This window comes from Bufo bufo, chromosome 9 (assembly GCF_905171765.1).
Source record: "Bufo bufo chromosome 9, aBufBuf1.1, whole genome shotgun sequence".
In the NCBI taxonomy this organism is placed as follows: Eukaryota; Metazoa; Chordata; class Amphibia; order Anura; family Bufonidae; genus Bufo; species Bufo bufo.
In genome coordinates, this window is record NC_053397.1 from 158900491 (window position 1) to 159044669 (window position 144179).

The 144179-nt window shown below is 43.6% G+C and overlaps 1 protein-coding gene across 3 annotated transcripts; it reads left to right on the plus strand.

The window, feature by feature from the left end:
- Positions 1 to 15542: 15542 nt before the first annotated feature.
- Positions 15543 to 104126, plus strand: MGAT3 (beta-1,4-mannosyl-glycoprotein 4-beta-N-acetylglucosaminyltransferase). 3 transcript variants are annotated; one of them, XM_040406940.1, is made up of 2 exons: positions 15543 to 15947; positions 100821 to 104126. In XM_040406940.1, exon 2 carries the CDS (start codon positions 100822 to 100824, stop codon positions 102337 to 102339), a length of 1518 nt encoding a protein of 505 aa, XP_040262874.1. In that variant the 5' UTR covers positions 15543 to 15947; position 100821; the 3' UTR covers positions 102340 to 104126. The 3 variants fall into 3 exon arrangements, with proteins under 3 accessions (XP_040262874.1, XP_040262875.1, XP_040262873.1); XM_040406941.1 differs by lacking the exon at positions 15543 to 15947 and adding an exon at positions 51533 to 51634; XM_040406939.1 differs by lacking the exon at positions 15543 to 15947 and adding an exon at positions 79366 to 79501.
- The last annotated feature ends 40053 nt before the right edge of the window (positions 104127 to 144179 follow it).

Here is a 144179-nt window from a genome sequence, read left to right on the forward strand (position 1 = left end):
TATTATTTTCATTGGTGGCACAGTGTGCGGCCTCCCCTTACTTAGCAATATTAGAAGCATCATACTTACCTGCTGCGCTGTCTTTGACCGGCTGGGAGCTCCTCCTACTGGTAAGTGACAGATCATTAAGCAATGCGCCGCACAGACCTGTCACTTACCAGTAGGAGGAGCTTCCGGCCGGTCACAGACAGCGCAGCAGGTAAGTATGATGCTTCTAATATTGCTATGTTACCATGGCAACCAGGACTGCAGTAGCGTCCTGGTTGCCATGGTTACCGATCGGAGCCCCAGCGATTAAACTGGGACTCCGATCGGAACTCTCCGCTGCCACCAATGATCGGGAGGGGGGGAGATGGAGGGGGAGCCGCACACTGTGCCACCAATTAAAATAATACAATAGAGGGAGGGGGGCCGGGGGGGCCGCACACTGGCCACCAATGAAATTAATACAATAGAGGGAGGGAGGGGGAGCCGAGGGGGGTCTGCCCCCTGCTGCCTGGCAGCCCCTGATCTCTTACAGGGGACTATGATACGCACAATTAACCCTCCTCAGGTGCGGCACCTGAGGGGTTAATTGTGCGGATCACAGCCCCCTGTAAGAGATCGGGTGCTGCCAGGCGTCAGGGGGCAGTCATGTACACAGTTCTTAGTATATTCTAACTTGAAGCGTCCCCATCACCATGGGAACGCCTCTGTGTTAGAATATACTGTCGGATCTGAGTTTCACGATCTAACTCATATCCGACAGTATATTCTAACACAGAGGCGTTCCCATGGTGATGGGGACGCTTCAAGTTAAAATATACCATCGGATTGGAGAAAACTCTGATCCTATGGTATATTAACTCCTGACTTTACATTGAAAGTCAATGGGGGACGGATCCGTTTTCAATTGCACCATATAGTGTCAACGTCAAACGGATCTGTCCCCATTGACTTGCATTGTAAGTCAGGACGGATCCCTTTGGATCCTCCAAAATTCAAGGAAGACCCACAGACGAAAAAACGGTCACGAATCACGGACCAACGGAAGCCCGTTTTGCGGACCGTGAAAAAATACTGTCGTGTGCATGAGGCCTTAGTATGGTGTTCCTAATAATTCTTTATTCTATGTATAGCTGGTGTGTGTGTATATCTATGTATAGCTGGTGTGTGTGTGTAGCTATGCTTTGTATGTATATCTATGTATAGCCGGTGTATGTATATCTATGTATGTGTAGCTATGCTGTGTATGTATATCTATGTATAGCCGGTGTGCGTGTAGCTATGCTGTGTATGTATATATCTATGTATAGCTGGTGTGTGTGTGTATCTATGTATAGCTGATGTGTGTAGCTATGCTGTGTATATATATCTATGTATAGCCGGTGTGTGTATCTATGCAGTGTATTTATATCTATGTACAGCTGATGTGTGTGTATCTATGCAGTGTATGTATATCTATGTATAGCTGATGTGTGTAGCTATGCTGTGTATGTATATCTATGTACAGCTGATGTCACAGCCAGACAGCTGAGAAGCGCTCACAGGAGCTTCTCAGATCCTCCTCCTTGAATTTCTTTGTTTTGGTTTAGTTTCTCATCTCGTTAGTCTATCTCAGCTGTCATGCAGTTGGACTGATTGCTACCCTTTAAGTTCCTCCCCATAATGCAGTAGTGTGCGGCTGATACAACTTCCTGGAGTGTGTGTGCATGCTTTTCCCAGTTCCCTGTCCTCAGTCGTCTGCAAGATAAGTGCTGTTTATGTATTTATGATTTTGTCTTTTCTGGATCCAGGTGACCCTGACTCCCTCCGTGTCAGTGTAGGGAGCCGGTGGTCGTGTCCCTTCACTATTGTAGGGTCTTCAGGTAATAGATAGCCGAGGTACGTGGATATGCGGCCATCCACCTTTGGGGTGTTCTCATAGGCTGAGCAGTGAGGGAGAGCGGCAGGTCTATTGCAGGGGTCTCCCTTTGTTCCTTGGTTGTGGATCCAGAGAGACATTGTTTATATGGTATTGTCTTGTTTCCTGTACACCATCCGTGACATTATCAGCCGCCAAAACCGTCTCAAGCATGGATCCGGTTTCACTTTTGGCTGAACGCTTTCAGGGTCTTTCTTTGGAGGTAGCTGATCTCCGTAAGACTTTTTCTCAGTTTCAAGTGACCGGTTCAGCTTGCGTTCATGGAGTTTGTGCTGAGCCTAAGATCTCGCTCCCGGATACGTTCTCCGGGGGTAGTGAGAATTTTGTGCGTTTTAGAGAGGCTTGCAAACTCCATTTTCGCCTTCTTCCCCATTCTTCTGGTGATGAAGAACGGAGGGTGGGGATCATTATATCGCTGCTCAGGGGTAACGCTCAGTCCTGGGCCTTTTTGCTGCCGGAGGGGGCACGGCCCCTTCGTTCAGTGGATGAATTCTTTTTAGCCCTGGGTCAGATATATGATGATCCGGATCGTATTGCTCTGGCTGAGTCTAGACTACGTCTGTTATGCCAGGGTAAACAATCCGCAGAGATATACTGTTCAGAATTTCGGAGATGGGCAGCAGATACGGGTTGGAATGATGCTGAACTCCGAAGTCAATTTTGCTATGGTCTTTCAGAGGGATTGAAAGATGCATTTGCCTTTCATGAAAGACCTACCTCCTTGGATTCTGCTATGTCTCAGGCTGTTCGTATTGACAGGCGTCTTAGAGAGAGAGGAGAGATCTCTTCTTCCTGTCATACTCAGTCCCGGGACAGTGCAGCGGTCTCATTCTGTGCACAGGGGTCTCAGTCGCTGTCAGCCCCTTCTGAGCAGGAGTCCATGCAGCTGGGGTTGATTGCCTCTGACAATAGAAGATTCAGCCCGCAGGGGAGGGTTTGTTTTTGTTGTGGAGGTATAAATCATCTGGCAAATGTTTGTCCCTCTAGGAGATTCAGGCAGTTTTCTGGGAGTAATAAAGAGACAAAAAGGAAAAAATCTTTTAAAAATGTTCCGTCTGTTACTATTGGCAGGGTTGAGGCGGAAATTGAAGGTTGTCCGTTTGCTTGTAGTTCCCGTTTTGTCCTGCCTGCTAGGGTGGCGCTAGAGAGCAAGAGCATTTTTTGTGAGATTTTTGTGGATAGTGGAGCAGCTGTCAACCTCATTGATAATTAATTTGCAATAACTCATGGTTTCCAGGTATGCACTTTGGGAAAGGATATTCCTGTTTTTGCTATTGATTCAGCTCCACTTTCTCAGAAATCATTAAAGGGCATAGTTCACAATATCCGTTTAATTGTGAGTGATGCTCATGTTGAGGATGTGTCATGTTTCGTCCTTAGCGGTTTGCCTACTCCTCTAGTGTTGGGACTACCCTGGCTCACTAAACATAACCCCACCATTGATTGGCAAGCGAGGCAAATAAATGGTTGGAGTAACTTTTGCAGAGAGAATTGCCTCATAACATCTGTTTCTGAGGTTTCTACTAAGACTGTACCACCTTTCCTCTCTGAATTTTTGGATGTCTTCTCTGAGAGTGGAGTTCAGGGTTTACCTCCGCACAGGGAGTATGATTGCCCTATTAATCTCATCCCAGGCGCCAAGCTGCCTAAATCTCGTTTATACAATCTCTCCCAACCTGAGAGGGTCGCTATGCGGGCTTATATCTCTGAGAGTCTGAGAAAAGGACACATACGACCCTCGAAGTCACCTGTTGCCGCTGGTTTTTTCTTTGTTAAGAAAAAAGATGGTTCTTTAAGACCTTGTCTGGATTTCAGGGAGCTGAACAGTATCACTATTCGTGATCCTTATCCGCTTCCTCTGATCCCGGACCTGTTTAACCACTTCAGCCCCCAGTGCTTAAACACCCTGAAAGACCAGGCCACTTTTTACACTTCTGACCTACACTACTTTCATCGTTTATTGCTCGGTCATGCAACTTACCACCCAAATGAATTTTACCTCCTTTTCTTCTCACTAATAGAGCTTTCATTTGGTGGTATTTCATTGCTGCTGACATTTTTACTTTTTTTGTTATTAATCGAAATTTAACGATTTTTTTGCAAAAAAATGACATTTTTCACTTTCAGTTGTAAAATTTTGCAAAAAAAAACGAGATCCATATAGAAATTTTGCTCTAAATTTATTGTTCTACATGTCTTTGATAAAAAAAAAATGTTTGGGTAAAAAAAAAAATGGTTTGGGTAAAAGTTATAGCGTTTACAAACTATGGTACAAAAATGTGAATTTCTGCTTTTTGAAGCAGCTCTGACTTTCTGAGCACCTGTCATGATTCCTGAGGTTCTACAATGGCCAGACAGTACAAACACCCCACAAATGACCCCATTTCGGAAAGTACACACCCTAAGGTATTCGCTGATGAGCATAGAGAGTTCATAGAACTTTTTATTTTTTGTCACAAGTTAGCGGAAAATGATGATTTTTTTTTTTTTTTCCTTACAAAGTCTCATATTCCACTAACTTGTGACAAAAAATAAAAACTTCTATGAACTCACTATGCCCATCACAAAATACCTTGGGGTCTCTTCTTTCCAAAATGGGGTCACTTGTGGGGTAGTTATACTGCCCTGGCATTCTAGGGGCCCAAATGTGTGGTAAGGAGTTTGAAATCAAATTCTGTAAAAAATGACCAGTGAAATCCGAAAGGTGCTCTTTGGAATATGGGCCCCTTTGCCCACCTAGGCTGCAAAAAAGTGTCACACATCTGGTATCTCTGTATTCAGGAGAAGTTGAGGAATGTGTTTTGGGGTGTCTTTTTACATATACCCATGCTGGGTGAGATAAATATCTTGGTCAAATGCCAACTTTGTATAAAAAAATGGGAAAAGTTGTCTTTTGCCAAGATATTTCTCTCACCCAGCATGGGTATATGTAAAATGACACCCCAAAACACATTCCCCACCTTCTCCTGAGTACGGCAATACCAGATGTGTGACACTTTTTTGCAGCCTAGGTGGGCAAAGGGGCCCATATTCCAAAGAGCACCTTTTGGATTTCACAGGTCATTTTTTACAGAATTTGATTTCAAACTCCTTACCACACATTTGGGCCCCTAGAATGCCAGGGCAGTATAACTACCCCACAAGTGACCCCATTTTGGAAAGAAGACACCCCAAGGTATTCCGTGAGGGGCATGGCAAGTTCCTAGAATTTTTTATTTTTTGTAACAAGTTAGTGGAAAATGATGATTTTTTTTTTTTTTTTTTTTTTCATACAAAGTCTCATATTCCACTAACTTGTGACAAAAAATAAAAACTTCCATGAACTCACTATGCCCATCAGCGAATACCTTGGGGTCTCTTCTTTCCAAAATGGGGTCACTTATGGGGTAGTTATATTGCCCTGGCATTCTAGGGGCCCGAATGTGTGGTAAGGAGTTTGAAATCAAATTCTGTAAAAAATGACCTGTGAAATCCGAAAGGTGCTCTTTGGAATATGGGCCCCTTTGCCCACCTAGGCTGCAAAAAAGTGTCACACATCTGGTATCTCTGTATTCAGGAGAAGTTGAGGAATGTGTTTTGGGGTGTCTTTTTACATATACCCATGCTGGGTGAGATAAATATCTTGGTCAAATGCCAACTTTGTATAAAAAAATGGGAAAAGTTGTCTTTTGCCAAGATATTTCTCTCACCCAGCAGGGGTATATGTAAAATGACACCCCAAAACACATTCCCCACCTTCTCCTGAGTACGGCAATACCAGATGTGTGACACTTTTTTGCAGCCTAGGTGGGCAAAGGGGCCCATATTCTAAAGAGCACCTTTTGGATTTCACAGGTCATTTTTTACAGAATTTGATTTCAAACTCCTTACCACACATTTGGGCCCCTAGAATGCCAGGGCAGTATAACTACCCCACAAGTGACCCCATTTTGGAAAGAAGACACCCCAAGGTATTCCGTGAGGGGCATGGCAAGTTCCTAGAATTTTTTATTTTTTGTCACAAGTTAGTGGAAAATGATGATTTTTTTTTTTTTTTTTTTCATACAAAGTCTCATATTCCACTAACTTGTGACAAAAAATAAAAACTTCCATGAACTCACTATGCCCATCAGCGAATACCTTGGGGTCTCTTCTTTCCAAAATGGGGTCATTTGTGGGGTAGTTATATTGCCCTGGCATTCTAGGGGCCCGAATGTGTGGTAAGGAGTTTGAAATCAAATTCTGTAAAAAATGACCTGTGAAATCCGAAAGGTGCTCTTTGGAATATGGGCCCCTTTGCCCACCTAGGCTGCAAAAAAGTGTCACACATCTGGTATCTCTGTATTCAGGAGAAGTTGAGGAATGTGTTTTGGGGTGTCTTTTTACATATACCCATGCTGGGTGAGATAAATATCTTGGTCAAATGCCAACTTTGTATAAAAAAATGGGAAAAGTTGTCTTTTGCCAAGATATTTCTCTCACCCAGCAGGGGTATATGTAAAATGACACCCCAAAACACATTCCCCACCTTCTCCTGAGTACGGGGATACCAGATGTGTGACACTTTTTTGCAGCCTAGGTGGGCAAAGGGGCCCATATTCCAAAGAGCTCCTTTCGGATTTCACAGGTCATTTTTTACAGAATTTGATTTCAAACTCCTTACCACACATTTGGGCCCCTAGAATGCCAGGGCAGTATAACTTCCCCACAAGTGACCCCATTTTGGAAAGAAGAGACCCCAAGGTATTCGCTGATGGGCATAGTGAGTTCATGGAAGTTTTTATTTTTTGTCACAAGTTAGTGGAATATGAGACTTTGTATGAAAAAAATAAATAAATAAATAAATCAGCATTTTCCACTAACTTGTGACAAAAAATAAAAAATTCTAGGAACTCGCCATGCCCCTCACGGAATACCTTGGGGTGTCTTCTTTCCAAAATGGGGTCACTTGTGGGGTAGTTATACTGCCCTGGCATTTTCCAGGGGCCCTAATGTGTGGTAAGTAGGTAAATGACCTGTGAAATCCGAAAGGTGCTCTTTGGAATATGGGCCCCTTTGCCCACCTAGGCTGCAAAAAAGTGTCACACATCTGGTATCTCTGTATTCAGGAGAAGTTGAGGAATGTGTTTTGGGGTGTCTTTTTACATATACCCATGCTGGGTGAGATAAATATCTTGGTCAAATGCCAACTTTGTATAAAAAAATGGGAAAAGTTGTCTTTTGCCAAGATATTTCTCTCACCCAGCAGGGGTATATGTAAAATGACACCCCAAAACACATTCCCCACCTTCTCCTGAGTACGGCAATACCAGATGTGTGACACTTTTTTGCAGCCTAGGTGGGCAAAGGGGCCCATATTCTAAAGAGCACCTTTTGGATTTCACAGGTCATTTTTTACAGAATTTGATTTCAAACTCCTTACCACACATTTGGGCCCCTAGAATGCCAGGGCAGTATAACTACCCCACAAGTGACCCCATTTTGGAAAGAAGACACCCCAAGGTATTCCGTGAGGGGCATGGCAAGTTCCTAGAATTTTTTATTTTTTGTCACAAGTTAGTGGAAAATGATGATTTTTTTTTTTTTTTTTTTCATACAAAGTCTCATATTCCACTAACTTGTGACAAAAAATAAAAACTTCCATGAACTCACTATGCCCATCAGCGAATACCTTGGGGTCTCTTCTTTCCAAAATGGGGTCATTTGTGGGGTAGTTATATTGCCCTGGCATTCTAGGGGCCCGAATGTGTGGTAAGGAGTTTGAAATCAAATTCTGTAAAAAATGACCTGTGAAATCCGAAAGGTGCTCTTTGGAATATGGGCCCCTTTGCCCACCTAGGCTGCAAAAAAGTGTCACACATCTGGTATCTCTGTATTCAGGAGAAGTTGAGGAATGTGTTTTGGGGTGTCTTTTTACATATACCCATGCTGGGTGAGATAAATATCTTGGTCAAATGCCAACTTTGTATAAAAAAATGGGAAAAGTTGTCTTTTGCCAAGATATTTCTCTCACCCAGCAGGGGTATATGTAAAATGACACCCCAAAACACATTCCCCACCTTCTCCTGAGTACGGGGATACCAGATGTGTGACACTTTGTTGCAGCCTAGGTGGGCAAAGGGGGCCATATTCCAAAGAGCTCCTTTCGGATTTCACAGGTCATTTTTTACAGAATTTGATTTCAAACTCCTTACCACACATTTGGGCCCCTAGAATGCCAGGGCAGTATAACTTCCCCACAAGTGACCCCATTTTGGAAAGAAGAGACCCCAAGGTATTCGCTGATGGGCATAGTGAGTTCATGGAAGTTTTTATTTTTTGTCACAAGTTAGTGGAATATGAGACTTTGTATGAAAAAAATAAATAAATAAATAAATCAGCATTTTCCACTAACTTGTGACAAAAAATAAAAAATTCTAGGAACTCGCCATGCCCCTCACGGAATACCTTGGGGTGTCTTCTTTCCAAAATGGGGTCACTTGTGGGGTAGTTATACTGCCCTGGCATTTTCCAGGGGCCCTAATGTGTGGTAAGTAGGTAAATGACCTGTGAAATCCGAAAGGTGCTCTTTGGAATATGGGCCCCTTTGCCCACCTAGGCTGCAAAAAAGTGTCACACATGTGGTATCGCCGTATTCAGGAGAAGTTGGGGAATGTGTTTTGGGGTGTCATTTTATATATACCCTTGCTGGGTGAGAGAAATATCTTGGCAAAAGACAACTTTTCCCATTTTTTTATACAAAGTTGGCATTTGACCAAGATATTTCTCTCACCCAGCATGGGTATATGTAAAATGACACCCCAAAACACATTCCCCAACTTCTCCTGAGTACGGCGATACCAGATGTGTGACACTTTTTTGCAGCCTAGATGCGCAAAGGTGCCCAAATTCCTTTTAGGAGGGCATTTTTAGACATTTGGATACCAGACTTCTTCTCACGCTTTGGGGCCCCTAGAATGCCAGGGCAGTATAAATACCCCACATGTGACCCCATTTTGGAAAGAAGACACCCCAAGGTATTCAATGAGGGGCATGGCGAGTTCATAGAAATTTTTTTTTTTTGGCACAAGTTAGCGGAAATTGATATTTTTAATTTTTTTCTCACAAAGTCTCCCGTTCCGCTAACTTGGGACAAAAATTTCAATCTTTCATGGACTCAATATGCCCCTCACGGAATACCTGGGGGTGTCTTCTTTCCGAAATGGGGTCACATGTGGGGTATTTATACTGCCCTGGCATTCTAGGGGCCCTAAAGCGTGAGAAGAAGTCTGGAATATAAATGTCTAAAAATTTTTACGCATTTGGTTTCCGTGAGGGGTATGGTGAGTTCATGTGAGATTTTATTTTTTGACACAAGTTAGTGGAATATGAGACTTTGTAAGAAAAAAAAAATAATAATTCCGCTAACTTGGGCCAAAAAAATGTCTGAATGGAGCCTTACAGAGGGGTGATCAATGACAGGGGGGTGATCAATGACAGGGGGGTGATCAATGACAGGGGGGTTGATCAATGACAGGGGGTTGATCAATGACAGGGGGGTGATCAATGACAGGGGGGTGATCAGGGAGTCTATATGGGGTGATAACCACAGTCATTGATCACGCCCGTGTAAGGCTTCATTCAGACGTCCGTATGCGTTTTGCGGATCCGATCCATCTATCAGAGCATCCGTAAAAATCATGCGGACATCTGAATGGAGCTTTACAGGGGGGTAATCAATGACAGGGGGGTGATCAGGGAGTCTATATGGGGTGATCACCACAGTCATTGATCACGCCCCTGTAAGGCTTCATTCAGACGTCCGGATGCGTTTTGCGGATCCGATCCATCTATCAGTGGATCCGTAAAAATCATGCGGACGTCTGAATGGAGCTTTACAGGGGGGTGATCAATGACAGGGGGGTAATCAATGACAGGGGGGTGATCAGGGAGTCTATATGGGGTGATCACCACAGTCATTGATCACGCCCCTGTAAGGCTTCATTCAGACGTCCGGATGCGTTTTGCGGATCCGATCCATCTATCAGTGGATCCGTAAAAATCATGCGGACGTCTGAATGGAGCTTTACAGGGGGGTAATCAATGACAGGGGGGTGATCAGGGAGTCTATATGGGGTGATAACCACAGTCATTGATCACGCCCCTGTAAGGCTTCATTCAGACGTCCGGATGCGTTTTGCGGATCCGATCCATCTATCAGTGGATCCGTAAAAATCATGCGGACGTCTGAATGGAGCTTTACAGGGGGGTGATCAATGACAGGGGGGTAATCAATGACAGGGGGGTGATCAGGGAGTCTATATGGGGTGATCACCACATTCATTGATCACGCCCCTGTAAGGCTTCATTCAGACGTCCGTATGCGTTTTGCGGATCTGATCCATCTATCAGTGCATCCGTAAAAATCATGCGGACATCTGAATGGAGCTTTACAGGGGGGTAATCAATGACAGGGGGGTGATCACCACAGTCATTGATCACGCCCCTGTAAGGCTTCATTCAGACGTCCGGATGCGTTTTGCGGATCCGATCCATCTATCAGTGCATCCGTAAAAATCATGCGGACATCTGAATGGAGCTTTACAGGGGGGTGATCAGGGAGTCTATATGGGGTGATCACCACAGTCATTGATCATGCCCCTGTAAGGCTTCATTCAGACGTCCGGATGCGTTTTGCGGATCCGATCCATCTATCAGTGCATCCGTAAAAATCATGCGGACATCTGAATGGAGCTTTACAGGGGGGTGATCAGGGAGTCTATATGGGGTGATCACCACAGTCATTGATCATGCCCCTGTAAGGCTTCATTCAGACGTCCGGATGCGTTTTGCGGATCCGATCCATCTATCAGTGCATCCGTAAAAATCATGCGGACATCTGAATGGAGCTTTATAGGGGGGTGATCAGGGAGTCTATATGGGGTGATCACCACAGTCATTGATCATGCCCCTGTAAGGCTTCATTCAGACGTCCGGATGAGTTTTGCGGATCCGATCCATCTACCAGTGGATCCGTAAAAATCATGCGGACGTCTGAATGGAGCTTTACAGGGGGGTAATCAATGACAGTGGGGTAATCAATGACAGGGGGGTGATCAGGGAGTCTATATGGGGTGATCACCACAGTCATTGATCACGCCCCTGTAAGGCTTCATTCAGACGTCCGGATGCGTTTTGCGGATCCGATCCATCTATCAGTGGATCCGTAAAAATCATGCGGACGTCTGAATGGAGCTTTACAGGGGGGTAATCAATGACAGGGGGGTAATCAATGACAGGGGGGTGATCAGGGAGTCTATATGGGGTGATCAGGGGCTAATAAGTGACGGGGGGGGGTGTAGTGTAGTGTAGTGGTGCTTGGTGCTACTTTACTGAGCTACCTGTGTCCTCTGGTGGTCGATCCAAACAAAGGGGACCACCAGAGGACCAGGTAGCAGGTATATTAGACGCTGTTATCAAAACAGCGTCTAATATACCTGTTAGGGGTTAAAAAAAACACATCTCCAGCCTGCCAGCGAACGATCGCCGCTGGCAGGCTGGAGATCAACTCTCTTACCTTCCGTTCCTGTGAGCGCGCGCGCCTGTGTGCGCGCGTTCACAGGAAATCTCGCGTCTCGCGAGATGACGCATATATGCGTGACTCTGCGCAGGGCTGCCACCTCCGGAACGCGATCCTGCGTTAGGCGGTCCGGAGGTGGTTAACCAGGTTGTTGGGGCTAAAGTCTTTTCCAAATTAGACCTAAGAGGGGCATACAACCTGGTTAGGGTCAGAGAAGGAGACGAATGGAAGACGGCTTTCAATACCCCTGAGGGCCATTTTGAGAATTTGGTTATGCCTTTTGGTTTGATGAATGCCCCAGCCGTTTTTCAGCATTTCGTCAACGGCATTTTTTATCATTTAATGGGAAAATTTTTATTAGTGTATTTGGATGACATTTTGATTTTTTCTCCTGATTTCAAGACTCAAAGGAACACTTACGTCAGGTCTTGCTCATCCTGCGGGAGAATAAATTATACGCGAAAATGGAAAAATGTGTGTTTGCGGTTCCAGAAATCCAATTTCTGGGGTTTCTTGTCTCCGCTTCTGGTTTTCGCATGGACCCCGAGAAGGTCCGTGCTGTGCTTGAGTGGGAGCTTCCTGAGAATCAGAAGGCGCTGATGCGTTTTTTGGGCTTTGCCAATTATTACAGGAAATGTATTTTGAATTATTCCTCTGTTGTTAAACCACTCACTGATATGACCAGAAAGGGGGTAGATTTTTCTTCCTGGTCGGTAGAGGCGCGTAAGGCCTTTTCTAATATCAAGGAGAGTTTTGCTTCCGCTCCCATCCTAGTACAACCTGATATTTCGTTACCCTTCATAGTTGAGGTTGATGCTTCTGAGGTAGGGGTGGGTGCGGTCTTGTCTCAGGGTTCCTCTCCTGCCAAATGGCAACCGTGTGCCTTTTTCTCAAAGAAACTCTCCTCCGCAGAGAGAAATTATGATGTGGGAGATAGGGAATTGTTGGCCATCAAGTTGGCTTTTGAGGAATGGCGCCATTGGCTAGAGGGAGCCAGACACCCTATTACCGTGGCCTACTTGGAGTCAGCCAAGCGTCTGAACCCGAGACAGGCCAGATGGTCTTTGTTCTTTTCAAGGTTTAATTTTGTTGTTACGTTCCGCCCTGGGGTTAAGAATGTGAAGGCAGATGCCCTGTCACGTTGTTTTCCGGGAGGTGGGAATTTTAAAGACCCGGGTCCCATTTTGGCTGAAGGTGTGGTGGTCTCTGCTCTTTTTCCTGAATTGGAGGCAGAGGTGCAGGCAGCCCAGTCAGAAGCTCCTGATCTTTGTCCTCCTGGGAGGTTGTTTGTGCCTCTCGCTTTGAGACACAAGATTTTTAAAGAACACCACGACACGGTCCTTGCTGGGCACCCGGGGGCAAGAGCCACACTGGATCTCATCGCTCGGAGATTCTGGTGGCCTGCGCTTCGTAAGTCGGTTGAGGGTTTTGTGGCAGCTTGCGAGACTTGCGCTTGTGTCAAGGTCCCTCATTCACGGCCATCAGGTCCTCTCCTTCCTTTGCCCATTCCTTCCCGTCCTTGGACACATCTGTCCATGGACTTCATAACGGACTTGCCTCCTTCCTCGGGGAAGTCTGTGATTCTGGTGGTGGTGGACCGTTTTAGCAAAATGGTGCATTTTATCCCTTTTCCTGGTTTGCCCAATGCTAAGACGCTGGCGCAGGCATTTATTGACCACATTGTCAAATTGCATGGGATTCCTTCAGACATAGTCTCTGATAGGGGCACGCAGTTTGTTTCCAGATTCTGGAAGGCTTTCTGTTCTCGCTTGGGGGTTCGGTTGTCATTCTCTTCTGCTTTCCATCCGCAGTCGAATGGCCAGACAGAGCGCGTCAATCAGAATCTGGAGACATATCTGCGCTGTTTTGTGGCGGAGAATCAGGAGGATTGGTGTTCTTTTTTGTCCCTTGCTGAGTTTGCTTTAAATAACCGTCGTCAGGAGTCCTCTGATAAGTCACCATTTTTTGGTGCATATGGGTTCCATCCGCAGTTTGGGACTTTCTCGGGAGAGGGCTCTTCTGGTTTGCCTGATGAGGACAGATTCTCCTCGTCTTTGTCATCTATTTGGCAAAAGATTCAGGATAATCTAAAGAGCATGAGTGAGAGATATAAGCGTGTGGCGGATAAGAGACGTGTGCCTGGTCCGGACCTGAATGTTGGTGATCTGGTGTGGTTGTCTACCAAGAATATCAAATTGAAGGTTCCCTCCTGGAAGTTGGGTCCTAGGTTTATTGGGCCTTACAAGATCCTGTCTGTCATCAATCCTGTTGCCTACCGTCTTGATCTTCCTCAGACTTGGAAGATCCATAATGTTTTTCATAAGTCCTTATTGAAACCTTATGTTCAACCTATTGTACCCTCGCCTTTGCCTCCTCCTCCGATTATGGTTGATGGAAATCTTGAATTTCAGGTCTCTAGGATTGTGGATTCTCGTCTTGTCCGCGGTTCCCTCCAGTACCTCGTTCATTGGGAGGGTTATGGTCCTGAGGAGAGGATGTGGGTCCCAGTGACGGACATTAAGGCCTCTCGTCTCATCAGGGCTTTCCATAGGTTCCATCCTGAGAAGGTGGGCTCTGAGTGTCCGGAGTCCACTCCTAGAGGGAGGGGTACTGTCACAGCCAGACAGCTGAGAAGCGCTCACAGGAGCTTCTCAGATCCTCCTCCTTGAATTTCTTTGTTTTAGTTTAGTTTCTCATCTCGTTAGTCTATCTCAGCTGTCATGCAGTTGGACTGATTGCTACCCTTTAAGTTCCTCCCCATAATGCAGTAGTGTGCGGCTGATACAACTTCCTGGAGTGTGTGTGCATGCTGTTCCCAGTTCCCTGTCCTCAGTCGTCTGCAAGATAAGTGCTGTTTATGTATTTATGATTTTGTCTTTTCTGGATCCAGGTGACCCTGACTCCCTCCGTGTCAGTGTAGGAAGCCGGTGGTCGTGTCCCTTCACTATTGTAGGGTCTTCAGGTAATAGATAGCCGAGGTACGTGGATATGCGGCCATCCACCTTTGGGGTGTTCGCATAGGCTGAGCAGTGAGGGAGAGCGGCAGGTCTATTGCAGGGGTCTCCCTTTGTTCCTTGGTTGTGCATCCAGAGAGACATTGTTTATATGGTATTGTCTTGTTTCCTGTACACCATCCGTGACAGCTGGTGTGTGTAGCTATGCTGTGTATGTATATCTATGTACAGCTGGTGTATGTGTAGCTATGCAGTGTATGTATATCTATGTATAGCTGATGTGTGTGTGTAGCTATGCTTTGTATGTATATCTATGTATAGCCGGTGTGTGTAGCTATGCTGTGTATATATATCTATGTACAGCTGATGTGTGTGTAGCTATGCTGTGTATATATATATATCTATGTATAGCTGATGTGTGTGTAGCTATGCAGTGTATGTACGTATATCTATGTATAGCTGCTGTGTGTAGCTATGCTGTGTATTTATATCTATGTATAGCCGGTGTGTGTATATCTATGTATAGCTGGTGTGTGTGTAGCTATGCCGTGTATATATATCTATGTATAGCTGATGTGTATCTATGCTGTGTATTTATATCTATGTATAGCTGATGTGTGTGTAGCTATGCAGTGTATATATATCTATGTATAGCTGATGTGTGTAGCTATGCTGTGTATGTATATCTATGTATAACTGGTGTATGTAGCTATGCTGTGTATATATATATATATATCTAGCTGATGTGTGTGTAGCTATGCTGTGTATGTATATCTATGTATAGCTGCTGTGTGTGTGTAGCTATGCTGTGTATTTATATCTATGTATAGCCGGTGTATATATATCTATGTATAGCTGATGTGTGTAGCTATGCTGTGTATGTATATCTATGTATAACTGGTGTGTGTAGCTATGCTGTGTATATATATCTATGTATAGCTGGTGTGTGTATATCTATCTATAGATGCCTGTGTGATGTCTTTCCCCCTCCGTTCAGACATTTTGCACACTGTGAGGGAAGGAGTAGAGGGGCTGCTGCTGTCTCCCTTTTATTTGCCTTGATTTGGCTTCTCATGAAGAAGGAGGAGTCAGGGACCGGCCGGTAAGAGGGAGCACAGACAGTCTCCAGATAGGCTCGGAGCTAGGAGGGAGGGGGCTGATAGAAATGGGGGACAGGCAGAGGCGAGCGCCGCAGGCTATGGAGCCACCAGGAGACGCAGGGAGATGCTGAGCGCAGTGTGCACAGGACGCCCGCTCTAGCGGTCCGCACAGATCTGCACTGGAGGCGGGGGAGGCGCAGCACCGGCTCCCGGGGACAGCACGGCGGCTCTTTGTTGCTCTCTGCCCGCTGACTGGAGCAGTTCTCACCGCCTTACAACTGGCACAGCCTGGGTGCACGCACTCGCCTCAATGGAGGTGGGCTCAGAGGCTGAGGGTCTCCCCGGGCTGACGAGGGGGTAGCTGGAAGGGAGCCCGGGCTCTGCCGGGTGTTAGTGCTCCCCTGCTTGATAAGACTGAGGATCCGCCGCCTGGGACCCAATCTCTGCAATGGGTGAGTAAGGGGCTCCTTATGGGGTCTACATGGCTGGGGGAGGCAGTGGGTATAATACAGAGGGGGCGGGGGATGATGCACACCCACCCCCACACAGCTCAGCTGCACCTATGTGGAGCACAGCTCTGGGCATCACTAGCCATTGCAGCCATACATCCACTACTACTACCACCATCATCTGTGTGAGATTACATGGTGGTGACTGATGATCTGCTGGCCAGCCCCCTGGTCACTGATGCAGATTGTTGTGCCTTTGGATTTAGGCATATATGACAGTAGCTGTCCTGGTGCATGTCCCAGGTCTGTGCCCCCCATTCACATGATTATTATCCTGCGTCTAATCTTGCATGTCTATGATGCGCAATAACTTGCTGCAGAAGGAGCTGCTCCTCCCCGGGCCACAGCACCCCTGATATTGGGTGACCTTGTGACACAGGTGCACTCAGGCATGTCATGCAGTCATCACCGCTGGCTTCACATTGTCAACGACAAAGGGTTAATACTGGGGGGAGGGTGATTTTGTTTGCATGATCCCCAAGTTAAAATAAATATATACCTTTTGATTATGGAGATGTCAATTACCTATCTGGTGTGTGTGTATAGTGATCTGTGATGTCATATACCTATATACAGTGATCTGTGATGTCATATACCTATATGTAGTGATCTGTGATGTCATATACCAATATACAGTCCTGATCAAAAGTTTAAGACCACTTGAAAAATGGCAAAAAATCATATTTAGCATGGCTGGATCTTAACAAGGTTCCAAGTAGAGCTTCAACATGCAACAAGAAGAAATGGGAGTGAGACAAAACATTTTTTGAGCATTCAATTTAATGAAAACAACGAATAAACTGAAACAGGCTGTTTTTCAGCTGATCAAAAGTTTAGGACCACACCTCCAAAAAAAAAAAAAAAAACTAACCCCCCGAAACATGTTTGGAAGTTGGATTTCTGAACTCAGTAATGAGTAGCTCCGCCATTATTGTTTATCACTTCAAGAACTCGTTTCGGCATGCTTGCTGCAAGCGTTTCCATGAGGTGAGTGGGAACATTTCTCCAAGTGGTGAAGACGGCCACACGAAGGCCATCTACTGTCTGGAACTGTTGTCCATTTTTGTAAACTTCCCTTGCCATCCATCCCCAAAGGTTCTCAATTGGATTTAGATCAGGGGAACACGCAGGATGGGCCAAAAGAGTGATGTTATTCTCCTGGAAGAAGTCCCTTGTCCTGCGGGCATTGTGTAGTGTAGCTTGTCCTGTTGAAAAACCCAGTGTTTACCACACAGACGAGGGCCCTCAGTCATGAGGAATGCTCTCTGCAACATCTGGACATAGCCAGCAGCCGTTTGACGCCCCTGCACTTCCTGAAGCTCCATTGTTCCACTGAAGGAAAAAGCACCCCAGACCATTATGGGGCCCCCATCACTGTGGCGCGTAGAAAACATCTCAGGTGGGATCTGCTTGTCATGCCAGTAACGTTGGAAACCATCAGGACCATCAAGGTTACATTTTTCTCATCAGAGAAAAAAACTTTCTTCCACCTTTGAATGTCCCATGTTTGGTGCTCTCTTGCAAAGTCCAAACGAGCAGATCTGTGGCGTTCAAGGAGACGAGGTCTTTGAAGATGTTTTTTGTTTTTGAAGCCCTTCAGTCTCAGATGCCGTCTGATGGTTATGGGGCTGCAGTCAGCACCAGTAAGGGCCTTAATTTGGGTCGAGGATCGTCCAGTGTCTTGACGGACAGCCAATTGGATCCTCCGGCTCAGTGCTGGTGAAATTTTTTGGGTCTTCCACTTGACTTTTTTGTTCCATAACCCTCAGGATCATTTAAGAAATTCCAAATGACTGTCTTACTGCGTCCCACCTCAGCAGCGATGGCGCGCTGTGAGAGACCCTGCTTATGCAGTTCAACAACCCGACCGCGTTCAAAAAGGGAGAGTTTTTTTGCCTTTGCCATCACAACGTGTGACTACCTGACAGAAAATGACAATGAATCCACATCTTTGCACAGATTTGGCCTTTTAAAGGCATGTGGTCCTAAAATTTGGATCAGCTGAAAAACAGCCTGTTTCAGTTTAATCGTTATTTTCAATTAATTGAATGCTCAAAAAATGTTTTGTCTCACTCTCATTTCTTCTCGTTGCATGTTGAAGCTCTACTTGGAACCTTGTTAAGATCCAACAATGTAAAATATGATTTTTTTGCCATTTTTCAAGTGGTCTTAAACTTTTGATCAGGACTGTGTGTGTGTGTGTGTATATATATATATATATATATATATATATATATATATATATATATATATATATATATATATTTTAGAAAGGATGGGCAGCACTCCAAAAAGTCTCTCTCTCTCTCTCTCTCTCTCTCTCTCTCTCTCTCTCTCTCTCTCTCTCTCTCTCTCTCTCTCTCTCTCTCTCTCTCTCTCTCTCTCTCTCTCTCTCTCTCTCTCTCTCTCTCTCTATACTAGAGTTGTTGCAATACCAAATTTTTTATTCCATTTCGATACCATAAAGAAGTATTGCGATACGACATAATAGATCACTATATAAATGTACACAAGATAGATATTTATATTGTATATATCATAGTTATGACATCATAGATCTCTGTATATTGATGAACACCAGATAGGTATACGACATCTGCGATCACCTATATATAGTAAATAGGTATACCGCATCTTAGATCACTTTATATAGTAAAGTTGTTGCGATACCCAATCAATACTTTTGTCCCGGTATCGATACGATACCGGGATTTCCATTTTTTTCGATACTGGGCTGCGCAGTCTAGTATCTCAGAACATGAGCGCGCTGCTGTCAGAGCGCTCATGTTTCCTCAGCAGCACAGGGGAGAAGGAAGCAGTCTCTCCCTCCCCCTGTGCCGCACTGCGCCACCAATGATAGGAGGCCCTTTCATGGGTCCTGACTTTAAGTTAGCAGGCTACATAGAGCGGCGCCCAGGGATCTCCCTGCACTTACTATTATTCCTGGGCGCCGCTCCGTTCGCCCGCTGTGGCCCAGTTACCGTCTCCTGCTCCGTATGCTTATTACTACTATCGGAGCTGAGACATCAGCTTCTCTACTGGGCGTTCCTTCTCCCTGGCTGTGACGTTCTGCGCTGCGATTGGACAGAGAGAAGGAACGCCTAGGAGAGAAGCTGATGTCTCCTGCCCATTGCTCCGATAGTAGTAATTAGTAGGGGTGCACCGAAATTAAAATTCTGGTCCGAAACCGAAAATTCAGGATGCCCTTGACCGAAACCGAAACTGCCTTTTTGCCCAAATACTTTTAAAATACTTTTTTTTTAATGATTTTATTAATAATTCTTTTTCATGAATGAAATTCATCTGTGGGTGGCGCTGTTATGGAGAGGGGGATCTGTGGGTGGCGCTGTTATGGAGAGGGGGATCTGTGGGTGGCGCTGTTATGGAGAGGGGGATCTGTGGGTGGCGCTGTTATGGAGAGGGGAATCTGTGGGTGGCGCTGTTATGGAGAGGGGGATCTGTGGGTGGCGCAGTAACAACTCTGCAGGCAGAGCGGAGGGCGGCGTAACGTCACTTACTCACGTGACGCACCTGCTCCGCCCACTTTTGAATGAAGGAGGCGGAGCAGGCGCGTCACGTGAGTAAGTGATGTTACGCCGGCCTCCGCTCTGCCTGCAGAGTTGTTAGTTACTGGAGCGTCACGATTGTAAGGTAAAATAAAGATGCAGTGACAAAGTAAACCGCCCGCCCGCAGATGGTGGGTGACAAATCCCACACCCCATATTTTCGGCCGATATGTAACAATATCGGCCGAAATGGATTAGGTGCATTTTCGGCCGATATTTTCGGCTGCCGGAATTTCGGTGCACCCCTAGTAATTAGCATATGGAGCAGGAGACGGTAACTGGGCCACAGCGGGCGAACGGAGCGGCGCCCAGGAATAATAGTAAGTGCAGGGAGATCCCTGGGCGCCGCTCTGTGTAGCCTGCTAACTTAACAAAGTCAGGACACATGAAAGGCCCTCCTATCATTGGTGGCGCAGTGCGCCCGCCCCTCTCTCTTTATTCGCAGTGCGGCACAGGGGGAGGGAGAGACTGCTTCCTTCTCCCCTGTGCTGCTGAGGAAACATGAGCGCGCCGACAGCAGCACGCTTATGTTCTGAGATACTAGACTGTGCAGCCCAGTATCGAAAAAAATGGAGATTTGGGTATCGAAATTTCGATACCCACAACAACTTTACTATATATATATATATATATATATATATATATATATTATTCTATTCTATATATATATATAATATTCTATTCTATATACTATATATAGTGATCGCAGATGTCGTATACCTATCTGGTGTTCATCAATATACAGAGATCTATGATGTCATATAACTATGTATAAACAATATAAATATCTATCTTGTGTACATTTATATAGTGATCTATTATCGTATACAGTTATATATAGAGATCTATGACATCATAACTGTCTGGAGTACGTGTGTATATAGAGATCTAAGATGTCATAACTATCAGATTTACATTTATATACAATATGATGTCATAACTATCTCTGTACATTTAATATATAGTGACCTATGACATCATAACCATGTGGTGTACATGGATACATAGTGATCTATGATGTCCTGACTATCAGGCTTGGGCCTCATGTACACGACCGTTGTTGTGTTCCGTTCCGCAAAATGGGGTGCATTTGTTCCGTGATCAGTTTCCATTTTTTGTTTCCGTGTGTCTTCCTTTATTTTTGGAGGACCACCAGACATAAAGGAATGTAAAAAAAAGTCTGACAGGTTTGCCATGCAAATGATAGGAAAAAAAAACGGACGCGGACAGCAAGACTTGTGTTCCTCCGCGTTTTTTAGCGGTCCCAGTTTTCCGCGAAAATAATAGAACAGGTTATATTTTTTTGACGGACTGGAACCACGGATCACGGACGCGAATGGCAAACGGTGCATTAGACGAGTTTTCAACGGACCCATTGAAAATCACGAAAAACGGCACAACGCACACGGAATAAAACAACGGTCGTGTGCATGAGGCCTTATATGTATGCACCATCAGGTTTCCAAGTCTCGGGCAGCACGTTCAGTGTCCTTTACATGGACTGCTTCTTGCTCTGTATGTTCGTTGTCAGTTGCATTGAGTCAGTAATGAATTACTGGACCTTTTAACTTTGACATCACAGCCATAACGTACAGTGAAGCAGATGATGGAGTCATTTTCTGCCCAGTAAGTGGAATCTACGGGTCCATACTGGAGGCTCATACAGAGGTGATGTCCTCTAACGCGCTGTACGGATATGTCCTGCAGATGGCGGAACAGCTATAACCAGGTTTTGATGAGTGCTGTCATTACAACTGGCACTTGTTGTACCAGTGTGTGCATCTGGGCAGTAGATAAGGGGTTAACAGTAACACCCTGCAGATGCCTACTAGGTGGTTGCAGCCAGAACATACAATACCAGACGTACCTGCCCTTCACTGGGACAAAAGTGTATAGTGTGCCAGTCCCTGGGTCCATATACAAGTGCAGGAGAATTGCCTTGTGTCAGAGCTGTCCACGTTAGGACTCATGCATAGTTTTAGTCCTCATTCAACTCGCGTTTTTTGCAGATCGAATGCAGACCCATTCATCTCAATGAAGTCACAAAAGATGTGGACAGCACACCCGTACATACGTTCCGGAACATGTCCCATCTTTGTCAGTTTTGCGGACAAGGATAGGACTTTTCTGCAGGAGTTTAAAAACAAATTGGTGACTTTCACTCAACCGGGATCTGTGTTTTGTGGATCTGCGATTTGCATACCGCAGAATGTTTATGGCCGTGTGCTTGAGCCTTTTATTCTGAACGGTCCCTCTAAACACATGGCGTTGGTTATCACAGCCATGTACGGGGGCCGTAGATCAACCTTTTCAAACCATCGCCATGCGCCACATCCCAATCCAGAAAACTCAATGTGGCCGATTAAAGGGCCTATAACACCGCACAATTATCAGAAAATTATCAGGAACAAGCGTTTGTAGGAATGCTTGCTTGTTGTGATTGGCTCGGTCAGCTTGCTCGTTCATTGGCTGCTGGGCATGTTTCATCAGGATGATGCCCAGTTATCGGCAGCACAGCGCCCTGTAACCAAGGATGTGATGGCGATAATGAATATAACAGAATGAACAGATCACTCCTCCCGTATTCTGTTTGCACAGGCCAGTGCAAACGAGCGCCGATGGATGTTATCATCTATTGGCGCTCACACTGCCTGCACATCGGGCAGTATAATACCATCTCAACTTTTTAGCAGATATCTGTCAGATTCCGTCATTCGCCCCATATTTCCAAGGAAAACTCCTTACATGGAAAAATTACTTTCTACTGTGTATATGGATCGCACTCCTGCCTTTACTTCTTATCTCTCCTCCTGCCTGATTGTATAGATCTGTGTACATTAAGGCCTCATGCACACAAACGTATTTTCTTTCCGCATCCGTTCTTTTTTTGCGGCACGTATACGGAACCATTCATTTCAATGGTTCCACAAAAAGAAGGGAAGTTACTCCATGTGCATTCCATTTCCATTTGTATGTATTTCCATTCCGCAAAAAAATAGAACATGTCCTATTAGGGGCCAGCTATTCCATTCCCCAAAATACGGAATGCACACGGACATCATCCGTATTTTTTTGCGGACCGCAAAATACATATACGATCGTGTGTATGAGGCCTAAAGGGAATGTATCATCAGAAAATGACCTATGGTTAAAAATATGTTTAGCACAAAAAAAAAACATGATTTTAAAAGAATTTCTGATATTTTAATTTTAACATTTCAATATCTATAGTTAAAGAGGACCTTTCACCGATCCTGACATTGTGAACTAAGTATCATGATATATACAGCGGCGCCCAGGGATCTCACTGCACTTACTATTATCCCTGGGCGCCGCTCCGTTGTCCTGCTATGCCCTCCGGTATGTTCGGGGACTTGGTTATAGTAGGCGGAGTCTGCCCTTGTTCTCCTGGGCGTCTCCTTCTCCTAGGCTGTAGCGCTGGCCAATCGCAGTGCAGAGCTCACAGCCTGGGAGCGGCGCCCAGGGATAATAGTAAGTGCAGTGAGATCCCTGGGCACCGCTGTACATGTCATGATACTTAGTTCACAATGTCAGGATCGGTGAAAGGTCCTCTTTAAAGGGTTTCTGTCACCCCACAAAACTCCTTTTTTTTTTTTTTTGGATAGTTATATTCCTTATAGCGCGATATAGGAGAATATAATGCTCTTACTTACTTTCATGCGGCCGATTCTTTATAAAACGAAGTTTTATAATATGTAAATGAGGGCTCTACCAGCAAGTAGGGCGTCTACTTGCTGGTAGCCGCAGCAGAAAACCGCCCCCTCGCCGTGTTGATTGACAGGGCCAGCTGTGATCTCCTCCTCCGGCCGGCCCTGTCAGTATTTCAAAAATCGTGCGCCTCTGGTCATTCGGCGCAGGCGCTCTGAGATAAGGAGGCTCGTCTCCTCAGCACTCCCTCAGTGCGCCTGCGCCGATGACGTCTTCTCTTTCGGTGATGTCATCGGCGCAGGCGCACTGAGGGATTGCTGAGGAGACGAGCCTCCTCATCTCAGAGCGCCTTCGCTGAATGACCAGAGGCTCGCGATTTTTGAAATACTGACAGGGCCGGCCGGAGGAGGAGATCACGGCTGGCCCTGTCAATCAACACGGCGAGGGGGCGGTTTTCTGCTGCGGCTACCAGCAAGTAGACGCCCTACTTGCTGGTAGAGCCCTCATTTACATATTATAAAACTTCGTTTTATAAAGAATCGGCCGCATGAAAGTAAGTAAGACTATTATATTCTCCTATATTGCGCTATGAGGAATCTAACTATCCAAAAAAAAAGAGTTTTGTGGGGTGACAGAAACCCTTTAAAGAGGTTCTGTCACCTGGTGCAAGCATGCCCTACTTGGCATATAGCCAGGTAGGGCTGATAACTCTGACAAAAAGCATACCTTTCTTCTCCTTCTATTAGGTCCGGTTTGACATGGAAATCAACTTAAAAAAATATGCTAATGAGCAAAAGGAGCACTCTGAGGCGGGCTTATGCCTTCCGAGCACTGCTGCTGCGACGCAGTGATACCGCGCCTGCGCACTTGCATCTATGATGGAGAGTGCGCACTAGAGGAATACACTAGCCAAGAGGAACAGGAAAATTCCAGTGTGCATGCGCCATCATAGATGTGAGTGCGCAAGCGCAGGATCTCAGCGCTAGACCCACCAGTATACTTTTTGTCAGCGTTATCAGCCCTACCAGCGCCTTTCTCTGTGCTTACCAGGCACAGCGCCGTACACTGTATAGCGCCATGCTTGGTATCGTACTCGGACCCATAGATGTGAATGAGGCTGAGCTGTGATACCAGCACAGCCGTTATACAATGTACGGCAGTTGGGGGTGGTAACCAGTTGGGTACACACCCCCAACTGGTTACCTCCCCTCTGTACCCTTACTGCAGACTGCTAGCAATTCATTCATAAACCTCTAGGAGGAATAACAGACACAATAACATACAGACATAAGAATAGATGCTCCAAAATTGTTATTACATGGGGAATGCGTGAAGCTATTAAGACAGGCGTGTCAGGAGGGGTGGCAGGTCCTCTTTAAGGCGAGTACGGAGTATATATTGTATAATAACAGTCCCCTAAACCAGCAGGATACAATTAAGTTCTCAGGCCATTCTACCCTCAGACATGGTCAATGCAGGTTTTGCTAGTCTGGTAGCTTTGCCCTGACGGCCTGGCATGTCGAGGTGTTTGAGCCCCAGGTGCCCTCTTGCATTGACCTGATAGAGGCTCTCATATCAGCACCTTTTATGCTGGTTCCATGCTGGGTTATGCTGGTTCTGTGCCATTTCTTGTGTGGATCTACCTTGTTTTGTATCTGCACATAATGTATATATGGAGAATTATACCTTAATAATGTGTTACAAGTTGGATGTGAGTCCATTCCGTAGTGTCTTACACTGCGGCAGCCATAAGTCAGTATAGTTGCAAGTATGGGTGGGCGATATGGCCTGAAATCTATATTGCGATATAATTTGAAGCATGTGCGATATGCGATATATATTGCGATATATTATTTTCTTCTGTATGTATACAAAAAATACAAATGAATAAACTTTGCTAGAAATTTAATCAGCCCCATGCCATTTGCCATCAGTCGGCGTTAGCCCCATGGCATTTGCCAATTGCCATCATCAGACATGTCCCCCAGAGCCAGTGCCATCAGCCCCATGGCATTTGCCATCATCTATCAGACTGTCTGATGGTGGCAAATGCCACATGGGGCTGATCTGATGGCACTGGCTCACTGCTGGGGGACACATGTCTGATGATGGCAAATGCCATGGGGCGCTGATCTGATGGCACTGGCTCACTGGTGGACACATGTCTGAATAAGACATGTGTCCCCCAGTGAGCCAGTGCCATCAGATCAGCCCCATGTGGCATTTGCCATTATCAGACATGTGTCCCCCTGCTATATATTCAGACAGAGCAGCCAGTCTCAGTGCCATCAGAAGATGATCAGGTTTTGGCCCTCCTTTGCAAAATAATCCTTTCCTTATCCACTCTCCTCCCCCCCCCCAACCCCGATCCTGCAGCAAGAGTCTCCGTCCCCCCACAAGAGTCGTTGTTATTATACTTACCTTACCTGCAGGGTGCTCGGCAGCGGCCGGCTAATGGAGTCCGCAGATGTGGCGTTTAATTCAAGCACTGGGCGGGACCTGACTGACGTCACATACAGCGTCAGCAAAGCAGGCTGACGCTGTGTGCACGCCGTCCCTGGCCAGTACAGCGCGGTGCGGAGTCGGGAGGCCAAGGAGCGGTGAGCCAGAAGCTTCTGCGCAATCATTCACTACCACTCCGTGGTCATATCGCGTGGCGGCGATATACACAAAATCCATATCGGGGCACATATCATATCGCCCACCCCTAGTTGCAAGTACGCCTTTTCAGACTCGTCCTTCAGAATTGTGATGCGTACATGAAAGATGAACCATGCGCTGATTCCTCAGCCTCAGGCCCATGCCCACCATTTGCTGACCAGCTGAATTGTGCCATTAGAGTGGTGCGTTGGCTGGAGACTGATACAGGCAGACAGGAGAGGGATTGACTTACTGGGGCGCCCCCTTTGAGATTACGGCGCTCTGGCTTTCTGACGTTGGGGAGCAAGGAGGAGATTCTGAGGATGCGGGGCAGTGCTGGTCTCCTTCACGCTGGACACATCTCAGGTTAATTTGCATATGGATCAAATCAGTTTTTTCCACAATAAAAGCACACAGAGCTATGGGGACTGGGCATTGCAGATGTGCTAGCAGCCATCTAGCAACCCATGTCCTCAGCTCTATACATCAAATCCCGGTGACAGGTTCCCTTTAAAGAGGACCTTTCACCGATTCTGACATTGTGAACTAAGTATCATGACATATACAGCGGCGCCCAGGGATCTCACTGCACTTACTATTATCCCTGGGCGCCGCTCCGTTGTCCTGCTATGCCCTCCGGTATGTTCGGTCACTTGGTTATAGTAGGCGGAGTCTGCCCTTGTTCTCCTGGGCGTCTCCTTCTCCTAGGCTGTAGCGCTGGCCAATCGCAGTGCAGAGCTCACAGCCTGGGAGTTTTTTTTCCCCACCAGAACAAGGGCAGACGCCGCCTACTATAACCAAGTCCCCGAACATACCGGAGGACATAACGGGAGAACGGAGCGGCGCCCAGGGATAATAGTAACTGCAGTGAGATCCCTGGACGCCGCTGTATATGTCATGATACTTAGTTCACAATGTCAGAATCGGTGAAAGGTCCTCTTTAAAGAATAATACAACCGGATCCGTTCAGAACGGACGCAGATGGTTGTATTATCATAACGGAATTGTTTTTGCTGAACCCTACCGGATCCAGTAAAAACGCTAGTGTGAAAGTAGCCTAAATAAGTATTTGTTCATATTGTGAGAATTTCTTTCCTTATATCTTATCAGCTTTCTTATAGTTAAGCTTTATGGAGTGTGAACAATGCTCCTCTAATTTGTTACTTCCCCTCCAGTTTTCTCTCTTATTTCGCACACCTGTCGTCACATGGCCAATCCATTCATATTCTCTCACTTTTTAAAGGCCGTTTTTTTATTTATTTTTTTCATTTAAAAGGTGTTACCCACTTTTTATCATACTTTTTGTTACACAGATCCCCCATAAAATGCTGATCAGGGCTTGCCCCACTTCTGGGGTCTCCAGCGATCACTTGTGGAGGAACCTGACAGTAAGTACTGTACTTATTTTCCCTGGAGTATCTCCGCAGGAAATTGCAAGCATTACATGAAGCTCATTGAAATCGATGGGTCCTCCAGAGGGACCCCCCTCTTTTTAGCCACTCTCTCCTCTGTGAATTGATAAATGATAAACCCAAAATATCCTCGCTGTTTGGAATACGGTAGGTTTTCTGAACCAGACGACTTTTAAAGAAAAGCTCCAGTACCTTCATGTGTCCTGTGCAGTGTCTTGTGTTTTTCCTGTGTGGATCTGGTCTGATATCTGCGGGTTTTATGGATTTACATCATGTAACATGAACATTCATATATACAGGATAGCATCACTTGTCAAAATAGGTGACCTTGGCCATGATTTATCATCTCTTCACTCCAGCTATGTTAATGAGTTTCACTCCAGATTTATCAATGAGACCTTTTTAAAAAGTCACAATCCACTAGGAGGGGGGAGTAGGAAAATTGGAGGATGTTTAAAGGGTTTGTCCACTTTATTTATATTGATGACTTATCCTCAGGATAGGTGATCAACATCAGATCAGCAGGGTGCCAACTCCCGGAACACCCACTGAGTGCTGCTTTTTCTTCATTGTTTACCTGCTCGCCGTTGCAACCGCAGTGGTGAGCAGGTTTAATTACATCTTAGCCGTCCCATTCACTTCTATAGGAAGGCTCCATCCCATTCAAATGAACAGGAAGGAGCCATCCCATAGAAGGGTAATGAGACAGCATGGGTTTAATTACACAGCTCACGGCTGCAGTTGCGACGGCAAACAGAGAAGAGAAGGCAGCTCTCATACAAGCACTGCTTTCTCTTCAAACAGCTGATCGGCGAGGGTGCTGGGAGTCACTTGCGGATAGGTCATCAATGTAAATAAACAACCCCTTTAAGCATGAGACAAATTTCTCAATCAATTTGGGACATTTGATAAACGTGGCATAAAATACACCAACTCAGACTCGAGCAAAACTGACCTCAGATATTCCTCTCACGATAAATTCTTCCCACTAGTAATGTAGCTGTCCTTTACTTACAGTGCTAGCCACTTTGGTGGCTTTTTTTTATTTTTATGATTTCCTTTAATCAAATCCCAGATATTCCTGATCATGAGAAATCTGTGACTATACAATAAATTTAGTCTAATGCAGTTATGTATTTCGCAGTAATATGTGTCAGAGGTGAATTACTAAGAAAAAACATTTACGGACTTTGCGGATTACACATGGTGCCATATTCAACAATAATTAACTTAATAAATAATTGACACAAACCTATTGTGGATGAAAAGGCCGCGGTCTTTATTAAAATCTTGGGGGTTACATAAATCAACCAACTTTAAAATACCGCTATAAATACCATTCTGAAAAATGTATTCAGTAATGGACTTTATTATTTAAAGTCCACCCAGAATTCTGAGCGACTAACCCCCCCAAAATACAACAAAGACCGCAACAAAAATTGCAGGGAGGGCGGGCGGGACAAGCTGCTTCTTGATCTTGACACGGCGACTGAAATCCACAGGTAAGGTGCTTCAATAAATAGGTGACATTCCCGCCACAAACCACCGAAAACCAATCAGGAAACTAGATAAAAATAGAAACAGGCCCAGCAACTGGACAGCAACCGATTTAACCCCTTCACGCAACATCACGTACATGTACGTGATCGGCTTTCTCTGTCAGCGCAGGGAGCGAAGCGCTGAAGGTTCAGTGAAGCTGGGGTTGCTAGGCAACCAGAGAAGCTGGAAGGAACAGCATCGGAGCTCTGACCCGCCCGCGATCGCTGTGATAGGTCCAATACTGCAGAGGGACCAATCGCAGCGCATCGGGGCAGGTAAGGGGGGGTTCGGGAGGGACTATGTGCTTCTCCTTCTCTGATCGCCCCAATTCCTGTCAGGGAAGCGATCAGAGAAGGAGAGTATGAAAATCTTCCCGACCTATGACGAGTATACTCGTCATGGAGCACTGCTACTTAGCGCGCCATGATGAGTATACACGTCATGGCATTCAACTGTCACCATGTCTGCAGACATGGTGACAGCGCTGAGATCCCGGCTGTCACACACAGCCAGGCACCTTGGGTCAATGCCGAGGGGGGTCCTGTGACCCCCCCCCTATCGGCTATCGCTGCAAACCGCAGGTCAGTTCAGACCTGCGGTTTGTAGTGCTTTCTGCAGTTTCTGATCCCCGCGGTCCCTGACCGCGGGGATCAGAAACTTTAGTATGTCCAAAATAAAGCTTTTTCACCCCCCCCCTGCACCCCTGAATGATATTATGTGGGCGGGTGGTGCAGGGGGGGTGTCGCAGGCTGTGCGGTAAGGTGTGGGAGGCGGGCGGTGCGGCAGGCGGGATCGCGATCCCCCGCCCGCCTCCCCTTGAATGATCGTTGGCGTCTAGTGGGTATACCAGGGTGCCAGCTCATTGCTGGCACCCTGGTATAAACAGCTGACATCTGTGATGCGATGTCAGCCGTTTAGCCCTTTCCATACAGCGGTCCGTACGGACCGCTGTATGGAAAAGGTTATCAGTCAGGGAGCTCCCTCCCTCTCCCATCGGGGGCTGCTGTGCCTTTGCAGCCCCCCGATGGGAGAGGGAGAGAGCCCCCCTCAGCCCTGTGCTTACCCTTCCCCGTCTGCGCAGTTCTGACCAGTACTGAGCAGACGGGGAAGGTTCCCATGGCAACAGGACGCCTCTCAGGCGTCCTGCTGTCCATGGTGCTGAACAGATCTGTGCTAAAAGGCATAGATCTGTTCAGACAAGTGTAAAATACAGTACAGTACAATATATATTGTACTGTACTGTATTATACAGACATCAGACCCACTGGATCTTCAAGAACCAAGTGGGTCTGGGTCAAAAAAAAAGTAAAAAAAAGTGAAAAAAGTAAAGTTTCAAAAAAACACATTTATCACTGAATATAAAAATAAAAAAAATTAAATACACTACACATATTAGGTATCGCCGCGTCCGTAACGACCTGATCTATAAAACGGTCATGTTACCGCACGGTGAACGCCCAAAAAATAAAAACTATGAGGAAATTGAAATTTTGCCCACCTTACTTCCCAAAAAAGGTAATAAAAGTGATCAAAAAAGTCGCATGTACGCCAAAAAAGTACCAATCAAACAGTCACCTCATCCCGCAAAAAATGAGCTCTTACATGAGACAATGGCCCAAAAAATAAAAAAAACTATGGGTCTCAGACTATGGAGACACTAAAACATGATTTTTTTTGTTTCAAAAATGATATTATTGTGTAAAACCCTGATGAATTATAAAATGGTAGTCATATTAGGTATTGCCATGTCCGTAAGAACCTGATCTATAAAAATACCACATGACCTAACCCCTCAGGTGAACACTGTAAAAAAAATTAAATAAAAACGGTGTCAAAAAAGCTATTTTTTTGTTACCTTACATCACAAAAAGTGTAATAGCAAGCGATCAAAAAGTCATATGCACCCCAAAATAGTACCAATCTAACCGTCATCTCATCCCGCAAAAATGATACCCAACCTGAGACAATCGCCAAAAAACTGAAAAAACTATGGCTCTCAGACTATGGAGACACTAAAACATGTTTTTTTTTATGTCAAAAATGATATTATTGTGTAAAACCTAAATAAATAAAGTATTCATATTAGGTATCGTCACGTCCGTAAGAACCTGCTCTATAAAAATAGCACATGATCTAACCTGTCAGATGAACGTTGTAAATAATAAAAAATAAAAACAGTGCCAAAACAGCTATTTTTTGGCAAATTTTCCATTTTAATCCATTTTTTCCCATAACAAAGCAAGGGTTAACAGCCAAACAAAACTCAATATTTATTGCCCTGATTCTTTAGTTTATAGAAATACCCCATATGTGGTTGTAAACTGCTGTATGGCCACACGGCAGGGCGCAGAAGGAAAGGAGCGCCATATGGTTTTTGGAAGGCAGTTTTTGCTGGACTGGTTTTTTGACACCATGTCCCATTTGAAGCCCCCCCCGATGCACCCCTAGAGTATAAACTCCAAAAAATGACCCCATTTTGGAAACTACACCCCTCAAGGTATTCAAAACTGATTTTACAAACTTTGTTAACCCATTAAGTGTTCCACAAGAGTTAATGGCAAATGGAGATGAAATTTCTGAATTTCTATTTTTTGTTACTTTGCCTCACAAAAAGTGTAATATAGAGCAACCAAAAATCATATGTACCCTAAAATAGTACCAACAAAACTGCCACCTTATCCCGTAGTTTCCAAAATGGGGCCACTTTTATGGAGTTTCTACTCTAGAGGTGCATCAGGGGGGCTTTAAATGGGACATGGTGTCAAAAAAAAACATATGGGGTGTTTCTGTAAACTACAGAATCAGGGCAATAAATATTGAGTTTTGTTTGGCTTTTAACCCTTGCTTTGTTATGGGAAAAAATGGATTAAAATTGAAAATTTGCCAAAAAATAGCTGTTTTGGCACTGTTTTTATTTTTTATTATTTACAACGTTCATCTGACAGGTTAGATCATGTGCTATTTTTATAGAGCAGGTTCTTACGGACGTGACGATACCTAACATGAAATTCTGAAATTTCATCTCCATTTGCAAATAACTCTTGTGGAACACATAAATGGTTAACAAAGTTTGTAAAATCAGTTTTGAATACCTTGAGGGGTGTAGTTTCCAAAATGGGGTCTTTTTTGGGTGGTTTCAATTATATAAGCCTCACAAAGTGACTTCAGACCTGAACTGGTTCTTAAAAAATGGGTTTTAGAAATTCTCTGAAAAATGCTTCTAAACTTCTAAGCCTTGTAACGTCCCCAAAAAATAAAATATCATTCCCAAAATGATCCAAACATGAAGTAGACATATGGGGAATGTAAAGTAATAACTATTTTTGGAGGTATTACTATGTATTCTAGAAGTAGAGAAATTGAAACTTGGAAATTTTCAAATTTTTCCAAATTTTTGGTAAATTTGGTATTTTTTTATAAAAAAAAATGAATTTTTTTGACTCCATTTTACCAGTGTCATGAAGTACAATATGTGACGAAAAAACAATCTCAGAACAGCCTGGATAAGTAAAAGCGTTTTAAAGTTATTCACACATAAACTGACACTGGTCAGATTTGCAAAAAATAGCCTGGTCCTTAAGGTGAAAAATGGCTTGGTCCTGAAAGGGTTAACCAATAGCAACGCTGACCAGCCATCGAATTGTACAATCCTGAAGCTGTCCAGTATAACACCGGCTCATTTGACATCTGAGGAGAAATAACGAGAGAAAAAGGGGGGGGGTAGAAAACACCACAGAACCAAAATCCATGTTTAAATGGCACCATGAGGGGCAAAGCCCATTCAGGCCATGCCCCTATCAGTTTCAAGACAGTGCCCAGCATTTGTCGAGTAACTGAATTGTACCCTTAGGCCCCATTCACACGACCGTATTTTTGGTCCACATCCGATCAGCATTTTTTGTGCTGTCCGCATTTGTATGTCCATTCCGTAGTCCCTCCAAAAAGATAGAACATGTCCAATTCTTATCCATTTTGTGGACAAGAATAGACATGGTTACAATGTATCCGGAAAAAAAAAAATGGATGTCTCACAGACGTCATCCGCGTTTTTTTGAACCACAAAATACATACGGTCGTGTGAATGCACCCTTAGGCCCCTTGCAGACGCGCCTGTCCAGATGCGTTGCAAATGTGTTCCGTGAATAAAGTGCGGTTTTGCAGGCAAAGTCATTCAGCTTTTCCTGTGATTGCATTCAGTTTTTATTGCACGCGCATGATAAACTGTGTACAACAACATCTCTTGGCAACCATCCGTGAAAAATGCATTGCATCCGCACTTGCTTGCGGATGCAATGGGATTTTCACACAGCTTCATTCACTTCTATGAGGCCAGCGTTGCCTGAAAATCGCAGAATATAGAACATGCTGCGATTTTTCACGCAACGCACAAGTGATGCGTAAAAACCAACGCACATGTACCCCCCAATTGAAATGAATGGGTCCGGATTCTGTGCGGGCGCAATGCGTTGGCATCACGCATTGCTTCTGCGCGGAATACTAGCTCGTGTGAATGGGGCCATAGAGTGGTGCTTCAGCTGGCACAATGGAGATACAATCAGACTGGAGAATGCTATGCTATAGATTAGCATTTTTATTGATCATTGACTGTAGATGTTTGCTTTTTCACCATGTGGCACCCAGGATTGGTTATATACTGTGCCCAGTTAAAGAGTAACTGGCGTTCCATTTTTTTATTTCATAAATCAATAATACAAGCAAAAATAAGAGAAAAATGTTTTGCTGATCAGTAACTCTTAATTAACAGCTAAAATATATCTTCAGTGAAGAGGGTTTAGCAGTTTACTGAGAGATCAGATTACAGCTGCATCCCCTAGAAGTGCATGGGAAGGAAAAGTAGGAGGGAGGAAATGCTGGAGAGAAAGAGACAGGCAGGGACAAACTGAGTTGTTCCTGCAGGAACTAAAACGCTTTCTCATCCCAGTTCTGGATTTGCAGCTACACTACTCAGTATTGTTGTATAATGTCCTCCATGCTGCGGCTTCTGAGGGTGTGCTACAGATAGATGAGAGGAAATCCTGCTCCCCTTTATCTGTGTGCCGTATATGATGGACATTATAGCGGCTAGTTTCCACCCACTATCTCGGGGAACACTGACAATTATGGAGCCTGCAGAAGGGAAGAGTGGTAAGAAATTCAGGATATATTTCATAATGGCCAGAAATAGGGCTACTCCTAATGTGAACACATGAAAACTTATGCCCGAAAGGTAGACTTTAAAGCAGATCATCAGAATTTGAGTCCACATTTTCTATCCAGTCAACACTACTGAGCCAATAAAATACATTTAACTAAAGGCATTCTCGTCTTGAATGAATAGCCAATAATAAAGGGTAGTTATATAAATTAACGCTTTCTCTGGGAGGGTATTTAAAACGCCCCGGGAGAATACTAAAGTAAACAAGGATATCCTTCCTTGGCCAAACTCCTTCCACAGTGTAGTGGGTGTGCAGTGTACCGCAGCTCAGCTCCCATACATTGGAGTAAGGCCCGCTTCACATATATTACCTGTGTTCGGCCAGCTATATTAGGCCAGGAGCCAAACACAACTGATATGTGTACTGCACTTCAGATTCCTCATCTATCCACGGACAGAAAAAAAAGGCATGCAGCGTTTTTCTGTCTGGTGCTATTCAGCATCCAACGTCACAACTGAGGCACCAGATGTATGAGAACAATCCTATAGAAAACTATGGGATCAGTTCTGGCTTCAGTTCCTCTCCAGTGTTTTTTGCTTCATGCCGGAGGGGAACTGAACACGATTGCTGGACATTTGTGAAGGGTGCCTGAACCAGCTCAGTTCACTGTGTTGTTTCTGTTACTAAAGAAATTAGGGACCTGAATGGAGTGGTATCATGGTCCTCTATAAATAAATAACCCCTATTCGGGACATTGGAGAACCTATTATTTTTCCTCAACTTTTTTGGCCAGAGTTACCAGGAGGGAGTGAGGCTCACACTGAAGCCATGCCCAGGAGTGAGGGGGTTCCTCATACTACATTTTCCTCCTTGGAAATAATTATTGTATTGATTTTTCAGAAGGTAATGAACAGTTGAGGTTGATTCTTTGAATGCTTGCAACATCCTCATGTTAAACCTGATTCTATTTACTGGTTCTTTACTTATTGTGTGTGACGTATTCATGAATGCCCTTGACAAACACCATTCCTGACCAGACCTTCTGTTCAGCATTGTTGCAATTGACAATTATTTGTACCGTTCACGCCGTTCATTGAGCACACCCTGTCATTAGAGAGACAAAACACCTGTTAATAAGAGTGTTCACAATGCTGATTGTGGTGTAGCATACATACGGTTCCTCATGAAGTAAGTTGCGGCTCAGTGCGCAATTACTATGTGGCTACACACTTCTAATAGCAGGTCTCATTGCACACATACAACACCTTACAACAACACAGTTCATCAGGTAGCTTTTATTGAGGAGTACATTGCCAAGATTATTAACTCCCCCCTTCAGCTTTGCTAAAAGCAGAATGTCGAAGGCTGGCTGCATGTTCAGCTGTCTTTCCCGATCCCCCACATAATCACTTGGCTCAGCTGAGTGTACATGTGTCTTGAATCTCTGGCAGCAGCTTATCTCCCCGAAAACAAAAGGATCAGCCACTTGAAATCCAGCCATCAGATCCATATCTCCTCTGATATCTACCAGGAGCCCCCCCCCCCCCTTCCCCTATATACTTTAATCTAATGTGTATGGCAAGCTTAAAGCATACCTGAGTTTAAAAAAAAAAAATATTTGAAAAAAAATAAGTTTGCTTAATGGCTGTGCTTCTTTCTATAATCATAACTGTGAAGGAACAGGTCTTGTTTTGGGCTTCACAGATGTCTTTTTCAGCCATATTATTCCCTGTTTCATCTGCACAGCTAGATGCATTTCATTCAGAAGTAGGGGGTGTCTCCCTTCTGTGAAAACTGCCAGCACTCTGCTGCCGTGATGTTTTTTCCCTTACTTCCCACTATGTTTGTTTTCAGCTCCTGAGCTCACAGATGAGATAAAGAGGGATAAATCACATTTATAGAAACGCAAGAGGCTCCTATATACTTTAAAAGCTGTGTAGAAGCAGTAAGCATGACTTCACAGATTTTTTTTCAGGTGGATGCAGGCATGTTTTAACTAAAATGATTTAGAAATTGGCTAGTTACACCATTCTCTATTAAATGAAATAAAGTGAAAGTACTGTGACTCTTTAAGAGGAGAGGAACCTTCTTTTTTTTTTTTTTTGTCAGGTGTATTCTTTCAGCACTCTTAGTAGCCAAACAGCACAATAATTTTTTTTGTGCCTTTTTTGTCTACCAGGAGTACGGACAAGTACTTATCATACCTATACGTAAGGGCAGCATGTTAAGCCAACAGATCTGCTTTAGGATGCATCTACACGACTGTATGTATTTTGCGGTCCACAAAAAATATGGATGACGTCCGTGTTGTATTAGTTTTTTTTGTGGATCCATTATAACAATGCCTATCGTTGTCCGCAAAACGGACGAAAATAAGACATGTTCTATATTTTTTACAGGTCTACGGAGGGAGATACGGATGCGGAGAGCACATCATGTGCTGGCTGCATTTTTGCATCCTATCCACAAAAAATGTGTATTGGATGTGGACCACAAATACGGTCTTGTGAATGCAACCTTAAGGTGGCCATAGACTTTAGATAACTGCTGTCTGTATGTGTTCTGAATGGAGAGAGGAGAATAGGCTGCTGCTACAAGCTAAATGTCATTATTTGTTTCTGATGTGTCACGTACAAGTACTAACATGTTCAAATTAAACACATTTTTACTACGTCATTTAGACATGCCATAAAATTGTGTTTATTTGGGAGTGGTCCCTGGGACCTTTGAGGAGTATGCTTGGTTGTTCCTGGATCTTCTATTCATTTTCATGACACCATCTTACAGGATACCATTTTTCTAGGGATTAGTGCATGTCCCAGAGGTTAGAACCTCAATTTTCTAATTGGCACGCCATAAAAGTGTTTAAGTGGAATACCCCTCCAGTGTTTGTGTCTTGTTACTGCCCGTTTAGAAACACTTGTTTAATACTAGTTATAAGATACCCTAAAACAATACTAATGAGGGATCGAGGCTTAACCTGGTAAATAGCTCTCTTAGAATTATGTCCATAATTTGCTTGATAAATCCACTAGACCTGTTTGAATAGTGCTTTGAAGAGGGGCAGCAGACACCAACACAAAATAAAATTAGAACATTAACATAAAGTAGACATTATTTTACTATTGTAATGGCGTTTTTAAACATATTCACCTAAAGTCAAAGGCTTTGGGTTTATTTCTTCAGTTCTTATTCTGATTTATCCTTTTTTTTTACATCTGTTTCTGGGAAGACCCAGTGACCATCAATATATGGCTGCCATTTCAGCACTCAAAAGGTTGTCAACCATTTCTTTTACAAAGTCCAAGACCAAATTGTGGATGATTTGATACATAAATAGGCAAAGTTGTCTGACATCCCTTCTGAGAGCTGTAATGGCTGCCATATAAGTTGTCAGCAAGAAGCAGATAACTGATACATTCTGTGGACTTTCATAAAGAAGCTCTAAGATTATTTTTTTTTTTTTTATTGTTGCCCCCAACCATTTATTACAGAAGAATAAGCTCTAGTTTAGGTCCTCTGTTGCATCTCGTGACCTGCACTCTGGCTGTCCGAGTCCTACAGTGTCTGCTGTGCGGACCTTTGAAGCCAGTCTCTCAGTGCAAGTCTATGAGAGGCTCAATGTTTGTCTCATAGACTAGAGAGACCCAGCTGACACAGCAGACTCTGTAGGTTGTCATACTGCAAGTCACACGATGCAGTCACCCTTGGTGCACCTCACTGCCTATTTGCATCTGTATTAATAGTCATAGTCATTAATAGTCATTTCTCTCCAAAATGAAGAGATGGATTTCTAAGTGAAAGCTCTGATTACATTTAGCTGAGCTAGACCTACAAGGCATTGTCTGGTTTATCAGTACGTTTTCTGGTGACTCCTTTTTAATACTGGATGTATCTCATTGTTATCTTTGTCACATAGTTAAAGGGACACTTTGGTCAAATTTATATAATCGCATATTAACAACTAGGGATGTCCCGATATCATTTTTTTAAGACTGAGTACGAGTACCGATACTTTTATTTAAGTACTCACCGATACCAATTACCGATACAAATTTTAACAATAAAATACACACACATGTATTTTCTGACCACTGACCAACCAAAAGGCCCAAAAACAGAACTATAACATTCCAAGGAGACATTATACTGTATGGGGGCCACAAAGAGACGTTATACTGTATGGGGGCAGCCACAAGGAGACGTTACACTGTATGGGGACGGCCACAAGGAGACGTTATACTGTATGGGGGCAGCCACAAGGAGACGTTATACTGTATGGGGGCAGCCACAAGGAGACGTTATACTGTATGGGGGGCAGCCACAAGGAGACGTTATACTGTATGGGGGGCAGCCACAAGGAGACGTTATACTGTATGGGGGGCAGCCACAAGGAGACGTTATACTGTATTGGGGCAGCCACAAGGAGACGTTATACTGTATGGGGGGCAGCCACAAGGAGACGTTATACTGTATGGGGGCAGCCACAAGGAGACGTTATACTGTATGGGGGGCAGCCACAAGGAGACATTATACTGTATGGGGGCAGGTCACTGGTTTAAAAAAACATTCTGAAGTGTACAAAATAATATATGGTTGATTTACTGACTGTTATAGTACGTGTACAAGCTTTCCCCCAGATCTGCCTTGTCGGACATGTGCTCATTTTTGTAAAAACCATTGCGGTGAAAAGATTAAAAATAGTAGAAGAGATTAATTTTTTTTTTACATCCAGTCCCAATATGTGACATTTTGTCAGTACTGAATGAACCTGGCACGAAGGAATAACATTGTATAAATTAATATTCATTATTAATATTAAATATTAATATTCCTTGTATTTTTTAGTTTCTGTAAAACTTGTGTAAACTTATTTGAGCTTTATGTTCCCTTACGATTGAAACTCGGCAAAACTAGACAAGCCGGAAAAAGCTAATGCCATTTTTTAGAATTCCTTTTTTAGGGAAGACGAGCTTCTCATCCCCACAGACAGGGATTGGTATGATATGCTAGGCTTGAATTTAGGTATATCGGAGCATGTCTTTTAATTTGTCGAAAGCTGGCAGATGCATGAAGCTGGCAAATACATAAGAGAACAACAAACGTAGAAATGAGTCCTAAAAATAAACATATATTCTTGTAGCAAAGCCTTGAAGAATATAGAAAGGGAACCCAATTTCCTCCGGATCCCTGTTATTCTCGGTTGGTTCACTGAGGGGATGGGGCTTGGAGTGCCTGGTGGGGTAGGGCTCCTGCTGCATCTAGTTGTTTTACACCCAGAGACTGTGTTTTTGTTTGTTTTAACTTTTATTTTTACCTGTATAAATACAGAAAGAGAACAAAAAAATCTACTCTACGTAATGCAAACTCCCCAGCACCCCGCATGCACGACCACCACTGTTGGATTGCAGGAAGGTCTTAACCACGAAAACGAGAAGTGTATAATGTGATGGAAAAATGAATCCAGCTAGCAAAGGAGGCAACATGGACAATCGCAATGTGTTTTTTTTTTTTTTTTTGTTTTATTAATACATTTTTATTCAATAAATACATCAACAAGGTATTTACATTCCAGGGGGATACTTACTATATGGTACATTTATAAAATCTAATATTCTTCTACAATATCAGATTACTCAGTATATTATATGCATTTTTAGCTATAACATCTGAGAACCCCCAGTGCTTGCCTCCAATATATAACCCTGGAACGCCTGTACATGATAAATGCCATTTGCTGAAGTGAGACAACCCATTAATTATAAATTGGGGATTAAAGATGCCATATGAGCAGCATTTTATAGTTAATAGTTTGAATAAAGACTATTTTGTTTTCATTTTTTAGCTTCCCACATCATATTGTATTAAGATTTCCCAATATGTCTAAAATTTTAAAGATATTGGATGAGATTTATCAAACTGGTGTAAAGTAGAACTGGCTTAGTTGCCCATGGCAACCAATCAGATTCCTCCTTTCATTTTTCACAAGTCCTTTGGAAACTTTGCCAAAAGTTTTTCCAGTTTTAATTGTAATGTAGCAGACCGCTTCCAAGATATCGCAAACCAGTGGTTAGAAATCCAACTCTTCAAAAATTCTTCAAAATCTCCCTCCTGGCAAAATATAGGAGTTTATTATTTTTTTCCATACTAATTTGACTTTGCCTATCAAGGCCCAATAACCAGGGACATAAATTAAGATTAATATTCTATTCTAATATTCTATTAATTATATCTGTTACATTATGCCAATAGATATGTTGCTTGGGGCATCTCCAAAACACACTGCATCCGACTGAAGAAGCGTCAAAGCTTCTTTACTGTAAGAACTGTAAATCTGTGGAATAGACTTCCTCAGTACGTGGTCACAGCAGGAACAGTGGACAGTTTTAAAAAGGGTTTAGACTAATTCTTAAAAGTAAAAAACATAAATGCTTATGAAAACGTGTAAAAATCTGAGTCTCAATTCCTTCTGGGATTCGCATCCCCACCTATCCCTTGGTTGAACTTGATGGACGTTTGTCTTTTATTAACCGTATGAACTATGTAACTATGTGGATCCACTCAACATTGTGCAATCCAGATTTGGTCATAGTTTTGTGGGCAAGAGGGGAAATAGGGGATTTCCTGGGACGCAGAAAGAATATATCTTTCAGTAAATTTTTTTTCTTCTTTTTTTTTTTTTTTTTTTTTTGGTGTATTGGCTATAATTTGTGATCCATAATCTGCATAAGAGCTCATGCACACGAACGTATTTTCTTGTCGCGTCCGTTCAGTTTCTGTATGTCCGTATTTCCAAAAATAATTATCTGCATTATGGACAAGGGTAGTACTGTTCTATTAGGGGCCAGCTGTTCCGTAAAATATGGACTGCACACGGACGTCATCTGTTTTTTTTTTTTTTTTTTTTGCAGATCCATTTTTTTGCGGACCGCAAAATACATATGGTCGTGTGCATGAGGCCTAACAGATAACTTTGGCGTCCTGCTGTAAAACATAGGAATGTTTTAAGGTCATCAATTTTTTACTGTGTCTCTAAACAGGAAAAGAAAAACAAGTATATTCCACATTTTTGGCAAACGCTTATAACATAGACATTGCGGGGGTTGAGGAAATTCTCCTGACATTTGTGATAGGGCAAATGTCTGGATTCTCAGATACTTAGTCAGTTGTACTGTTAGTAATTACCATGTCTTTTCCTGTTTTGCAAACACTTTACAACAACCCAGTGTTGCAACAGCACAGTTCCTATCATGCACAGACCAGAAATCCCTCAACTGTGTCAGCTACCAATATATATTGCCAACGGTCAGATCTTGTTCTTTAAACACAGTACCCCAAATACTTTGTCATCCATCCGCAAAAACATAGCAGATCTCAAGCACTGTATGATTCAAGACCAGGAACCTAATTTGAAGCTACTGGTCCCTGATGAAAAATTTGTACGAGACCCCACACAGCTGTTTCTACTGTTTCCTCCTTATGTTGCAGAGGAGCCTTTCAGACTACATTAAGCGAACCTGTCAGGTGATTTCTGCTGCCGTACCTATGAGCAGCATATAGTAGAGGGAAAGAAGCTGAGATCTGTGATATATAGGTTTTGGTGTTGATCGAGCACCAAAGTGCTCGAGTAGATAACTTTGGGATGCTCGGGTGCTCGGAAGAGGGGAGTGTGTCTGGTTCATAGGAAAAGGTCAGAAATTGATGTAAACACCACTGAAATGGTTCGGGAACAGCATTGGGAGGATGTCTGGATGCATCTTGGACTCCCAGGTCGCTGCTGGGAACGATGTTGTCCGAGTAGTGCGCCACTTTTACAGACTGACAATAATACGCACCAAACCGAAGATAAAATCGATTTTAGAGGAAAAATTGTTAGGAAACATTCTTTCCTGTATATTTACTTGTATATAAAGTGCAAGTGCTGCCAAAAATTACAAGGAAGAGGCACTCTGATACAACCTGTAATATCACATAAAGGAGGGCCTCATTCACATTGTGGTACAATTATTCAAGTAGTGGGACTCCTACACTCATAAAGCCTGTGCACTAAGTGAAAGGGCTGCCAAAAATTACAAGGAACCGGCACTCCAATACACTCTTTATTACACATAAAGGAGGGCATCATACACACCCTTGAAAAATTATGATTGATTGGCCTGCTGGTGACCCTCAAAAACATTAGGAGCAAGGGCCTGCTGGTGACCATCTAAAAAATTTGGGGTGAGGGTCTGCTGTTGAGCTGGCCATCTAAAACATTAGGAGCGAGGGCAGCCTAATAAGCATGTTGATATGATGGAGGAGGATGAGAAAAGGAAGATTGAACCATATACCCTTTTTTGTGGTGGAAGGGGTGCATGGGAATACAGTGTATTGAATACACAATAAAAGCCACATTTAAAGTGCCTTTATGTTCAGCCGCTTTCCTCTGGTGGAGTAGAGAGGTCAGGGGAAATCCAGGCCTTGTTCATTTTGATAAGAGTCCACCTGTCAGCATTTTCAGTTGACAGGCGGATGCGCTTATCAGTTATTATGCCCCCAGCAGCACTAAATACCCTCTCTGACAAAATGCTGGTGGCAGGGCAGGCCAGCACCTCCAAGGCCAGTTCGTGCCACGTGTCCAGCTTGGACACCCAATAGTTGTAAGGCACAGAGGGATCATTGAGGACGCTGACATGAGAAGTAGCGGTGGTCGAGAAGGGTGAACAACCAATAATCAGTGTTGACCAAAATGCGTATAACCTGAGGGTCACGGGAACGGCAGCATAACATAAAGTCAGCCATGTGTGCCAGAGTCCCAACAGACAAGACTTCCCTGTCTTTATCAGGAGGATGACTCTCAATCTCCTCATCCTCTTCCTCCTCTTTGGCCCATCTACGCTGAACAGATGGAATAAACCTGCTATGGGTACTACCCTCTGTAGCGGAGGCAACAGTCTCCTGCTCCTCATCATCCAATTCTCGCTGAGAATACGAACTGAGGGTGGTCTGGCTATCACCCTGTGTACTGTCTTTCCCCCATTTCCACCTCTTCCACATGCAAAGCGTCCGCCTTCATTGTGAACAGCGAGCGTTTCAGTAGACGCAGAAGTGGGATAGTTACGCTAATAATAGCAGCATCGCCGCTCACCATCTGTGTTGATTCCTCAAAGTTGCTTAAAACCTCACAGAGGTCAGACATCTATGCCCACTTGTCGCTTGTGAAGAACGGAAGCTGACTGTAAAGGAGACGACCATATTGCAGCTGGTATTCCACTACTGCTCTCTGCTGCTCACAAAGCCTGACCAACATGTGGAACGTGGAGTTCCAGCGTGTGCTCACGTCGCACAACAGTTGGTGAGCTGGCAATTGCCAGCGCTGCTGCAGCGTTGCCAGACCGGCGGCAGCTGTAGATGACTTTCGGAAATGTGCACACACGTGGCGTGGTTTTGAGAAACCGCTGAAACCACTAGGTTGAACACGTGGGCTAGGCATGGTATGTGTGTGAGCTTGCCGAGCTCCAAAGCCGCCACCAAGTTACGGCCATTATTGGACACAACCATGCCTGGTTGTAGGTTGAGTGGCGAGAGCCACAGCTCAGTTTGGTCCCTTATACCTTGCCACAGCTCTGCGGTGGTGTGCTGTTTGTCACCTAAGCAAATAAGTTTCAGCACGGCCTGTTGCTGCTTCCCCACTGCGGTGCTACACTGCTTCCAGCTACTGATTGATGTCTGACTGGTTCTGAAAAATGAGAATTCGGAAGTGGTGGAGGAGGAGAAGGGGGGGGGGGGGGGATTGCAGCCACTAATGTAGGTGGTGGCAAAAGTCCTGATGGAAGTAGGGCCTGCAATCCTTGTCGTCAGTAGCACCTGTGCCATCCTAGGGTAGGACTTGCTCCCGGCCTCCACAACATTCACCCAGTGTGCCGTCAGGGAAATGGACCTTCCCGATAACTGCGTTGGTCAGGGCATGGGTTATGTTACAGGACACATGCTGGTGTAAGGCAGGGACTGCACACCGGGAAAAATATTGGTGGCTGGGCACTGAGTAACGGGGGACGGCAACTGCCATCAGGCTGCGGCAAGCCTCTGTGTCTACAAGCCTAAATGGCAACATTTAGTGCTATGGCCTGTGGGCGGGTGGCTGGGTATTTGTGCTCTTGTTCAAAGGCCTGGGGTATGGATATCTGTATGCTGCCTTGGGACAAAGAAGTGGATGTGCTAGATAATGGTGCTTGCGAAGGTCCAGGTGCAGGGCGGGAGGCATCCGGGCCTGCGTCTTGGACAGGGGATTGGCCAGCATGTAAAACAGGGGAAGAGCAGGCAGTGGTGTGACCCAAAGACACTGATTGTGGACCCAGGCGTTCGGCCCACCTATTGGGGTGCTTTGATGCCATGTGGCGGATCATGCTGGTGGTGGTGAGGTTGCTAGTGATCACGCCCCTGCTCATTTTGGTACGGCACAGGTTGCAAATGACAATTCTTTTATTGTCCGCACTTTCCTCAAAAAAGCGCCAGACTGCGAAACACCTACCCCTTGGCAAGGGAGATTGCAGCAAGGGGGTGCTCCCGGGAACAGTTGCGGGCCTGTTTGGTGTGGCCCGCCTTCTCCTTTTTGCCACTCCACTGCCTCTTCCAGTGTGTTGCGGTGCTGTGGTCCCCCCCCCCCCCTCTGTACTGCTGTCCTCGCTCTGCTTGCCATCTTCCCAGGTTGGGTCAGTGATTTCATCGTTCACCACCTCCTCTTCCACTTCCTCACTCTAGTCATCCTCCTGACTTGTTGACCTAACAAGAACCTCACTTATTGACAACTGTCTCTCTCATCATTATCATCCACTTCGAGAAACACTAATTGCCGTTCCCCACCGTCCTCTTTTTCTGACTCTGGATGCTTCAGAGTTTGGGAATCAGTGCACAAGGTCTCCTCATGTCCCTCTTCAAGCGGGCTTGGCGAGAGGGCCAAATCAAGGAATGGCGATGAAAAGAGCTCCTCGGAATATCCGAGTGTGGGATCACTTGTTTGGCAAGACTCTCCGTGGTGGGAGGAAGGAGGATCAGGGTGAGGATTCTGTTGACCAGACTCTTGGCTACTCAGACTGGACTTTGTGGAAGACAGGGTGGTGCTTAACTGACTGGAAGCATTATCTGCTGCAATCCAACCGACCACCTGGTCGCACTGTTGTGATGTCGAGAGTGGTGTCCTGGTCCACCCTGCAAACTGGGACATAAAGCTAGGTATCGTGGATGTGTGTTTCGTGGATAACGTGCGGGGAGGAGACTCGAGCACCGCAATTTTCCCATAGTCCTTTTTACATGCTGCTTTCAGATAGGGCAGCAGAAATCACCTGACAGGTTCACTTTAAATATTATGAACACATTTAGGGCATTATTTTTTTTTACTTAAAGGGGTTCTGCACTTTGTTTAAATTGATGATCTATCCTCTGGATAGATCATCAGCAACTGATTGGCGGGGTGAACGGAGCTTAGCCCCGTCCAGGCCAGTTGATACTAGTCGTGACATCACTGGGCCTGCAGTAAACAGTGAGAAGGCCGGCGGCTCTGCTATAGCGCCACTGCCTTCTTAAACAGCTGATCGGCAGGGGTCCCGGGTGTCGGACCCCTGCCGATCAGATGCTGATGATCTATCCAGAGGATAGATCATCAGTTTAAACAAAGGGCAGAACCCCTTTTAAATGTATGTATTTTGGCTAAAAATAACATAATTGGGTTTTATTAAAAATTTTCAAAATTGCAAGCTGCAGAGTGGCTTTCACAGTCAAGTCACCACAGAACCTGACACCTTGGTCAGCTGCCCCTCCTGCCGATACCTGAGTGATCATCAAAGTTCAATTATGATCAAGACAAATTTGATGTGATCATAACTGAGCTTCAACGATAACTAAGGAGAACACAGAGGTGGCTGAATATCGAACGGTCAGAAAACCTGGCTGATGGATTTGATTGAATGCCATTCTAAAGCTTGCCATATATTGTGGTACAGAGAAGCTGCACAGTCCAAATGGTTGAATATTTTTAATAAAACACAAATTATTTTAGTCCAAAATATATGCACTTCCTTTCCATAGCCTTCCAACACCCAGGACCAGGGGCAACCCCTATAGTTACTACAAGAATCCCCTTATGTGTTGTCTGTGGTTTCTTTTAGACAGTTCTGTGCAGGGCTGTAATTATCACTGATCAGTGATAAAGCAAGTCAATCAGTTCCTGTTTGAATAAAGATTACACAAGCTAATTGAAACTGGGGGTCAAGCAATCGTCACTGCTATCATTTGTGCTACATACACTTTTACTGTATATCGGCAAGTTAACGCCAATATGGACACCGTGTCTTGAATGCTTCATTCTGTACATGATACGTTTTAGTAAATAAAAAAATAATGGCTGCACACACATAAGCAGTAAAGCTGAGAAATGGGGATCATTCTAAATATAAATATATAGATAGATAGATATATATATATATATATATATATATATATATATATATATATATATATTTATATTTAGAATGATCCCCATTTCTCAGCTTTACTGCTTATGTGTGTGCAGCCATTATTTTTTATGTTTGCCTTATGGATGTGCACCCATGACTATGATTATGAATAAGAATATGCCAGTCTAAACTTTCTTGTAACGTTTTAGTAAATGTGGCAGTTGATCTAAGCCACACCCCCTTTTATTATGCACTATAGAAATGTGCAAAGAAGCCCAAAAAGTCGCAAATTATGGTGCACACAATTGTGGCATAAAGCATTGATAAATGTCCCCCAGAGTTTTTTGGAGGATGTTTTGAGGCAGATCTTCCTGCAGGATTTTTGCCAAAGTCAGAAGCTCCTCGTACACATTAGGCTACTTTCACACTCGCGTTTGGTGCGGATCCGTGATGGATCTGCACAGACTGATCCGTTCAGATAATACAACCGTCTGCATCCGTTCAGAACGGATCAGTTTGTATTAATTTTAACATAGCCAGGACGGATCCATCTTGAACACCATTGAAAGTCAATAGAGGACGGATCCGTTCTCTATTGTGCTAGATTGTGTCATAGAAAACGGATCTGTCCCCATTGACTTAGGCCGAATGCACACGGCCATGTTCTGCGGCCGAGAGCGGTCCGTGGTAACACGGCCTGGATTCCTGTTGACAGCAGGAGCGCACGGCGTCATTGGTTGCTATGACGTCGTGCGCTTCATGCAGCCGATGCACTACAGTAATACACTCGTATAGTGTATTGCTATAGTGCATCGGCAGCATGAAGCGCACGACGTCATAGCAACCAATGACGCCGTGCGCTCCTGCTGTCAACAGGAATCCAGGCCGTGTTACCACGGACCGCTCTCGGCCGCGGAATACGGCCGTGTGCATTCGGCCTTACATTGTGTGTCAGAACGGATCCGTTTACCTCAGTTTCATCAGACGGGCACAAAAACGCTGCAAGCAGTGTTTTGGTATCCGCCTCCAAAGCGTAATAGAGACGGAACGGAGGCAAACTGATGTATTCTGAGCAGATCTCTTTCATTCAGAATGCATTAGGGCAAAACTGATCCGTTTTGGACCGCTTGTAAGATCCCTGAACAGATCTCGCAAACGGAAAGCCAAAACGCCAGTGTGAACGTAGCCTTAGACAGACTCAGTTCCTGCCCAAAAAAATCGGCATCGGCCAACAATAGTATAATGTGTACTGGGGCCTTTAGTGCATAAAAGTACAGGTTGTATGGGTTTAATGTTTTACTAAAATTCTATGCAGTTTTGTATCTCGTTATATGTAAGTCATCACTGAAGGATTTCTAATTGGAAAATAATTTTTCCAGCTGATCCTGGCAGAAGACACACCATGCTCATAGCTATGAATCACACAGGTGTACTAACCAGGTATACCAGTCTTCTCTTTTGAAGTGGTACATAATATGACTATATGACTAGTCACATATCAGTTTACACACAAGAAGACTATTCTTCAAGGGAACATTTAGTTTTTATGTCCCACACGCCCATAACACGTGTCTTTTAATCTTGTTCTGAATAATATTATTCTTGATGGGAATGCCAGCAATTGAGTTGCAAGAAAAGGATTTTTTTTATTGGTATTGCGGCTGTGTACAATGTGATGTTTCGGCCACACATTGGCCTTCATCAGACTTATGCCGCTTGTTAGAATGGATGTCCAGGATGCGGGCGTCAGGGTAAGAGTGCATTAGCACTGACTGGAAAGCGCTAGCTCACGCATCGCGAGATTACGGCGCTCTGGCTGTCTGGCGTCGGGGAGCAAGGAGGAGATTCTGAGGATGCGGGGGGCGGTGCTGCGCTCCTTCACGCTGGACTCATCTCACGTACAGGACACATCTCAGGGTAATTTGCATATGAATCAAATTGTTTTTTTTCCACAATAAAAGCACACAGAGCTATGGGGACTGGGTATTGCGGATGTGCTAGCGGCCATCTAGCAACCCATGTACTCAGCTCTATACATCAAATCCCGGTGACAGGTTCCCTTTAAGCATTTACTTATCTCACGATCCCCCGGCTACATTCCACATTCTAGTCTTGGCTCAAAACACTGGCTGAGTGGTCATTTCCACAGGTTGTGTGTGTTGACCTGAGCCCAGGAATTGGAGGGCCCTTTAATCTATAGCGATGTGAAAATATACATAAAGGGGGAGACTTATCAAACTAGTGCAAAGGAACTGGCTTAGTTTCCCTTAGAAACCAATCAAATTCTACATTTCATTTTCCAAAGGAGCTCTGAAAAATGAAAGGTAGAATTTGATTGGTTGCTTTGTGCAACTAAGCTAGCTTTCCTTTACATCAGTTTCAATAAATTTCCTCCTAAAGTTTTTTAAAAGATGAATTAAGTTTTGTGGACAGTTTGAGGCTTTAAAGGGGTATTCCGGTTAGAACAAGAACAGGGGTCCCAAGTCCCCTATTAGTATAGAGCAAATCACACTTCTGCTCCACACCTCCTCTCCAAGCGCTAAATTTCGGCAGTCCTATGAACGACCTGCCAATCCATTCATATGGGGGCACCCAAATACAGTTGGCTGTTACCAGCAGAAAAATCTGCCTGTGTAAATTGGACCTTATTCAAACCAGATGTCCTGTGACAGATTTTTATTTCCATTATACTGTACATACTGATCATTTTCAAGAACACCGCCTAGAAGACCAGCTTTTAATTCAATGAGTGGTTGTTTCAAAACTGCATATGACAACATGCTCTTCAGGTAGCAATTACGATATCATATTAGGGAAATGCAATATTTAGTTTCCTAGTGAAAGAGGAATCCTGCCTTTTGCAAAATTTCTTAGGGTCGTGTTACAGTGCAGGACAAGCGCCAATCGGCAATAAGCGCGTTGATCGGCGCACATTTACATTGGCCTATTACAATGGCCAATTCAAAGTATGTAGGGGGAAGAATGATTTCAGTAGAAATCATGCTTCCACTATTCAGGATTGATTTATGAGCAGCACATCCCTGGTCACACAGGGATATGTGTTGCCGAAAATCGGGCATTTTTTTTTAGTACCTGCTTTTAGCTTCAAAACTGCATCTGAAAACCGGAAGATGCAATCATCCCAGATTTACGAATCCTAAAAATGGAGTAAGTTTAGCTCAGGGGGATGGACACTTCTCTCTGACTCTATACCAACTATTGTTTGGCTTATTTGAAGTCCGATTTTTATGCCAGTATTTTGGTGCAAAATAAAGCATCTTAGGCTCACTTGCTTTCCCACAAAGCCCCACCCCTTTACACTAAGTCCCTCCCCCTTGTTGAGTGTGTCGGGAAAAAGTGAAGAAACCCTAGATGCACAAATTGCCCCATTTTGTGCCACTTTTTTAGACAGATTTTTGGTGCAGATACATTAGCAGATCTGGGCCAGTGAATATTTGCTTGTTCATCAGATGATTGGTTGTGTGGCTCCAAGGTCCAAGTTGTAGCTTCAGACTTAAAATATATTAATATTCCCTTTCTTCATCAATTATAGCTAATCAGAGTAATTGTTAGATCCTCTCTAACCTTCTATGTCATTAACCATCTACCATTGGGGTAGGATATTCCATAGTTTGACTACTGCAACTGTAAAGAATCCTTTCCTGTACTGACATCTAAATTGCCTTTCCTCCACACTTAATGAATTTCCCCTGCTCCTTTGTAAAGTTCTTGGAAGGGATAAATGTTGTGCCAAGTCTGAGATCACCTCTAAGGATATGTCCACATGGTCAAATATGCATCGGAAGTATTCAGGCTTGGATTTCCGCTGCAATTTCTACGGTGGATCTGCATGCTGATTAGTCCTACTACTCAATGAGGCTAATCAGTGTGTGGCCACCAGTGGCAAGATAGGGTCGGGTGCTTCTTTTTTCAGCACACCAAAAAAAAAAATGTCTGATTTTCTAGCCTCACCTTATAAGAGAATGCATTGTAAGAAGTTAAGTTGGAAATGATATGTTACACATACATGAGCAGACATGTTCTCAGATGTCAGTCATTTCCATTTACTTACTCTGTAATAAGGTGGGATTTCAGTTTTACCAGTAGTAGTAAAATAGGACGTGGTTCCATCAGGTATTTTTCATTGTTATTTTGTGTATAGGAACTATTGTAGAACCTCAGAACTTTGTACACACATGCTTTGTACTAGAGGATTTGGCTTTATATATCAGCTGAGCGCCAGCTGTTCACAGTAATCAATGATGACCTAATGTGGCACATGGGCAGTCAAGTGGACAGTGCCAGAGCAGTTTTGATATAACTCCTGAACGATCTACACAGAGCAGCTAAAGGGATTTTCCAGGAATTTAAATATTGTTGACCATCAATATCTTATAGGTGGGGATGCAACTCCAGGCACCACACCCCAATTTAGCTGTAGCACCTGGATGAGCCCTGCAACATCTTCATACTATACCAAACACAGTGCTGTCCATTTTATAGCAGCTGTGCTGGTATTGCTGCTTAAAGGGGTTTTCTGAGACTTTAGAACTGATGACCTATCCACCTGGCCAATCAGCTGTTTGAGAAGGCAGCGGCACTCGCAGTGATGACACATTCATTGGCCTAGGAGCAGCTCAGCCCCACAAAAGTGAATAGGGCTGAGCGCGATACCAAGCGCAGACACTATACAATGTACGGTGCTGTGCTTGGTAAGCACAGAGGAAGCCAGGGTGCTGACATGAACACCAGTGGCTTCTCAAACACCTAATCGGCAGGTTTCCCGGGTGTTCAGACCTCCAGCGATTAGATACTGATGACCTATTCACGGGATATTGGAAAACTCTTTTAATCCCATTCACAAACATAATGTTTCTCATTTAAATCAAGAAGTTCTATTTCCAGATCATCCCTCATGACAGCACCACAGGAGGTTGTTCCCCTTTGACCTTCTTGGGACAGTAAACAGAGAGGTTAAAAAGGTTCCTCCCACCTCCACCCACCAGTGTTTTTCATGTCCCTACAGGGGATAGACGCAGAGAGGTTTCCTGTTCTAGGGTTGAAGAGATTCTACAAGAAGCTTTAGGGCCTAAGGCTGGGACTAGGATCGGGGTGGTTCGGCCTCTCCTTCCAGACTTTGAATAGCCTTGGTAACACCTCTCGGGGAAGAGGTCCCTTAGCAGCCCAGAACTCACCTGGCGGAGTCTGAGCCTATAGGTGGGTTCTCTGATGGCCTGGGTTCGATCGGTGGGTTCATCCTCATCCTTCCTACCCTATAAAGAGCCATGCCAGTAAACCCCTTATGTGGGTCCCTCTGGCTTGCTACTAACCCTGATGAGTGGGTAATGCAGCTGGTGGTTACCTCACTATGGACAGCTATGGGTTTATGGAGCTTAGATCTGCTGTTCCTTAATGGAGTTCAGCAGGATCGCGCCTGAAACAGTCAGCAGCTGGATGGGGCCTTGTCTCCTTACCAATGCTCCGTATGCAAGTGTTGACAGATGCTGCATGACAATATTGGTGCTTGCTTTGGCAGCACATACTCCAAGACTGGTAAGTAAACCATGCTAACTATTTGTCAGGTAAGTAAACCATGCATGTGTTTAACCAGCTGGATTGCCTCAACACTTCTAATTACTTTAATTGAGAATCTGTGTGTGGCTCTAAATGGGGAGCTCAGGCGATAGTAGCATCCCCTGTTTCTTTAATGAGGACTGAATGTGGAGGTTCATTTAATTGACAAGGTCACAAACTTACAAACTCCTATAGATATAGATGCACAGCACGCCAGCGGTGATGTTCATATAAAAATTTTATTAAACATATATGCAAAAAGTACAATACATTAACCGCCTCCGGACCGCCTAACGCAGGATCGCGTTCCGGAGGCGGCTCACCCAGGCAGAGTCACGCATCTATGCGTCATCTCGCGAGACGCGAGATTTCCTGTGAACGCGCGCGAGTTCACAGGAACTGCAGGTAAGCGAGTGGATCTACAGCCTGCCAGCGGCGATTATTCGCTGGCAGGTTGTAGATGCGATTTTATTTTTTTTATATATTTTTTTTTTATATATTTTTTTTTTATATATTTTTTTTTAACCCCTAACAGGTATATTAGACGCTGTTTTGATAACCGCGTCTAATATACCTGCTACATGGTCCTCTGGTGGTCCCTTTTGCTTGGATCGACCACCAGAGGACACGGGCAGCTCTGTAATAATTAGCACCACACTACACTACACCCCCCCCTGTCACTTATTAACCCCTAATTAACCCCTGATCACCCCATATAGACTCCCTGATCACCCCCCTGTAAGCCTCCATTCAGACGTCCGTATGTGTTTTGCGGATCCGATCCATGGATCCGTAAAACACATACGGACGTCTGAATGGAGCCTTACAGGGGGGTGATCACCCCATATAGACTCCCTGATCACCCCCCTGTCATTGATCACCCCCCTGTAAGGCTCCATTCAGACATTTTTTTGGCACAAGTTAGCGGAAATAGATTTATTTTTTTTTTTGTTTTTTCTTACAAAGTCTCATATTCCACTAACTTGTGACAAAAAAATAAAATCTCACATGAACTCACCATACCCCTCACGGAATCAAAATGCGTAAAAATTTTTAGACATTTATATTCCAGACTTCTTCTCATGCTTTAGGGTCCCTAAAATGCCAGGGCAGTATAAATACCCCACATGTGACCCCATTTTGGAAAGAAGACACCCCAAGGTATTCGCTGAGGGGCATATTGAGTCCATGAAAGATTGAACTTTTTGTCCCAAGTTAGCGGAAAGGGAGACTTTGTGAGAAAAAAATAAATAAATAAATTTCCGCTAACTTGTGCCAAAAAAAAAATCTTTTATGAACTCGCCATGCCCCTCATTGAATACCTTGGGGTGTCTTCTTTCCAAAATGGGGTCACATGTGGGGTATTTATACTGCCCTGGCATTTTAGGGGCCCTAAAGCGTGAGAAGTAGTCTGGGATCCAAATGTCTAAAAATGCCCTCCTAAAATGAATTTGGGCCCCTTTGCGCATCTAGGCTGCAGAAAAGTGTCACACATGTGGTATCGCCGTACTCAAGAGAAGTTGGGCAATGTGTTTTGGGGTGTCTTTTTACATATACCCATGCTGGGTGAGATAAATATCTCGGTCAAATGCCAACTTTGTATAAATAAAATGGGAAAAGTTGTCTTTTGCCGAGATATTTCTCTCACCCAGCATGGGTATGTGTAAATAGACACCCCAAAACACATTGCCCTACTTCTTCTGAGTACGGCGATACCAGATGTGTGACACTTTTTTGCAGCCTAGATGGGCAAATGGGCCCACATTCCAAAGAGCACCTTTCGGATTTCACAGGGCATTTTTTACACATTTTGATTTCAAACTACTTCCCACACATTAGGGCCCCTAAAATGCCAGGGCAGTATAACTACCCCACAAGTGACCCTATTTTGGAAAGAAGACACCCCAAGGTATTCCGTGAGGGGCATGGTGAGTTCCTATAATTTTTTAATTTTTGTCACAAGTTAGCCGAAAATTATGATTTTTTTTTATTTTTGATTTTTTTTCTTACAAAGTCTCATATTCCACTAACTTGTGACAAAAAATAAAAACTTCCATGAACTCACTATGCCCATCACGAAATACCTTGGGGTGTCTTCTTTCCAAAATGGGGTCACTTGTGGGGTATCGCCGTACTCAGGAGAAGTTGGGCAATGTGTTTTGGGGTGTCATTTTAAATATACCCATGCTGAGTGAGAGAAATCTCTCTAAAAGACAACTTTTTTTCCATTTTTTTTTTTATACAAAGTTGGCATTTGACCGAGATATTTCTCTCACCCAGCATGGGTATATGTAAAATGACACCCCAAAACACATTGCCCAACTTCTCCTGAGTACGGAGATACCAGATGTGTGTCATCATTTTCCGCTAACTTGTGACAAAAAATAAAAAGTTCTATGAACTCACTATGCCCATCAGCGAATACCTTAGGGTGTCTACTTTCCAAAATGGGGTTATTTGTGGGGTTTTTCTACCTGTAGAACCTCAGGAAACATGACAGGTGCTCAGAAAGTCATAGCTGCTTCGAAAAGCGTAAATTCACATTTTTGTACCATAGTTTGTAAACGCTATAACTTTTACCCAAACCATTTTGTTTTTACCCAAACATTTTTTTTTATCAAAGACATGTAGAACAATTTATATATAGTTGTCGTTTAAAAAAAAAATATATATTGCAACTGAAAGTGAAAAATGTCTTTTTTTTTTTTTGCAAAAATTTTGTTAAATTTCGATTAATAACAAAAAAAGAAAAAAAATGTCAGCAGCAATAAAATACCACCAAATGAAAGCTCTATTAGTGAGAAGAAAAGGAGGTAAAATTCATTTGGGTGGTAAGTTGCATGACCGAGCAATAAACGGTGAAAGTAGGGTAGTGCAGAAGTGTAAAAAGTGGTCTGGTCATTAAGGGTGTTTAAGCACTGGGGGCTGAGGTGGTTAAATACAAGGTTTAAAACCCAGAAGGGAAATACAGACAAGTGTGGATGAAAATTCCCCCCATAGCCGGTATATATATCAGTGCATGATTGTAACAAGTTGCCACTGCCCGTGTGGTACACTGGAAACCGTAACAAGCACACTAGAAATATCAGAAAAATCTGATCAAAAAATAAATAATAAATCAAGAAACTCCCAAATGGGTCACCTCAGTGGAGGCTCTACCTCATCCCAGGTAAGGGTTGCCAATCTAGGAAACTGAGGAGACCCTGGAGCATAAATAGTATGCAGTACAGTTAAGGCACCGGTGAACCCACAAGCAGCATTAAGGGCATATAAAGTACATAACAATGAAATAACCAACCTGGCTAGGGGGAGCAACCTGACGACCGTTTCGCTCTCTGGCTTTATCACAGGGCACAATGAACCTGCCATTCGTCCCACACTTTATATCCAAACCCTCTCTCTCTTTAACCCAATCAGGTGCGGCCATCCTACACCTAACATGCCGCACCTGCGAGATGCTGACGTTATCCCTCTGCCGGCCCTCAGCATACGTGCCGTCATAACCGCGCCTGCGTATTGGCTGGATCACCAGTCGCAGGGATGAGCCAGCCCCACCCCGCACCACAACAGCCCTGCACAGAAGGCCGGAAGTGGGGATGACGCACCCCAGCTAACCACGTGACCGGAGCCCCGCGGTTGCCAAGCAACCATATACAAGCAACCAGTAGACGGGTAACTGAAGCATATCTCACCTGCTCATCTGTGCGTGTGGCTTACCACAGATGGGCAGATATGGAGGTCAGGTGAAACCCCAATACTAGGAGGGCAAACTAGTTTCTTCATAACTAATACAATAATGCCGTTACGTTCTCCGTATACAAAGAATTTGTCATAGCAATATATATAATCACTAAATATACAGTGTAATATATATGAAATATTAAACATGGTGAATAAATAATCATTGTAAAGTGTATATACCCATGATCAGAATCATAACTCTGTGAATAACATAATAGATTTCCAGACATGATATATAAAAGTCTACATGACCCATAATAGCCATGATTCAACAATATATCTACCCGCAGTCATAGTTCACGTTACAAAAATCATGATTCAACCACTGAATACATAATGAAAAAATGAAAAATATTTTGAAAATATAAATGATACAAAATTAATAAATTACAAAAGTGATGCATAATAAAAATACATGACACATAATAAATAAATAACCATGATTACAGTCCTCAACCATGATTACACAATGTATCTACCCATGATCCTAGTTCATATTACAAAAATCATGATTCAACCACTGAATAATTAATAAACCAATATTAAAGATGAATATTAGACATGAAAATAGGGGGTTTAATTAGAAAACCCATCAAGCCATAGCAAGTGAATAATCTTATAATAATACTGTGCAAAAAATGTGAAGTGAAAGTGTGCGGTGTGAAAGTGCCATGCAAAATAAATAAAATATATTGATAAAATATCATATATATATATATATATATATATATATATACGCAACAAAGACATTACATACATTTATGCATCCACTGTAAAATTAATACACCCTAGGCCAAAAGATGCCTAGTACATCAACTGAAATTTCACGTATCTAATCTTCAATTACCACCTGCTTGGCATCACAATCGTGGTGGTCTGAGCCCGGTATGGCCCAGCCAATATGTATATACTTCAACCCTCGCCATACATCTTAAAGGGTCCCATACAGGACTAGTAATTTGTACATCCTGTATGTATACAACCATGTAATGTCCATAAAGGTTTACAACTCCACGCAGACTATCCATACATCAGGTCGGCACGTGGTGGTGCTACCCCAAAGACACATTATATGAGCCACAGAATCTAGAGAGACTAAACAGAGGGTTAGGGACAAAAGCAGGTAACCAGACATAACACTAGAACTGATAAAAACAAATAATGCAGACAATAAAAACATACTGCTAAAAACTCACCTAGTGAATGTCCGGAACCCGGTGAGCGCAACACAAGGGAGTCTAGAAGAAAGGCACAAAACTATTATAGTCATTTAGTCCATGTGGTGCAATGGAGTTGAGGGTGAAGATCCATCGGGATTCACGTTGGGCGAGAATCCTCTTCCAATTACCTCCCCTAGGGCAGTGGTGGGCAACCTTTTTTTTTCAACTGAGCCAAATATCGCCAAAACCACGATTGAAATTTCTTTGGAGAGCCACATTTTTAAAACCTAAAATATTGCGTCAACAGTACCAGTGAGGACTATTAGGGCTCATGCACACGACCGTGTGCCCGCCGTTGCCATATTGCAGGTCGCATACGGCGGGTCCGCAATACACGGGCACTGGCCGTGTGCAGCCCGCATCAAGGACCCATTCACTTCAATGGGTCCAGGATCCGGAATATGAGTGCTACAGAGTGCTTCTGGCTGTGCCTCCGCACCGCAAAAAAGTAGCGCATGCACTACTTTTTCGCGGTGCGGAGGCACAGCCAGAAGCACCACGGAAGCACACTGTAGCACTCATATCCCCGATCCTGGACCCATTTAAGTGAATGGGTCCATGATGCGGGCTGCACACGGCCGTGTGCAGCCTGCATCATGGACCCATTCACTTCAGCATGCGCTACTTTTTAGCGGTGCGGGCAGTCGGATGCGGATCGCGAACCCTATTCAAGTGAATGGGTCCGCGATCCTTATGCAGCTGCCCCATGGTCTGTGTCCGTGCATTGCGGACGGACCGCTATTTGCGGTCCAGAGCACAGGCACGGCGCCCTTACATTCGTTGGCATGAGCCCAGAGTGTTTTTACATACTTTTATATGTACTTTCTTTTATTTGGATCTTGATTATTATTTCATTTTATCTTTATCATTTTTTACTTTTATTAAACTTGTCTGCAGATGTGGATGTAATGTGGATGATGCACTTATGGGGGATATCTGTGGATGACGCACTTATGGGGGATATCTGTGGATGACGCACTTATGGGGGATATCTGTGGAGGGCGCACTTATGGGGGATATCTGTGGATGACACATATATAGCATAAGATGCTATATAAGTGCCCTCCACAGATATCCCCCATAAGTGCCCTCCACAGATATCCCCCCATAAGTGCCCTCCACAGATATCCCCCCATAAGTGCCCTCCACAGATATCCCCCCATAAGTGCCCTCCACAGATATCCCCCCATAAGTGCCCTCCACAGATATCCCCCCATAAGTGCCCTCCACAGATATCCCCCCATAAGTGCCCTCCACAGATATCCCCCCATAAGTGCCCTCCAGTAAGTAAAGTAATGTATTAGTGGGGGGAAGGGAGGAGGCAGGGACACTTGCGGCGGGGCCGGTGCAGTGCCTGGCGCTGTGCACACACCGGGGGCAGCTCCTACCTTTCTGCTGCAGGACATTTTGCTCCTCCTGGACCTGAGCGGCGGCCTCTTCACCACTCCTCACATGGCCGGTGTTCTGCAGAAAGTCCGCCGCTGCCCGCCCTTCTGCTGCTGTGCGCAGCGTGACATCTCACCCTCCGTCATGCGCCTCCTGCCCCGCCTGCCTGCTTCATTCATAAAGTGGAAGGAGCAGACAGACGGGGCAGGAGGCGCATGACGGACATTTTGCAAGCTTGAGCGGCGCGATATGGCTGCGCGGCCGCCCACCCGCCAGCCCGCACCAAAGAGCCGCATTCAAGGATAAAAAGAGCCGCATGTGGCTCGCGGGCCGTGGCTTGCCGACCACTGCCCTAGGGGATATTTTGACATGGTCAATTCCCCTAAACCTCAACAGAGAACCATTGCAACCATGTACTTCTTTAAAATGTCTTGGTATTGTCGTAAGGAGGTCATCATCCGTAATGTCAGCTGCCGCTGTAATACCCAGTACATGTTCACGAATTCGCTTTTTAACGTGTCGTCAGCCCCACATAGATCTTAAATCACAGACTTAAATCTCTCAGGCTTGATTCTTTATCTAGGAAAAATTAACTCTGTGCCTGGCGTGCCGCCTTTATGGCCTCTGTTCCTGGCATGCCGCCTCATGGCCTCTGTGCCTGGCGTGCCGCCTTTATGGCCTCTGTGCCTGGCGTGCCTCCACTTGCTGCTTCCGGGTGGTGGCCTGTCGACTCTGGCCTCCTAATTGTGTCATAAAACATAAAAGTAACCAGGTAGGAGGCAGGAAGTTAAGTTAAAGCTAAAGGGGTCCTAAGGTGAAGACCTCTGATAAGGACCCAGTGTGACAGGAGTAGCCTACGGTGCCTATTTACGATATATAGTTTAGCGCAAAGCTGTATTGGAGCTACATTCCTCCAGGGACAATGTGGACAATATTAATAGAAATTGTATGTAATTCAAGGAGTACAAGACATATGTGTAGCGGCCATGTGATTTATAGGGTATAGTATACTCTACACCTGGAGATAGTGTGGGTCAGCCTAAAGTTAAGGAACATTAGTGTGACTAGAGCACTGAAATTTAGTAAAGATCCTACCCAGACCTGTTATAATGGGAGGTAGCACCATCCTGGCTGGGAATTCTTCTTGTAGGGATTACAGCTATCCCTTCTATGGCAATAAATTGGTATATCAACCTCCAGGATAAGTGATTTCACTAAATGTCAACTTGTCAATTAAATGCACCTCCACATTCAGTCCTCCTTAAAGAAACGGGGATGCTACTATCGCCTGAGCTCCCCATTTAGAGCCACACACAGATTCTCAATTAAAGTAATTAGAAGTGTTGAGGCAATCCAGCTGGTTAAACACATGCATGGTTTACTTACCTGACAAATAGTTAGCATGGTTTACTTACCAGTCTTGGTGTATGTGCTGCCAAAGCAAGCACCAATATTGTCATGCAGCGTCTGTCAACACTTGCATACGGAACATTGGTAAGGAGACAAGGCCCCATCCAGCTGCTGACTGTTTCAGGTGCGATCCTGCTGAACTCCATTAAGGAACAGCAGATCTAAGCTCCATAAACCCATAGCTGTCCATAGTGAGGTAACCACCAGCTGCATTACCCACTCATCAGGGTTAGTAGCAAGCCAGAGGGACCCACATAAGGGGTTTACTGGCATGGCTCTTTATAGGGTAGGAAGGATGAGGATGAACCCACCGATCGAACCCAGGCCATCAGAGAACCCACCTATAGGCTCAGACTCCGCCAGGTGAGTTCTGGGCTGCTAAGGGACCTCTTCCCCGGGAGGTGTTACCAAGGCTATTCGAGGTCTGGAAGGAGAGGCCGAACAACCCCCGATCCTAGTCCCAGCCTTAGGCCCTAAAGGTTCTTGTAGAATCTCTTCAACCCTAGAACAGGAAACCTCTCTGCGTCTATCCCCTGTAGGGACATGAAAAACACTGGTGGGTGGAGGTGGGAGGAACCTTTTTAACCTCTCTGTTTACTGTCCCAAGAAGGTCAAAGGGGAACAACCTCCTGTGGTGCTGTCATGAGGGATGATCTGGAAATAGAACTTCTTGATTTAAATGAGAAACATTATGTTTGTGAATGGGATTAAAAGAGTTTTCCAATATCCCGTGAATAGGTCATCAGTATCTAATCGCTGGGGGTCTGAACACCCAGGAAACCTGCCGATTAGCTGTTTGAGAAGCCACTGGTGTTCATGTCAGCAAATTGAAATATATAGGGGGAAATTTATCCTTTTCCTTGCCCCTGAAAAGTAGCGTTAAAAAGTCGCTAGCTATGTGTTTGTGACTTTAAAAAAAAATTGTTCATCTCTCTGCTTTTACGCTTCCCTCGACACTAAAACTTAAGGGGGCATGTCGGAGGCGGGAAAGGCGGCGTGGTCATGTCATGTCAAGGCGGCGCAGGGGATATCAAGACCGGTGCAGAAAGCACTGGTCTTGGAAAATCCCCCCCCCCCCCAGTCTGTGTGTGCTATGAGCAGGTGTAGACTTGTGCTGGAATTTGTACTGATTTTTGGCACAAATAGTAAATCTGTCAATGGGAGGCCCCACCCCCTCTGCTAAACCCTCTCACTTATTGTGCCACTTTGGAAAAGTCATCAGAGGCTTAATCAGTGACTGATAGCTATGTCTGTGTGTCAATTGATACTGGGAAGGCAATTAGTTACTGAATAGAACTGCCCACCGGACTCTTATGGTCAAAAAGAGCAGAGATTTAGATCAATAAATAACAGATTCTTTTGAATCTATTCTGTAGATCAGGCTGCTCAGATCCTCCTGCTCTATATCTGCATCCTCCAGAATGGGACTGCATTTCCTTTTACTTCATTTTTATTTGGTATACAGGGCGAAATTGTTATTTCACTGAGATTTGGTACATTGTGTACAGTATATAAACTTATAATGAACCTCTCTTCAGCCAAGAAATGAAGATTGCTTTGTGATGCTTCTGTCTCACAACATAAATTTGGTGAAGGTTATGGAGTAGAAGTTGTCGTAAAGCCTGAGAGGACCTTTCACCGATCCTGACATTGTGAACTAAGTATCATGACGTATACAGCGGCGCCCAGGGATCTCACTGCACTTACTATTATCCCAGGGTGCCGCTCCGTTCTCCCGCTATGCCCTCCGGTATGTTCGGGGACTTGGTTATAGTAGGCGGAGACTTAGGGGACTTGGTTATAGTAGGCGGAGTCTGTCCTTGTTCTGCTGGGCGTCTCCTTCTCCTAGGCTATGAGCTGAGTGCTGCAATTGGCCAGCGCTACAGCCTAGGAGAAGGAGATGCCCAGCAGAACAAGGGCAGACTCCGCCTACTATAACCAAGTCCCCGAACATACCGGAGGACATAACGGGAGAACAGAGCGGCGCCCAGGGACAATAGTAAGTGCAGTGAGATCCCTGGGCGCCGCTGTATATGTCATGATACTTTGTTCACAATGTCAGGATCGGTGAAAGGTCCTCTTTAAGGAATATATAAATTCAGTGCCAAGAACAGGATGACCTGGAAACTGACAGAAGAAACCTAGTACGTCTTTTCTGAATTATCAAGGTTTTAAACAAGGGATTTGCGTTCTCTATATGTAATGTGTGTGTGTGTATACAGTGGGGGAATGCTTTAAGATTGGCATTTTGTAATTCATTCAGGTAATAATTTAGTTCATCGTCAGAAGTTCTGTGCACCAGAAAAATAAATCTACACAAGCAGGATGCGGTGGGCGCATGCTGTAAAATGAGCCAGGTGGAAGGTCCCGTAAAACATCACTTGCACCAAAAATTGCACTTTTTTGGGGGTGATTTTCGAATTGATATACGCCAGTTTTTTCGGTGTATGTATCTATCGCAGATTTGTGTCGCAATCTGCGACTTTCCCCGATCACGGCAGGTCTAAAAAAGGGAACATGGCAGGGAAGGGGGCTGGCTGCCAGGCCCGTCTCCTTTATCATTTTCTACATGCGTAGAAAATGTCCTAAATCTATGACCACAAGGAAGCTGGTGTAGATTTAGACCGGCGGTAGATGCGCCTAGGTTATGTAGAGGCCGACGCCTGTGCATATCTTCAGCGGATCCACCGACAGCGCAGCGGTTATTAAGATCGGCGTCTAAAATGCCGGTCTTAATAAATTACCTTCTTTATACACCAGAAAACTGCCATAAAATGTTGATAGATTCACCTTCTGATAGGTAACTTTAGTAATGTAGCTTATTACTATAGCTGTGGACCCTATAAACTGTATTTACTCCTGGTCCTATATTTGTGGTTCTTAGTAATATCTGTAATACTACAAGCTTGCCATTAGACAGGAACTGGGTGTAGGCCCATCTATATTTATACTAGGAAATTACGCCGCACACAAAGGTGTGTAGTAAATGTATTATTCAGAGGACAGTTAAATTATGCAAAGCGTTATCATTTCTGTGAATGCTCCTTGACCAGATCCGACATATCACTTGTTCGTACAGATATATGTACTGTTAAGCATCTATGATGGAAGATGGCGCCTTCAATGACTGACGAGACCCCAGTGTATCATGTAATCTCTCTCAGCCAGTTATTACACAATGCCTCGAAAACCGGAGTCCTAAATTAAATGATATTTTATGTTTTTAAATAGGTCTGCCATACTGACAGTTTCTCTTTAAATCCACCATTTTACCTGGGGAGGGGTACAATAAGATCTTCCTTGATAATTATGTGGCCAGTCTAAATATGTTGACTTGAATGTTTAGGCCTTGACACAAACTTTATAATAATTCGTAATGCTGTGTGATCCTGTACTGAATTGTACTCCTATAATGTCAGTCTGACAGGAACACACAGCATTATAAACTATTATAATGCTGTGAGATCATATCACAGGAGCAGTGGTCAGTCCAGGGAATACGACTGTCTCATGGAAAGTATTTCTCGCACTGAATACGCTCTTATGAAATTGCCCTGAAGGCCTCTTTCACACGGGAGTCTCGGATTTGCTCCGGATGCGTTGCGTGTGCATTGTGGGAAACCCGCGCGAGTGCGCACACAATTTCAGTCAGCTTTGACTGCGATTGCGTTGTTCAGTTTTTATCGCGCGGGTGCAATGCGTTTTGCACGCGCGTGAGAAAAAACTGAATGTGGTACCCAGACCCAAACCCGGACTTCTTCACTGAAGTTTGGGTTAGGTGTTCTGTAGATTTTATTATTTTCCCTTATAAGGGAAAATAATAGCTTTCTTAATACAGAATTCTTACTAAAATGTCGATTAAGGGGTTAAAAATAAATAAAAATAACTCCATCCACTTGTTTGCACAGCCAGCATGTCTTCTTTCTTCTTCTTTCAGGACCTGCTAAAGGACCGTTATGACTTAATCGCGCTCACCACGTGCAGGTCCTGCTGAATAAAGATAGAAGATCCTGTCCACTGTGTGGGTGCCCGCCAGCTTCTCCCTACCTGGCTTATATAGGTCAATAGGAAGTGACCGGTCAGTCAATGTCAGCCTCCTGGAGGACACTTCACCTGATCCTCAGATTTTTTTTTTTGAGGCTAGGGCTATAAGGCCGCAGCCGGAATCACAGAGTAGCAAAATGAATGGGATAGCAGAACAAAGCACAGAAAAGCCCGCTGTCGATGACCAGTGTCACCATGTAGCCCTAGCCTAGTCCTAGCAGATTAACCATAGTCCACTGTAATAAAGGAGCCCGGTGGTGCTGATGGTGTCCCTTAAGTGCACGGCTGTTTCATTCATTCTTGTATATAAAAAAAATAAGCTGGGTTGATGGCGGAGAGTAGCCTTGCACAACTGCTAGTAAATGATGGCATTGTGCTTCCTTGCACTCGAACTGGCGTCCTTTGTGGCTGAAATGCCATCTGTGTTGACTTCTAACAATAGTCTGACCGATGGGTCCGCTCTGCGGCGGTGACATCCAGGCAGACTGAGGAGGCTTGTTCTCCAGCTATGCTAATTTATGACATTTACAATAAAAGCTTGTAACTTTAATCCGAAGCTAAAACACAGCAGCGTCTCATGTCTTCAGCGCTGCTACGTGTAATGTCCGTGTAAATTAGTGCCATGTACAGTATACCATCAGCTGAGCCGGATGGAATGTGCACTGATTGTACACTGCCTGATAAACGCATGGCTACTCATTTACAGACAAGCTGAACGTGGCTGCGAACACATCTGCTCTCTGGAGTAAAGAAGGCGAAAAATCACAGGCTGCGGGATTCCTGCCGCTACAAATCTAGCGTCTAGAAAACATGGCGTCTCCTGTGACATTTACTAGGCAGAGCTCAGATGCTAATAATACACCATCTGTGATCAAAGGAGAAAACGCATCATCACAAAAAATGGTTCTGATTCTGAGGGTGCACCCTGCAAACAATGCAAGTTTGTCATCATCAGTGTCAGAGCTGAGTTCTTGATGCTTCCTAAGGCGACATGCACACGACCGATTGTATTTTGCTGTCCACAAAAAAAATACAGTTGACCTCTGTGTGACATCCGTGTTGCTTTTTTTTTTTTTTTTTTTTTTTTTGCGGATCCCTTGTAACAGTGCCTATGCTAAGAATAGGACATGCTCTATATTTTTTGCGGGGCTATGGAACGGACATACGGATGCGCACAACACAAGGTGTGCTGTCTGCATTTTTTGTGGACCCATTGAAATGAATGGGTCCACATCCTATCCGCAAAAAAAACGGAGCGGACACTAAAACGAAATACGTTTGTGTGCATGAAGCCTAAAGCGCTGCTTTATTTCTATGCTGCTGTGATATTTCATAAGGGTTCACACACAGGTTTTTGGTGGCATTTTTTTTTCTGAACATTTGCACGTTTGGTGCATTTTTTTTCTTTCTTTGTCTATTTTATTTTTTTGGTCTGCGTATTTTTTTTTTTTTCCTGCTATTGGCATTTTCCTTAATTAGGTGGCGTTTTTGTCTCTGTGGCTTAATTTAAAAAAAGTCAGCATGCAGGAGCTCCTAATTTTAGTAAACACATTTTGACATCTCCTTTCTGGCCCTTTTGGCCTCATGCACACGAACATCCGCAATGCACGGTCACCGACCGCGGGGCCACCACATGTGGATTGCGGACCTACTCACTTAAATAGGGTCCGCGATCCACATCCGACAGTCCGCACTGCAAAAACGTATTGCATGCACTACTTTTTTGCGGTGCGGAGGCCCAGACCGAAAACCCACGGAAGCACTCCGTAGTGCTTTCTTGGGCTTTCCGATCCGTGCCTCCATTCCGCACCGCATCTCCCGGATTGCGGACCCGTTCAAGTGAATTGGTCCGCATCCGTGATGCGGGGTGCAGACGGCTGGTGCCCGTGTATTGCAGACCCGCTGTTTGCGGGCCGCAATACGACCATGGCCAGGCAACGGTCGTGTGCATGAGTCCTTACACATATGAATTTGACTCGAGTAAAAAAAAAATAAAAAAATGCCAGAATAAGCTCGTGTTTTTTACTGCAGTTTTTGTGGTTTATTTTTTTTTTAGCTGTGGTCTTTCTAAATGGCTGTGTGAACTGCGTTTTTTTTCCTAGCCATTTTTTCTTTAGTGAAAGAGAGATGAAAATACCTGGGAAAAACACAGAGGGCCAGTTTTATGAAAGAAAACTGCAAAAACTGCCACTAAAGTGCAAATTTACAAAAAAAAAGCCACAAAAATCAGTGTGAGAAAGTGGCCTTTCTGTAGGGAAAACTGCCATTAGTAAATACTATCTAGTGAGCAAACATACTGGGGGTCACCTACAAAGACCGTTTTTTTATGCCCCTGCGCTGCTGGAGGATTCGGCTAATTTATGACGAGGAGTGCACCTCCTCATAGACGCACCTCTGGCAGACCTTGCGCCTGGAGTGAAAACTACTCCAGCCCCTGACTTCACTCCTCTCTTCCAGGTGTAAAAGATGGTAAATTTGTCAGGGCTGAAGTCCTGGCCCAGATCCCGCCAGTAGTGAGGACGGGGCAAAAACGCCTAGGCAACTAAATATTGTCACACAGGTGCTTCAAAAGTCTCAAAATGGGTTTTGTAACTTTTTAATGGCAAAAAGTGACATGCCGCACATAGTACATGGCCCCACTGTTTGCAAAGAATGGCTGAAAAAAATGCATAAAATGCAGGTGGCCAAAAGAAAAAACTAAATTCATGCTACCGATTTTAAATACGAACAGAAATTAGATGCCTATGTGAATAGGTCAAAAGTGTCAGACTTGTATGCATTCTTTTCTTTATTTTATTTTTTATTTTTATTTTTTCTATTGCAGTTTAGAATTGTATGCCGTTCCATACAAAATTGTACAGTAAAAAAACTAAATAGTAGTACTACAAAGGCTATGTTCAGATCACGTTTCTTGCTCCATTTAACAGAGACGCTAAAAACATATGCTAGCCTATGCCAGCAGAAAGGCAGCCATTTGTGTCCATTTTACATAGACTTTAGGGTGGAAAAAAAAAATCCGCCACAGTCTGTTTTTCTTTCAGACACTAAAGCATGGTAGCCTTTGCTTTTGTGTCTGTTAAAAGTATGGGCAGTGATTTATTAATTTTTTACATTGAAGTCTATGTAAATTGAATGCAATTACATACAGTCGTGTGCATGATCCCTTATGGACAGATTCTGTGGATATACCATCAGTATTGTCATCAGTATTGCGTCAGTATTTCATCAGGATTTATATGCATATTTTTTCCTCCCTGCAAAAAACGAATCTGCCAAAAATACAGATGACATCTGTATGCATGCCGTATTTTGCTTAATGGAACAGCTGGCCCCTAACAGAACAGTCCTATCCTTGTCCGTTATGCAGACAATGATAGGACATGTTATATTTTTTTGCGGAACGGAAATACGGACATGCGGAATGCACACGGAGTAACTTCAGGTTTTTTTTGCGGACCCATTGAAATGAATAGTTCCGCATACGTCCGCAAAAAAAGCAAAGAAAATAAGTTTGTGTGCAAGAGGCCTTAAACAGATCCGACAGGCAGATGATGGAAATGCGACACGCGCGTATATACAGATTACACACCGCACATATACAGATTACAGATAAATACACATTACTTATATTTTCTGCAGAAACTGTATCCGGAATCAGCAATATTCATTTTTTAAGGGAGCAGCTTATAGAGCAGGAGGAGCTGAGCAGACTGATGTATAGTGTATTGGAAAAGATTCAGTATAACTTTATTAATTTCCATCTCTGCTCTTTCTGAGCTCAGCAGCCAAGTGACATTGTATCTGTGATTCATAGTAGACAACTGATCGCTCTAGACAGATACAATGTCACTTGGCTGCTGAGCTCAGAAAGAGCAGAGATGGAAATTAATAAAGTTATACAGACAGATCACATAAGAAAAGAGAGAGATTATATAAGATGCATTACATAAGGAAGGATAGATATTAGATAGATCATATAAGATTGATTACATGAGTAAGGATGATAGATAGAGAGAGATATATATATATATATATATATATATATATATATATATATATATATATATATATATAATCTCTATCTCTCTATCTAATAGATCATATAAGATTGAGTAAATAAGAAAAGAAAGATCTTATAAGATTGATTACATGAGTAAGGCTTCTTGTACATGTATGTGTGAGCCCCGTGCCCGTGCTGCGGCCCGCAAATTCCAGGCCGCAATGCACGAACACCCACCGTGGAGCAGCCGCAGCGGATCAAGGACCCATTCACTTTAATGGGTCCACGATCCGGCCATTCCGCAAAAAGATAGGACATGTTCTATCTTTTTGCGGAACGGAAGTATGGGACGAAACCCCACGGAAGCACTCTGTAGTGCTTCCGTAGGGTTCCGTTTCGCATCTCCGGATTTGCGGACCAATTGAAGTAAATGGGTCCGCATCAGGGGTGGACAATACCGCCTGTGCAGCTGGTTCAGCTGCACAGGGGCCCAGCAAGGGAGGGGGCCCATCCCAGTGCCAGCAGAGGCGTTTATTTTTTTATGGTATCATAGTTTTCATTCTCTACCTCCGCCAACAGGGTAACCTGGGCACCTTGGTGTGAAGGTCGGGAGGGGGTGGAGTTTATGGGGAGATGGGGGGGGGGGCTGATTAGCACTTAGCGAATCTGCTGCATGTTTGTGTCTACACTCCATAGCTGAAGGACCTTTGACATCATAGTCATGTGATCTTTTCAGCAGTGGAAGTGGAGGTAGTAGGACCTGTGATGAGGTCACCATCATGTGACCAGTGCAGAAAGAGGCAGCACTCAGCAGTGGAGACCTGTGGTGCCATGGAATGAATGTAAGTGCCAGAGAAATGCTGGGATAGGTGGTTCTCCTTATTATACCTCCTCCCTGCTTAGTGGGAGGGAAATATGTTATTTAACTGGGACTGTATGTTGGAGGGGCTGAAGGGAGGGGTGTCAGTTACATAGGACTGTATGTCATAGAAGACTATAAGAAAGATATGTTTTTTACATGGGACTGTATGTTATAGAAGATTGGACGGAGATGACTTGTGTTATTTACATGGGACTGGATATTTTAGAAGACTGAAGGGTAAGGAGTGATGTTATTTAAATGGGACTATGTGTTGGAGGGGGGTGAAGGAGGGGATTTAAGTTATTTACATGGGACTGTATGTTATAGAGAACTGTAAGGAAGAGAAATTATTTACATGGGACTGGAGGGAGAGGACTGGTTATTTACATGGGACTGCATGGTATAGAAGACTGGAGGGAGAGGACGGCATTATAATTTATGGGGGCACTACAGAGATGATTATAACTCCGGGGGGTACGGCAGGAGGTAGTATAATTTAATTACAGGGGGCACTGCAGGGAACATTATAAATACTGTGGGCAGTGGTGGAGGTCATTACTACTACTGAGGGCTCTATAGAGGTGCCCTATAGGGAGGCCTTATTAGTACTGAGGGCACTGTAGGGAGCCTTATTACCACTGGGGATACTATTTGGGGGAGGCTTCCACCTGGCAGTGAGCCTGGTGATGTCACTGGCACTAATGGACATGCTTTAGTGCTGCCTTAGCCTGTAAAATGGCTAGGACAGCGCTAAAGTCACCCATCAGTGCCGGTCTGTGTTGGGCCCATGTTCATATATGCCTGCATTATTGAGGAAAAAAATGAATATTTGAATATATGCAAATGATCCTCTAGGAGCAACGGGGGCGTTACCATTACACCTAGAGACTCTGCTGTCTCTGAAACTGCCGCTCCCGGTCTACTTTGACAGGGCCTGGCAGTGAAAATGTCATCCCATCTGGCCATTTTAAAGTGCAGAGGGCGCGGCAGTTACAGAGAGAGCGGAGCCTTTAGGTGTAATGGTAACGCCCCCGTTTGTATATAATACAACATCACTTTTCTCATGCGGGCACATAAGAACATGGGACCAACACAGATGCCTAGCGCACATGTAACAGGTCAGTCCTTTACTTGTCCAAGTGTATGGAGGAGTCCTGAGGGATAGCTGAAGGCCTAGGCAGCATTTTACCATCAGCTATGGACTTCATTGGGGGGAGAAAGCTGTCACTAAAGTGCTTAGGGCAGCATCAAATCTAAATATGGCCCTGGCTCCACAGCAGTAGCAGGATGTAGTGTCACACATCACACTGCTGGTCTGTGTAGGAGGAGGAGCGGTGCAGCCGGGAATCTGCTGTGCTCCTCCTCCTACACAGACCAGCAGAGCAATGTGTGACACTACATCCTGCTACTGCTGTAGAGCGCCAGCGGCTGAACTGTGATCATGAGGAACTAGGTGAGTATATATTTTTTTAACTTCCTGTAAAGGGGGCACATATCTGACCATTACTACTATGAGGAGGCACATATCTGGACATAACTGCTATGTACTGGCACAAAGGGGGAATAATTACTATGTGGGGGCATTAAGGGGACTGTGTGTGTATAGCTATGCTTTGGGCAGAGTTAGAGGCGTGGCCTAGTATGAAAAGAATATATATACATATTGTAAACATATTCACAAGATGTTTTTTATTTGCACATATATGTTTATTTGTATGTGTGGTTTGGGGGGGCCCAGGTACATCCTTTGCACAGGGGCCCTTTGCTGCCTGTGTCCGCACCTGGTCCGCATCCATGATGCGGAATGCACACGGAACGGTGCCCGTGTATTGCGGATCCGCAAATGCGGTCCACAATACGGCCACGGATCGCACACGTTCGTGTGCAAAAAGCCTAAGGGCTCATTCACACAAAGGTGTGATGCCCGTTGCCGTATTGTGGACCGCATTTGCGGATCCGAAATACACGGGCAATGTTCCGTGGCCATTCCGCATCATGGATGCAGACCCATTCACTTCAATGGGTCCGCAAATCCGGAGGAACGGAAGCACTACGATGTGCTTTCTGGGATTCCGTTCTGTGCTTCCGCACCGCAAAAAGATAGAGCAAGTTCTATCTTTTTGCGGAACGGAAGGATCGCGGACCCATTCTATTGCGGTCCACAGCAGGAGCCCTAAGGGTGATTAGATAAGATAAGATGGCTCTCTAGGCAGCTTTCACATTGACTGTTAATGGCCTTGTGGTTTTGTGGGGACCAGGGCCTTCTACACCCTAATAGGTAGACTAAAGCTAAGTTTTTTTTATTATTTTTTTTTTATTTCCACTTATTATATTGCTTTCTGTGGACATGATCACAGCAAATCATAACCCTGAACATAGGAGTAACAAAAGGGTTAAACATGAAAATATAAAAAAAAGAAATACAGCAGTTTAGATGCTGAATGAATGACATTTTCTAGGTAGGATATGTAGGACGGTTGACAGCCCATATTGTGTAATGACAGTGGGGGATTCATTAATCACATTGAGAGGTATTAAGAGGTTTGATGGGTAGCTTCAATTATGCAATAGGCTTTTTTTCTACATTTCTGGCAATAACAGTGGACTGCCTTCTGCAGGATGATGAAAAGGATCTGTCACCTCTCCTGACAGGTCTGTAGTATTCCTGGGCCTAACTATTCTGGGGTATCTTCTTTTAGAACCCGGGACATAATATTCCTATGTTATTCCCCCTACAAATTTATGAATAAATTAAGAGGGGGGCTTCTGCACACTCTGCGGGTGGGTGGCAGAAAGAAGTAAAGCTATGCAAGTTTATTTCAGTGAGAGGAAGGAGATCGATTGGTAGGAAGATGGCAACATTTTAAAATACTGTATGTCAAGCTTATTTGCCCCAAATCTATTAAGAGGTGTCACTACAACTATCTGCTTTAGGCCAGGTTCACATCACCATTTTGTTTTGCGTCCTTCTGATTGTCCAATGGACGGAAAACAAAAACAAACTGATCCTGTACTTTTAGCCGTTTTCGTCTGAGATCCCGTTAGTTTAGACGGGGAAAAAAATACTATGTGTGGGAAAAACTGATGCAAAATGTGCATAACGGATGCTTAAAATACAGGACCCTTTTTTCTTTTCTTTTTTTTTTTCTTTGTGTTTGTTTTCTGTTCTTCTGATGAATCAGATGAACGGAAAACGAAGCAGTGGTGTGAACACACCCTTACTTAGGCTACTTTCGCATTATTTTTTTCCGGATCCGTCATGGATTTGCAAAAATGCTTCCATTACAATAATACAACTGCATGCATCCGTCATGAACGGATCCGGTTGTATTATGTCTTCTATAGCCATGACGGATCCGTCATAAACACCATTCAAAGTCAATGGGGGACGGATCCATTTTCTATTGTGTCTAGGGCTGTAGCGGGTATCGAATTATCGATACCCAATCAATACTTTTGTACCGGTATCGATTCGATACCGGGATTTGACATTTACTGATACTAGGCTGCGCTACTGCGTAGCCTAGTATCAGAGAACATGGCGCACGCTGCTGTCAGCGCGTGCCATGTTCTCCTCAGCAGCACAGGGGAGATGGAAGCAGTCCTTCCCTCCCCCCGTGCCGCTGCTGCCAATAAGAAGAGAGAGGCGGAGAAGGGGAGGCTGTGACCACTGCTCCACCAATGATGACTCGCCCATTAATAAATATATAGGCGGCGGGTGCCGGCGGCAGAATCACATAGCCGGCACCCGACCTCTATGACGGGGCGTTGCAATTTGCGGCATTCAACTCCTCAGGTGTGGATCACAGCGCCCTTTTCATAGAGGTCGGGTGCCGGCTATCTGATTCTCCCTGGTGGCTGTGTCCACAGGGTCTCCTCCTCCTCATTGGTGGTGCAGTGGCAGCTTCTGATCGTAGCCCCAGCAGTGTAAGCCTGGGGTTCCGATCGGTTACCATGGCAGCCAGGACGCTACTGAAGCCGTCCATGGTAAGCTCCCTGCTGCTGTGTGTACTATTCACAGGACAGCAGGGAGAGTGTAAAGTCCTATTCACCCTGATTGAGCTCTATCAGGGTAAATAGGACAAGGGAAGAAAAGATCCCAGGTTCTAGCCCCTAAGGGGGGAAATGGTTATTCAATTCTAAATAAAAACTAAAAATTTTAAGTTTAAATCACACCCTTTCCCAATTTTACATTTAAAATATATAAAAAATAAATAAACATATTACATATCGCCACACCCAAAAAAGTGTGAACTATTAAAATATAAAAAAATATTTCCTATGCAGTGAACGCCGTAACAGATAAAAACCGCGCGATTCACCATTTTTTTGTCACCTTTTCCCCCCCAAAAAATCGGATCGGACTGTTCGATTATGGGCCGGACGTTCCATAAAATGCGGAATGCACGCTGCTTTTTTGGTGTTTTTTTTTTTTTTTTTTTCGCGTGGTATCGAGTATCGCAATACTTTTTTATGGTATCGAAATCGAATCAAAATTTTGGTATCACAACAACCCTAATTGTGGCAGAGAAAACATATCCGTCCCCATTGACTTGCATTCTGTGTCCAGAGGAATCCGTCTTGCTCCGCACCACATCGCGGACAGAAAACAGCGTTTTTGCTGTCCGCGATGGGGACGCAACCAAACGGAACGGAATACATTTTGGTGCATTCTGTTTCATTCAGTTCAGTTTTGTCCCCATTGACAAAGAATGGGGACAAAACTGAAGCGTTTTCTTCCGCTATTGAGATCCTATGGCCTCATGCACACGACTGTGGTCTGTTTTGCAGTCCGCAAATCGCGGATCCACAAACACGGATGGTGCGCGTTCCGCAATTTGCGGAACGGAGCGGACAGCCTTCAATATAAATGCCTATTCTTGTCTGCAAAACGCGGACAAGAATAGGACATGTTATATTTTTTTAGCGGGGCCACGGAATGGAGCAACGGATGCTGAGAGCACACGGAGTGCTTTCCGCATCTTTTGCGGCCCCATTGAAGGGAATGGGTCCGCATCCGAGCCGCCAAAACGGCGGCTCAGATGCGGACCCAAACAACGGCCGTGTGCATGAGGCCTGTGACTGATCTCAATAGCGGAATTTAAAATGCAGATGTGAAAGTAGCAGACATCCCAACCTGCAAAAACTCATTTCCGGGAGGTTTTCTTTTTTTTTCTTTCACAAACTTTTTATTACATTTTCCAGACATATGCAGTATCTGCACACTTTGCGCTATGGTGTGGAGGACGGGGCTCATTACCCTGCCCCAAATTATCCTATTTATGTATATGACTAAAGGGATTCTGTCCCCACCTATAAGCCCTGTGAGCTAAACATCTGCTCATGTCCAGGGTAGCATTCTGATTTCTAAAGGGGCCTTATAAAAGCTATTTGTGGCTTTATTCTGCGGAAAAACAGGTTTTACTAACCTGTGAATCATTGCATTAAGGTGCCCAAGCAGGGGAGCTCTGTGGATGCATGGTGCCCGGCCGCACACATCGCCGTTCGTTCTCAGCGCCGCCTTCTACTCCTCAGTGCCGCCTCTCCCTCCCTCCCCCTCCTCCCGCTTTGAGATCCCGCGCGTGCGCACAGGCTCAGCCTGATGCGCCGTTGCGGACTGCTGGCATCGGCTTCTTCTTGCACTGTGCGCACGCGCCGAGAAGGGGACACTGCTACAGGTTGCCGGAAAGGTTTACTGCGAGTAAACTAGAGATGGGAAGTTCGGATCTTTCACATGAATCGGTTCATTTGAATCAGTTCATTCAAATGAACCGATTCATGAATCGAATCTTCGGTTCATTCGCTGAGCTGACAAGAAGCAAGTGAACCGAAGCTTAGGTTGCGCAATGCGCATGCGCGGATGCTTCGATTCACTTGCTGAGTCGGCTCTTGGTCTGAGTCAGGAAGTTTATTCTTTAAAACCCTGTGTGTAATTATCTACCCCACTGTAGGAAAAAAACAAGCATCCACGGGGGTGAATTTAACACTGGGGTAAATAATATAATTAAAATGGAGGGGTAAATGTATTTAAAAAAATACATCTCTCTCAATAGTTCTATAGCTACTGAATGAGACAGAAGGAGGGATGCCTTTAAGGCTACTTTCACACTTGCGTTCAGAGCGGGTCCGTCTGGTATCTGCACAGACGGATCCGCTCCTACAATGCAAACGCTTAGATCCATTCAGAACGGATCTGTTTGCATTACCATGAACAAAAAAAAAAAAATATATATATATATATATTTTTTTTTTTTTTGTTCATGATAATGCAAACGGATCCGTTTTGACTTTACATTGAAAGTCAATGGGGGACGGATCCGTTTGAAAATTGAGCCATATTGTGTCAACTTCAAACGGATCCGTCCCCATTGACTTACATTGTAAGTCTGGACGGATCCGTTTGCCTCCGCACGGCCAGGCGGACACCCGAACGCTGCAAGCAGCATTCAGGTGTCCGTCTGCTGAGCGGAGGACAAACGCTGCCAGACTGATGCATTCTGAGCGGATCCGCCTCCACTCAGAATGCATTAGGACTGGACGGATCCGTTTGGGGCCGCTTGTGAGAGCCTTCAAACGGAGCTCACAAGCGGACATCCAAACGCTAGTGTGAAAGTAGCCTTACATATATATCTCCTTGAGAAGCCAATTTGACCCTAAAGGGTTAATTCAACCTGTAATGTAAACTCTGTGTCCTGTCACTTCTCTTATCTCTCTGCTCTGCTATCAGTAAACCTTTCCGGGATATATTGTTTCACATGCGGGTGTCAGGGAGCCGCTATCCAATAGCGGGAGACTCCCTGAACGTCCGGGAGACTTGAGATCCCTGAAGTAGCCTTAGCCTGATGTCAAGCACAATATACAAATCTTAGTAAATTTTTCTGGTAATATGACATAAACAGAACATTTATGAGATTAGTTATTAGGGATTGTTAATCTCTGGACGTGTCTTTATGAGCTTTCCAGAATACACGCAAACCCAAAAAACCTTTCACGTGTTCACAGAATTGAAGACCTGTTCCAATCCTTTGGGGTGATTTTATGGATATATTTTCAGGAAAAGCAGAACACAACATTTTACAATCCGAGGGTCTAAAAGGGCTTTTTGTTTGCCTGTGTCCCTTCCAGCGGTAAGGCTACATTCACATCTGCCGTTTACATATCCGGCAGGCTTGCAACAGTTTATCTCTGGCCGATCCCCGGCACTCATTCCGTCGGATCCCATTACAGTCTATGGGGTCCAGTGGTGAACAGCAGGATCCGTTTACCGCTGCTACACTGGAGGTGTCTGGCAGCAGTTCCCCTTCCCCCAAGTAAACTAAATGTTCTGCCATTTTTTGACCAGAAAAAAATGCCATGGCCTCCCTTTTTATTTTATTTTATTTTTTTATTTATTTTTTTCATACCGTTATTACAATGATTGTCTGTCTGGTTTTCTCATATTAATGTCCCGGCTGTTTGCAGAGATTGAGTGTTGCTGGATTTTTTGAGATTCTGGGGTTACAGTCACGGAAAACGCATCCAAGATCGTCATCTAGCCCTAAGCTTATACTCATTCACTGTAGGTTCCACAAAAATACTGTTCAAATACTGACTGTGTGAAAGTGGCCTTAGGCCTCATGTACATGAACGTATTTTCTTTCCGTGTCTGTTCTGTTTACGGGGCCCCCCCCCTTCCCCACAAAAGGGAAGTTACTCAGTGCGCATTGCGTTTCCGTATGTTCGCATGTCTGTTCCGCAAAAAAATAGAACATGTCTGGTTATTGTCCGCATTACGGACAAGTATAGGACTGTTCTATTAGGGGCCAGCTGTACCGTTCCGCAAAATACGGAACACACACAGACATCATCAGTATTTTTTGCGGATACGTTTTTTGTCAGTTTTGTGATGCAATTATAGATTTTTTTAAACATGTGATTTGCTTGCACAAGGCATGCAGGCAAAAAACGTCCCGTGTAATTATTCCCTTAGACTGGATTCACATATGCAGTGATACAAGTGAGAAAAGTACTTTAAGGCGCCTGCACGTTTTCTGCATAGTGTACAGGTGGCCTAAGCGTATGACCACACGGTCAGGTTTCTGCATGTGGTTTTGGAAGCCAAAATCAGGAGTGAATCTTGAGAAAATATAAAAGACAGATAAAACTTCTCTTATTTATTTTATTCGCTCCTGGTTTTTGCTTCCAAAACTGCAAGCAGAAACCTGACCATTAGGGTACGGCCACACAATATGGCTGCTGTGAATTGTTTACCTGGCACTTATTGATTATGGCCGGGCGGTTTTGCTGGTTACCTCCCTACCATTAATGATGAATGCTAAATAAACAATTCATTTCTCTGTTTTTATGATCCGGTTGCAGCGTGTACATTAACCAACCACGCCATGGCTGCACTGTGTTGTCATACTAGAAGTGTACATCTACATGGGGGGTTAAACTCTGTGGATTTGTCACCACCGATTTTGCAGATTTAAAAAAAAAATAAAATCTCATCCATACGTTGCAAAGAAAAAAGACTGCAGTGCAATTTCTTTTTGGATCCATTTCAGCTTTATAACCCAGTTCACAATTTTTTTTTGTGCATTTTTTTTTTTTTGTGTAAAATATAAGTGGAGCTTACAGAAAGGAGAAGTAAAATGTAAAGATTTACCGTATTATTATTTTTTATCCATTCAAGCTACAAATATCTGCATTTAGAAAATGGCATGCAAACTTTAAACTAGGCAGAATCTCGCGGATTGCGGGCCTATTTAAGTGAATTGCTCCGCAAGCGGCGGTCACATCGCCAGTGCCTGTGCATTGCGGACCACAATTTGCATGGGCCCTTATGTTTTCTCGATCGTAGTTTCTATGTTGGGCAGACAGATGGGGCACAACTACACTGCAACATTTGTTGCACCAATGTCGCGCGACAAATTTTATAATGGTAGTCAATGGTGTCGCACTGCGACATGACGCGATAGTCGCAGAAAAATCCATTTCGAATGGATTTTTTGCGACCGTCGCATGTTGCAGTGCGACACCATTGACTATCATTATAATAATTGTCGTGCGACAAATGGAGTCGTGTAGACCTAGCCTTATTGGAGAAAAGGAAACTTTATAAGAACAGAAAAACAGGCACATAAATGGGCATAAAATTATACTAGCCTGATAAATGTGCCCCTTAAACTCCGGGTAAGGGTAGGTTCACATAGGGGGTCATTTATTAAGACCGGCGATTTAGACGCAGTTCTTATCCCCCTATGCTGGTGGCAGATGCTCCTAAGTTATGTAACTTTGGCGCTTGGCGCTGCCGGCCGTTCGACATGCGTTAAACTATGCCAGCTCCCTTGCTGCCGTAGTTTAAGACCATTTTCTACGCTGGAACTGCCTGCCAGATCCATCAAAATGTATGCAAACGGATGGCATTTGTCAGACGGATCAGGATCCAGTTTCACATTCTTTGCAATCTGAGCATGCGCAGACCGCAATGCTCAATCCGTTTTGCCGGAACACTCGGGGCCGGATCCGGCATTAATGCATTTCAATGATTTTCTGCAAGACACCCGCAACGCATCCAGACCTTTTCCGCATCTCCCGTGTGAAAGGGGCCTTTGAGGCACAAAAACTCACACTTAACCACAGAAAACAGTATGCCAGCCCTGGGGTGGAGTAGAAGTTAGACTGTGTTTGTGACAAATTCAGGTGCAAAAATAGGTGCACCTACATATATAGGTCAGAAAAAAAGTTTGAAAACTTCTGAATTAGTCTAAAAAATCAAAATAGTCCAACGAGGCGCAAAAGCCAACAGGCACAATTTCAGTAGTAAATGCGATTTAAAAAGATGACTTTTTCTAAAACAGCATTTTTTTTTAAACTAAAAACAGGCGTAAACACTTTAGTAAATGTGCCCCTTAGGCCTCATGCACACTGCTGTTGCCCGACCATGCCCGTATTGCGGCCCACACCACAAACAGCAGGTCCTCAATATACGGGCCCCGGCTGCAATCCGGAAGGTCCGGAACGGAGGCACGGAACCCCACTGAGGCACTACTTGTTCTATTTTTAGCAGTGTGGACTAGTCACGGACCCATTCAACTCACATTGGGGAGCGCAATTTGCAGTTCCCAAAGCACGGGCATTATTCGTCCGGCTGCCGCAGACGGAGCAGCCATGTGCATGAGGCCTTAGTGTGAACCTACCATAACAAGGAAAGCCTTTCTGCTCTCAACAAACTGGTGGTCATGAAGAGGTTAATGCATCACCACAGCTTCCTGTGCTAATTTTAGGAATTGATTAAAAGGGCGGTTTTTAAATAACAGACTGAAACAAATATGTGACAGTACCAGAAGAAGGGTCGCGGTGTGTCTGATCTGCTCCGCTGTCCTCCTTTACCTTATAGAAGGGTCAGAAGTGTATACCAAGATCCATCCGGCAGCAGTGATTGGGCCGGTTCTTGTATTTGGCTGCTTGCCTTATTCATCTGAAAACGTCTTGACTACAGATGTGTGAACCCATAGGCACACATGGAGCTTCCTTACTGATACTGATTTTGAGTGACAAGCCGAGGGTGGGTGGAATTTTAAACTCACAGCTATCTGATTGCCTTTTGAACTCATTTGTGGCTATAAACGCTAAGTAAAGCCACCACCCCTCTGTCGCACACCGTCAGTGCACAAGCACACAACCCTGTTATCTCCATAGACCTGGACATAAGAAGACATCTCCTAAAGCCAGGACGAATCAAACTGAACATGCCATGCTAAAGAGAATGGAGCGTTTGTCCTTCAGGAGGAGAAGCAGTGTTTCCTATGTATTCCCAAGTTGGGCGAGTACTTTGAATGTGCTGTAAATATGTTGCGTTTCAGGTATGCACTGCTTTTTACATGGCGCTCATATTTTCTGTGATGTAGTTGGTGGAAAATTAACTCGCCACGCAAAACAGACGTAGAAAACTACTCCAGACCTGGAATGGAGTAGAAATTAGGCCTAGTTCACACAATCGTTTTTTTTTTTTTGCGAGTGTACGGGCCGTTTTTTTGTGTTCTGTATACGGAACCATTAATTTCAATGGTTCCGCATTAAAAAAGGAATGTGTTCCGTAAGCAATCCGTTTCCGTATTTCCGTTTTTCCGTTCCGTTGAAAGATAGAACATGTCCTATTATTGCCCGCAAATCACGTTCCGTGGCTCCATTCAAGTCAATGGGTCCGCAAAAAAAACTGAACACATACGGAAATGCATCAGTATGTCTTCCGTATCCGTTCCGTTTTTGCTGGACCATCTATTGAAAATGTTATGCCCAGCCCAATTTTTTCTATGTAATTACTGTATATGGCATACAGAAAAACGGAAACAAAACAGAACAACGGATCCGTGGAAAACGGACCGCAAAAAACTATAAAAGCCATACGTTCGTGTGAACTAGGCCTTAGACAGTTTTTGCGACTAACTCGGGCGCAACATAAGGCGCACCTACATAAATAGGTCGGAGAATAGGCGAAGGAGGCTCTACTGCCTCCAAAACTGGCACATTTTCAGTAGTAAATGCTACAATTTATTTTATTTTTTTTCAAAGCAGCATTTTTACGCCTAAAAACAGCGATAGGTTGTCAATATAAATGACAGGACAACCCCTTTAAACTTGCTCCGTGTGGGAGCATGATTTCCCATAGTGAACTCTGCTCCTGTGACAGGAGGACACGGCATTATGATGATTTATAAGACTACATGCACACGACTGTATGTGTTTTGCGGTCTGCAAAAAAACTGACGTTCCGTATGGCATCCATTTGTTTTGTGGATCCATTGTAATAATGCCTATCCTTGTCTGCAAACTAGAAAAAAATAGGACATGCACAATTATTATTTTTTTTGTGGGGCAACGGAACGGACATACTGATGTGGACAGCATACTGTGTGCTGTCCGCGTTTTTTGCAGACCCATTGAAATGAATGGGTCCGCATCCTATCCGCAAACGGAACGGACACGGAAACCAACCACGTTCGTGTGTATGTAGCCTAATGCTGTGTGTGCCTGCCCTACCTCCACTGAAATGATTTGTACTGACTGCATTATGTGAATGCAAATTATTACAGTGGAGGTCGGGCAGAGACACACAGCATTATAAATCATCATAATGCCATGCGCTCCTGTCACAGGAGAAGTATCCAGTCCAGGAAAATCATGCTCCCACTCGGAGTATGTTTCCCGCTATGGACATCTGAAACCGCTCTAATTCAGCCAAGAGCCAAGAGTGAATGTTCATTCTGTAGGGGTGTGACTGAAAAGCCATTGCCTCACATCTGCAGATCGGCGGCAGTCTATATCTATGGGTTTAGTATCGCTACATAGTGTGCACGGATACTTCATTAAAATAAGCTGAATGATGTGGCAGGTGAATTGAGGGCTGATTAATCGTGGAAAAAAGGATGAGAGTGCATATGTAGTCAGGGGGCGAGGGATGAAAGCTGCTGCAAAACACGTCTGGCCGCAGCTTATCTCCCCGATGAACAAAAGGATCAAGCAGTTGAAATCAAACATGCCCGTTCCTTATCTCCAGTGGCAGCTATGCCCACCACTCAGTTGTGTGGTGCTCCAGGAATCGGGGAGTCCTCTGGCTGGCAGGCTCCTCTAGCAGCAGCACCATTTTGGACTGTAACCACATACTCGGGATGCAGATACAGTTGAATACAATGGTGAAGCTGGGATGCCATCAGCTCTATGCTCCGTATTGGAGCACATAAGTGGAGGGGGGGGGCTGACCCCTCCAGCCCTGAAAATGAAAGGACTGCAGTGCAGGGAAAACCTGTAAATCAGTGTTGCGTCTCCTTTATTATGAACAATACGCCATCAGTTTTTGAGGTGGGAAAACCTCTACTTGTGAGGGGATGCACTGCAGATTGTCCACTGTGGAACTGCAGGTGGAAAAATCCAATGTCTACAGTAGCAGCTAATCGGATAACATTTAATAAAATTTCATCTACACATATTTTTGGCTGGGTACCTTGGGGAGAGCGCCTTAATCAGTGTAGAGGAGACGTATAGGCCATACATCGCTCCTCTGGAATTCTGGGAAGAAAGGGATGCAAATGAGCTCTTAATAAGCTCTGCCTCTAAAGCCACCAGATGTAAGGCAGCTATCCTAGAAGTCAATGTCCAACCCTTTATATAGGCCTTGAGACATGACTCTGATATTGAAGGGGTTATCCAATATCATAAACGGCCCCCCCATGTGCCGGGCCCCTCACAGGGAATATACTTGCCCTGCTCCCCGCGCCGCTCCTGTTCCCCGCACCGCCGCTGCTTCTCCCTGTATACGGATGAAAACATCTGGTGTCGGGAGCAGCCAATGGCAGGCGGGGATGTTTTCATCTGTGTACGGGGAGAAGCAGGACCGGACCAGAAGGGGAGCGTGGTAAGTATATTCCCTGTGAGGGGCCTGGCACATGCGGGGGCAGTTTATGATATTGGATAGCCCCTTTAAATAAGCCAGCACCTCATCTGCAGACAGCTGTTTCGGGGTGATTGGCCTCTCACCCAGTACTCTCTGCTCTGCACTGATGAGGGGCAAAGTCAGGATTTGGGGGGTACTATCTCTTCTTGGCCTTAATCGGCATGAGGAGACTTATAGGCCTTACATCTGCAGACAGCTGTTTCAGGGTGATTGCCCCTCATCATTGCGTGATCTGCCTTTGTAAAAGTGCCGCCGATTACCCAATGAATGAGCAAACGCTCGGTCATCGGACACTCACAATCACAATTTTTAAGCAGACTAAAAAAAACATTGTTTGCCTGCGGCAGATTGTGCCATCTAATCATGGTCTGCTGCTGGCAAATAATGATTCTGTATGGGGACAAGCAATAGCATTAGTGATCACTCCTCCCCATACTGTGGAGGAGATCACTGCATGTAATAGCAGCGGCCTCCTCCACTGACAAGAAGGCAGTTGTCAGAAAGGAACGTTTCCTTCCCAACAATCAAAATGCTGATCTGCAGGTCTGATTAAAGGCCTTACAATTATGTGCCTTCCTGCCTGAACTTAACCCTAATGATTTGTACCCGATGGCATTATGGGAGTACAGATCATTAGAGTTGAGGTCAGGCAGGTACACACAGCATTATAAATCATTATAACGCTGTGGACCCATGTCATAGGAGCAGCATTCAGGACGGGAAATACCTCTGACACACTGAAGCCTTTTTCTCACACCGAATATACTAATGTAAAATTGGCCTGATACAGAATAACAATCTGGACTCTGGTTCTGTTTACAAGATGGATCCAAAGTCTGAATGGAACAGGATGAATCAACACACCCAGCAGAAAAATGATGGAAATATTTGGCTTTTTTTCCGAGAAAGAATGCAAGATATCTCACAGGAATGGAGTTTTCTGCCAATGTAAATGGTCTTCTGTGAAGACTGGCTCATTCTCACAGTGTGCAGCACGTTAGCACTTAGGACTTGTACACTGGTGTTCCTGCCGTAGTACATTCATGGATGGATGCGTTCGTTCCAGTCGGCGCGCTGTATGTCAGAGCATCTGCCCAGTGGAGTAAAATGGTTAATTATTATAGACTGTACTTGCTGACCTCCACTAAACCGCAAATATAGAATGTGATGACAAATGGCAGCCTATTCTATACTGTTATTTCTCTCCTGCAACAGGCCTCCTATCAGAGTTGATCCCTGAACTCTTGAGATAACTCTGTGGAAGATAGACCTAGTAAACGGACTTTACCTATTGTGGTTAGTTCTGCATCGAGTTCTGTGATAGTTATGAGCTTCTCCTTACAGTGGCCATACACATTAAACGGGTTGTCCAGGATTAGAAAAACATGGCTGCGTTCTTCGAAAAACAGCACCACCACAGGTTGTATGTGGTATTGCAGCTCTCCCCCATTGACTCCATTGGGGCAGAGCTGCAATACAGGACACAACCCATGGACAGGTTTTTTGTTTTTTTTTGTTAAAGAAAGCCAACATGGTTTCCTTTCCCTCTGATTTCAGTAGGATCGGCTGATCTGGTGTTATGATATAGTCTCACTCCTTTATCGAGGGATACAGGCTGGCTCCAGAGGTGTCTGGCAGTGGCCTACTCCCTCCTCCCAATTATGTATGAGGGTTGTGATAAATAGCCATATTATGCGTATATAGGTGGATGGGACTTTACTGTACTTCTGTATGCCACCAATTTCGTATGATTTCCATAAGAATCTGGCAGTAAAAAATATGTCCTATCCTGAGATCTTCGAGTTGTTACGATATTGGCAGCTTTTCCTAAGCGGATTTGGTCACTTTTTTTTTTTTTTTTCTGTCTACTTGTCACATAATTAACCCAATGCATTGCATAGGATGACATCTGCATTGAAAATACACAGCAACAAATGACATGCTGTGGAATTAAAATCTGCTCAGGTTTCTGCACATCTGTTCTTTTACGCAACACACAGATGAGATTTGGTAAAATTTCCTAAACTTTGCTGCTACGGTAAACGCAGCGGATTTTACACCTGTCCTTAAAGAGGACCTTTCACCTGTATAAACTATGTGAACTGAGTATGCTGCCATATAGAGCGGCGCCCGGGGATCTCAGTGCACTTACTATTATCCCCGGGCGCCGCTCCGTTCTCCCGTTCTCGGCTCCGGTACCTTTGCTCCTTAAGTTATAGTAGGCGGGTCTTCCCTTGTCCTGTGGGCGTCTCCTTCTCCTAGGCTGCAGCGCTGGCCAATCGCAGCGCAGAGCTCACAGCCTGGGAGAAAAAAACCTCCTAGGCTGTCAACTGTGCGCTGCGATTGGCCAGCGCTGCAGCCTAGGAGAAGGAGACGCCCACAGGACAAGGGAAGACCCGCCTACTATAACTTAAGGAGCAAAGGTACCGGAGCCTATAACGGGAGAACGGAGCGGCGCCCGGGGATAATAGTAAGTGCACTGAGATCCCCGGGCGCCGCTCTATATGGCAGCATACTCAGTTTACATAGTTTATACAGGTGAAAGGTCCTCTTTAACCTCAGGCCACCTGTTCACATTGTGGAATATATGCGAGTATTTCTGTGCGGATTCCCGTGCACAAAAACCGCTGCGTGTTACAGCACCAGCAAAGTGTATAATATTACACACCTCTCATGTACACTTTGCTGAATTTTCTTTTCCGTGCAGAAATAGACCTGACGCGCAGATTTAGATAAATGGCATATCCATTATTAAAAATAAATGGCATGTCTATTATGTTCACTGTTTTAGCTGCGGATTTCACCCTTCTCAATGGAAGAGTGAGATCTGCGGCAAATCCGCAGCAATATCCACACATAGACATTGTGGACTTTGGTGTGGATATGCTTCACAAGCGCACTTAAATCAGCGAAGAAGCACCTTGACCGCCCAGTCATGCTTAACATGCATTCTTGAGGAAGTATTTTTCTTCTGAACAGGTGTGTTTTGTGTGAAATCCATTGTTGGTGTTAATCCTTAAAAGCCTAACCCTTACATAGTTACAGTATCTACATGGCCATCTACATTTGGCTAAGGGAAAACACAGCAGAGAACCAACAATGCTCAAGGGCGTATATTTACACCTTATTTTCTATTCATTTTAGAGGAAGTAAATAGCATTTATTTATTTTTATTAACTATGACATGTGATTGTTAATGGCAGATGTCCCAGAATTCGAAAAAGGACATTCAAGTGAACGAACCACTGTATGTCTGCACGCATTTCGTATGCAGCCTCCATTGTTCCGATGAGCCCCAAAGGGTTTAGTGTAGTCCAGGCCTATGCTGCATTAGCAATGAAAAGTATATCGAGGGCAGAAAGTCTTTTTGCTGTATCCTGTGAATGAGGAAGTTATAGATTTTTCTTAAAGGGAAAAGTTAAGCTCATTTTAATTGTGTATATTAAATTATCTGCATGTGGGACACAGTGGAATCAGAGGGGCCACTTTCTCAGGCTCTTTGGTGATGTTACTTCCTGCTCGCTATTATCTCAGCACAGGCATCATTTAGTTTTCAGCCCAATACATGATTTCTCCCATCCTTTGTGTGTTTGTTTTTTTTTTTTTTTTATGAAAGCCCAAGTAGAATTTTAATAGTCTGCATTTTTCAGTTATTTCATTAGAATTTGTTTCTAGTTCGCAAAATAATAAATGCACAGCAATTTCCAGGTTCAAAGTGCTTATACCACTCGCCCACACGTGATTATTGCCCAGTAACTTCTTTGTCCAATTTTAAAACAAATTTTCCGCCATATTCAATAGATCTTTTGGACTTGGGATACTTTATCATGGGGTCCAGCCCCCCAATTGTCGCTGATCAATGATGCATCATGTCGATGGCAGCTCATGAAGTGCTGTTTATAAGCAGAAATCATCAAAGATATGGTGAGGAGCGGATGATCGTTCATCCCCCATCTATTTTTCATTTGTCTTCAGCACATCTCCCGGTTACACAGGGTGATGTTCTACTAACAAATAATCATTTTTAGTACGGCATAAAAAATGCAATGACTAGAGAATAAGTGTTTGTGCATTTGTTAGATTGGCGTCCTGATTATTGGGGGCAGTGATTCAGAACACTCATTACTTCCCAATAATTGGCTCGATCACTGTGTGAAAGGTCCCTTAATTATTTTGGATACTTCAGGAAGAAAGCTGTCAATCAGTGGCAGGGAATGCTGTGAGCTTAGGACTGTGAGGACTCGGGGACGCACTCTCCATTTAGTGAACTGTTCAGTACCAGTTTACCAAAACGACTGGGTCCATTTAAGTAAGTTATCCAGTCTTTTACTCAGATAGGGCAACATAAAAATGGTGACCCTGTGAATGTTCATATTGCAGTATGTTCAGATGCATATGAAAAATTTGGTCAGACATCTACATTGTGTATATATAAGTTATTTGTCCTTTCAAGATATAGATATATATATATATATATATATATATATATATATACACAGGGAGTGCAGAATTATTAGGCAAGTTGTATTTTTGAGGATTAATTTTATTATTGAACAACAACCATGTTCTCAATGAACCCAAAAAACTCATTAATATCAAAGCTGAATATTTTTGGAAGTAGATTTTAGTTTGTTTTTAGTTTTAGCTATTTTAGGGGGATATCTGTGTGTGCAGGTGACTATTACTGTGCATAATTATTAGGCAACTTAACAAAAAACAAATATATACCCATTTCAATTATTTATTTTTACCAGTGAAACCAATATAACATCTCAACATTCACAAATATACATTTCTGACATTCAAAAACAAAACAAAAACAAATCAGTGACCAATATAGCTACCTTTCTTTGCAAGGACACTCAAAAGCCTGCCATCCATGGATTCTGTCAGTGTTTTGATCTGTTCACCATCAACATTGCGTGCAGCAGCAACCACAGCCTCCCAGACACTGTTCAGAGAGGTGTACTGTTTTCCCTCCTTGTAAATCTTACATTTGATGATGGACCACAGGTTCTCAATGGGGTTCAGATCAGGTGAACAAGGAGGCCATGTCATTAGATTTTCTTCTTTTATACCCTTTCTTGCCAGCCACGCTGTGGAGTACTTGGACGCGTGTGATGGAGCATTGTCCTGCATGAAAATAATGTTTTTCTTGAAGGATGCAGACTTCTTCCTGTACCACTGCTTGAAGAAGGTGTCTTCCAGAAACTGGCAGTAGGACTGGGAGTTGAGCTTGACTCCATCCTCAACCCGAAAAGCCTCCACAAGCTCATCTTTGATGATACCAGCCCAAACCAGTACTCCACCTCCACCTTGCTGGCATCTGAGTCGGACTGGAGCTCTCTGCCCTTTACCAATCCAGCCACGGGCCCATCCATCTGGCCCATCAAGACTCACTCTCATTTCATCAGTCCATAAAACCTTAGAAAAATCAGTCTTGAGATATTTCTTGGCCCAGTCTTGACGTTTCAGCTTGTGTGTCTTGTTCAGTGGTGGTCGTCTTTCAGCCTTTCTTACCTTGGCCATGTCTCTGAGTATTGCACACCTTGTGCTTTTGGGCACTCCAGTGATGTTGCAGCTCTGAAATATGGCCAAACTGGTGGCAAGTGGCATCTTGGCAGCTGCACGCTTGACTTTTCTCAGTTCATGGGCAGTTATTTTGCGCCTTGGTTTTTCCACACACTTCTTGCGACCCTGTTGACTATTTTGAATGAAACGCTTGATTGTTCGATGATCACGCTTCAGAAGCTTTGCAATTTTAAGAGTGCTGCATCCCTCTGCAAGATATCTCACTATTTTTGACTTTTCTGAGCCTGTCAAGTCCTTCTTTTGACCCATTTTGCCAAAGGAAAGGAAGTTGCCTAATAATTATGCACACCTAATATAGGGTGTTGATGTCATTAGACCACACCCCTTCTCATTACAGAGATGCACATCACCTAATATGCTTAATTGGTAGTAGGCTTTCGAGCCTATACAGCTTGGAGTAAGACAACATGCATAAAGAGGATGATGTGGTCAAAATACTCATTTGCCTAATAATTCTGCACGCAGTGTATATATATATATATATATATATATATATAATTCCAGTAATGTAAAATGCATGCATTGGTTTGTGGAATCTGCAAAAAAAGCTAAATTCTCTAGTCTCATTTTTACCTCATTAATTGACCATAAGCAAGAATCGTGCAGCCCCCACTGATATAAGATCAGTGGCAAAACAAATGTCTAAGGCCTCATGCACAAAACCATTGTTTGGGTCCACATCCAAGCCGCAGTTCTTCATTCACTTCAGTTGGGCCACAACTTATTTTTTTTTTTTTTGCGAGGCCACAGGTCCTATTGTCTGTTTTTGCAAACAAGAATAGGCATTTCTATAATGGGCCTCCTGTTCCGCAAATTGCAGAATGCACACGGCTGACTACAAAACATGGCTTGGTCATGTGCAAGTAGCCTAATGTGGGAACCTTCAACAGTATCTGCTGAGCAACCAAGTTTTGTAAAAATTGGTGGAAACTGCCCACCGGATAGAAGATGAGTCTGAACAATAGAGATTTGGCCTGTGGGAAATATAAACGCAACACTTTCAGTTTTTCTCCCATTTTGCATGAGCTGAACTCAAAGATCTGAAACATTTTCTACATACACAAAAGACCCATTACTCTCTTAATCTGACTAAATCTGTGTTAGTGAGCACTTCTCCTTTGCCGAGATAATCCATCCCACCTCACAGGTGATGCATATCAAGGTGCTGATTAGACAGCAGGAATATTGTACAGCTGTACCTCAGACCGCCCGCAGTAAAAGACCACTCTGAAATGTGCAGTTTGACCACACAGCACAATGTCACAGATGTCGCAACGTTTGAGGGAGCGTGCAATTGGCATGCTGACTGCAGTGTACGTGAGATAATTCTTGACTGACCTGTGGTCTTACTGACAGTTATTTTCTGTTTACAATTTTTTCTCCGATTACCAGCTTCCTCTTTAAAATTCCAAAAACCCTCAAGTGACCACAAGGTCATAGCATTTGAATTTTTGTCTTGGAAAACGGAACTTTCACATATGAATCATTTTTTCGGAGGCACTTGAGCATATGCCTTATCTGCAAGTGGAGGCTTTTTAGAAACTTAATTCTAGCTGACTTGTATGAAAGAAATGTCTGCAGTACATTCCAGCATTAAACGCTGTGTGTGTGTTTTTCTGAGCAGAAGTGACGGCAAACTTTAGTCACATGGACCGTCACTTCTGCTCAGAAAAACACACACAGCGACATCTGTGACATTGTGCTGTGTGATCAAACTGCACATTTCAGAGTGGTCTTTTACTGTGGGCGGTCTAAGGCAGACCTGTGCAATATTCATGCTGTCTAATCAGCACCTTGATATGCATCACCTGTGAGGTGGGATGGATTATCTCGGCAAAGGAGAAGTGCTCACTAACACAGATTTAGTCAGATTTAGTCACATCAACTTTGTGCACCTCAGTCCAAGTCAAGCAAATGGGACCAAGCTGCAATACGCAACACAGCCACTATACAATGGAGGAGCGCTGCAGCTTCTTCAAGCAGCTGATCGGTGGGACTCCTAGGTGTCAGACCCCACTGATCTGATATCAATATCAGATCAGTGGGGGGCAACTGCCAGCACCCCCGACGATTAGCCGCTTGAAGAGTGCTGCCTTATCTTCACTGTTTACCTGCTCGTCGTTACAACTGCATCGGTGAGTAGTGTATGGTGAGAAGTAAATGAGACGGCTTCTTCCTGTTCATTTGAACAGAAGGTGCCGTTCCACAGAAGCGCTCTCTCATCAATAGACATTACTATTTTTGCCCCCAATGCGGACTAGAATAGGACATGTTCTATATTTTTCAGATTGGCCACACGAATGCGCAAAAAATACGGACATGCGCATGATCTCACAGAAATTAATTGTTCAGTTTGCTATCCCCAAAAAATATGGTTGGCACACAGATGAACAATAGCGTTTTGTGCATGAGTCCCCGAAAAAAACGCTTTGATCTAAAGATCTCTATAAATATTACCTTTTTTAGATTTTTTTTATTTTTATTTTTTGCTGTGAGATAAGGTACATTAACCTGTTCCGGACATAGGACGCTAATTTCCCAATCATTAAGGACACAGGACGTACCGGTACGCCCTATGTATTTCCGATCACCGCCGTTCGGCAGGCGGTGATTGGAACCCGGTGCCTGCTCAAATCATTGAGCAGGCACCTTGGCACCCCCCCCCCCCCCCCAATTCAATTCAGACCTGCGCTGGCCACCAATGAGGCCGCACTAGCCACCAATGATGGGGGATTCGGAACATGACTTTAACAAGGGGGGGGGGGAGATGTGAGGCCGCACTGGCCATCAATGATGGGGGATTCAGAATGTGATTTTAACAAGGGGGGGGGGATGTGAGGCCGCACTGGCCACCAATGATGGGGGATTCAAACGTGATTTTAACTGGGGGGGGGGGGGAGGCCGCACTGGCCACCAATGAATATAATATTGGGGAGGGAGGGGGTCTGCCCCCTCCTGCCTGGCAGCACCTGATCTCTTACAGGGGGCTATGATATGCACAATTAACCCTTTAGGTGCGGCACAGCAGGGGGCAGTCATGTACACAGTTCTCAGTATATTCTCACTTGAAGCGTCCCCATCACTATGGGAACGCCTCTGTGTTAGAATATACTGTCGGATATGAGTTTTAAGCTTTTATGCAGACGGATCTGTGATCAGTCTGTGTGAAAGTTGCCAACGGCCACGGATCACGGACGCGGATGCCAATCTTGTGTGCATCCGTGTTTTTTCACTGACCCATTGACTTGAATGGGTCCGTGAACCGTTGTCCGTCAAAAAAATAGGACAGGTCATATTTTTTGGACGGACAGGAAACACGGATCACGGCCGCGGATGAACAACGGTGCATTTTCCGAGTTTTCAACGGACCCATTGAAAGTCAATGGGTCCGCAGAAAATCACGGAAAACGGAACAACGGCCACGGATGCACACAACGGTCGTGTCCATGAGGCCTTAGGGTGAGTTTAGAACACCCATGCCCCCACACACACGCGCACCAAATTAAGATTTACACGCACACACACACGCAGACACACACTCCCCTATGGCCCGCTGGATGTTCTCGGCCGAGGAGGCATACGCCCAGCTTGCCTCAGAGTCCGAGAGCCCCAGTGAAGACGAGGATGACCCCACTTTCCCTTTTAGTCATCCGCGTTGTCATCATCTAGCGATGATGATGAGCCCCCAAGGTGGCGGAGACGCCGCCAGGCGGAGCAAGGGGACCGCCATGCTAGGGACCCTGTGGCCCACCCTAGTTCGAGCAGCTCTGAGGCTCGTACTAGTTTTCCGGCCCACCAGTTAAATCCACCGGACCCCCCTGCCGGTGAACTTGTCTGGTATACCCCAGAGCGTTATGAGCCCGTGATTCTTGATTTTGTAGGCCAATCGGGAATCCAGATTTCCACAGTGGGCTTCACTGAATATGACTTTTTTAGTCTTTTTTTTCAGTGACCACTTTGTAAATCTAATGGTGGAGCAAACAAACCTGTACGCCCAACAGTTTGTTACTCAACACCCGGGCTCTCTTTTGGCTAGGCTCGGTGGCTGGACCCCGGTCAGTGAACAGATGAACACTGTAAAAAAAGAAAAGTGCAAAAAAAGGTATTTTCTTGTCACCTTACAGCACAAAAATTGTAATAGCAAGCGATCAAAAAGTCATATGCCCCCCAAAATAGTGCAAATAAAACCGTCCTCTCATCCCGCAAAAATGAGCCCCTACCTGAGATAATCGGCTAAAAACAAAAATAAATGACTTTATAAAAAGATAATATAGTGTAAAACATAACTATTTTTTGTTTTAAGAGTAGACCTATTAGGTATCGCCGCCTCCGTAAGAATCTGCTCTATAAAAATACCCCCCAACCCCTCAGATGAACACGGTAAAAAATAAAAACGTTTTTTTCCATTTTAATCCGTTTTTTTCCAATAAGGGTTAACAGCCAAACAAAACCTAATATTTATTGCCCTCATACTGCAGTTTACAGAAGCACCATATATGTGGTCGTAAACTGCTGTATGACCAAACGGCAGGGCGCAGAAGGAAAGGAACGCCGTATGGTTTCTGGAAGGCAGATTTTGATGGGCTTTTTTTTTTTTGGCACCATGTCCCATTTGAAGCCCCCCTGATGCACCCCTAGAGTAAAAACTCCATAAAAGCGACCCCATCTAAGAAACTACACCCCTCAAGGTATCCAAAACTGATTTTACAAACGTCGTTAACCCTTTAGGTGTTCCACAAGAGTTATAGGCTAATGGAGATGAAATTTCAGAATTTCTATTTCTGGTAACCTTGCCTCACAAAAATGTAATATAGATAAACCAAAAATCATATGTACCCTAAAAATGGTCCCAACAAAACTGCCACCTTATCCCGTAGTTTCCAAAATGGGGTCACTTTTATGGAGTTTCGACTCTAGGGGTGCATCGGGGGGCTTCAAATGGGACATGGTGTAAATAAACCAGTCCAGCAAAATCTGCCTTCCAAAAACCATACGGCGCACCTTTCCCTCTACGCCCTACTGTGTGCCCGTACAGTAGTTTACGGCCACATATGGGGTGTTTCAGCAAACTACAGAATCGGGGCAATAAATATAGCATTTTGTTTGACTGTTAACTCTTGCTTTGTTACTGGAAAAAATGGATTAAAATGGGAAAATTTGCCAAAAAATTGAAATTCTCAAATTTCATCCCCATTTGCCAATAACTCTAATCAGTTTTGAATACCTTGAGGGGTGTAGTTTCTAAAATGGGGTCATTTTTGGGTGGTTTCTATTATATAAGCCTCACAAAGTGACTTCATACCTGAACTGGTCCCTAAAAATTGGGTTTTTGAAAATTTCAGAAAAATTTCAAGATTTGCTTCTAAACTTCTAAGCCTCGTAACAGCCCCAAAAAATAAAATATCATTCCCAAAAATGATCCAAACATGAAGTAGACATATTGAAAATGTAAAGTAATAACTATTTTTGTAGGTATTACTATGTATTATAGAAGTAGAGAAATTGATACTTGGAAATTTGCAATGTTTTACAAATTTTTGGTAAATTTGGGTATTTTTTTTAATAAATAAAAAAAAAATTTGACTTCATTTTACCAGTGTCATGAAGTACAATATGTGCCGAAAAAACAATCTCAGAATGGCCTGGATAAGTCAAAGTGTTTTAAAGTTATCACCACTTAAAGTGACACTGGTCAGATTTGCAAAAAATGGCCTGGTCCTTAAGGTGAAATAAGGCTGTGTCCTTAAGGAGTTAAGACTGGAATTGAGAAATACTGAACCCTGTTCTTGGGTGAATTATGCAGTTTACAAACATTTGTTTTCAAATTTGTTTAATGACTATTAAATGGATCTGGGACAAGATTTTGTTCTGTTCCCTCGCTTATCTGTAAAGTCCTTGCTCCATATGGTCGACATTAGGCAAGAAAATTATGCACTTGTAAACAAAGCATAGTGATCTGAAATGTGGATACCAAACTCGGAGGGCTGAGTTGTCTGAACCCTGAAACAACTGGCAACCAGACTTACCAATGCGCTAAAATTTTTGGATGTGCGTATCCTCAGTCATCAGTTTCTGGGCCCCTGTAAATCCTCTTTACATGTGCTGTGGAGTTGGCTTAAATTATCCTTTCCTTTAAGAAACTGTTTCAGGTTGGAGAGAAGTTCAGTGTATTGTTGTTCTATGTGATTACTATCAGAGAATGAAAATTTCATTTTGTAGAGGAGGATGGAGGATATTGGCAGCTCTTCTACAGTGGTGCTTGAGGTTGCTGTTATAAAAGCAGTGAGTCCAGTACAACCAGCTTGTTCTTCTGCTCCCATTTGTATCCTCATCAGTGTAATCAAATCGAATATATATTTATATATTATACCCCCTTGAATCAGACTTGGCTGCTCGGTGTTGTATAGGTGTTTTTGAAGGTTGACAGTGACAACCCTTTGTGGACCTACTATATTTGTCTTTCTCTTAACAGAAGCCGTTTAAGTGGTTTCCTGTTTTTAGCGGTATTGTGTGTCAGCCTGTGAGTACGAGATGGCATTACCACTACAGTGCGAGCCTGTGAAGGGATTACCGTATGTTCTGTCTGAGACATTTCTAGTGCTTCTGTGGAATGTTTCTGTCATATGGTTTGAGAGATGGTTGTTTGGATTTAAGAATTTACTACATAATGTTTATATGTGAGAGAACTTTGGCTGACTTTTTTATGAGCACTAAAGTTTGCACCATGGAAACACTTCAGGAGAGAAATGTAACCCGTTGGTTTCCTATAGTCGTGTATTGAGTGGATGAACTAAAACTTATGAATTAGAACTGATAGACCTTTTACTGTTATGTGTGTTGTGAGTTTTTGGTGTTTTATGATTAAATGTGTTTTCCGGGACTACAGTATTGATTGTGCATGGACGGCAATGCCAAACACAGCATTCACTTGAATAGGACTGAGCTGCACATATGCCATGTACTGAGGAACATGACCTCACTGGTCTTTTTAATCAAGTTAAGTTTCCAGGAGATGGACCTCCACTGATCAGATATTGATAACCTGTCCTGAGGATAAGTAGTCAGTGTTGTACTCCCAGAAAAGCCCTTTAACAAATAAGAGCTTTCTTCTTTTACTTCTATTTCCGGGATGTCAAACACATGGACCTCCAGCTGTTGCAAAACTACAACTCCCAGCATGCCCTGATGTAGGCTGTCCGGGCATGATGGAACTCTTTGGAACAGCTTGGAGGATCATGAGTTTGACATCCCTGTTCTAGATGAAATGTTGAATTTCTGTTTCCTGGAAAAAATGTTAAGTCATATATTGCAGCAGCAAATTCACAATTACTACTTGGACATAGCTGTCTTTGCAAAGTCATGACCATAAACATCTGTGTCACAAGTTCACTTGATATGTATTTATCGGTTGTGTTAGTGGTTGCATGTTCATATCTTGTCATGTTGTGGCCAAATTTAAGTTGTCTCTCTTTGAGAAACTCCATTTTGTGTGTGGGTGTTTACTTCAGATAAGGAAATGTGAGTCCCAAAGGGGACTGGGTCTGATGTGAAACCATTGTATGTACGGCTCTCTAGAAATGATAGTGTAGTTATAACTATGCTAGGTCCAACCATAATTATGTAAACCTTGATGTGTTTTTAGCCTGTTTTGGTAAAAATTCAAGCATTATACATTATTGGTTTTTCTTCATATAGGAGACACTCAAAGGGAATGTCTTGTATATTTAATTTAGTTTTCATTAATTAGATGTAAGGCTGTAGAAGTGAATCAATGGCCCAGATTTACTAATCCTGTAGATGGAATAAGCTTAGACAGACTGTCTAGACCTGCACCAGATGTATCACAGGGCTCAGGCTGGAGGATAAATCTGGTGCAGGGATAGACACTTGTCTCTGACTCTATACCTGTAATGGCTAACCTTTGCACTCCAGCTGTGGTAAAACTAAATTTCCCAAAATACACACTTGCTTGGCTGTTCTAAGAACTCGATAGAAATAAATGGAGCATGCTGGGAGTCAAAGTTTCACCACACCTGGCGTGCCAGTGGTTAGTCATCACTGCTCTATACCAACTATTGGTTGGCTTACTTTGAGACCCAGAACTGTAACGCAATTTTGGCGCATAACAGCATATCTTAGGCCATGCCCTCTTCTCTGTAAAGCTCCATTCATTCCTGCTAAACCGCACCCTCTTTTCGTACAACTCTGAAAAAGATGTATAAAACCTAGTTGTACTAAAATTGCTCCAATTTGCATTACTTTTTAAACCGAGTCTAAGCACAGACGCATTGGTAAATTTGGACCAAGGTGTGTGAGCTTTTTTCTAGTGTTCTAGAAGGCTGGAGCTACACCTAGACTTTTTTTAGCACTTCGGATTTTAACCATTTGAGTGACAGCTGTAGTACAAAGCAGTAAATATGCAATCTTCTGCACTGCAGTTGCCACTTGATAGTTAAAATCAATCAAAAAAGCTACAAAAAGTCTTGGTGAAGCCCCAGGCTAAGGGCTCATTCACACGACTGTATGGTCACCGTACCCGTGTTGCAAACCACAAATAGCAGTCCGCAATGCACAGACAAGTCAATGCATTGACTTGAATGAGTCCACAATCCGCAAAATACGTCAAAGGATTCTGTTCCAGTCTATGCAACAAAGCTGACGAGAGCTACAGAAATAGGATGTGCCAGCCTATTGTGTCTGCTCTAGTGGACATTGTGCAAACTGGAGTATAGAACATGTCCTACCCTTTATTTTGCGGAAGCACAGACCCGGAAGCGCTTCCCAATGTTTCCGTGGGCTTCCAATTTGTGCCTCCGCTCCGCAAAAGATTGCTGTATCTTGCAGATCGTAGACCCATTCAAATCAGGGAGGTCTGCAGCATGGAGTGCGGTCCGCAATAGGGGCACTGAGCCCTCGCGTTCATGTGAATGAGCCCTAAAGGATATGTTATAAGTGTGATAGATGTAGGTCACTTTTATGGGAGTTCTCTACTGTCCTTGGAACTCTAATGGAAGTGAATAGAGACCTCTCCATAGACTGCAGCCGGCAGCCTGGTCTCCATTCTCAAGATAGAGGTGGGATCAGAATTTATTGACGTCACATAGCATTAGGTTATAGTGCACGCAAGCATGCACTATGTCCTGACTATGTGTGTACGTCACGATCTAGTGATGTGCAGGCAGGCGGGTGACCACAGAGTGTGAGTAATAGCAAGCTCTTCACTCACAATCCCTGGTCACATGGCACAAACGAATCATCGATACAAAAAATGTGCATCAAGGATTTTTTTGTGTCCAGCTAATCGATTAATTTGAGTAATTGTTTCAGCCCTACCACAGAAGAAACACGCATTTCTCTATTGCCTGTGTATAAACTACAGCAGGGTGTATGTACATTATGACAGCTGTAATAAGCCATAGTTATTGAACTAAGAAATTTTGTTACTAGGACAGTGATGGAGCGCAGCACTCAAACCCCACCCCCACATAGCAGGGGTCATAGTGTGGTAGGGAAAATGCATATGGCGCCTTATCTAGGCTTTTGGCAGTACAATAGAGCGGTCATTAACTTACCACTCTAATGACAAGGACATGACACTGCATATTCTGTTCCAATCTATGCAACAAAGCTGTCAAGTGAGCTACATAAATAGGATGTGCCAGCCAATTGTGTCTGCTCTATTGGCCAAAAGAGCAAACTGCAGTATTTCAAGAATTGTTTTAAATGTTTTTAATCTCAAAAAATGGAAAAGGCACCAGATATTTTTTAAAGTTTTATGATAAAAACCTGATTAAAGTGTCATACTCTGATAAGACATTTTCTTAATGGTACTAAAGCTGTGTTCATCTCGCACATAACCTGGTATGTCATTAAAGGAAATCTGTCACCTAGTTTGAGCATATTAAACTGTTAACATAGCAATGTTCAATAAAGTACCTTCATTCCAGCAAGGGTCTTCTTTCTTTTATTCAAGTTTTCATTTTGATCAAAAAGCGATTTTTAAAATATGCTAATTAAGCTTCAAGGTGCCCAGATATGTGTTATTCCTCTCCTCTAGTTCCCAGTAACGCCCCCCTGCAGTCAGGGCCGTTTGAAGGAATTTGGGGGCCCCAAGCAAAATAGACATGGAGGCCCCCCCCCCCCCCTCCACACCTTACGCACGCAAAGCCTACAGGAACCACAGTATAGCCATACAGTTTAAGTTCACCCACACTTTATATAACATAAAAAAGGAGGTTTACAGTGCAAATACTGCTGTTGCATTTAATGTGCATGAAATTTGAACAGTGCCAGCCACAGATCTCCCCCCTAAACAGTGCCATCCACAGATCTCCCCCTAAACAGTGCCATCCACAGATCTCCCCCCTAAACAGTGCCATCCAAAGATCTCCCCCCTAAACAGTGCCATCCACAGATCTCCCCCCTAAACAGTGCCATCCACAGATCTCCCCCCTAAACAGTGCCATCCACAGATCTCCCCCCTAAACAGTGCCATCCACAGATCTCCCCCCTAAACAGTGCCATCCACAGATCTCCCCCCTAAACAGTGCCATCCACAGATCTCCCCCCTAAACAGTGAAATCCACAGATCTCCCCCCTAAACAGTGCCTTCCACAGATGTCCCCCCTAAACAGTGCCATCCACAGATCTCCCCCCTAAACAGTGCCATCCACAGATCCCCCTCCCCTAAACAGTGCCATGATGGCACTGTTTAGGGGAGGGGGGGGAAGGGGTCTGTGGATGGCACTGTTTAGGGGGGAGATCTGTGGATGGCACTGTTTAGGGGGGGAGATCTGTGGATGGCACTGTTTAGGGGAGGAGGGATCTGTGGATGGCGCTGTTTAGGGGGGAGATCTGTGTGGATGGCACTGTTTAGGGGAGGGGGGATCTGTGGATGGCACTGTTTAGGGGAGGGGGGATCTGTGGATGCCACTGTAAGGGGATCTGTGGATGGCACTGCCATCCACAGATCCCCCTACAGTGCCATCCACAGATCCCCCCTCCCCTAAACAGTGCCATGATCATCATGATGGCACTGTTTAGGGGAGGGGGGATCTGTGGATGGCGCTGTTTAGGGGGGAGATCTGTGTGGATGGCACTGTTTAGGGGAGGGGGGATCTGTGGATGGCACTGTAGGGGGATCTGTGGATGGCACTGCCATACACAGATCCCCCCTAAACAGTGCCATCCACAGATCCCCCTCCCCTAAACAGTGCCATGATCATCATGATGGCACTGTTTAGGGGAGGGGGGATCTGTGGATAGCACTGTAGGGGGATCTGTGGATGGCGCTGTTTAGGGGGGAGATCTGTGTGGATGGCACTGTTTAGGGGAGGGGGGGATCTGTGGATGGCACTGTAGGGGGATCTGTGGATGGCACTGCCATCCACAGATCCCCCTACAGTGCCATCCACAGATCCCCCTACAGTGCCATCCACAGATCCCCCTACAGTGCCATCCACAGATCCCCCTACAGTGCCATCCACAGATCCCCCTACAGTGCCATCCACAGATCCCCCTACAGTGCCATCCACAGATCCCCCTACAGTGCCATCCACAGATCCCCCTACAGTGCCATCCACAGATCCCCCTACAGTGCCATCCACAGATCCCCCTACAGTGCCATCCACAGATCCCCCCCTCCCCTAAACAGTGCCATCCACACAGATCTCCCCCCTAAACAGCGCCATCCACAGATCCCCCCCTCCCTGACGCTCACAGCACAGCAGTATATTAATAAACGAATCAGTAACTACTTTAATCATTGCTCAAGTCATTACTGAGCTCTTTACTAGGATTGTTTGGATATCTCTTAGTGTCTGACTCTCTTACTTTGTCTTAGCTCCGGTAACAACAGCAGGCGGCGCTCACTCACTGACGTCACGCGCCTGCGCCGCCTAGTGGGAGGAGCAGGCGCGTGACGTCAGTGACAGTGAGTGAGCGACGCCCCCCGCACTGCCTGCTATTACCGGAGTCCGGAGCTAAGACAAAGTAAGAGATATCCGAAATAATCCAAGTAAACGGCTCACTCAGCAATGCCAATGAGCAATGATTAAAGTTAAAGTAGTCGGGGCCCTGTATATTCTAACCCCCAGGCAAGCGTCCCGGTCACCATGGGAACGCTTGGGGGTTAGAATATACCATCGGATTTGAGTTTTTTACGATCTCACTGAGCTCGAAAAACTCAGATCCGATGGTATATTCTAACCAGGCAAGCGTCCCCGTCACCATGGGAACGCCTGGGGGTTAGAATATTTTATACCATTGGATCTTCTGAGTTACTCTGCTTGGCCAGCTCGGGGCCCCAACCAGCTCGGGGCCCCAAGCAATTGTTTGTTTTGCCTGTCTGTTAGCGACGGGCCTGCCTGCAGTGCCCAGCCCGCCTTTATTTCAAGCCCAGCACGCCTCCTAATAAATTTATTTACTCCCACATCGGAGCCGAACGGCGCCGCCCCCTCCGCTACGTCATGTAATTTTTTCCCCCTACGATCCTTGTGTCCTCCTTTCTTTCCCCAGAAATCCCGCGCAGCCGCAGTATCACCGACTGCCTGCGCCTGTACGATACTACAGCTCCTGAGGCAACAGCGCTCTGATTACGTCACCGGCCTCGGCGCATGCCCAGTGACACTATTGAGGCTGTTTCCCTCAGGAGCCGTAGTATCGTACAGGCGCAAGCAGTCGGCGATACTGCGGCTGCGCTAGATTTCTGGGGAAAGAAAGGAGGACGCAAGGATCGTGGGGTGAATAAATTACATGACGTAGCGGAGGGGGCGGCGCCGTTCGGCTCTGATGTGGGAGTAAATAAATTTATGAGGAGGCGTGCTGGGCTTGAAATAAAGGCGGGCTGAGCACTGCAGGGGGGCATTACTGGGCACTTGTGGGGAAGAATAAATCCCCTCTGGGCACCTTGAAGCTTAATTAGCATATTTGAAAAATCACTTTTTGATCAAAATGAAAACTTGAATATAAGAAAGAAGACCCTTGCTGGAATGAAGGTACTTTATTGAACATTGCTATGTTAACAGTTTAATATGCTCAAACTGGGTGACAGATTACCTTTAAACATTCATCTTGGTGAAATTGGGTTCTACAAATTTTTATGATCTGGTTAATGACTGTTATTCCTGCTTCTTTGACAGGATGAAGATGAGGTGGCACAAGATGTTCCTGCTCCTTTGCATGGCTGGACTTTGCGTAATCTCTGTTCTCCACTTTCTGAAAGCCCTGTCATATGTTTCACTGTCAAAGGACTTGGTCTCTCTTAGTCCCAATTTTATTTCTGGCTTCTTTTGGGAGTCCCGGCCTTTGATACCTCAACACATAGAAAGGACAGATGATGGCACCCAGTTTCTACGCACTCCTGGCTACTATCGACCACCTGAGGCTGCTATTCATCAACCTAGGCCTCCTCCTTCAGGGCACAGTCAAGGCGTTATTAGCACAGATGAATTGCACCTAAAGGAATTAATTCTACAGGAAGATACAACAGAGCATTTTGTGAGAACTAAATCTGGTGGTTTATGTTTCAAATCGGGAACAAAGTCACTAGACCGCTTGCCTTCTGAGAAACCAGAACGTTCCTCTCAACGTAAGGTATCTCCTAGTATTTCTCGTCAGTCACAGCAGCAAATACAGAAACGGAGGAAATGGGTGGAATGTGTTTGTTTACCAGGCTGGCATGGACCTAGTTGTGGGGTGCCAACAGTTGTCCAGCACTCCAATCTGCCCACAAAGGATCGATTAACACCACGATTGAAACCACGTCGTGTTGTCAACGCCATCAATATAAATCACGAGTTTGATCTGTTGGAGGCACGTTTCCGGGAGCTGGAGGGGGCTGTGGATGTTTTCTTAATATGTGAATCAAACTTTACAGCATATGGGGAGCCACGTCCCCTCATATTCCGCCAAATGCTTCTTAATGGAACGTTTGACTACATTAAATCCAAAGTGGTCTATGTATTCCTGGACCATTTTCCTGAAGGTGGGAAACAAGATGGGTGGATAGCAGATGATTATCTGCGGACATTTTTGACTCACAATGGGATTAGTCGTCTACGCAACTTGCGAGATGATGACCTTTTCATTATAGACGATGCAGATGAGATTCCCAGCAGGGAAGGAGTGCTATTTCTTAAGCTTTATGATGGGTGGACGGAGCCCATTGCTTTTCATATGCGCAAATCACTCTATGGCTTCTTTTGGAAACAGCCAGGGACCTTGGAAGTGATTTCAGGTTGTACCATTGGAATGCTTCGTACTGTATATGGCACAGACGGTATCCGCCTGCGCCGACGGGAGTATTACACTATGCCCAACTTCCGTCAATATGAAAATAAAACTGGTCACATTTTGGTTCAGTGGTCTGTGGGTAGCCCTTTACATTTTGCTGGCTGGCACTGCTCCTGGTGCTTTCCTCCAGAAGGAATTAATTTTAAGCTGATCTCTGCGCAGAATGGGGATTTTCCACGATGGGGTGACTATGAAGACAAAAGAGACCTAAACTACATCAGGTGGCTTATAAAGACTGGGGGTTGGTTCGATGGAACCAAGCAAGAGTACCCAGAAGCCGACCCCCATGAGCACATGTATGCTCCTAAATGCATCATGGAAAACCCCCAACGATTTGGCTACTTAATTAAAAATCCATATAGCTAAAGTGAATGGTGAGGGATGTGGTTAAAAACGATGTAATTCTCCTTCAGCCACTTGAACTCTTCATTTAGAATTTGTTTTTGCTTGTTCTTTTTCTCCCTTGTGAATCCACTGGAAATGAGATTTACCACTAACCAAAAGGGAGCCATGAAGAAAACCCCTCTGAAGCTAGCGTGCTTAGTAGGATGGGTGTTGTCCTTTTTGGGTTGTTACTAAGGGAATTGGTTTCTCAGGAGATTGATAGTGGCGAGCGCTCTCCCACCAAGTGGTATTTCAGCAGTAATATTCCGACCTGTTCGATGCCTGTGCAGCTGTTGATGCAACATTGCATGTTTACATGTCTTTCCAATGAGCCCTTTTTATGTTGCAGGGAATAAGAAATGCTTCGCTGGCCCCTGTGGCAAGGAAAAGGTTACTGATCATGCTGCATATACATTACTTGAGTATGACTATGCACTTCCAGGTCCATATGCATGCCAACATGCTGTTAGGAAAAAAACAAAACAAAAAGGCTTTTAGTGAAGGTCTGTAATTTCCAAGCAACACTCCCTGGCATTCAGTGGGATATAATTTATTAACCCTTCATAGCATGAACATGGAAATACATTGTGGTACTCTTCTGTCACATGATCACGTCTTTTGGAGGGTTAAATATGTTATATTGCTGTAGCTTCATAAGCTTTAGTGCCAATGCGTTGTAGAGCCTGGAAGAACAGTATAATAATGGTAAGAATGAAGGTATAATGCACTTTTTTTGGGGGGCCCTGCAGTAACGTGGCACTTTTTTGAGTTGCAAATTATTCTTCTGCCGAATGTTAAACTGAGTATTTTGCCCAGAGCCTGGTCACCTTCTACCAGGCAGCGTTCCTGTGGGATTATTGGGGGGAAAAGGCATACGAAAAAGATAAACTTTTTGGATGTTGCATTAAGCAGGGGTCACTGGCGGGTGGAGATCTGTCTTCTGTATGTTTTGCTGTTCATTTAGCTATGGTTCCTGGAGAGCATAGAGCTGGAGCACCTTTTCTAAATTACGTGCTCAATTATTATCACACGTTTAACGTGACTTACAAAGTTCAGATGTCACCATGAACAGCCTGAACAGATGACCTTCATGATATGATGGCGGTCAGAATAAGCACACCAGGCGTTACTGGAAGTAATGTCTCTGACGGCTTGGCACTTTTTCAGAAATTGCTATGAACTAATGGAAGCCTTCTAGGCACTGTATCAATGTGGATGAAATAAAGAGAATAGATGATATATTATTCCCTATAAAGGGATTTTTTGTTTTGTTTGCAAGGTTGGGGGCTAATAAAAGGGAACTATCTGAAATACTTTGCTCATATCGGAGTGTTGGGCTCATCGATTATTGGTTCACCAGTTGTGAATTAATTGCTGCACTGTAGAGGCCACAACACAGGGAAGACCTGATTCATTGAGCCACAAGTGCTTTGATTGAGGCCCCCGGTGTCAATGTTGTCATGATACATGGTGTGGGCATTATTACTGGTATAACTGACTACTATGTACACTACTAAGTGGAGATATCAGATAGTATTGGGTTTAACCATCTAGCTTGGCATTAAGGGTTCACCTTGCCTTTTCTTATCTACCTCCCTGGTTCTGTTTTGTGTTTATGTACTGAAAATTCAGTTTTTAGTTATTTTTTTTATAATGCCGTGATATACATTCCTCATTCAGTAGCATGTGACTGGTAAACTGGACCAACACCTAAAAACCATAGCAATGCTGTGAAACTAGCTTTTGCTATTCATTTATGATCACTCCAGCTTCAATCAGGTCAGCACAGATTTTAGGTATACTCCACTAGGGTATGTTCACATGTGGCCGATCTGTTGCATAAATATTTAGTAACGTAGTTTATAAGGCTGAAAAAAGACATCTGTCCATTCAGTTTGGTCTTTTATCCTGCAAGTTGATCCAGAGAAAAGCAAAAAAAACCTTGAGGTAAAAGCTGATTTTCCTCACTTTAGGGGAAAAAAATTCCTTCCTGACTCCAATCAGAATAACTCCCTGGATCAACAGCCCATCTATAACTATGCGACTGAAAAAATCTATTTCATACATCTGCACTTCCGCCCTTCAGAGGTGGCGGCATTTGTATGAGCACTGCTTACTCTTCAAGATTACACTGCGTCGTGTAATTACAAGTGCTTGTCCCATTCAAGTTACTGGAACAAGCACTTGTAATTGCACTGCGCCACCGAGACTATTTGTGATGTAATCTTGAAGACATAGTGCTCGCACAAGCGCCATCGCAGCTGATCGGCAGGGGATATAGACAACAAGGCCATTTTCATATAAGCGTATTCTCCATCATTGTAACCCAGATCTCAATGATGTGTAAAAGTCTCATGTCCCCACATGGCACCAGTAGGGTGCCTACAGGCACCACAAGTTAGGGCTTTTGTACATAGATACAAAATGCTTTTCTAGCTGCAAGCCCTCCTCTTACTGGGTCTCATTGGATTTCGGGTATTAAAGAGGCTGTCCAAGATTGTAAAGAAGGGTTTGCTTCTTTTCCAGAAACCCTGCCATGTGTCCATGGGCTGCATCTGGTATCTTAGATAAGCTTCATTTGGTTCAGTGTGGATGAACTGCAATATCAGACACAGCCCACGGACAAACGTGGCGCACTTTCTGGGAAAAATTAAATTGTTGCCCACAGCAACCATTTTTCCTTTGTAGGTTGGATCCACAATACATTAGCTATTACAGATTAAATTGCCTCAGTATATGATGAGTAATACTCATGGGCTGTCCCCTACAGAGAAAATTGAACATGTGAAATACAGATGAAATATAGTTCACATACAGATGCACCCAAATTTTAATAACGTCTGCGAACATTTCCCATCTGCAAAATGAATGTGTTTTATGTTGATGTGAGTAGGCTAGAATACCGTTCCATGTTATGCGCTGAAAGAAATGTATGGAATACTGATGACAAATATGCTTGTATGAAAGCAGTCTTTTTGTGTGTGCATCACTTTTTTGAGCCCACCGTGTTAAAGGGGTTGTCTCATCTCAGACAATGAGGGCATATCACTAGGTTATGCCCCTATTGTCTGATAGGTGCGGGTCCCTACATCGAGAACGGAGCCCTGAAAGTGGCGGAGGGCGCACTGCACATGTGCAGCCGTCCCTCCATTCATTTCTATGGGGCCGCAAAAAATAGCTGAGCGCTGGCTTGGCTATTTCTGTCAGGGCCCATAGAAGTGAATGGGAGCGGTGGCCAGTCATTGCTGGTGCGTTCCCATTTACTTCTATGGGGAGAGCGCTTGGTGGTGGCCGGACTGGAGTCCTCCAGCCACCACTTTGCGAGGCTCCGCTCCCGATATAGGTCCCAGCGGTGGGACCCGCACCTGTCAGACAATGGGGGCATATCCTAGCCCCCATTGTCTCAGATGAGACAACGGGGGCATATCCTAGCCCCCATTGTCTGATGAGACAACCCCTTTAAGTTAGATTTAGCAGATGTATGATGAGATATTTAAAGGGCATCTGTCAGCAGATTTGTACCTATGACACTGGCTGACCTGTTACGTGTGCGCTTAGCTGCTGAAGGCATCTGTTCATATGTGCTCGCCTATATATATGAAAATGAGCCTCTAGGAGCAACTGTGGCATTGTTGTTACACCTTGAGGCTCTGCTGTCTGCAACTGCTGCACCCTCTGCACTTTGACTTTAGGAGGTCAGGGCTAGGTGAGGTCTTGTTCACACTCCCTGATCCAAAATCAAAGTGCAGGGGGTGCAGCAGTTGGAGAGAGCAGAACCTGTAGGTGTAACGGCAATGCCCCTGTTGCTCCTTGAGCCTCATTATCATATTTATTTAAAAATCATTTTCCCCAGCAATGCAGGCACATATGAACATTGGACCAACACAGATGCCTTCACACATGTAACAGGTCAGCCAGTGTCCTAGGTACAAAGCTGCTGGCAGATGCCCTTTAATGTTTATAGAACTGCTTTGTAGAAAAATATGAAGTAAGCTTTATAAACCTATGAAGTACAAGTTAAGTTTTGGAAGAAAGCAAACTATTTGACATTACTGAGCACCATTAATGAAGAACCACAAACGCATTAAATAAAAGGCAGTTCACTGCACAGTAAAGATGTAAAACGTTCTTCAATGCTGTCATTTCCGGATAGACTGATTGACCTGAAGCCTGCAGCACCTCTCCACCTCTGTCCCATCACCAACATATCCTACCATGCCTCATGGCTGTGTAGCCTTGCAGTAGAAACTTTGTGAGGATCCAAATCATCCACCTTGAATAGCGTTGGTCTGTAGACATTGATGTGGTTGGTGATTTGGATCTACGCGATGCAAAGACTGAACTGTCAGAGCACAGAAATTGTGATGTCAAGCTGCAGGTCTGTCCCCCAAATATTTTTTGTACATATATTTATATACCATATAGACTATAAATCCATATCCTAATTACAAGCTGGCTGCTTCGATATTCTACATCATTATGAAAGGGACTTTGCCTCATTTTACAGGAAGGGAATCCAGTTACCACTGGGAGAAAGGCGGCTGTTTCCACATGGCTCATCAATCCCATATCATTTTTCATTTTACCTCACAATTAGATGCATGCAGTGTGGAGATGCCAACAGTTCAAGAGGACTATCATGGCAAATCCCTTCTTTTGTGAAAAGGGATCTTTGTAGGGCATTAGAGACGCGCCAAAAATGTGAGTCTGCAAGTCTGAACTTAACAACCTATAAAATATAGAATTGCTTTTTGGCAGCCATGAAATTAATCCAAAAGCCTTTCTCCAAATAATAAGGGTACACAGAGTTCAGGAATATACTGCGTGTCTATACAAGTGCTTAGTCCCTTCTGGACTTTCTTCTCATCTGATCATCCTTGTAAGGCTGCCATCTCAAGCAGAAAATTTCCATGACTGGAAATGCTTTCCGTTCATCTGAAGGGATCTTGCAGAAATCCATGTCTTTGCTTCCGATACAACCCCATTTAGATGACTGAAACGGATTTCAGTCGCAAAAGTTTTCTGCAACAAAATTTGCATGTGAAGGCTCCCCCAGGCCGTCAAACATAGAGAAACTGCCGTGTAATGTTGATTGTGCTGAAAACACCTTCTTCACCTGGAACTTGAAGAAAATACTTGTGCTCCTGTTGCCTCGCAGTATATCTTCACATGCAGGCTAGTGGTGTCTTCAATGCCAATTTGTACCATGTCTGTCCTCAATGGTATTAACGTCAATCTCCACACTACTTGCATAGTAATCAGATGTACATACGAATAATATTCAAGAATCTGAATATTTCTGGAGGACAATGATTTTAGCATTGTTGTTTTAATTGCCATTGTTTTCTGACATTAATTAGTATAAAAATTGATTAATTCTACAGTTTTCACTACATTGTTTGTTCAATTATCTCTATATCCTCTTTTGGTTTGTCTCAGTTCTTACCAACAATATCATGTTGGCCAGATTCTTTCTGTCTTGGAAATGTCCGTCATTGGCCAGATTATTTTGTGTTTCTGGGATTTCTTAAAGGGGTTATCCCATGATTAATGTAAAAAAATGAAAATCAGACATCATATAGTACATGACAATCTCTTAGAAGCTAGAACTAGCCCTGTACCTCACACAGAGCCAGAGATCTCTCCATTCATTGCTCTGCTAGATTAATTTTAAACTGCAGCCTTCTCCCTGTAACTGTCACAGCTTCTAACAGATACGAGTGGTGGAACTGAGTTTGTGCAACCACCTGGGCGGAGTGGACAGAGAATAAGGAAAAGAACAGCAGCAGGTGGTGCTGTATAGATACATATTATTGAATAGTTCAGTGGCTACTATACAAAATTTTAAATTATTCAGATCCAGGTGTTGATTTGAGAAATGTAGAATATTTTTCATAGGACAACCCGTTTTAATGGCGTACATGAAACTTCAAGTACATTTAGTGCTGTAAGTGAGAAGTATGCTCAATCTAGTACTTCAAGGCAAAATAATATAACATGTCATTGATACGCATGAGAAGATTAAACAGGTGAGTTACACGACCAGGAAAAGCCACTGATTTCCAGAATAAGGCTACATTCACACAACCATATGTATTTTGCGGATCGGACATACAGATGTGGACAGCACACCGTGTGCTGTCTGCATTTTTGCAGTACTCATTTTTGGGTCATCATCCAATCCAAAAAAAAAGTGAACAGAAACAAAATATGTTTGTGTGAATGAAGCCTAAAAGGGCTTTTTAGAGCATTCAGACACCTTTTGTTTCTGCACTGCAGTCCGTTTTCTTTACTATGGGTAGTGCCAATGGGACTTAAAGGCTTTTCTGGGAATTTGTCTGTTTTTGGTTATACCTCACAGCGTGTATGACCTAATGAGAGTCCTACTCGCCTGGTCCTGTGACTTGGCTCACTTGACAGGTGACGTATGTGACCATGTCCATACTCTGGCCATAAGTAAACAGGCCACGGACCAATAAATGGGTGAACACAGGACCAGAGCAGCGGGAGGCAGGCGAGTATGACTTTCAAAAGGTCAAACATGCTGTGGGTATAACTAACAGATGAATTTCCAGAAACCCCCTTCAAGCACTGTGTGAAGCCCTTTCATTCGTGGTTGTCTAATAGCAGACGCTGCAGAGTATGTTGAGAACTTGCATTTTATGTGTACAACTTTAGAACCCCTTAAAACATTCCTGCCTCTAAGATGTTATTAATTTGTACTTCAAAGTCAAGATTATTGGTGAAAGAAACAATATGTCCACCTTGTGCGTATACATTATCATGTCAGAGGACTGCTGTATCAGGAAAACCTATATCGTAGATTACATGAAAGCAAGAGAGTTTGTCAGAAATCGAGAAATATTTATGATTGCATCGATGTAATCGGCAAGAGGTGTGCAAATAATATGTATATTTATGTATGTGTGTATATACAATGTGTATATATGTGTGAATATATATATTTTTTAATTTCTCAATGACATACAGGTAAATAATAAAGACATTATTATATGTAAATAAAGATCTTGGAGGACTATTGCACGGTTTGGTATTTGTGAGGTGTGTACAGTTTTTTTTTTTTTTGTTGTTGTTTGTTGTTTTTTTCATTGGTTCCTTTCTAGACTCTTCGGAAGTCAGATCTATTGTAAATCTCCAGCTGCTCTGAGCAGTATATTCTCATAGGATAGATAGATTAGATTGGATAGACACTTGGTACACCTCTCTCCCCTGTTAGTATACTCCTACACATCTGTATCAGTGCCTAGGCTGCTGAAAGCACAGGACTCCATCTACAAATATCTCACTACAGATACATAGCTGCATTTGTTGCTATCCTGCTTTACATTGAAATGAATGGAGCGCACAGCCAAATTAAGCTAATACTAAAAGGACTTATTTTAAATTCTGGATTAGTATTTTGAATTTACACACCAAGCTGCATGTTCTAAGAGGTTCAAGTGGATCCCTTGAAAAGTGTTTAAATAATTACAACACAGTCAAATTTGCTTGGTGGTTTTCACGCTTTCTCAAGCTTAAACATGCTTTGATTGCTAGCTGATCACACTTTTAGTCATCAATAGCTGTGCACATCCTGCTGTGTCATTAACAATATACTGTACCATCGCCCTGCAGAACAAAACATTAGTTAATGCTCCAAGTCACATTCCTGAAATAAACCAAGATCTGGCTGATTCTTAATGTGTCCTGACTTGCCCTGTTGGTAGTCTAAAAGATGAAATGCCTGAAGCTTCATAATCCAATGAAGCTGAAATCTTCTGCAGTTATGTCACGACTTTGACAGTGTTTGGGAAACTGAATTGATGTTTTGTTTTTTTAGGCAAGTCATATTTAGAAATGAATAAATGACGCCATGTGGAGGCACACAGATTGCCTACAACTCTGCAGTATGGAGCCATGAGGACTTTGGGGAGAATTTATAATTGTAGATGCATTAGATGTTCGTTTTTACACTGGAGTTGCTATTAACATCTGTGACAAATTTATGAAAATTATGCGCATGAATATTAAATTTGGTGCAAGTGCCATGTAGTTGCACTTGTTTCAGTTAAAGTATGCTGGGGAGATGTCTTTCATGGGGTTGCAACTTTTTAAAAAGACTTACTGCATGAATGTGGCTCAGTGATCAACTGTGCAATACTGACAAATGTTCACTCCACGTCGGTAGGCAGTGGTGGAAGGAGCAGTACTTAAAAAGTTGCCAAATTGTTGTGCAAGTGACTCCAAAATGTCACAAAGTCACTATTTGCGACTTTTTGAAGCTGGAATTCTAGAGGGCAGGGCTTGATAAATTACCCACTTTAGGCCTTATCCACACAGTCTGCAAAACATGGAAATCGGCAGTATTCCTTTCTCATTTTGCAGAACGGACATATTGTACTTCATGACACTGGTAAAATGGAGTATAAAAAAAAAACATTTTTATTTATTAAAAAAAAATACCAAATTTGCCCAAATTTTTGAAAAATTAGCAAATTTCCAAGTTTCAATTTCTCTACTTCTATAATACATAGTAATACCTACAAAAATAGTTATTACTTTACATTCCCCATAAGTCTACTTCATGTTAGGATCATTTTGGTAATGACATTTTATTTTTGGGGGACGTTACAAGGCTTAGAAGTTTAGAAGTAAATCTTGAAATTTCTCAGAAATTTTCAAAAACCAACTCTTTAAGGACAAGTTCAGGTCTGAAGTCACTTTGTGAGGCTTACATAATAGAAATCTAATTCCAGCAATTCACATAACCCTTAAAATCCAAATATTTAATTTCAATCGTAAAAAAAAAAAAAGATAAAGAGGACGGTAGTCACTGAGGGTCCCTCAGATAAGTCCACACTAGGCACCTCTTAACATACCGGGAGATAGGGAAACTGTCCCTGTTGTCTCTCCCTGGTCTATTCCTCAGCCCAGGGATGGCCCCCGATGGTGAGGACTCCCTGTCCTCGTGCCTGAGCTAATCCAATCCTCACACAGCCCTAGACAAGATGACATTAAGGGGTAAGAGAGGATGGTGACCTAAATAGGTGCCTATAGATGGAAAGTTGATATACATACACACAAAAAAAAAAAAATATATATATATATATATATATATATATATATATATATATATATATATACACACCCCAATTGGTGGACTGTGTATACACCCCTAGAGCCGAGATAATCCAGCTAACTAGGTACACAGAACACCCTCGGATATATATTGTTCAAAATACCTCGACGTGGGATCATCAGGGGGTCAGTAGGATTTGGGTGCCGGATATCAATATGGATAGTCAGATATCAGTTATTATAAATATGATACCCAAGCGATAAAGAAGGGTATCAATTGTTAATGGCTGGAGGGGATCTCAGTCAACCGGGCTCGGTACAGAAAGTTTAAATACCAGGACCATTTTATAATGTAGCCAGAGTTCATTGCAGGCATCTGTGAAAGAAAAGAATATATTTGGTAGAGGGCAAATCGTATATACATAATAGAAACCACCCCATTCTAGAAACTACACCCCTCAAGGTATTCAAAACTGATTTTACAAATGTTGTTAACCCTTTAGGTGTTCCACAAGAATTAATGGAAAATGGAGATACAATTTCAAAATTTCACTTTTTTGGCAGATTTTCCATTTTAATATTTTTTTTTTCCAGTTACAAAGCAGGGGTTAACAGCCAAACAAAACTCTATATTTATGGCCCTGATTTTGTAGTTTACAGAAACACCCCATATGTGGTTGTAAACTGCTGTACGGGCACACGGCAGGGCGCAGAAGGAAAGAAATGCCATACGGTCACGGGACCCCCCCCCCGTGCGCGCATTTAGCCAAGGTGCCTGCTCCATTATTTGAGCAGGCACCGGGTTCTGATCACCGAGTGGCGTTGATCGGAAATACACATGACGTACCGGTACGTCATGTGTCCTTAAAGAGGACCTTTCACTAGAATAAAACATCTAAACTAACTATACAGACATGGAGAGCGGCGCCCAGGGATCCCCCTGCACGTACTGTTATACCTGGGCACCGCCTCCGGTATCTTCATAGTTAGGCTCCACCCAGGGGAACCTGCCGGCGTCTCCTCCCATGCTGTAGCGCTGGCCAATCGCAGCGCTCAGCTCATAGCCTGAGAGAAAAAAAAGCCTCTCAGGCTATGAGCTGAGCGCTGCGATTGGCCAGCGCTACAGCATGGGAGAATGAGACGCCGGGAGGTCCCCCTGGGTGGAGCTTAACTATGAAGATACCGGAGGCTATACCGGGCGAACGGAGTGGCGCCCAGGTATAACAGTAAGTGTAGGTGAGATCCCTGGGCGCCGCTCTCCATGTCTGTATAGTTAGTATAGATGTTTTATTCTAGTGAAAGGTCCTCTTTAAGTACCGGGACAACTTGCCATACCGGTATGTCATGTGTCTGGAAGAGGTTAAGTGAATGCAGATTGGATGCAGACAAAAACAGTCGTGTGCATGAACCCTCCGTGTTTGATCAATGATTTCCATCAGTTATTGTGGGCCAAAACCAAGAATGGATCCTCCACCAAGATAAGGTATAATGGAAGGAGTTTTTGACCCAGACCTGGTTTTGGCTCACAATCACTCATGGAAATTGCTGACTAAAGGCCGATGAATAAGTTCTGGCTGTGGCACCCATATGTGAATTACTACTAATTGCAAGGTTGCGCCTGTTATTTCAAATGTCAAGTATAGTTGCAGCATGGCAATCGTCGATAATCCAAATGTGGCTCCTGTGGCCACAACACACCTTAAAGTGGTAATTCTATTATCCTATTCAGTGGGGACGCAACCAGGAGCCACAGTGCTAGTAAAAGCAGCTGTTTTGCATCTTTTACTCTTGCACTGGCATTGTAATGAAAGTACAACCTGAGATTTTCTTGCAGCACTCTGCACATTGCTCTGGTTGGAGTGCGGTGTTTAAGGTTTCATAAAATACAGATTTTGTACAATGAGCACCAAAGAAAACAGAAAGGTGCTCTTTAAGGAAGAAGCCTTGTAATGCCGTATGGATACAAGGCAACTATTGTGGTTCAAAAAAAATCATTTTTCTTTTCCTACTGCAAATCTTGCTAGCAGAGTTCTGCCTCTGGTGATTGACATTCAGGAATGTCTGGCTGATTTCAGTGCAGAAATTTTCAGTCCCTATCATCAGTGAAGAGGCTTCAGTAATAAAGCGTATACAGGCAGCAGTGATTGCAGCAGCCAGGCTCTGCATTGCAGTCTCTCACCCTTTCCAAATGTTGCTACACACAAGGCCTCAGGGATACAATTTCTGTGCCTGTTTCCTGCAGGAAAGGAAAGGTCGCCCCCCCTCAACAGACCCAACCCTGTGTGAAAATAGCATTCTGTCCCCCTTCCCCCACAAAAGCGCGAGCACATACTGGGCACTAGCCTGTCTATCCTAGAGCTGTGCTTGCCAAGTAATGTGGGAAAGCGTTTATTTTGATATTCCCCACCCAGCAAATGGTATAAAGGATCAGACTTCAGGTTTCTTATGGAAGCAGGGGTATGATGAAACCCATATCTGAATGTGTTTTAACCTTTAGGGTACCCGCAAATGATGCAAATTACGTGCGTTTTTCTCTGCAGAAAAAACAGCATAGTGAATGAGATTTGACAAATCTCATGTACACTTTGCTCTTTTCTTCCGTGCTGAAATTGACCTGTCGTTTGGATGTTAAAATCCACAGCATGTCAAAGGTTTGTGCAATTCCGCACCTTCTGTAGAATGTTTTTTCCCATAGAATTAAATGGTGGTGTTAACATAAACAGAAAATCCGCAACAAAAAACAGCATAAAAACGCAACGAAAAACTACAATAAATAGTGCAGATTTTCTGCATACAAATCTGTATTGTGGGCAGGTACCCTTTAAATCTGAATTTATTTGGAAATTGACAAAATAGCAGTTCATTAAGTTTTTTGCTATGGCTGAAAACACAACATAGAACAAAACATACAATGCAACAGCTCTCTGCAAACCAAATAAAGTACAAAAATGCCTTATAATTGCTTATGCTATGCTAATAAATTAGAGATGCTTGGCAAATGCATTTTGTACAAAATTATTTGAGCCCGTCTGCCGCACGTCAAGGCGATCTCTGTAAGACGGGAACCTAACACTAAATTCTACCTGTTATGTGCCATGACGGCTACCATACGATTCAGGGAGTGTAGGTTCCACATGCATGCTGGGCCCACTTTAATTTTTAACATCTTTGGTGCCAAAGTGGCCTCCATTATATCCAGGGAATGCAGGTTGTGTTTTCAGCCATAGCAACGTGCCCCTGCGCATTGGGATGTGCTGACTGACCCCCTTTTTCTTTGCAGTTTGTACTGGTGTGAGTATATAGCTTGGCCTGCTCTCCCTCATTCACTGGAAGCCATTTGGCACCAGGAGAGATATAGGGTGGACTCTCATTGCATTCGTTGGTGGCTATTTGGCACCAGGAGAGGTGTGGAGTGGGCTCGGTATGCATGTTGGTACCTGCATTCCCTGGATATAATGGAGGCAATTTTGGCACCAAAGATGTTAAAAATTAAAGTGGGCCCAGCATGCATGTGGAACCTACACTCCCTGAATTGTATGGTAGCCGTCATGGCACATAACAAGTAGAATTTAGTGTTAGGTTCCCGTCTTAGTGATCGCCTTGACGTGCGGCAGACGGTCTCAAATAATTAAGTACTTGTTGTAATTACACTACGCCACCGCTACAAGGGAGATGTCGCACAGTGTTATCTCATGGAGCGTGGCCTCCTCTTCAAACAGCTGTTCGGAAAGGGTGGCGGGTGCCAGGAAACCCACCGATCAGATATGGATAGGTCCTCAATGTAAAACCCCTGCACAACCCTTTTAATATTATGCTAATCTCATGGAGCGTGGCCTCCTATTCAAACAGCTGTTCGGAAAGGGTGGCGGGTGCCGGGACACCCACCGATCAGATATGGATAGGTCCTCATTGTAAAACCCCTGCACAACCCTTTTAATATTATGCTAATATAATTACCCCCTTCTGTTCCTTGGCCCCGTATTGAGTGCTTTGACAGATTGCAGTCTTGTACATACTGCTGTTGCTGCAATTGAATTTGAAGGATGACAGTAATAATCGCAGTAACTCCCTGCAGCTCTTCAGATCATTAGGTAATTTCAGTATACAGTACAATGGTCCCTTAAAGGGGTTATGCCATGATTAAAAAATAAAAATCAAACATTCAGACAAGGACTGGTCATAGACCCTACAAGGAAATTTCCCAGAGGACCGATGGCCTGGGGGCCGCCCAAGCCCTCCTCACAGCCACTATCCGGCTACATAATGATCTGATGCTCTTAGCATTAATTAATAATGTGAGCATCAGGTACTTAGACACCTGGCCTGCAGGTGCCCTGCCCTTAACTGTATTACCATCCTCAGGACAGTGATAGAGTTGAATACTGTGGCAAGGGCAACAGCATTTTGTGCTGCACTGTGATATATGGTTTTGCTGGGGTGGCATTTTGTGTTGCGCTATGGTATTGCAGGCCCTGCCTACTTGTGCTGCACCGTCTTCGGTTAATCTGCATCTGCCTTCAACATAGGGCTACTTTTAGTTTTTTTCCAGGGCCACTTTAAGTTCCCAGTCCGCCCCTGAATACCTTTCTAACAAAGCTAGAACCAGCCCTGTACCACACATGGGTCCAGAGATCTCCCCATTCATCTTCAGCCGGACAGCTCAGGGGTGTGTCCTTTCTTCTGCAGCTCTTTCCCTGTAGCTGCCACAGCTTCTACAGAACATGACTTATTCAGATCCAGGTGCTGGTTTTAAAAATTTTGAATATGACACAACCCCATTAAGTTGCAATAGTAATTGGTTCTGGGACGACCATTGTATATTGTAACCATAACCCTATGGAAAACTAATAATTAGTTAAATAGCCCTAAAATGTCACCCCAAGATAATAGAAAATCACGATTTAAGAGAAATAAGCAGATAACTAAAGAACTCATTACACAGGCTGAGAATTAGAGGCTTCGTGTGGTGGTAAAAGCAGAATTGCGCTATGGATTCCGTTACCACGGCCCTTAACGCAATTCTATGATGGAATGCCTTTAGAGGCATTCCGTTATTCATTCCATCAGAGGACTCCCCTGCATAACGGAAATGGGACGGATCCGTTTTGCAGCCCATAGACTTCTATTATGACGGAATGAATAACAGAATGCCTCTAAACGCATTCCGTCATAGAATTGCCTTATGGTCTGTGGTAACGGAATCTATAACGCAATTCTTCTTTTACCACCAAACGAAGCGTGAACGAATTTCAAAATATGAAATTCGCTCATCTCTACTGAGAATCTTCAACATAATTGCTCGGAAGCATTTATGGGAACACTCATTAGCGATTATCTGGACATGTAAATGTACTGCCGATTACTCGATGAACGGTAATCCGATAATACTCTGGAGGAGATCGATGCATGTAAATAGCGAGCAGCGGATTGTCGGGACAGGAAGCTTCCTTCTTGATAATTTGCTGCTCTGTCGTCCCATGTAAAGGGACCTTATGACAGATATAACAAGTCCTTACATATAAAAGTCAGGAATGGAAGCTGTAAATCACTAGCTATGATGAGGACCAGAGCTTCTTCAGGATCCAATACACACGGTGTACAAAAACTAACATGGAGCCACCATCACCTGGTGCCCAGAGGAACAGTGTATCCTGACACATGTAGATGGCAGTACAGAACATGTAGTACGCACTGTACTGTAAAAATACACTACTAGACAGCCAATACTGGTGTTTTACTAGAGAAATGGCCATGTTAGCTGGATCTAAGTCTGAGGCATTGTAGTGTATGTTGAGTCTAGTTTCAACATATGATGTATCCTGAGGCCGTTGTATCTTGGGGGTCCACTGTATATGGGTGACTGCCAGACTGTCCTTTGACGTCTGCCATCGGTCTAAATGGGAATCAGGTTGGATTTTATCCTTTTCCTTCAGATAAGCGGCACCAGAGGTGTCTGAAGGTGGCTTATCCCGTTCTCCAAATAGAAATAACAAGCCTGTTTAGCCAATTTGAAAGATCATGTTTATAATGGAGTCAGGTGGGACAATGATGAGCATCTTTACAATGGTTGTCATGAGAAATAACGTTATGTAGCTGACTGACATTAGCTATCTGCTAATGTCAGCAGTACATAACAGTGTGCTTTATAACTCCCTGCCTGCCGCTGTTCTCCTAAAATACTTAAAATATGCTAATGAGCCTTTAGGTGCTATTAGGGCGTTGCACAGCCCCATGCACATTTTGTGGCACCAGGTGGACAGTATATTAAAGAACTTGTGTCATCTTAAACATTAGTCCCACAGCTATCTCTAAAATGAAAAAGTGAAGAAGAGCAGACCACGCATGCGAGCCTGCCCTCCGTTCATTTCTATGTGAGTGTCCAAAATAGTTGAGTACTGGCTCGGCTATTTCCGTCAGTTCCATAGAAGTGAATGGAGCAGTGGCTGAGCTTGCGTGGTGTGCTTCCTATTAATTTATATGGGACCTCCGGAAATAGCTGAACGCGCTTCTTGGCTATTTTCGGCACTACTATAGAAATAAATCCACTTTCCTTCACTTTGTGGGCACCGTTTTAGATATAGCTGTGGGTCCTAGAGATAGGCAAATTTTTTGCCACCAGTGTTTTAGATGACACAACCCCTTTTAATGAATAGCAGTGATTTCTTATTACCATATGTTTCGCTTTATAAGACACACTTTTTTCCCCTCCATAGTGGAGGGAAAAAGTCAGTATGTCTTATAAACAAAAAGTGACCCCAAATGTGCAGGCTGCAGGAGCTCTCACTAACTGCTTCTGAGCTGCCATGAAACTGTGGGCGGGCAGGAGTTGGCGCAGGCTGGCAGCAGAAGTTAGCCTTCAGTGAAGCCTCCAGCCCGCGCATACATCACGGCACCTGACAGTCGGGTGGGCTGTCGGCTTCACTAAATGCTAAAAGTTGCCGGCAGCCAGAGCTTCCATTATGCTCTACACTATCGTTGGGCGGGCTGGTGGCTTCTCTGTATGCGCTGTACTGCCGCCAGCCCGCACATCCTTCACTCACCACAGCCGGAGCAGCAGGAGGATCCCCTTCTCTTCTGTGCTGCCTGGCCATCCAGCTGATTGGTGGTGAGTGCGTCCTGCAGTATATGTGTGGATTCCTATGGATGGGGGGGGGTTATAGTCATATTTAATATAGACACATGCCAATTATAGCACAGTCCCTGGACATTCTTTATTTTAAATATGACTATAATCCCCCTCATCCATAGGAATCCACCCATATACTGCAGTACATGGGTGCATTCTTATAGATGAGTGGGGTTATACTCATATTTACCATAATATAAACACTGTCCAGGGACAGTTCTGTAATTGGCATGTGTCTATATTAAATATGACTATAACCCACCTCATACATAGGAATCCACCCATATACTGCAGTATATGGGTGGATTCCTATGGATAGGGGGGGGGGGGGGTGTTATACGGTAGTCATATCAGTTACCGTAAGCCAATATTGGTACAGTCCCTGGACAGTGTTCATATTTAATGTGACTATAATCCCCCTCATCCTTAAGAATACACCAATGTACAGTACATCAGTGTATTCTTTAAGATGATGGGGGTTATAATCACATAACAGTGTCATCCACAGATTTTCCCATAACTGTGTGTAAACCGGAGATCCACCATAACAGTGTGTCATCCACCGATTTCCCCATAACCGTGTAATCCACAGATTCCCCATAATAGTGGCATCCACAGATTTCCCCATAACAGTGTGTCATCCACAGATTCCCCATAACAGTGTGTCATCCACAGATTCCCCATAACAGTGTGTCATCCACAGATTCCCCATAACAGTGTGTCATCCACCGATTTCCCCATAACCGTGTAATCCACAGATTCCCCATAATAGTGGCATCCACAGATTTCCCCATAACAATGTGTCATCCACAGATTCGGAATATGGATGAAGTCCCATTAACCTTTGATGTGAGAGGCGCAAAAACCGTATCAGTGAAGACCTCAGGATACAAGAAAACCCATTATACGGTTGTGTTGTCCTGCTGCGCAGATGGGACCAATCTGCCACCAATGCTGATTTTCAAGAGGAAGAACATGCCAAAAGAGGCGATTCCAAGAGGCGTAATTGTGCATGTACACGACAAAGGGTGGATGGACGAGAATGGCATGAGAATATGGGTAGACAAAGTGTGGTCCAAATGCCCTTAAGGGCTTCTGAAGAAACCGGCCCTACTTGTGCTTGACCAGTTTAGGGCACATATCAGTGAACCCACAAAAAAAATTATATTCAAGGACGTAAAAAATCATCTAGCGGTCATTCCTGGGGGGGCATACCAGCCATCTTCAGCCTTTGGATGTGTCAATAAACAAGCCATTTTAAGGTTTTTATGCGAGATGGGTGGAATAAATGGATGGCTGCTGGTAATCACGATCTTACACCCAGTGGACGGATGAAAAGGCCCACTATCACCCAAATCTGCGAGTGGGTGAAGTCTTAATGGCAGTCAATGAAGGATGAAACTGTTCTAAAATGTGGCATCAGTAATGCCTTGGACGGTTCTGAGGATGGTGTCCTGTATGAAGACACCGGTGACAGTGATACCACTGATAGTGAGCCACTTGAGTTCGGACAGTAGTGAGGACTTTTTGGGGTTTCCAGATGACTAGAGGTGTATTGTTCTAAATCTTTCCTTATCTGTTAACGTTAATTACAGTTATAATGTTTCCTAATGCTGCTGTTGGATGTTTGGTAATATCTACACATTACATGTTATTTGATTAGTTCTGCCAGGAGTACAGATATTCTAAATTCCCTACTGGGATTATCTCTACAGCAAGTAGTTGAGGAGCCAACCCGGAAGGAGGCCATTTTAGATTTAGTATTCACAAATGGGAATTTGGTATCTGATATTACTGTAGGGAAAAGCTTGAGATCTAGTGATCACCAGTCAGTGTGGTTTACTATAAGTACAGTGACTGAGTCACACCACACAAAAACAAAAGTTTTAGATTTTAGAAAAACTGACTTTCCTAAAATTAGATTAGTGGTATACGAGTCCCTATCAGATTGGAACAGTTTCAATGGAGTCCAGGAGAAATGGGACTACTTAAAAGTGGCACTATTGAAGGCAACAGAAAATTGCATTAGGCTTGTCAGTAAAAGCAAAAAAAGGAAGAGACCACTGTGGTACTCAGCAGAAGTGGCCAAAATCATTAAAAACAAAAGGATAGCATTTAGTAATTATAAAAATAAATAAAAACGAGGATGAATTTATAAGATTAGGCAGAGAGAGGCCAAATAAGTTATAAGAGCTTCTAAAGCACAGGCAGAGGAGAAATTAGCTCAGTCAGTGAAAAAAGGCGATAAGACATTCTTCAGATACATAAATGAAAAAAGGAAACTAAAACAAGGAATTACCGAATTAAAAACAAAAGAAGGAAGGTATATGGAAGAAGATAAAGAACTAACTGACTGCCTCAATGAATACTTCTGTTCAGTTTTTACAAAGGAAAATGAAGGAAAAGGACCTCAGTTAGGAAGGAAGACTAATGAATCTTTTGATGCATGTGTCTTTACAGAGGAAGAGGTTCTAAGTCAGCTGTCTAAAATTAATACAAATAAGTCACAGGGGCCTGATGGGATACACCCAAAGCTATTAAAAGAGCTCAGCGGCGAACTAGCAAAACCATTAACAGATTTATTTAACCAGTCACTGGCAACAGGAGTCGTCCCAGAAGATTGGAAATTGGCAAATGTTGTGCCCATTCACAAGAAAGGTAGTAGGGAGGAATCGAGCTTCTATAGACCAGTAAGCCTGACATCAATAGTGGGGAAATTAATGGAAACCATACTTAAGGAGAGGATTGTGGAACATCTAAAATCCCATGGATTAAAAGATGAAAAACAGTATGGGTTTACTTTGGGGAGATCATGTCAAACTAATCTTATTGATTTTTTTGATTGGGTGACTAAAATAATAGATGGCGGAGGTGCAGTAGACATCGCTTATCTGGACTTTAGTAAGGCTTTTGATACTGTCCCACATAGAAGGCTTATCAATAAATTGCAGTCTTTTTGCGTAGACTCCCATATTGTTGAATGGATTAGGCAGTGGCTAAGGGACAGACAACAGAGGGTTGTAGTCAATGGAGTATATTCAGACCATGGTCTTGTTACCAGTGGGGTACCTCAGGGATCTGTTCTGGGACCCATATTGTTTAATATCTTTATCAGCAAAATTGCAGAAGGCCTCGATGGTAAGGTGTGTCTTTTTGCTGATGACACAAAGATTTGTAACCGGGTTGATGTTCCTGGAGGGATACACCAAATGGAAAAGGATTTAGGAAAACTAGAGGAATGGTCAAAAATCTGGCAACTAAAATTTCATGTTGATAAGTGCAAGATAATGCACCTGGGGCGTAAAAACCCAAGAGCAGAATATAAAATCAGTGATACAGTCCTAACCTCAGTATCTGAGGAAAGGGATTTAGGGGTCATTATTTCAGAAGACTTAAAGGTAGGCAGACAATGTCATAGTGCAGCAGGAAATGCTAGCAGAATGCTTGGGTGTATAGGGAGAGGCATTACCAGTAGAAAGAGGGAGGTGCTCATGCCGCTCTACAGAGCACTAGTGAGACCTCATTAGGAGTATTGTGCGCAGTACTGGAGACCATATCTCCAGAAGGATATTGATACTTTGGAGAGAGTTCAGAGAAGTGCTACTAAACTAGTACATGGATTGCAGGATAAAACTTACCAGGAAAGATTAAAGGACCTTAACATGTATAGCTTGGAAGAAAGATGAGACAAAGGGGATATGATAGAAACTTTTAAATATATAAAGGGAATCAACAAGGTAAAAGAGGAGAGAATATTTAAAAGAAGAAAAACTGCTAAAAGAGGACATAGTTTTAAATTAGAGGGGCAAAGGTTTAAAAGTAATATCAGGAAGTATTACTTTACTGAGAGAGTAGTGGATGCATGGAAGAGACTTCCTGCAGAAGTGGTAGCTGCAAATACAGTGAAGGAGTTTAAGCATGCATGGGATAGGCATAAGGCCATCCTTCATATAAGATAGGGCCAGGGGCTATCCATAGTACTCAGTATATTGGGCAGACTAGATGGGCTAAATGGTTCTTATCTGCCGACACATTCTATGTTTCTATGATTAAAATGTTTTAGCCCACTTTTTAGTTCAAATTATTTTTTTCCCCACTTTCCTCCTCTGAAAACTTGGTGTGTCTTATAAAGCAAAAAATACAGTATATTGTTGGAATTATCTTTACATGCAGGAGTAAGGCCCCTTTCACACGGGCAAGATTTCCGCGCGGGTGCAATGCGTTCACCTCACGCATTGCACCCGCACTGAATCCGGACCCATTCATTTCTATGGAGCTGTGCACATGAGCGGTGATTTTCACGCATCACTTGTGCGTTGCGTGAAAATCGCAGCATGCTCCTCTTTGTGCGTTTTTCATGTAACGCAGGCCCCATAGAAATGAATGGGGTTGCGTGAAAATTGCAAGCATCCGCAAGCAAGTGCGGATGTGGTGTGATTTTCATGCACGGTTGCTAGGTGATGATAAGGATGGGGACCCGATCATTATAATTTTCCCTTATAACATGGTTATAAGGGAAAATAATAGCATTCTGAATACAGAATGCATAGTACAATAGGGCTGGAGGGGTTAAAAAAATAATAATTTAACTCACCTTAATCCACTTGTTCGGGCAGCCGGCATCTCTTCTGTCTTCTTTTGTGAAGAATCGGACCTTTGATGACGTCACTACGTTCATCACATGGTCCGTCACATGATCCATCACCATGGTGATGGATCATGTGACTGACCATGTGATGAACGTAGTGACGTCATCAAAGGTCCTATTCTTCACAAAAGAAGACAGAAGAGATGCCGGCTGCCCGAACAAGTGGATTAAGGTGAGTTAAATTATTATTTTTTTAACCCCTCCAGCCCTATTGTACTATGCATTCTGTATTCATAATGCTATTATTTTCCCTTATAACCATGTTATAAGGGAAAATAATACAATCTACACAACTTTGAACCCAAACCTGAACTTCTGTGAAGAAGTTCGGGTCTGGGTACCACAGTCAGTTTTTTATCACGCGCGTGCGAAATGCATTGCACATGCGCGATAAAAACTGAACAACGGAACGCAATTGCAGTCAAAACTGACTGCAATTGCGTACCTACTCGCGCGGGTTTGCCGCAATGCACCAGGACGCATCCGGACCTAATCCGGACACGCTCATCTGCAAGGGGCCTAACTTATGATTCATGAATTCCCTGCCATCTGTATTCAATGAGGCCACTGTGAACGGTCCTTGAAATAATATAGGCTGATGTGCATGGCATACTGCTGGCGATGATTGAATCAAGGCATTTACTGACAGCAGCTCTGAATGTCAACATATTAAGGGCTCATTCACACAGCCGTTGCCTCTCCGTTACCGTATTGAGGCCCGTATACGGCGGGTCCACAATAAACTGGACACCAGCTGTGTGCATTCCGCATTATGAATGCGGACCCATTCACTTGAATGGGTCCGCAAATCCGGAGATGCGGTGCGGAATGGAACAGAAGAACATAACTGAACCCCACGAAAGCACTACGGAGTACTTTCTGGGGTTCTGTTCCGTGCCTCTGCACTGCAAAAGGATAGAACTTGCTCTATCTTTTTGCGGAACGGATGGATTGCGGACCCATTCAAGTGAATGGATCCTCGATCCGCATGCGGCTGGCCCACAGACGGTACCTGTGCAGTGCGGACTGCAATTTGCGGTCCACAGCACAGGCACGGAGCGACAACGGTCGTGTGAACAAGCCCTAAGGAGACTGCTACCGTAGTTATGTCCTTCCCTAATCTAATCTTTTAAGTGGTCAATTTGCCAGGGTGGACCAACCTATTAGCCTGTATAATGGTATGCTGTTATTACATGTTCTACTCTGTTGCCTTCCCTTTTAACCCCGGCATATAAACTATTGCTGTCACCTAATAAAGGAAGCTGCTGTTGCTTGCTGAAACTTGTTTCACAAGCCTGCAATGCCATCCTGAGACTGTGTCAAGATTAGTGCAGATAGTAGATGTAAAGGCCCTCTTATCTGGCCCGATTGTCAGGTGGATTTAGGCGAGTTTCACACTAGCATTAGTGAGATCCAGCAGCCTGTTCTGGCAGAAAACAGATTGCCGGGTCTTTCTGGATCCCACATTGCTGGAAAATACATGATTGCCGTCCAGCCCCATTAACTATAATGGAGACCAACGGACATCCGGCCGCATACCAGCAAATATGCACTCTGCTCCCCAGAAGCAATGACTCTGTATGAGGTTGGGCGATGGCAGTATCCCCATACAGTGGAGGGGATCGCTGCATGTAAATGTGTGAACAGAGCCTAAGAAAAAACATGCGAACCAGTGGCATAAACTATGTGAATTAACATTTTACTTTCAACGTTTTATGCAGTTATTGTTGAGCAGTAGTTGTGTGTCCTTGTGTTATGTCACTGCCCCTTTAAGGGGTTGCCAGCTTACATATTATTAGTAAGAAGAGGGGGTAAGGGGGATATAGACAACTCACTGATATATAGTCTTTAGAAATCCTACCTCTTTCTAAAGTGATGTTCGCATGCCATTCAAGTCCTTACGCAGACAGCAACACTGCTTCTGTCCTGGAAATGGCCACTGATGGAGGGACACGTGACATACTTTCCTAGCCCTCCAGGACGGAAACTAGTTCTGGAGAAGGAAAGGGTTGCGTCATGTTCCATACCACTTCTTTTATACTGATAATGTATCCTCAGAATAGGCCATTAATATTAGATCGGTCGGGGCCCGGCAACCCTGCCAAATCAGCTGTGCTGGAGTAACTTTGGTACAGGACCTACACAGCTCTGTCCATTGTGCAGTGGAAGGAGCTGGTTACTGCGGCACATATAGTACATAAGGCCGAAAAAAGACATCTGTCCATCCAGTTCGGCCTGTCATTCTGCAAGTTGATCCAGAGGAAGGCAAAAAAAAAACTGTGAGGTAGAAGCCAATTTTCCCCACTTTAGGGGAATAAAAAATTCCTTCCCGACTCCAATCAGGCAATCAGAATAACTCCCTGGATCAACGACCCCTCTCTAGTAGCTATAGCCTGTAATATTATTAAGCTCCAGAAATACGTCCAGGCCCCTCTTGAATTCCTTTATTGTACTCACCATCACCACCTCCTCAGGCAGAGAGTTCGATAGTCTCACTGCTCTTACCGTAAAGAAGCCTCTTCTATGTTTGTGTACAAACCTTCTTTCCTCCAGACGCAGAAGATGTCCCCTCGTCACAGTCACAGTCCTGGGGATAAAGAGATGATGGGATAGATCTCTGTACTGACCCCTGATATATTTATACATATTAATTAGATCTCCCCTCAGTCGTCATTTTTCTAAAGTGAATAATCCTAATTTTGATATTCTTTCAGGGTACTGTAGTTGCCCCATTCCAGTTATTACTTTAGTTGCCCTCCTCTGGACCCTCTCCAGCTCTGCTATGTCTGCCTTGTTTACAGGAGCCCAGAACTGTACACAGTACTCCATGTGTGGTCTGACTAGCGATTTGGAAAGTGGTAGGACTATGTTCTTATCACGGGCATCTATGCCCCTTTTGATGCAACCCATTATCTTATTGGCCTTGGCAGCAGCTGCCTGGCACTGGTTTTTGCAGCTTAGTTTGCTGTTTATTAAAATTCCTAGATCCTTTTCAATGTCAGTGTTACCGAGTGTTTTACCATTTAGTATGTATGGGTGACTTGCATTATTCCTTCCCATGTGCATAACTTTACATTTGTCAGTGTTAAACCTCATCTGCCACTTATCTGCCCAAGCCTCCAATCTATCCAGATCCCTCTGTAGTAGTATACTGTCCTCTTCAGTGTTAATTACTTTACACAGTTTAGTGTCATCTGCGAAAATTGATACTTTACTATGCAAGCCTTCTACAAGATCATTAATAAATATATTGAAGAGAATAGGGCCCAAGACTGACCCCTGTGGTACCCCACTAGTGACCGTGACCCAATCTGAGTGTGTACCGTTAATAGCCACCCTCTGTTTTCTATTACTAAGCCAGTTACTTACCCACATACAGACGTTTTCTCCCAGTCCGAGCATTTTCATTTTATATACTAACTTTTTATGTGGTACAGTGTCAAATGCTTTGGAGAAGTCCAGATATACGACATCCATTGATTCGCCGCTGTCAAGTCTAGTGCGGCAGGGAGGGCGGGCGGTGCTTGGGGGGGCGGGCAGGCATGCGATCATCCGCCCGTCCCCTCTCTCAGGATAGCCGAGCGGTTTGCAGAGTGTCAGCAATGTGCTTGAAACGCCTGACATCTGTGCTGGCTCAGATGCCATGCGTTTAACTCCTTCCATGCCGCGGTCCGTAGGGCTGTGCCTTTTCAGCCCCCGATGGGAGAGGGAGGGGGCCCCCCTCCCTCCCCATCACACACTGCTATGCTGTGGCAGCTAGTGATGGTTACCATGGCAACCGGACGCCTTCACAGGCATCCGGCTGTCCATGGTACTGATCAGAGGCTGTCCATGGTGCTGATTAGACTTCTGCTAAAGGCAGAAGTCTAATCAGACTTTGTAAAGTGAAAATACTTTGTAAAGGGAAAATACAGTACAGTACACTTGTCACGGCCACGGTTATGGCCGTGACTCCTTGGGAGCCGCATACTGTTGCCCGCGGTTTTGGGTTGTAGTGTCAACCGCAGCTTGAGGCATAATGTAGTTAGCCTCAGGTGCGGTTGCCGCGGACAACAGCTATGTGTGCGGTTCCCTTGGAGTTATGTGCACGTTTGTATGCACTTTTGTATGTCTGTGTGCACTCTGTTTTGTGTGTTGTGTGCACTGACATCTTCCCTTCACTGTGGTTGCCCGTGGCAACGTTTGGTTGTATGTGTACATGTGGTGGCAGTGTCCCGGCCTTCGGGCTGACTCCCAGGACACGCTTGCCACCCATGTCGTTGCTTGCGGCAACAGCCACAGTGTGTTTGTAGTTTTGACACTTCCTCTTTAAGTTATGTTTTCCCTTCTGTGGTATTGGAAGGGTTAACTCCCTTTCTGTGTGTCTGAGTCACGGGGTGTGTCTAACTGTTGGGTGTGGCCTCTTGGCCCTATAAAGCCTCAGTTGTAGGCAGTAGCCAGAGAGGGTGTTTCAGCCATGCTGGCTGTAGACATCCTCCTGGTTACTTACCAACTGCCAGTGGGGGCCAACCTTCTGGTCATAAGCTTATACAGTATATGTCCTTTGGTGTCTGAAGATGTGTTTGCTTTATGTTGTTTTATTGCACCTGTGGTCCTGGGTTCCCGTGTGTTGTATGTTTGTGTGCTGAGTCCTGCTGTCTGTGGGCAGTACACCCACATGGGTTCCAGGCTTGGTTGTCTGTGGCAGGTCAGTGTGATGTTTGTGGCAAGTACCTGCCACTGCCACAGGTTGCACTTGTTCTCCCTTCCTTGCAGCTTGGCCAGTTAGACTCCTGTTCCTCCGTATCCAGAAGGAACAGGATGTCTTATTCTGACTCCTAGCCTAGGGACCGGCGGAGGGCGAGTAGGGATCCGAGGTTCCTGCGCATGGGTCCTCCTACCTTCAAGGTCGGCCCATGCAGGTAGGAGTTAGGGTCAGGGTTAGGGACGCTGTTAGGAGGTGACCTGCTCCCTAATCCTGTTCGTCCTGGTCAAGCAGCGACCATCATCCCCCGGCACACGGCTGAGGGTTTCCCCCATCCTCAGCCGTGACAACACTATATAGTGTACTGTACTGTATTATACAGACATCAGACCCACTGGGTCAAAAAAATGTAGAAAACAAAGTAAAAATCAAAAAACACATTTATCACTGATTAAAAATGAAAAAAATTTTATTCCCTACACATGTTTGATATCACCGCGTCCGTAATGACCTGATCTATAAAACTGTCATGTTACTTTACCCGCACGGTGAACGCCATAAAAAATAAAAATAAAAAGGGTGTGACTATAGCAGGTGCACAGTGTGGGGTGCATCAGGGGGGCTTCAAATGGGACATGGTGTCAAAAAACCGTTCCAGCAAAATCTGCCTTCCAAAACCGTATGGCATTCCTTTCCTTCTGCACCCTGCCGCGTGCCCGTACAATGGTTTACGACCACATATGGGGTGTTTCTGTAAACTACAGGATCAGAGCCATAAATATTGAGTTTTGTTTGGCTGTTAACCCTTGCTTTGTAACTGGAAAAAAATTATTAAAATGGAAAATCTGCCAAAAAAGTGAAGTTTTGAAATTGTATCTCTATTTTCCATTAAATCTTGTGGAACACCTAAAGAGTTAACAAAGTTAGTAAAATCAGTTTTGAATACCTTGAGGGGTGTAGTTTCTTAGATGGGGTCACTTTTATGGAGTTTCTACTCTAGGGGGGCTTCAAATGGGACATGGTGTAAATAAACCAGTCCAGCAAAATCTGCCTTCCAAAAACCATACGGCGCACCTTTCCCTCTTCGTCCTACTGTGTGCCCGTACAGTAGTTTACGGCCACATATGGGGTGTTTCTGCAAACTACGGAATCGGGGCAATAAATATAGCATTTTGTTTGGCTGTTAACCCTTGCTTTGTTACTGGAAAAAATGGATTAAAATTGAAAATTTGCCCAAAAATCTAAATTCTGAAATTTTATCACCATTTGCCATTAACTCTTGTGGAACACCTAAAGGGTTAACGACGTTTGTAAAATCAGTTTTGAATACCTTGAGGGGTGCAGTTTTTAGAATGGGGTATTTTTGGGTGGTTTCTATTATGTAAGCCTCACAAAGTGACTTCAGACCTGAACTGGTCCCTAAAAAGTGGGTTTTTGAAAATTTCAGACAAATTTCAAGATTTGCTTCTAAACTTCTAAGCCTTGTAACATCCCCCAAAAATAAAATATCATTCCCAAATTGATCCAAACATGAAGTAGACATATGGGGAATGTAAAGTAGTAACTATTTTTGTAGGTATTACTATGTATTATAGAAGTAGAGAAATTGAAACTTGGAAATTTGCAATTTTTTAAATTTTTTTGGTAAATTTGGTATTTTTTTATAAATAAAAATGAATTTTTTTTACTTCATTTTACCAGTGTCATGAAGTACAATATGTGACGAAAAAACAATCTCAGAATGGCCTGGATAAGTCAAAGTGTTTTAAAGTTATCACCACTTAAAGTGACACTGGTCAGATTTGCAAAAAATGTCCTGGTCCTCAAGGTGAAATAAGGCTGTGTCCTAAAGGGGTTAAAGGGACGACACCTTCAGATTTATACTTTTTAAAATTTTTATAATTGAAGAACATTTTAGGGTTAGTTTTACTCTCTTTGGCAATTAATCTCTCGGTCTCTAGTTTGGCCGCTTTTATTTGTTTTTCACATGTTCTATTTTTTTCCTATAGTTTTTCAGTGCTTCCATTCTACCCTCCTGTTTTAGTGATTTATATGCTTTCTTTTTGTCATTTATTGCTTTCTTTACAGTTCTATTTATCCACATTGGTTTCTTTTTGTTCCTTAACCTTTTATTCCCATACCGTATGTACCATTTATTTCAGTGTAAACAGCCCTGCACAGGGGCGGACTGGGAACTTAAAGTGGCCCTGGAAAAAACCTAAAAGTAGCCCTATGTTGTAGGTGGGTCCAAATTGACACAAGTCGGAGCAACAGAGGTAGGTGGGGCCAGCAATACCATAGTGCAGAAGAAAATACCACCCAAACGGAACTAAATACCACAGTACAGCACAAAATGCTACATCAGCAGAACCAGATACCAGGGTGCAACACAAAATACTACATACATTAATTAATGCTGAGGGAAACAGATCTTTATGTACCTGGCTGTCTGCCAAGAGGAGGGAATGGGCCACCCACTGGGCATCAGCCCACTGGGAAATTCCCTGTAGGGTCTATGGCCAGTTCGCCCATGGACCTGCGGTAACCAGCACCGTCCACTGCACAATGGACAGAGCTGTGTAGTTCCGGTGCCTGAGCTATTCCAACACAGCTGATTGGCTGATCTGATATTGATGGTCTATACTGAAGATAGGCTATCTACAAAAAAAAGACTGGACAAGCCCTTTAAGGTAAATAGTGTAATAAAATAACATCAGATATGGAGATTGCACTGCTTGTTTTAATATTATTTGATCATAACACTTCCTCTGTTCTCAAAATACCAAGTGTGAAACTTTTTGCATTGCTGCCAGGATTCAGCCTGTAATTGGTTTATAAACAGGAGTCTAACTACCCCCATATATACTGTACACACACACACAGTAATAATAATTACTGTGTGCTAGGGCTGAAACTGGCACTGGGGACATGGCTAGGAGGGGGAGATGGTGACACTGGGGGGCAAACTGGTGGCACTGGGAGACAGCTGATGACACTGGGGGGGGGGGGGGGAGCCTGATGGCACTGAGGGGGCAGATGATAGCATGGGGGGCTGATGAGTTTTTATAAATAAAGATTTTCTTTTAATTAGTTTTTTGTTATTAGAGTACTTGATTAATCGTGGGATTACTCGATAGAATACTCTATTACAAAAATTGTCAATAGCTGCAGCCCTAGTGTGTGTGCACACTAGTTGGCATGGCTCGGGCCTTGTTTCCTGGTGTGTACTCTCCCCAGCAGGCAAGATTCAGTGACATTATCGCATCTGCTGGGCAGAGTAGAGGAGCGCATATGCCGAGCATCAGGCCAGTGATGTCACTGCATTGTGACTGCTGGGGATGGGGACTGGGGCTAGGTATTAGTTTTTTTTATTTTATTTACACCACAGGGGTTTCACTACTCTAAGGGGGGCTTTAAGTGGGAGTACTACCGTGTGAGAGTGTTATGGGACCAGCACCACTGTAAGGGGGGCTTTAAGGGGGAGCACTACTGAGAGAATTCTACTTTTTAGGCACCAAGGGGGTATGAATACTGTGTGGGGACACAAACAGGCATAGCTACAATGCAGGGGCACTAAAAGGGCATAACAACTGTGACAGGGTCACTAAATGGGGCATTACCACTGTATGGAGGCACTAAGGGGGAATTTCTACAAGGGGGGAAGTTGGGCATCAAACATTTGTTTATTACAGTGGAGGAGCTGCAGGAGCTTTTAACCCCTTCAGGACCCTGCCATTTTTCACCTTAAGGACCAGGCCATTTTTTGCAAATCTGACATGTGTGACTTTATGTGGTGATAACTTCAAAACGCTTTTACTTATCCAAGCCATTCTGAGATTGTTTTCTCGTCACATATTGTACTTCATGACAGTTGTAAATTTGAGTCAAAATATTTCATTTTTATTTAGAAATAAACACCAAATTTACCAGAAATTTGGAAAAATTCGCAATTTATAAATAAATTTATTTCTCTGCTTTTAAAAAGATAGGGATACCTCCTAAAATAGTTATTACTTTACATTTCCCATATGTACTTCATGTTTGGATCATTTTGTAAATTACATTTTCTTTTTTTGGGACGTTAGAAGGCTTAGCAGTTTAGAAACAAATCTTAACATTTTTAAGAAAATTTCCAAAACCCAATTTTTAAGGACCAGTTCAGTCCTAAAGTCACTTTGTGGGGGCTTACATAATAGATACCACCCATAAATGGCCCCATTTTAGAAACTACACCCCTCAAGGTATTCAAAACTGATTTTACAAACTTTGTTAACCCTTTGGGTGTTTCACAAGAATTAGAAAATGTAGATGAAATTTCAGAATTTCACTTTTTTGGCAGATTTTAAATTTTAATAAAAAAAATTCTGCTAGGGTTAACAAGGGTAAACAACCAAACAAAACTCAATATTCATTACCCTGATTCTTACACTTTTTGTGATGTAAAGTGACAAAAAATAGCTTTTCTTTTACACCGTTTATATATATTTTTTTTTACGGTGTTCATCTGAGTGATTAGATCATGTGATATTTTAATATACCTGGTTGTTACGGACACGGCGATACCTAATATGTCTACTTTTTTAATTTTTTTCACTTTTAACACAATAAAATTACTTTTGAAACAAGAAAAAATCATGTTTTAGTGTCTCCATATTCTGAGAGCCATAGTTTTTTTTATTTTTTGCCCGATTGTTTTATGTAGGGGCTCATTTTTTGTGGGATGAGGTGACTGTTTGATTGGTACTATTTTGGGGGCATACGCCTTGGTGTTGTACTTTTTGTGATGTAAGGTGACAAAAAATGGTTGTTTTACCACAGTTTTTATTTTATTTTTTTCTACGGTGTTCAGGTGAGGGGTTGAATCATGATATTTTTATAGAGCCAGTCGTTACAGATGCGGCAATACGCAATATACCTTTTTTACTTTTTTTTTTCTATTTTTTATTTACAATTTTATGTGTTTTATTTTGGGAAAGGGGCTTTTTTTATTATGAAAAACACTTTTTTTTTTACTTTTTATTTTTGTCCCACTCTGGGACTTCAACTTCTGGGGACAACCTGTATTGTAATGCATTGGCTGTCAGCTTTTATGCTAACAGCCTGCCTGGGGCAGCCACCGTGGGAAATCACAGTAATGCGTATAGATAGGTTTGCATCACTAAAAGAGGAATGCTCACAGAAGTAGTATGGACGCTAAAATAAAACAAAAAAATCTTTATTAAAGTTACACATTAAAAATAGGTGCTGAAAATAGGTGGAGAAAAGCCCCTATTAAACTAAATATTAAGTGAGTGATCTATTACGTAGCCTATATAAACCTATATGCCTGATTAAATTGGCTTGTGCTCATATGTGCCTAAAAATATTCCCCTTACTCATCATCAACAAGGTATAATCAGGCAGAAAGGCAATATCACATGTTAGGGCAAGGTACAATGCCACTGAATCTCTGACATTAATTATAAAGTATAAAAAGACCTTGTCCAAAACTAGAGGTTCTAATGCAAGGGCAAACGTAGGAGAGCTCTCAAATTGCAACCCAAATTGCACAGCTATTAAGCGTGCTTGCAGCTATTCCACCCATCTATACACCTCAATGCCAAACCCCTACATGAACACACTATCACTTGCAACTATGTGCCCTATGTAAAAGTGGCTATAAATATCCAGCATAGGAACAGCTCAACAGATTTCTGGATACATTATATCCTCATCAGGAGCACAATGCTATCAGATGCTAATTAGTTGCCACAAAAAAAAAACACATATGGACAAGAGCACGCCACCTCTCCCTGTGGAGGCGCCTTCGGCACTAGTGCACCCGTGAAGTGGCCGCCAATCCACAGGGCTTGACCTTGTAACTCTGCCCCTTACCTACAGCCCGCACCAATCAGCCCAGACCTTCACGGAGGACCAACTAAGCCACTCCCCGAGACAGGTTACTGGCTGCCTTTATGTATGGTCGACTGTAAAACTAAAGTGACTAATCGGAGGATCCTGCAGGAAATTCAGGAAAAAAAAGGATAGTATAAACCACCAAACTTATATATACAACACGCTTGTTTGAATGATGAATGGCACCAATTGGACATCAGTAAAAATTGAATAAGCATAGAAATAGGAATGTAGATGTCATGGAAATAGAGATATGAATGTCATAATCCCAGCATTGGCCAATATCCCATCCATATGTGTTATCAATAAACCTTTATAAAAGGTATCAGAACCATCCACGTTTACCTTGTCAGACAATGCACGTTATTATTCATATCTGTAACTCCATAGGGTCCGAGGGAGGGGCTTATTGAGAACCTGAATACCTCTGAATGCAGACGATCCAGTTGCCAAAGGGGACATAAAAGCACAGTATGCATAACGCATCGATCCAACCCAGCAGCTATGTTGTCTAACCAAATATCAAAAGATAAATGAAACTGGATGTACAGTTAATGCTCAGCCCTGTGTATAAATAGGATCTCAGCAGGACCGGCGCTATAATAAGGCAGACCAAGCAGCTGCCTTAGGGCGCAGAGACGGCGAGCCAGGGGGGAAGCGGAAAAATAAATCACTTGCACGCTGTCGCCTGCCCGCCCGCCCGCGGCTGTTCTCTGTGTGGTCCTGGTATTTTCTCTCTGGGCTCCCGACCTCCCGTGTCAGGCCAGTGATTTCCCGTTGAGCAAATCACTGGCCTGACACGTGACACAGCTGTTAGGAGTTATACATGTTAACATGTTTACTGCCACCTGTAGGCTATATAGATATGACAGTTTATAACCTTTGTTATATTGTTTGTGTCTGAATAAAGTTTTGTTGAATTACCTCAGATCGCCTCAGGAAACATGGTGTCAGAAGTGGAGAGGGCTTTGGTGTTTTAGAAACCACTAAAGTCCTAATATCAGAACAAAAGATCAACAAGAATTGTTTCTCTGGTAATTTATTAATAAGAGACACACAGTGTTACAGAAAATGGCTGCAAACAACCTGTGCCGTCTCCCATGGACTGTAAAGGGGACCTGGCAGTTAACTGGACATATTTCAAATCCCAGTGGGAAGATTATGAGGTGGCAATTGAACTTGATAAGAAAGACCCCAAGGTAAGGATAGCGACACTGCGCTCAGTGATGGGGAGAGACTGTCTGCGTATTCATCAGCACCTCTCACTCTCTGATGCCGACAAGCAGGACATAGAGAAAACTCTGGATGCATTACAGAGCCATTTTATGCCTTCACGTAACATCATTTATGAGAGGTACATATTCAATACCACAAACCAAGGCCCATTGGAAACTATAGATCAGTATGTGACTAGACTGAGGCAGCTAGCCGCTACATGTGAGTTTGGAGTATTACATGGTGAACTTATCAGAGACAGAATAGTTCTGGGATCAAAAGACATTAATGCTAGAAAGCGAATGCTCAGAGTACCAGACCTGAACCTACAGAGAGCCATTGATATGTGTAGAAGCCATGAACTTACAGAAATGCAAATACAAGCAATGCAAGAAAGCAAAAGTGAAACTGAAGCTGTACATTATACTGCTACAACATATAAAAAGCCCATGAAAGAAAGGAAAGTAAAAACAATCAGATGTAGATACTGTGGAAACAACCACCCCTGGGGCAGAGACCACTGTTCTTTCTATGGAGAAACCTGTAGTAAATGCAAAAAGCAAAACCATTTTTCTAGACTATGCAGGCAGAAAGCAAATGCCAGAATACATATGGCTGCACAGATCAAGAGCAGCAGCTCAGAAGAATCAGTATTCACTATTATTCATAAAATAGGAGCAGTAAGCAGTCCAGGGTCACAGTGGTTTGTACCACTAGAACTCAGCACTGACAGAGAAGCAGGGGAAAGGTTACACTGTCAGTTAGACTGTGGGGCCACCTGCAACCTTATGACATACAAAGACTATTGCAAAATTGTTAAAGAAGGAAAGCCAACATTACAGAAGAGTAATGTCAAATTAAAATGGTACAATGATACCTATATGATACCTATGGGCCAATGTAATCTAAATTGTACATATAAAGATAAAACATATACACTGCAATTCCAAGTTGTCCAAGGTAAACACAAACCACTTCTCTCAGCAGAAACATGTCAGAAAATGGGCCTCCTTACACTGAATGTAGAACATAATGTTTTATTACATGATGACCAGCAAACAACTACAACTTCACCCTTTTCTTATGAAATGATCACAACTGAATATAGAGACATTTTCAAAGGACTAGGGTGTCTACCTGGAGAGTATCACCTAGAAATAGATGAAGCAATACCTCCTGTTCAACACCAACCACGTAGAGTGCCGGCTCCACTTAAAGCAGACTTAAAGGCGAAAATAGAGAGATTAGAGACACTGGGAGTGATAAAAAAGGTCATAGAACCTACGACATGGATAAGTAGTATGGTTGCTGTTAAGAAACCAGGCAAGCTGCGAATATGCATTGATCCCAAAGACTTAAATAAAGCACTAAAACGCTCACATTATCCAATGCCCACTATAGAGGAAATCCTGCCAAGTTTAACAAATGCAAAAGTATTTTCTGTCTTAGATGCTAAGGATGGCTTCTGGCAAGTAAAACTGGACACTAAAAGCAGTTATCTCACTACATTCTGGACTCCCTTTGGGCGTTACCGATGGCTACGCATGCCTTTTGGGATTGCTACTGCACCAGAAGAATATCAACGTAGACAACATGAAGCAGTAGAAGACCTGCCCGGAGTGGAAGTTATTGCAGATGATACAGTATATTGGTGTATGGCTGTGGTGACACTACAGAGGAGGCCACAAAGGATCATGACAAGAATTTGATTGGACTCTTAGAGAGAGCACGAAAGCTGAACCTAAAATTCAATAAAAAGAAGCTGAGATTGAGGCTATCTTCGGTACCATACATGGGACATTTGCTCACAGCAGAAGGCCTGCGTCCTGATCCAGAAAAAGTCAGAGCAATTTTAGAGGTACCAAAGCCTGACAATGTACAAGCAGTTCAGAGACTGCTAGGGTTTGTAAACTACCTTTCAAAATTCTTACCACATCTTTCGGATGTATGTGAACCACTACGCAGACTGACAGACAAAGACAGCTTGTGGGCCTGGCAATCCAGCCATGATGAAGCCCTCAAGCAAATAAAAGATATTGTTACTAAACATCCAGTTTTGAGATACTACAATGTCAATGAAGAAGTAACAGTCCAATGTGATGCCAGTGATAAAGGTCTTGGAGCAACACTTTTGCAAGGAGGTCAGCCAGTGACGTTTGCATCACGTACACTGTCTTCAACAGAACAAAGATATGCCCAGATTGAAAAGGAATGTCTTGCCATTGTATATGCATGCCAGAAGTTTAATCAGTACTTACATGGAAAAAATATTATTAACATTGAGACTGATCATAAGCCACTAGAGAGCATTTTTTAAAAAAACCTCTCCTAGTAGCACCAAAACGTCTACAGCGCATGATGCTACAGTTGCAAAAATACAACCTTAATGTGGTTTATAAAAAAGGATCAGAAATGTATATTGCAGACTTCTTATCAAGAGCAGCATCACCTCACAAAATAATGGATAAGGACTCCCCAGATTATGAGATTTTCTTGATGCAATCAGAGGATGCCTTTTCTAAGGAACTGGAAGAGATAAACTTTGCAGAATATCTAAGAGTGTCTGATTTGCGCCTACAACAAATTCAGAAGTTCACAGAACAAGATGAAGTCTTGCAAGCATTAAAAACTACTGTTCTTACAGGATGGCCAGACCAGAAAGAAAAAATACAGATTTGTATCAGGGACTACTGGGGCTTTAGAGATGAGATAAGCATACAAAATGGAATTCTGTATAAAGGACACAGAGTCATCATACCAAAAAACATGCGCCCAGAAATGATAGCGAGGACTCATTCTAGCCACTTAGCAATAGAAGCATGCCTTCGCAAGGCCAAGGATGTCATCTTTTGGCCACACATGGGCCCAGAGATTATAGAGGCAATAAAGAACTGTAATACTTGCAATGAGTATATGCGTAAACAAACAAAAGAACCTCTGATGACTCACAAATTGCCCACTCTACCCTGGAGCAAACTAGGCATGGATTTATTTTCCTTAACAGGACAAGATTACTTAATAATTGTTGATTATTATTCAGATTTCTGGGAAATTGATTTAGTTTCTGATACCACCTCTAAAACAATTATAGATTGTTGCAAAGCACATTTTAGCAGACATGGAATCCCTGATTCTGTAATTACAGATAACGGACCACAGTTTGTCAGCTCAGAGTTTGCACAATTTTGTAGAGAGTGGGAATTTGAACATCTTACATCATCCCCATATCACAGTCAGTCCAACGGTAAAGCTGAAGCTACTGTAAAAATAGCAAAAACACTCATAAAGAAAGCTAAACGAGATGACAAGGATATCTGGAAAGCGGTTCTTGACTGGAGAAATACCCCATCAGAAGGCACCAGCAGTAGTCCTGTACAACGGCTAATGTCAAGAAGGACCAGGACTTTACTTCCGACTGCTCAGAAACTGCTGTTTCCAAAGGTTATAAAAGGAGTGGTCGAGAACCTAACTGAAAGACGCAAAAAAGCAAAGGCATATTATGATAAAGGAGCCAAGGAACTTCCCGAACTAAGCATTGGTCAGCCAGTGCGAATACAACCATCGCCGTCGTCAACAGATGAAATTTGGCGACAAGGTATTTGTTTGGAGAAAGTTGCTCCACGATCTTATAAAGTGGAAGCAAATGGACAGTTGTACAGAAGGAATAGGAAGTTTCTGAGGACTGCAGATGACAAATCTGACATTGAAATAAGTGAAGTGATTACACCAGGTACATCTCCAGATGAGACAACTCCCAAAGAAACAGGGATGGATGATCATATGCAACAATGTGAAGCTCCTGCCACACCAAGACGTACTAGAACTAGGGTTATTAGAACACCAACAAGATATAAGGATTTTGTATGCTAGATACATTATAAAAAACATTGTCACTTTTGGAATGTATTGTGGTATCCAATCATCTTATGTTATATATTACTTGATTTCACAAGAAAGGGAGGATGTTAGGAGTTATACATGTTAACATGTTTACTGCCACCTGTAGGCTATATAGATATGACAGTTTCTAACCTTTGTTATATTGTTTGTGTCTGAATAAAGTTTTGTTGAATTACCTCAGATCGCCTCAGGAAACACAGCTGCGGCCACTGATTGGGTGAGTGGGAAAGGTCCTCAAACTTGTCGGGAGCCCAGAGAGAAGATACCAGGACCACACAGAGGAGAAGGGGAGCTGCTGCAGACGGGACTAGGGCCAGGTGAGCATAATGTTTTTTGCACAACATTAATAGAGGGTGGGGGGGACATGGGACGGTGAAATGTGCCATGGAGGGGGAGAAATGTGACATTGAGGGGGTGAAATGTGACATGGAGGGAGAGAAATATGACATTGAGGGGGAGAAATGTGACATGGAGGGTGAGAAATGTGGCAGGCGCAGCACTATGAAGTGCCTTTTGCGCTGTGGCATTAGAAGAATTTTGATATCTCTGACTTTTTAGTCTAACCAGACTGTCTATTACTCTGTAATTCCTCTAGCGCCGTTCTATGGAAACAGTAGGTTTAAAGAGCACACCAAATGCTTGAAATAACTTCTTTATTAATTTCAACTTTTCTTCATATATAACACTGCCACCTCCGCAGCAGATAGTCCATGTACAAAACACGTGTTGAAAATATATCACAAAAAGGCTGTATGCATAAGATGGTGGTTCAACTGTTCAATCTTGTCATTCAACATAAAATGGTGGATATATTTCTCTCTTGAGTATCTGTACTCTCACTTTAAGTTATTTAAGCACTTTATGATCTTTCTGACAGGTATATCTGAGGTCTAACTAATAGTTCACTTGCTGAATTTGGTTGCAATATGCAGTTAGCAGAAACTATTTGCAGATTGGTTGAGTATGATCTGGTATGGTTGTATGCAATTTGGATTGTGAACTTTGTAGTTTGCAAATGTATGGGAGTGGACTGGTGGTGCTTGGATGGTCTTGAGGTCTGGATTGTGGTCAGTATACATTGCAATATTGTCCTTATTAGTTTTTCTTTTTTGCATATGTCACCGATTGCGGTGATTTACATTAGCTACATATAGCTTTTGTTTTTTTCATATAGCTTGATAATATGTCTTTTGTGTGCGACATTGTGACGTTAGTGGTACACATTGTATATATCTTTTTATTAACTTGTGCTGCTGATCGCATTTTGCACTTGCACTTTATTCCTTGACCTGCCAATCATGCACCACCAGCCCCAGTAATTTTTTTAATTGTTTTTTGTGTTTTGTCAATCATGAGTATTTATGTGATTACAATAAAATTGTGTATGGTTTCATTACACTTTGCGTTGGGACATTATTTCATACTGTTCAGTGGGTATCCATATATTCCTTTTGGTTGGGTAGTCTTTCAAATATGTCATCTTGACACTTGGCAGCAGTGCTCAATGTTTGTACAACTTTTATTTCTGGATCACCCATAGACAATTCTGTGTAATCTTTACTGGGCGTGATTTCCTTTTCCCAAAGGAACTCTGGGCCTGTGAACCAATTTGAATTTTTCAATTCTGTTACATTCAGGCCTCTTGATGCATGATCTGCTGGGTTATGCTTTGTGTCAATGTGATGCCAATGTTCTGGATTTGTTATTTCTCGAATTTTCTTTTTATCGTTATAGAGTACTTATATTTTTATTCCCACTGACAGAAGATACCATTGATAAGATATAGTAGTGTCATTGCATGTATATATTTTTGGACTATTTTTTATGAAATAAAATCAACTGTGTTTATACATATATATTGCTCTCTGCCTGGTGCTATTTGTAGAGTGCCGGTTCACAATATTTACTTGTAATTTCTTGCAGATTTCTTGATCAATGAAGGTGACATCACTCTGGGCATCCAGTAGCGCATAGGCGTATACCTTCTTGTTCCTCCTTTTAGGATTTGAAATGCACACTGATACAACCATTGATGTGCCGTTGCTTTCTCCTTCCCTCACTCTGCAAGAGAATACCGATACTTTCTTTCCTTCCTCAGTATCTTTAAGTATTGAGGATTTATCTTTCTTTGGACGTTCTTCATGTAGTGGTGTAGGATGGGGTCCTTTTCAAATGCTGCATGTGGACTTTTTTTTACACTCCTTAGTAACATGGCCTTTTCTTAGACATCCGAAACATAGTACAATTTTTTTCTTTTCTTCTGGGGACTTCTCCTTCAATTGTTGGCACTTGTGTATGGAGTGGTTCTCTCCACAGAACATACATTTGAAGGTAGTCTGAAGATTTGTCGGTTCTGTCTCTCTACTGATCCCAGTACCGACTTTGAACTTGCTCTTGTAGGTATCTGGACCTTTAGCTGCTGCGTTGGTTGCAAAGCTAGTTGCTCTTGCGCGTCTTATCTCTCTTGCAGGCCTTTCTTCTAAGGACTTTAAGACATAAGATGATGTTACTGGATTACATTCTATCCATGCCTCCTTATTGACGAACTCAGAGAACTCTTTAAAACTTGGGAAGTTCTTGCCTAGATCTAACTATTCAGTCACATAGCGATTCCATCTAGAAGCCATTTTTTCAGGTAGCTTAGTTAGCATCCTGTGGTGTTTTAGATAGTCGTTCAGTACTTCTAGTCCTTGAACATGTGGGATGGCATTGCTGCATGCTTGCAGGAAGTCACCATATATTTGGAGTCTGAAGTGTTCTTTAGGACCTATTTTAGGCCAGTTATTCAATTTCTCTCTAAAGGCTCTTTGTACTAAGAAAGGATGACCATATCTTGCATTCAATTTTTCCCAAGCTTGCTTGTAGGCTTGTTCGTCTTTTCTATAGAAGTTTCCTTCAAGAACTTCCTTGGCTTCTCCACCACCATATCTCTGAAGGTAGAATAACTTGTCAACTGGACTGAAACAATGATGCTCAATGATCATTTCAAAGCTTGCCTTCCACTCTATGAACTTCAGTGCGTCTCCTGAAAATACAGTGGGTTCCGGAATGGGAAGTCTAGCTAGGACTGTTCTCTGTGGTATTGCTGGGACAATTGTTGTAACAATGGTTGTATTTTCTCACTTAGTTCTGAATTAGGGGAGTCCTCTTCTTCATTTTTTCCGTTAGAGATAGAAGGTAAGTTCACACACCTTTTTCCTAACACTGGACTAGGTCTCTCTTTGTCTTTCTGAGCAGGGATGGAAGGATAATGACTTATTTCCTCACTAAGTGCTGGAGATTTCCTTCCATTCTCCTGGGCGTATGGAGGAAGATAGGAGTCCCTTTCTTCACTTAGTACAGATTTTAACCTAAGACTACTGTAATTCATATCCTCTTCGTGTACTCAGTCTGGCTTCCATGATCTTAACTTTTTTTTGCCTTGGCGCTGTGCCTCGATTTCAGCTTTCTTTTCAGCCACCAATTGGCACTGCGCCTCTATGGCAGCTTCCATCTCAATTTATGCTCTCTTGACAGCAAGTTGTTCAGCTAATTCCTTTCTTTTGGCTGAAGTACTTGAGGACTCTGATAAGGGGGCGGCACTTTTGCTAGCGAAGGAAGTCCCACTTGTAATTGTGGTTCCACCTAAGGACCTAGCATAGTCTCTCATAAAGTGCTTATTCATTCTGCTTCTTGCTTTAACTTCATCATAGTTTTCTGCAGATGATAGTTCTCTCATAAGATTTACTAAATCTTTAGTGACCGTAGTACGAGTCCATGTCCCTTACAATGCCCTGGGAAGGTGTCTTAAGCGGACACAGGTTGACATATGCTGCCATAAGCTCTGATTCAGATTCTTCTACTGTCTCTACCATATCACTCAAGTTCCCTTTTATACTTTCTTGTTTTAACTTTCCATGAATGCCTTTAATGTATAATTTCCACTTCTCATACATTCTGGCGAACTTTTTTCCTTTTACTGCTCTTCTTGATCCAAATTTTCCAGCATCTTTGGAGTCAGTTTTCTGGCACGTGATGAATGTCTTAGTTCATCTGTGTGGGCTATATTTGTTTGAGGCAAGACTAATGCTGCATCAGACTCTTCTAACTCAGACAGGTTCTCTTGCTCTTCACCCTCTACTCTATCTATCTTTGCATCCTCTAACAGTGGCATAGTAATATCAGGTTCAGACATTTTACTTTAAATGCTATAACAATCAATACAAATATTAAAGAACCTTTTACTTTAAATGCAATACTGACAAATGCAGAAATAAATGACTTTCACTTTAAATGCAATAGCAATAGATGCAGGCAATAAATTAATTTCACTTTAAATACTTTAGAGTCCATGTAATACAAACTGTCCTTTGTTTTACTTTATTCCTAAACACGAAAAATGGCTCTTTATGCCAAAGCCTATATGCAATGATAAGTAATAAAGGAACACTCTCACCTTATTCTGAAGAGCAGGATACTGTGATCTGTAGGTTGTTGGAACAAATGTCAGTCTTAAAGGAGACTTGTCTTTTCTTGATGTGATGTGATGCTCTGTGCTGACTTGCGATGCACCGTGCTGACTTGCGATGATCTGTGCTGACTTGCGATAATCTGTGCTTAGATACGCTGTCTTGCGATGCGCTGGCTTGGATACGCTGCTTGCGATGTTCGGTGCTGACTTGCGATGTGCTGGCTTGGATATGCTGCTGCAGGCTTTGGGCCTAGTGGTGGGAACTAGCTGGCTTCAGTACGTGGCCTCTTTGTGGATAGCAGTGCCGGAACTCTAGCTCTGGACTTTGGCCTCCCACCATGCATCTCTTTCTCTGTCTAGGGATTGCAGGACGGTTGGCGCTCTTTCTCTGACTATTTTTACTTTGCTGTTCTCCCACTTTAAGAGTCGGCTGTAGTTTGACTAATGCACACGTTCTATGGCCTCTATGGTAACTCCGCTGAGGTGTCTTTGCTTGCTCACTCAGGGATCAGTTGCTGTGCAGCGGTATATGCTGGCGCTCCGCTGCTCTAATGCCCTTTTTTCTGTGCAAGTTGAGGAGCGCTATCGCTTCGCCCTCTGAGGGTAATAGTTCCAGTGTGGCAGGCGCAGCACTATGAAGTGCATTTTGCACTGTGGCATTAGAAGAATTTTGATATTTCTGACTTTTAGTCTAACCAGACTGTCTATTACTCTGTAATTCCTCTAGCACCGTTCTATGGAAACAGCAGGTTTAAAGAGCACACCAAATGCTTGAAATAACTTCTTTATTAATTTCAACTTTTTTTCATATATAACACTGCCGCCT